Source organism: Elephas maximus, chromosome 1 (assembly GCF_024166365.1).
Source record: "Elephas maximus indicus isolate mEleMax1 chromosome 1, mEleMax1 primary haplotype, whole genome shotgun sequence".
Taxonomy (NCBI): domain Eukaryota; kingdom Metazoa; phylum Chordata; class Mammalia; order Proboscidea; family Elephantidae; genus Elephas; species Elephas maximus.
In genome coordinates, this window is record NC_064819.1 from 198,928,096 (window position 1) to 199,072,274 (window position 144,179).

Below are 144,179 nucleotides of genomic sequence, written 5' to 3' on the forward strand. Positions count from 1 at the left end.
GTGAGTGGAGGAAGTCTGAATAGAACAGGAAGGCATTAGGTATGGAGGCAGAGGCAGAGGGAAGGGGGCCCCACTGAAGGGGTGTTAGAAAAGGAGCCTGGAATAAAAAAGACAAGCTTCAAAAATCACAATTTCTGTTCTTCCATCAAGCAGAGGCCATCCACTGAGATATTTCCTGTCAAGCAGCTGTGTAAACAAGCCCTCAGCTTCTCATGATTGCGAGTGTGTTCCTTGTTCTCAAAGGAGTGATGTGGATAAAACAGGAAGAGCTGGGCTAATCCAGATAGAACTGTATTTGTGTTGGGGAATGAGAATTCCACAGGCTAAGACAAGACTTAGGTAAAATTATGAATGAGGTTGGTCTGGGTGAGGCGAGGATAAGGAGAGTATCCAAATCTCCTGAACCTCTCTCCAATCACAACTTCCCCTAGAAATAGTGGGATTTGGAATGCCTTAGAATCTGGCACATGGCAGGTACTTGGCACATGTTTATTGAGTGAATACAGGAACTGAGTTTCTAAGCTCCTTCTCACAGCAGGGAGATGAGAATTTGTCAGGTGTCTCCAAAGGGTACAAAAGAGGTTGGGCTGCCTGACTTCACATTATAAACTCAGGAAGTGTAAGGATAGAAAGACAGAACAGACTCTCATGACTGGGACTACAAAATCCTCAGTATCTCTCTGAGGCCCAAAGGATCCCTGGTGGTATAGTGGTTAAGTGCTTGGCTGCTAACTGAAAGGTCAGTGGTTCAAACCCACCAGCTACTCTGCTAGAGAAAGGTGTGGCAGTCTGCTTCTGTAAATATTTACAGCCTTGGAAACCCTATGGGGCAGTTCTACTCTGTCCTATGGGGTAGCTGTGAGTTGGAATTGACTTGATGGCAGTGGATTTGTTTTTTGGGGGGCCTGGGTCTCAACATGGGTCCTGAATTGTAGGATATCCATGTAAGGTAGCCCATTAGGGCTATGAGGCTAGAAAGGTAAAATCGTACCTTTCTACCTTTGTTATAACAAGCTGAATATTTTGCACTTTTTTCTTGTTGCAATAGGCAGTCATGGAGTTTTTAAGCAAGAAAATGACTTGATTAAAAACAAATATGGTCTCTTTATGTAAGAAAAGGCGATCAACTGAAATCAAGGTGCTATGCTAATGAATAAGGGTATTAAGGCTTTATGAGTAAAAACCCACTAAAATTATTTCAGCAGTTTTCCTTTTCATATTTTAAAACCACAATGTGACTCACGACTTAGGGGTTTTGGATTGAAAACTCTTCACTTTAATGACTTTTCTTACTATGAATAAAACCTCACCCCTGCTACCTGAACCACAATCAAACTCGCTGTTGTTGAGTTGATTCGGCCTCATCAAATTTCTGATTACAAATGACCTCTAATCAAAGGGACACCAAATACCCATTGTATTGTCAACACCAGTACTGACACAAAGTCAAGGACAGGGCAACTCAGCTTATTCAATTAGAGCAAGGCACCTTGAAGAACATGAAAACTGCTCTTTTCCAGAACTGACCATTCCAGGGTGTCTGGAGTTTTCATGCTCATTGAGTCAGAAATTAAGCACTTTGAAGAATGGGCCTGTGTTTTGAATGGAGTTCACAGTTTCTGTGAGAGGCGAAGAAAGCATATGCTGCTATGGGAAGCTTTACCTGTAACAGACCTGCCTTCGTGCTGAGATTCTCAGAGCTTTTATATTAATGAGCCTCAACCAAAAGGATCATTTATGATATAGTTTTACCTAGTTAATAGTTGTTCAAAAAGCCTAATATTGGAGGAAGCTGGAATTTTATTTTCCATGTCTTCATGTTTCTATGGGTAAATACTTCTTGTTTCTCCGTTGACTTCCTTCGGGTTCTGTGTGCTAAAAGTTCCTCTTATTTAAACTCCTTTACCTTTGTAACGTTGAACACACTATGGGTGAGAAAGGTCAGTGCTCTGCCCTGCTTCCAGCTTTTCCTAATGCTCTAGCTTCACTGACTGAGATAATGTGTAGGTCAGGGGAAGCCTGAGACAAAGAGTCCAGTGAAAAAGAGAAAGGTAGTAGATTTGGGCCATAGTAGCATTTCTGATCCAGCTTTTATCTGATAGCCGTGCATGATGGAAGTTATTTAATGTAATTACATTAAAAAAAAAATACCGTAGCCATTAATAAAGCTGACATTCTGTTCCGTATTTGGCTATCAATTCTTTCTGTATACATGCAATTGGTCAAATCCAGAGTGGAGAAGGGTCTTCTATGACCTAAGTCTCTAACACATATGTTTTTGTTTTATTTAGTTATTAATTTTGGTATTTTTAGAGTCTGAAATGAGTTTCCAGATATAAAATCCCACTCGCTAGCATTGCACTTATTACAGGAAATAAAAGTACAACTTAAAATGATGTAATTTGGAATCATCTTCCAGCAACGAATAAGGATGTCATTTGGGATTTCCAGCCCTCTCTCTGGTCCAGATTTTGTAACCCTCAAGTTTACTATCTAGGAAAAATCAGTTAGCCAAAGGTGGCTTTTGACTACATGAATGTTAGCCATCCTAAATATACAGTTTTAAGGAGTAAAAGGATAAAGGGAAGAGGAGAAGAAGGAAAATGAGGCCAGAAGAAATCAAAATAACTGTCCTGGAGGTACATACAATTACGTAACGCATACATGTCCATAGGCTATAAGCTTTCTCTAAGATATCTGTTCTTCTTCAAAGTACGGTATTCCAGAGCCACAACTTCCTAGTGGATGAAGCTGCTTATTAAACACCCAGAAGTCTACCTTTAAAGACTCTGACTTCCTTAACAATCCATCAGCGGGGTATAGATTTCCCAGACAAACTGCACTTCAGAACTTTGCACCCTGCATGCCATCAGTAGCAGCTCCTGCAGGGGAGAATGCCTCCAAAGGTGATGGTCCCGACATTGGTGTAACCTCGGTTTCTAAACTTGAGTGATGCTCATAACTCTTGCTTATCCCCGCTCTCCTTGTTTGTCCAGGAGGTTTCAAGGACACTGAACAGCTGGGAAAAGACTTAACTTCTTCACTGTAGGAAGCCTGTGGTCATTTGATGCTGTTACTATCAAAGAAGATATCCTTTCATTTTTGAAAAGGAGATTGCTAAACCTGCCAGGCAATAAAAGGAATCTGTGCTTCAGTGGTATGACGGAGGGATCCATCCTTAATGGAACAGATGACACACGGAAAGAGGAGGAGTATGAGCTGGAGGAGCCAGAAGCAAGAGGGGCAGCAGCAGAAATACCATGAGGAGAAGTGGGAGAACTACAGTACCACAGCAGTTAGAAAAATATCTCCCAAAAGGCCAAGAGCAGCATGGTGTAGAGAATATAGGGGGAAACAACAAAGGACTGAGCCAATTAAAATGCTGCAGTGTCTTCTTCATTTTGAGGCACTTTTTCTATCTCTTTCATTTTTTTTTCTTACCACAGGTTTCCAGCGATACAGCCTACTTTCTTTATTAAGCTCCCACCAGTGTTGAAAAATCTTAAATTCTCAGAATTGGGGTATTGCAAATCCACTTGTATAAAACATGAATCATGTCACCCCCCTGTTTTAAACTCTTTACTGACTCCCCACCGTACCTGGAGTCAAAGCTTGAGTCTTTGCTACAAGGCCCTGTATAACCAGGCCCCTGACTACTCCTCCACTCTCACCTTTCACCCTCATCTGCACAGATGCACTGGCCTTCTGGTTGGTCCTCAGACATACCCAACATACTCCACCTCAGAGTCTCTGTACTTACTATTCCCTCAGCCCAGTCTGCCTTTATGACAGATTTGCAAGGTTCCTGCCTTACTCCGTTTAGATATCTGCTCAAATGTCACCTCCTAGAGAGAATTTTCCTGATGACTCTATACAAAATCACACTCCTACCCACCCACCCACTATCACTCTCTAGGCTCTTACTCTGCTCTGTTTTTCTTCAGAGCACATCTCACTTCCTGATGTGATATTATGTATGCATGTATTATCTGTCTGCCCCTCTGGGATCTAAATCATTAAGGGTAGAGACGGTCTGCCCAGAACAGGGCCTGACACATAGCAGGAACTCAAGAAAAATGAGTTGAATAAAGTAATGAATATTTATCACAAGTTTATAGTTTCTGATATTCCTGTGCATGGTATCTGAGGCCTCAACAGCTTCCTTGGTTTTGCTCTTTTTTTCCTAAGGGTGGAGTTCATCAAAATGTCTTCTGCCTTCAATCCTTTGCCTTTCTTTTGCTGGGCAGGAGTCTCTCACCTGTTGGAACTATAGGGAAGAAATAAGAGGACAATCAGATATCCACTGATATGCAGTAATTCATTTTTTTTAATGCTCCTAAACCTGAGTGATATATCTCAGTGTTGCCCAGTTTCCCATTTTGCAAATTATTCACATATACCTTCATTAAAATATCCCTTTCATTGAGGAAAGCGGATTTTATCCTTTATGTCCACTTTCATTAGGTGGAAGTGCAGAATTTCTTTGGAAGTTTGTGCTTTTTAAAAATTCTTGTGATTTTTAAAATTCTGTCTCATAAATCATCTTTTTATTTTAACATACAAAATCTTCCACCAATCATCCAGTGAAATGGCTGATGTCCCCTGTTAATCTCTTAGTTTAGACTTCTGTCAGACCACCTGCATTCTCACTGTAACCGTTTTATCAGTGTTAAACCAAGAGAACATTTTTGCAGAGAAGGGTATTGAACAAGGACAGGAGGCCTATGTCCTTATCCTAGTCCCAGCATTTATTAGGTGGGAGATTCTATGCAAGTTAACCTCTCTGAGCTTCAACATTCTAATTTTTATGTTCTCTCTCAAGGTTAAAAAAATGTTTTCAAATTTCCTGCTGGGTAATTGAGCAATCTGTGAAGAAAAAATCTGCTGGTATACCATATACTTTGTAAAACGCTGTAAAAAAAAAAAAGCATCGTTCACGAGTATGTTTGGGTAAACTTTGTAGAAGCACGATTCTCAATTTTTTTTGTTGGGCATGTCAAAGTTTTATTTAGGCAGTTAAGGAAGAAACTGACAGAAGACAAAAGAGTTGATTCGACAAGCACCCGAGGAGTAGGGATTTATCTAGTCAATAAGGAAAGGAATGCTAAATTAGATAGAAGACTAGTTAGTAGGGTTAACTTTTCTAACAGTAACAATTTATCACTTTCTGTAGATCGATATCTAACTTACAAGGTTGTAAATCATCAACAGCCTAATCCTCAGCTGATCATGGGGATGGGGCAGGACCAGCAGTGTAGTGTTCTGTTGTGTATGGAGTCACCATGAACTGGGGTTGACTCAATGGCGGCTAACAAAAATAGATTGTTAATCAAATATCATGTGGCAAAAAGTTGCATTCTCCCAGAGAGCAGATGAGTATGAACAGATAATGGTCTTGCTAACAATGTATCAAAAAAATCAAGCAGCCACCACCTAACCCTTTTCCAAGTTTTGAGGTAAATTATTCTTCCATGTATCTTAAAGAAGAAAATATAATGAAGCTACACATCGATTACATTTGCCAGAGGATTCCTTAAAACTTTGTTTTAGATACAGTGATAGTTCAGGGTGTATTAAATTTAAATTGCAAATCCAAGTAAGGGTTTCAAAAATTTTGTATTTTAGTTGATGAAGTATAAGATGCAACTCAGTTTTAAAACTTGTGTTATAAGTCAGGTATTGAGAAAAGCTCAGAAAATATGAAGATAAATTTTCAAGATCTGTCATTTATTGGTAAAGCTTATCTCTTTGGTAGGTCCACAACTGATAGCCAGAGAGAAAGGACTTAAAAAAAAATTAATGTTCATTATAAAAGTAATACAATCTCACTGCAAAAAATAAAAAAAGAGAAAAGAACAAAATTGTATAAAATAAAAAATTAGAAGCACCCCCTCTATCTTCAATTTCACTCCCCTTAGGTACACTGGTAGCCTCTGTTAATATTGGTATGTGTTCTTCCATGCCTTACACATACACACATGCAAATGCACACACATGTGTGCACAAACACATACACACACACTTTTCAATCAAGATGGGATCACAGTATACAAGATGTTCTGCAACTTCTTTCACTTAACAGCATCTCGTTAACATCTGCCCATATCGTTGGATACCAGTTTAAGAGCTGCGTGATAGTTCGTTGTGTCAATGTATCATAATTTAATTTGTCCCATTGATGGACATGGAGGTGATTTTTAATTTTTAATGAGAGGCACTCAAGATACTTTATGAAAGTACAGACTCCTGCATCAGACTGCTTGGGTTCATAAGCCCACGTTCATTGCTTACTAACCTAAGTTACTTAACCTTTCATTCCCAGTTATTTTAGGGGTAGAAAAAAAAAAAAGTACTCACTCTATAAGATTGTTGTAAAGAGTTAACAGAATAGTTCCTAACTCATAGTAAGTACTGCAACAATGAGCTCAAGCATAACAACGATTGTAAGGATGGCTCAGGACCGGGCAGTGTTTCGTTCTTTTGTGCGTAGGGTCGCTATGAGACGGAACTGACTCGACGGCACCTAACAACAACAACATAGTAAGTACTGTATGTAGGTTTGATAAAATTTTTTAGTATGGATAATACTGCAATAACTGCTTGCTTATATATCTCAGTTTCAACTCTTGAAAGGGTCAGATGTGTTTGCGGACACAGAACTAGACTGTGGTGAATATGGCCAATGGGTCTTGGTCTTCCTTTCTTACTTAGCAGACGTAGAATGATTAGTTGTTCTGCTCATTTGAACACCAGTGCCAGAAACTATAAATGAAAATACGTATTTTCTAAATTTCTGCTTTTTGGCATGAGCAACAGTATTTTTTCCCACTTTATTCATATTTTAAGGTTTTATTTTCTTAAAAAGCTATGTAAATTCTTTTTGCAAATTAAATATAAAAAGTCTTCAGGGAAATTGTTTTTAAAGCCCCTTCTAGATAAAACAAAATAGCTAATTTGAATGATTTTTGCCCTGCCATTGAATAATTTGAAAATATTGAGCTGACTAAACTTACTCTTTGTTTGAATATCCTGTAGATTAGGTCTAATAATAAAAAAAAACAGTAATAAAAACAAAGTAGACACTTTTTTGGGAAGTGTTCTGATTGGAGAAACTTCTTTTTCTGAATAACCAGCTTCTGTAAAATCACAAAGTATAGTGTGAAAAGGAAGCATAGGGCTATTATTTCTAACTGTACCAATTGGCTTTTCCCATGTATCCATTAGCTACAACAGATAGAACTTGGTGATTTTCATGGATCCTGAAAAGCAATAAAAATCACAAAGTAATGAAAACAAAACAAGAAACAACAAAATAGAGTACTTTTACTTAGTTAAAAAGACAAATTTCTGTGTACTGCTCATCAAATGGAGTAAAAATTTTGGCAACTGTATGGCCTGGATTTTCTGGAATAGTCCACAGGTTCCTATGCCAGACCTTTTTTAACAATTTCTGGCTTGAAGTGTGTGATCACTGCACCTATAACACTAGTGATTTAGGAGTTGATTATCTAGCCTTGGTCAGCTTCTTTTAGAGGGTGGTCCCAGCCCAGAGAAGCATCCCAGATCCCGTATTCACTATAATTCTCCCCATGCTGCCAACACATTCTTTTTTATATAACCCCAACATCTCACATACATGAATTCTCCCCCAAAAGAGAATTCACACAAGGTGAGTCCATGTCTTCAGGAGTAAGCAGGATCCCAGGTGCTACTTTTACGTATTTAGGAAGAAGACACGAGGATTGCCTCCAACAGATTATAATGGAGGAAACAGAAAAATCACAATTGAACACGACAGCAACATATGTACACTAAGAACCAAAAATGGAAAAATCTAAAATTCTTAAGGGACAGAAATGGTAGAGCTTAAAAGGTGGCACACAGTGCTGAAATTGGAATGAGTAGGGAGAAATTGTGTGAAGTTGGAAAGACTTCAGTCTACTCAGTTTTAAACTATAAATTATATTTTTATTTCATGTTCATTCATGATCACTGTAATTCACTCATGGAATTGTTGGAGAAGAAATACCATAATCTGAGTCTATTTGAGCAGAGCTTACGGGGTTTAGCTGGTGACATAAGGAGCAAAAACTCATGTATCTAAACCAGAAACTTGGGCGTCATTTCATATTCTTCCCAAATAAACAAATATTAAATATTTTTCATATGTATCTCTACTCTTCATCCCTACTCTCAATGTCCTGGTTCATAATTGTTCATTTCTCCTTCCCTGGGCTATTGCAAGAATCTTCTAATTTTTTTTTTTTTTTTGCTTGCCTGTTTCTTAGTCCCCCACCCCTTCTATCTAAATTCTACCGCTGAAAACTCCTTAACCTGGAATACAAGGCCCTCCATGAGTTGGTCTCTGCCTATCTCTCCAAACCTCTTTTTTTATAGTTCCCGACTTCCCACACTCCAGCCAAAATGACTTTACTGTAGTTCTTTGAATACACCATACTGTTTTTTTCTCTAGAAATTATACATAGTTCCCTCTGAATTCTCCTCCCCCCGCCCCCACCCTGCCTTACCACCTGTTGAAGTTCTCTTGTCTTTCAAGAGCAAGATTTGGTATGTTCATGTTCATGGGCCTGAAATTTCCTTTGAACTATAGCTACCCAAAGGATTTCTCATAACCCCTATTTTGTACCCCATATTAGGGCACTTTTCATATGCCATTGCAATGATTTGCTTATGAATATGTCAGGCACACCAGATCACAATAAATGTGAGGAAAAGGGCTTTGACTCACTCAGGTTTGTATATTCTCAATCAACTATCATGTTCAATACTTTATGTTAATGTTTTCTAAATTAATGAATGAACAATCTAAAACTGAAGCTCTGCCCATATTTTATGTTAAGGCTGTTTCCTTAGGCTTGGAGATGTAGTAAGCCTGGGGGAAATGCATATGCGCTACAGGGTCGCTATGAGTTGGAATCGACTCGATGGCACTGGGTTTGGTTTTTTTGTTTTTTTGTTTTTTTCCAGGGGAATACTAAAATCTCACGCAGAGTCACCTGGGTGCTTTAAAACAGCCTAACATGAGTCACATTTTATAAGAGTTGAACAAGCACGGAGCTAGGACTGGGGAGGCCTGGGTTCTAGTCATGGCCCCACTATGCTTTGGTTATGCTATCCTGAGTCAGGCATTTAAATGTTTCTGGGTTCATAAATTGAAAAATGAGCGGGAATTAAAAAAATGATATACTGAGATCTCCCACCAGTACTTTAAATGTTTTTCTCCAGTAACTTTAGAAACTGAATGTAGTGCCTCAGAGAAGGTCAGGCCTGCTCACGTTCATTATACCTCACTCCTTTATGGAAACAGGTGCTTTCAGATCACCAGTGACACAGTGACACAATAAGCAATGATCCCAAGTGTCAAAACTCATTAAATGACTATGGTAACAGAATAGATTATTAGGTTTGAAATTTCTTTTGAAAAATGAATGTGTCCACATTTTCTCAGGTTCTAAAATAAATACATTAAAGGGTATTTCTGAGGCTCCTAAGTAGCACAATTTAAACTGCATTCTATTTTACCAACATTGTGACTTAATTAAGGTCTATACAGAAGTATAACTGATTGCTGTTTACAAAGTCAGCTGTGAGTGTGTACAGATTTCTGTGGATTGTAGAATTAAGACATCCAGATATTTACAGACATTTTAGAATTAAAAATGCCAAGCCACCTTCTTCTAAGTCAGTAAAACAGGCTTAACATAATTATTAAGAAAGACCTTCTCTTTCTTTACTCCAGGTCATAATTATGAGCTGAGAAGATTTGAAACGAAAGAAGGTTTGGTGGGCTTTTAGATTTTATTTTACTGACTAATTTAATTTGACTATACTGTCAATTTGATTAAGCAGAAAAAAATGGATGATTAAGTTATTTTACGATGAAGTGTTCAGCATGCCTGAGAGTGTTAGTGCTGAAAGGACATGCTTTTGTCGTAGAGGATGTGGCACTCACATAGTGGTTGAGAGGTTTCTTGAACATCTGCTACGTGCCAGGCTAAGTCCTTTACAGCTACCATTTTATTATCATCAAATCTCTTAGAACAATGCTGCGAGGACATGTTATTAGTCACGCTTTATGGATGAAGACAATGAAGCCCAGAATGGTCATCAGTTAGGTACTTGTTGAGATTTTGACCTAGTTGTTTGAATCAAAGTCTATGATCACTGTGCAACACCATGCTGGCATTACCGGACGTAATGTTACTAAAAGGGCAGTGTTCAGGCTGCACCTCTGGACCAGACTGGAATGAGGGGTGATGTAAGCAGAGCACCAGAGAAGTCACAGGGCAACAAGAGGTGTGTCCTAGTGCAGCACTTCTTGAATTCTCCCATGCAGAAGAATCACTTGAGGATGTTGTTAAATTCTGATTCAGTAGATGTGGGGAGACCATGCTATTCTGACAACTCCAGGGTGGTCATCAGAACACAGTAACCAGGCTCTAACTTGTAGTGACTGATTCAGTACCATGGACAGTGGAACAGGTGTGACACCACTTGCACCTCTTCCGCCATTTTAGAAAAAAAATAATTTTTTTTTCTGTAGCTAGACTTTCGTACCAAAACACACAAGTCAAGACTAAAAAAAAGGAAAAACAGAATTACTTCTTGGGTTAACACCAGCTGTACAGTGATCCTTCCCTTCTTACAGGTATAAATCTGGCAAAAAAAAAAAAAAAAGAACTGAAGAGAAAGGGTGTCCGTTTTTGCATGTTTAAAAAGTATGCTGCCAGTGCCCCTCAGGCAAAAGGAATTTAATCAGGTTTATTATCTAATGAGGGGGCTAATACAGAACTTATAAAATATTTAAGTAGTAGTATCAGCTTCAACATTATAAAACATCTGTTTGCAATGGATAAGCACTCTCACTTGCACATTTGGTGAACAGAAATTAACATCTTTCTGCTATTGAATCCACTGAACTATTAGTTAATTGTACATAAAGATAAATAAAAAAAAATTGAAATCTGACAAAGTGTTATTCAAGATCACAGGGAAAAAAAGTGGCCTGAACATTTGTTTTAAAATGTATTTCAGCTACTTCATTCTTTTTCCTGTATTCCTTCCACCTAGACTCATATTTTAAGGGTAAAACCAGAAAGGCTTTCTTTTTTTTTTTTAATTTACTTTGTCCTTTTTTGCCCCCTACTTTGAAACAGCAGCCATGGCTGCCAGCAGAGATGTCTTGGGGACTTTAAGACTACCAATCTATTTCACAGCTAGAACAAAGTAATTCAGATAAGAGTCCAACATACAATTTCATTTGTTTTCCACTGAAGACATTTTTATTTTTCTGGTTGACAAGCCCTTCTCAAGTCCAGGGATGCTAAGAAACCAAAAAAAAAAAAAAAAAAAAAACCCGCTGCCATTGAGTCAATTCTGACTCATAGCGACCCTATAGGACAGAGTAGAACTGCCCCATATGGTTTCCAAGGAGCGCCTAGTGGGTTCGAACCGCCAGCTTTTTGGTTAGCAGCCATAGCTCTTAACCACTCTGCCACGAGTGTTTCCAGGGATGCTATAGGCTACATTTATACAAAAGAAATGGAATATAACCCCACACAAACTTCCTGTTAGGCTTTCCTTTAGCTATTTTATATGATCTGCTTAAGAATACTCTTTCGTTCCAATGTATGTTTTTAAAATAATTCATTAAAAATCTTCTACTTTTGGGATGAGAGACGGAGGTTCTAAGTCCCTCTGTTAGTAGATGATTGAGTTGAGATCATAGGGAAGAGCTATTCTTTTCCCACTACGGACTCTGAAAGGATGGGCTTGCTCTAGTGGGAATTTACACATTTCAGAAAAACACAGCAAAAAATATCAAGTGTGAAGTGTAGTGCAGTTTGATGGTGAGAGGTAGGACATACTTAATTTCCATCCATTACTTCAAAAACGGATATAGAGCTAAATTCAAAATCCATTACTGGCATAGTGACCTGGCTTTTTACAGTTGGAGAGATTGGCCATTAGCAGAGATTAAATAATTTCCCTGATCTTGCTTTGAGAACTCAGTGCCAGAGACGAATTTATACTAATATCTTGGGAGTTACTTGGGCTACTGAAGTGCAGATAATTCTTTGTTTATGTGACATTTTACCCAGTTTTTTTTCTTGAGATTAATAATAATTTTTTAAAAATAAATATAAAAAATCCTCCTTTGACGGTCTTACCTAGTCCATCTTCTTTTTCTTGGTTGAATCACAGGAATCTAAGTTCAGAAATGAGGAACTTAATCACATAAGGATGTGCTTATTCCTTCTTTCACAGCCCTCATTTGCCCCTCTGTGAGGGAGGCTCGTCACTCAGTGCCTAAAATGGCTAGATGACCATTTTAAAGGTTGTACCACTTGTCTTAGAATGTCGTGTTAGATGATCTCTGTGGACACGGTGAGCCTAAGCAGCTAGTGCTAGTCCAGGAGGCCCACTCTCAGAAGCTGTATAAATGTGACTTCAGGGTATTTCTTTTTAAAATGTAAAGGCATCAACTAGAAGGAAAACTCAGTGGAATCAAGCTACTTTAGCGGAGTGCCTTGACAAATATGTGAGAATGGAGCAGGTGGCTGTGGGCTAAAGAGTACTAGATGCAAAAAAACACCCAAACCCGTTGCTGTCAAGTCCACTCCGACTCGTAGTTGACCCTATAGGACAGAGTAGAACTGTCCCATAGGGTTTCCAAGGACCGCCTGGTGGATTAGAACTTCGACCTTTTGGTTAGCAACAGTAGCTCTTAACCACAACGCTACCAGGGGTGGGTAAAAATAAAACTACAGATGGCTTATAGAGGTGACTCATGTCTCCACCTCCATCATAACTCCTTTAGTTTTTTTTTTTTCTTAACATTTTTATTGTGAAATTTCTACTAAAAGTGCCAATCTCTGAATTCTTCTAGTCAAGACATGAAGATTGCATGACAAGAAATCCACTTCTACAGTCTTTCCTCATTGCCGTAGATGATTTCCAAGATCTTTTTTTATGCAGATATTTTTGCTTGGAATTTTCTTCCTCTCTCTCACACACACAGAAATACATTTTTTTTCACCCCGAGAAACAAACCTTTCTTGAAAAACAGACCGCATATTCAAATACACAAGCGGCTGCGCCAGAATACCATATTTGCCTTCTAGTCCTTCGCCCAAAACATATCCAGGAGGCACGCGGATATGCCCCTCCCCCACCAGCCCAGCGCTCGGGCTGGTGTGCTCTGCAAAGGTTGGTGCCAGGATTGGAATATCCGGTAATCCAGAGCTTTACATGAAACTCTACTTACTGAGTTGGCCTGCATATATACAGTCACCACTTCTGTTCCTGACCAATTGGAGGTAACTATCAAATTCCTTTAGTCGATAAATAGGCTATACTCTCCACTCACTGGGTATATAATGCCAGGATTTAAATATGGAATGTCAGCTCTGCAACTAGCACCCTCTTCCCTCAGTTGTGTTGCTGTTTGGGGGCAAGAAGTAACCTTGGCTTTGGAGTTGAACCTCAGCAGTGCTCTTTCATCAAAGCCCTCGGCAATCTAGCTCGCTCTCGTGACCCTGCCCACGGCCCTCGCCCCCTAAGCCTTTCTCCCACTACAGAAGGTCTTCTGTTTTCAGAAGCCCTTTCCAGGGCAGGCTAATCCGCTGGGGCTCTAGGCGATGTAGACCCAGGCGGAGCGGGTGTTCGCGGCGTCCGCCCGGGGCCGGGTTGGCTCCGCTCGTGCAGCGCCCGCGCAGCCCGCCAGGGGGACCCCAACCAGCCCAAGCGGCGTCTGCTAAGAAAGCGCCCGAGGGGCGTGGAGCAGAGGGTCTTAGGGCTACTGCTCCAGGAAAAGCCCGAGTTGGCCGAGGCTCCCGACTGCTCTGGGGGCTGGTGGGGCCCGGCTTCCCTGCTCCCGGAACCCGGGTCCCCTGCAGCGGGAGGTTAGCCCTGCGGGTGGGTGTGTCCTTTTCCTCTTGCCTGCCTTCCAGCACGGAGGCGAGCTCCTGAAAGCCGGTATCAGGTTCCCGAAAGTGGGTTTTATGTGCAGGAGATCTTGGCTCTAGAAGTGAAACTTGGGGGCGTGGGCACTTGGGACCCTGAAGCGGGAGCAGCGGGTACTGCGCGCGTCCTCTAGGAGGAGGCGGACGGTAGGGGTGGGGGAGGTAGGGCCGGGGAGTCCCCACGGATCGTGGGCTGTGGCAAGATTGGCGCCGATCCTAGTCGCGATCGCGCGGCGACGCTCCTGGAACCCCGCCCGCACCCTGTCCCCAGCCCGGGGCTCAGGGCGTGAGGTTTGAGGTTGAGACCCGCCTGGAGCCTAGCAGAAAACTTTTTCCCTCTTAGCCCCCGGGCCCCTTTTGTCTTTCTCCGACAGACGTGCGCCCCACTATTTGGCGGCAGCGACGCCTGAGCTGCACGGCCTTTGCGCCCGGCCGGGGCGTCGCGCCCCGTCCCCTCCGAGGGCTGGAGCGCGCTGTCTCTGCGCGCCCCATGGCGGCGGCCGGCAGCCCCGCTACCCGCGGAGAGCACAGGCTTTGGCGCGCCCGGGGCTCCCAGGACGCCAGCGCCCCCGCGGCTCGGAGATAGGGGCGCCCCCCGCCCTAGTGCCGCACCCCTTACCGCCCGCCCCCTAGCCTGACTCATCCGCCCGCGGTGGCCGCGCCGCGTCCGCTGCCCGAGCCCCGCGGGGATGGGGAGGGAGACCGCGGCTGGCCGCGGCCGCCGAGATTTCTGCTGACTCCCTTGGCCCTGCCGCCTCCTTCGTTTGTCCCCAGAGGCGTCCGACGTCCCAGCAGCTCCTGGAGTGAGAGCCGGGAAAGGCGACCGGACCCCCGAGGCCGCGCACTCCGGACAGGTGAGAGGGAAGGGAAGGGGTGCGGGCGGTCAACCACTGCTTCCCAAATGGGGCGCTTCTTCACACCCCCACCCGCTTCAGCGTGCGGAGTTTGGGTAAACACTGTCTCCCGAAGTTTGGGAAATAAACCAAGTCCGCCATCAGTTCTGGACTCCCCAGTCCCCGGAGCGCCAGAGAAGCCACGCGGAGCAGCCTCCGAGCCTCCTTGGAGTGCCTGGCTGGGTTTCTCTTAGCTACTACTCCCTTCTTTGTCTTCGTTCCAGGGAGTCAGCATTTTCTGTAAAGATGTCCACAGCGTTAATTTATAGTAGTCACTGGCAAGAGCAAAGTATGGTCACGGTTTCCTAAAGCAATATCTGTATGTGGCAGTATTTACAATTGCAAAATGGGAAAATGAAACGATTATTTTGAAAATTCAGCACTATTCTTCTCCTAATGTTGTCTGTCTTTAAGAGAATGGATTGTGGGCTTGCAAGATTTCCTTTATTAATCATTCTTTCGGGATAATTAATTGTTGAAGCTAATACTTCACATTATGTAGGCACATGCTCTCTGTGCGTGTTTCAATGCCCCTAGATTTAGCTTGTGTGTGTGTGATGTTTGTTTTGTAATAAAAACAATTCATTGTTCAGTACTGGATATTGGTAATGCCAGAGAGAAAGACAGATGCTTCACTTAGACCTAACTGACCAGTTGACTGTAATTGACAGTCAAGCCCTGTGCACCTTCATCTGGTGTACAGTTCTATTTCGGAAGGAAATGTTTTGGACTAAAGTGTCTTTTACCTTATTTTTTCTTCTGAAGACCTTCTGAAGTAGTTGTGGACAACTGCGTAGAAAGCATTTTGAGAATCAACTAATATTCTTATTTTTCAGTAAGAGTTTTGAACTCTTTTATGTTTTGCGGTCAAACAGAGTTCTGACGTACACTTTCTATAGTGCTTTATGCATAAATATTCCTAGCTTCTGTGAAAGCTATTTAATGGTTTGTCATGTCTTGCATTATGGAAATACTATAAAATGACCTTCAGCTTGTTATTTGGCTGCTGATTCTATACCGTATTACCATTTAGTGAAACGTAGGCTAAATTTTGAAACTTTTTAAACCTTTATTTATTTTTTTTTACTACTATTTAGTTATCAAGAAGCATTTGAGGGTACTTTCATACTTTTCAAATAGTGTACATAAAGAATACGAGCCCTTCCAAACAGAAAATACTGCTTCCATTTTTTTATGGTTAGATTCTTTTGCGATTTAATGTTATAAGTTGTTTTTTTTTTTAACTCTTAAAAGTATATCATGAGATGTCAGGCATGATTTTCTCTAACAAAGTCCCATTAGATAGCTCATAGTTATGTGATGATTTAGCAATAATTTGTAACTCTGGTTATAATGAGCTTTGTATTCTAGGCTGGGAAAGCCTTCAGTAAAAGAGAAAGAGTAGTTGCGTGGGACGTTTCGTATGCAATTTCTAAGCAGTTGGCATAGTGAGGCTTCACCTGTTGCTGTTGGGTCGAGTCCAGGTGAATGCATACATCATCCCAGGGGTGCCTGTAATTAGAAGGGATTCTTTAGGAAAAATCCTTGTCGAGAAGGATGACTGCTCTTGTTATTTTAACTTGGAAGAACTTTTAGTGACGTTTTTGAAAGCTCCAATAATTGGATGGCCAGAGTAGGACTTGTGTAGTTACAGAATATTGAAAACAGCTCATTGGTCAGAGAAAAATGGTTAATGACAGATGAGGGGAATGAGTATGAACTGATTGGTTAAATTATCTCATTCCCACGGTGACTCTCAGGATGAAGAAAAAGAAATTCATTTAAGTTTAGGAAAACAGGAACAAAAATAAAAGCAAATGTCACCTTTTTCAATTTCTCAAGCAAAATTAGTAGAAGATAAAAATAAATTCTCATAGCAATGTATTACTTATCTAGCAGAATGAAGAGTTTAAAAGAGAAGGAAGTTTTAAAATAAATTTCATTTAGGGTTATTCTCCCTAAATAGGAGACCACACAGGAAGTCTTTGTCATGCAAAACACATTTGGAAAAAGAAATCTAATGGAGACAGAAAAAAAATTCTGCAGTGAGACAGACTCTTTCATCTTATTGAGGAATATATGATATACAATTTTATCACGTGTATCTTTGGACCTTAAGACGTATTTTATTCATTTGGGTCTGATACATGCCGAAACACTCAGAGAACATTGATGGGTGCTTGTGGTGCCATCCTAGCCATGGGAAGCAGAGTAGCCTATTCTGCAGGAGCTTGCAGGCTAGTGGGGAGGAGCCACAGGTCACCGAGTGCTTGGGGTGGCCAGTGAGAATCAGGAGACTTGCATAACCTGGGGAGCAGCATGGTAGGGTTGCAAAGAGCACTGGATGGAGAGTTTGAAAACCCAAGTTGTCATTCTGATTGAACCACTGATTTTGTGGCCCTGGATAAACTACTTGGCCTTTCATGACCTCAGTGTCCTCAGTTGCAGAACGAGGGGTTTGAACTGATGATCTTTACATTGTATTTTTAAAATACTCATGATGAATGGTGGAGAAATTAAGGAAAAATCAGCATGTATTCAGAGGGCAGTGCAATTAGTAGAGTTTGGGTTGGAGGAAAAGGCTGGAGACCATGCTAGGTGTAGGGAAGGGGCAATAATGATGATAATAGGAGGTAAAAGAGATCTGGCCTGAGACACTTGGTTCTTCCTTGATTATCTGAGCTGGCAATACATAATAAAATAATAAATACTAACTTTCACTTAGTACTTGACGGTTTCCAATGGATTTTCACAAATAATGGCAATTGATTTTTTTATAGCAATCGCTAGAGGTAATTAGAGCAGAAATGTGATGAAACCAAGACCAATATTGCAAAGCTCATTTGTTCCAGTACGCTCCATTGCCTTTCCGCAGGACTGGTAGAGATAGGAGAGGCAGTCTCTGGAAACACTGTATAAACAGGGAGAGAGATAAGGCTGGAGTTGGATTTCAGGGGAGGTTTGAATTTCTAAGAAAAAAATTTAGATTATATTCTGGAAGGCAAGAGGTCTCCAGTTACGAGGTTGAGATTTTCTGAGATGTCTTGAATTTTGGTTGTAGATGTTTTAGTTTGATTAGTCCTGTCCTGAGCTTCCTCCCAACCTGTATTAGTTTTCTAGGACTGCTAACAAATTACCACCAACTTGGTGGCTTAAAGCAACAGAAATGTATTCTCTCACAGCTCTGGAGGGCAGAAGCCCAAAATCAAGATTTTGGCTAGATTGGTTCTCTTTGGAGGCTCTGAGGGAGAATCAGTTCCCTGCTTCTTTCCAAGCTTCTGGCACTTGACAGCAACCCTTGGCATTCCTTGGCTTGGGGCTGCATAACTCCGATCTCTGCTTCTGTTTTCACATGGCATTCTTCTCTGTGTCTCTGTGTGTCTTCTTTTTTTCTCTGTCTTACAAGGATGCTCGTCATTCCTTTTAGGTCCCACCCTAATCCAGGATGATCTCATCTTGGAATCTTTACCTTAATTACATCTGCAAAGACTTTTATTCCAAATAAGTTCATATTCTGAAGTTCAGGGTGAACATATATTTTTGGGGGGCTACTGTTCAATTCACTGCACCGCCATCACCCCCTTTTCCCAGCAGGAACTCTGGGGATTTGACTTTCACAGGGGGTCATTGATAAGACTTTTCAAAGGGCTTTGAGTGCTACTGGAAAAAGAAAATAGCTATTTCTCATACAAACATGAGGATTTTGGGGCCATTGTACTGTTAACTAAGGGGATGTGTTCCAATGCAAGTTATGCTTTGGAAACAGAGAACAGGGAAGTGCAATAATGAACACTCAACTACTGTGTATGCACATTCGTTGGGTTTTTTGCAGGTGGGCAGAGGGGAGGCAGCAGGCACAGATTAGAAACAGGGTGATCGCTTTGGACATGTACTAGTTTGCTGCGGCTGTTGTAACAAAGTCCCGTATGTTGGCTGGCTTTAAAAAACATAAATGTATTGTCTCTGTTCTGGAGGCTGGAAGTCCAAATCAGCATGTTGGCTGGGCCAAAGTCTCTAGTAGAAGATCCTTTCTTATCTCTCCCTTCCAGCTTCTGGTAGCCCGAGGTGTTCCTTGGTTTATAGAAGTGGCTTCACATGACCTTCGTTTCTCTGTCTTTTTTCTCCTCTTTTATAAGGACACCACTCAGATCGGATTAGGATGCATCTGATGTGGTCTCAAAGTAACTCAGAATGTCTTCAAAGACCTTATATCCAAACAAGCTCATGGTCACAGGTAACAGAGATTAAGACTTTCGACAAGTTATTTGGGGGTACACAAAAAGATTCAATCCATACAGGAGGCATGAGGTGATAGGCCCCAAATTAGAGTGTTGAGTGTTGACAGCACACCTGGAAAGGAACTGGGTGTGAGCAAGCTTATGAAAGTCTGGTGAGGTTCTCTGTCAGAATGAGGGAATATCTCTGTTGCCAGAAGCATTTGTGGGATGAAATGGACCATGACAGAGCAGACCAGGAAGATGGGCTGGGCTAGTAAGTGAAATGACTGCATTCTGGGCAAGTTGATAGCAACTGGATTGTATAGAAAGGAAGCCTGTGATCACCACAATTTGTAGGGACAGCACCTTCATGTGCATAGCACTAACATTTACTGAAGGCCTATATAAGCCAGGTTCCATGTTGCATGCTTTAAATTCATTATTATCATTTAAACCTCACAAAAGCCTGCTAAGGTGAGGAAACTGAAAGTTAGGGAGGCAAATGGCTTGCTCAGGGTCACATGGTCATTAAGTGGTTGCGTTAGGATTAAAACCCTGGCAGTCTGACACCAAAGCCGGTGCTGTAACCACTATGCAACACTACTTCTCAAGCTCAAGATCAGAATCCATTGTTTCAAGCCAGACTGAAGGTCAGACTGAAGACTGAGCTTTCTAATAGGCATGCAGAGTGACAGAAGTCCAGGTCACACCGAGGCACAGAATTGAGGCTGTCAGGGTGAAGGAGCTGAACATCCCTGCTTAGGGGCAAGCTGGACAAAAAGATCAAGGTGAGAGCCTAGCAAAGAATATTCCTGTGCATAGATTCTTGGTTTGGGGTTCAGGGTATAGCAAGGAAACAGGATGGGAGTAGGATCAGGAAGTGAAACAGGTGGGCAGATCAATAGAACAACTGGGGTTTGAATGTTGATCTGAGAACAGGAACTCTACCATCTGCCCTGCTTTAAATATCCTCCCTGGTGTAAGTCAATAAGAGTATGGAACAGCCAGCTTCTCAGAGGGAGACAGGATTCTGTTAGTTGTCAGGCACTATTAGGGGAACAAGTGCTAACATTTGTAGAGCGTCTTCCATGTGCCTTAGATACATAAGCTTACTGAATCTTCATTACAGTCCTGGGAAGGCAAATATTATGCCAATTTTTGAGCCAGGAAATGGAGGCTCAGAGAGGGTGAAGTATTTGCCTGAGCCTCTGGAGCCAGACTGGAAGGTGAAGAAGTTGGCATGGAAACCCAGATCTATCTGAATCCAGACCTTGTCCCGGTCCTAGCAGGGCAAGGTCAGTTTTAAGTCTGGGTGATGGAAACCAGGAAATTGGCAGAGGCATTTGGTTGGGAAGGGAGACAATGGATTAACTTTTAGAAATCAGAGTGGGAGATAAGAACCTGCCATCTGAAGAGAGTTGTCCAGCAGGATTATATCCGGCTTTGGCAGGAAACTTAACAATCTAGTAGGTTTTTCCCCACAGTCCAGGATCTCTATCATTATGCAGGATAGTTACGTCAGCAAGTCAGATGTTTGGAAGGCTTAATTTTAGTCACTGATTTCAGTCGAACGGAAGGGACTTCTGCCAGTTGCCATGGCCTGAATTTGCCTTTATATGTGTAGGTACTTTGCCCTGAAATATGACAAATGAGAAATAGATTCATACAGAGAAAGAGAGATAACTGGTGCGTGCTGAATGTCGTAGGTGTGTGCGACATATTCTGTCTTTAAAGGTCTATACTTCAAGGTGTTCTAAGTGAGCTGCTTACTTAGGGAATATGAGTGACGTCATGTCATACCCCAATACGTGCTCGATCAAATTTGTATCTGCCTGCGTTGTATTTATATCTGAATATGACTGATATGACTATATACTGAGGTTGTGTGTGTGCAGTGGGCTGTGTATATATATGATGAGAAGAAGTGGAATAAGAAGGTATATAAAAGTAAGGATACATGTTTGTGAGAACCTCATAGACTAATTTGCAGAGGTAAATATGCACAAAAGTTTAGTTCACAGCAACACAGTAGAATAATATAATTTTAGAATTGTAAGGACCTTTCAGAGAGTAATCAAGTTCACAGTACCAGCTAGTGTTATGATATACAATCTTAATAGTAGCAGCTTAACAGTAATGTTAGGGAGACGAAAAGAAATGGAACCATCTTAAACCTGGAAGGCCAGTCAGTGGAGGGTGCCTGGAGGAGGTGAGTTCTGATAAATACGTATGAACAGAGGGAAGAGAGGAGGGCTTTCCAGGTAGGACTAAGAACTCTGCAGTGTTCAGAAGCACACCTGCAGTTGAACAAGTTGGGTTTGTTACTTGTTGCAGTGAGGGAGAATGTGCACTATAGGGAACCATGGGGTGTCTCAATAAAAAAATGTTAGAAATTAGTTACTTAGAATTTGGGCTTGTGCTAAGTGATTTGGGAGGGAGTTTAAAGAAGTGGGGCTTTGTTCTGCATTGAATACTGCCCTGACCAAACCAAACCCATTGCCGTCGAGTTGATTCCGATTCATAGGTGGTAGTAATTCTATGATTGTTTATCTTAATCTTATCTAAAATGAGGCAGACTAGAGAGGCTAACACAGTGGTTGGTAAAGAAGCAGCAGTTACTTACATTAGACAGGTTAGAGGGATGTTTGGTCATTTTTGTTGCTGGATTCCTGTTTTTGACAGAATTCAGGTATGACAGTAGAGTGGTCTTTTCGTCTTAATCCATCATGGTTAAAGAGTGGCCTTGTCTGATGTTGATATTCTGTGGAATTGTTGTGTTCACAGGGCCTAGCTGAGTGCCAGGCTAGCTCTAGGTGTGAGGAGCTGCTTTGCTGTTTCATGAACTGGAAATTATATTCTAACTTTTGTCTTATTCCATGCACAAATCAAGATTTTTTATTACAATATCGGACCCTATAATTGAATGGTTCTCCTGGGGACTACTGGGGTGATTTTCTTCTTATGTAATAATAACTTACTTAACAACATTTATTAAATGCCCACTGTTTTCCAGGCACTGTGTTTAGATGCTGAGGATGTGAGGATGACTTAAGACTTGATCCCTGTCCTCAAAGATCTCATAATCTAATGGAAGAGCCAGACATAAACAAATGATTGCAATACATGGAAGTAAAGCTGGTAGAAATAGGAACAGAGTGTTAGGAGGCTCATGGAACAAAATCGATGCTGAGGAAGTGCAGCCTGTTTGGCGCGTAGTAAGAGGATCACAGAGGTGCTGATAGGTGGGCAGCTGCTGTATGCAAAAGAAAATATTTTCCTTTTGAGAATCAGCATCTTTGGGTTGGAATGTGGGTGAATGCAAAGAATCTTCAATGCCCTCTCTAAACTGCTTTTGGCATAGGAGAGACAAAAAGCTTGGCTCAGTGAACATGCATGTGCAAATATTTGTAATACAATACAGTTATTTAGCATTTTTGAGGAGATATAAATTCCACTCATAAAAGCAGTACATGCTCCCAGTAAAAGCTTTGGAAAATACATTAAGTATAAAAAATCAGGGAGAAAAATTTGTGTATAATCCTATCATACAAAGGCACCCATAATATTTTGACATTTTTTGGCCATGTTTTTAATGAAAATTTTCATAGTTTAAATCATATTGCAGTCTGCTGTTAGTTTAGCTTTATGTTCAATAGTTTTGAACTTTTTGTTGTTGTTAATTGCTGTCAGATGGGTTCCGACTCATGAACTTTTAGGCAAACTTTATTATGTCTATTAATATTTGATTGTATGGATATATTATAATTTACTTAATTATTACATTAAAATTGGACCTTTAGGTTGTTCCCAAGTATTTGGTATTATAAATGGCATTTTGATGAAATCTTTGTTCAAATTTCAGACTATTTCTTTAGGCAAGATTTGGGAAAGAGTAGTTTCTGGGCTGAAGGGTATGAACATTCTTGAGGCTCTTGATATCTTAATTCCAAACTGATTTCCAGAGAAGGTGAACTTTTGATTGACAGTGCATGGACATGTCCCTTTATCGTAACTGCACCATAATTTGTTTTTTTAAGTAAGAAAAGTTACCATTTCAAATGAATAAGTTTATGCTAACTACTGATTTTGTTTGTTTGTTACCTGAAACTCTCTTCTAGAATATAGACTGATAAAGTATTGTGATGAACCACTAAATTTTAAAAAATTTAATTATGTGTCCCTAAATATTCAGATGGAAACCCTGGTGGTGTAGTGATTAAGAGCTGCAGCTGCTAACCAAAAGTTCAAGAGTTTGAATCCACCAGGCACTCCTTGGAAACTCTATGGGGCAGTTCTGCTCTGTTCTGTAGGGCTCCTATAAGTGGAATTGACTAGAAGGACACAGGCTTGGTTTGGGTTTTTAATATGCAGATGGAGTCCCTAGATAGTGTAAACAGGTAAGGTGCTCATCTGCTAACCAAAAAGTTGGAGGTTTGAGTTCAGCCAGAGATGCCTAAAAATAAAATCCTAGTGATCCACTTCAGAAAAATCAGCCACTGAAAACCCTATGGAGCACAGTTCTACTCTGACACACGTGAGATCACCATGAATCAAAATCAGCTTGATAGCAACTTTTTTTTTTTTTTTAATATAGAGACAGCTGCTCATTACAGAGAGAAAGTTAGCTTGAATGATGTTTGAAAACCAGTAATATGCACATCTTGTAAGAGGACTCTGTAGGCCACAATATTGAATAACCTTCCAGTGACAGTGGTGTGGGATGAGAGCCCTCTTCTTCCTGGAGCTAACCTTCTGACAACCATACTTCTGTATCCTTGATGGTCAGTGTTATAATTGTAGCATGTGTTGTGCTCCAAGTCCTAGACTGTTCTACGGAGCTGTAACCCAACTGAGGGTAGTCCTGTGTCTGTTTTGTTCGTGGCTGTATCCCCAGTAGGTAGCCCAGGACCAAGCTGTTGTTGTGTGCCATCAAATTGATTCTGACTCATAGTGGACCCTATATGACAGAGTAGAACTACCCCATAGCATTTCCTAGGCTGACATCTTGTTGGAAGTGAAGAGGACTTGAAGCACTTACTGACGAAGATCAAAGACTACAGCCTTCAGTATGGATTGTACCTCAACATAGAGAAAACAGAAATTCTCACAGCTGGACCAATGATAAGTGGAGAAAAGATTGAAGTTGTCAAGGATTTCATTTTACTTGGATCCACAGTCAACAGCCATGGAAGCAGCTGTCAAGAAATCAAACAGTGTATTGCATTGGGTAAACCTGCAAAAGACCTCTTTAAGGTAGTCGAAAGCAAAGATGTCACTTTGAGGACTAAGGTGCACCTGACCCAAGCCATGATATTTTCAGCTGCCTTACATGCATGTAAAAGCTGGACAATGAATAAGGAAGACCAAAGAAGAATTGATGCCTTTGAATTGTGGTGTCGCTGAAGAAAATTGAACAGATCATGGACTGCCAGAAGAATGAACAGATTTGTCTTCAAAGAAGTACAACCAGAATGCTTCTTAGAAGCAAGGATGGCAAGACTTCTTCTCATGTACTTTGGACATGTTATCAGGAGGTGCCAGTCCCTGGGGAAGGACATCATGCTTGGTAAAGCAGAAAGTCTGCAAAAAAGAGGAGGACCCTCAATGAGATGGATTAACACAATGGCTGCAACAGTGGGCTCAAACATAGCAAGAATTATGAGTATGGTGCAGGACCACACAGTGTTTCGTTTTGTTGTTCATGAGCTGGAACCGAGTCGGCGGAGCCTAACAACAACATATTAACGACGACATATCTTTACGGGAGCAAATTACTAGGTCTTTTCACCCTCTGAGCAGCTGGTGGGTTCAAACCACCGACCTTTTGGGTGGTAGCCAAAGCACTTAACCGTTGCACCACCAGGGCTCTGCACAGGCAGGTAGGATGCGAAACCCGGTGAAACCCAGTGCCGTCGAAGGATGTGAAAATGCCAGTGATTTTTCTCCTAGAAAACCTCTGTTCTATTAGTCACTGATTCCCCAGAAACAAACTAAACAAAAATTCTAAACTTTGAATATTTTTATTTTATTGTCCCTTCTAGAGAAAAGCCAAGCACATCATAATACCTACTTTTGATATTCTTGAACTTTGACTTATTCCACAAGAAGGAGGAACTTGGATCTTTCTTAAACCTCTGTAGGGTTTCTTGTTGTCCAAAAACACTGCTCAAGAGTACAAGGGAACTCTTAAACTGATGTAGCAGTCAATTTGAGGTGAGTTTTGAGTGCCAGTTTGTTTTTCCACAACGAAAAATAATTCACTGCTAAAATAACGATACTTTTTGTTTTCTTCTAAAAGTTGAAGATGAATATTATTATATCATTATTATTTCATTTTCTTTTATGAATCTCAGTAAATGATTTTGAACAAAATCATTTACTGAGGTTCATAAAAAATTTTTTTTCTTTGTTCAAGGAATAATTATTTAGTGACATTCATTCAGTAGTTGTTAAAATTTTGTCTGTGACTTATTTTGTCAAATGTGAGGCCCATCTCCTTACACAACTATCATGTGGAAGATGGTATTGGAAAGCATGGGCTATCTATTTGTCATTTGCTTACTAAGAAGATATGTAAAAATTCTGATAACATGCATGAAGTAGTAAGCTCCAGCTCTGTACTGTTTCATTCAAGATATTTATTGAATAAATTAATAACTGATTCAATAAATATCTTGTGCTGGTAGCTGGGGGACAGGGTGGAAAACAAAACAAAGGTTGTGGTAGAGTTTACATTCCAGATGGGGAAGACAAACAGTAAACACCTAAGTGAGCAAAGCAATTTCAGAGAGTGGAATTGAAGTGGAAAGTGCTGGGAGGAAAGTCAAGGAAGCTGACGTCCTAGAGAGTGGCTGGGCCTTTCTAGAACAGATGGGCAGGAACGGCCTCTCTGCGTTTGAGGCACTTGAGGTGAGACCTGCAAGACAGTCTGCCAGCCTTGCACATGAGGGATTTGGTGAGGTGGATTTTATTCTAAGTGCACTACAGAGTCTTTGGAAGGTTTTAAGTAGGTGATCGATATGATCTGATTTTTGTTTTGAAAAGATTACTCTGGCATCTAAGTAGAAAATGGATTAAACCAGATAATTCAAGAGTTTTGTTTTTGTCCTGGAGCATAATGGTTGAGGTCATTTATTGAAAATGAGTTGAGGTTAAGAACAAAAAGTAGTAGCTGACTGGGTTGATGATATTGGGATTGGGAGCAAAAACAACATCCATGTTAGAGACCTCCTCTGTGGTTACGCTCAGGATGTGCCGTACATTACTGGGTGGCTAAAGACATTCTGTGTATTGCATATCCACCTTCATAGAGTTTTTAATATAAAAAAAATTAAAAATTAGTACAAATATAACCTTTTCTGTAGAATATACATAGCTTAGTAAGTCCTCTGAAAAGTTGTTTTTGTTATGTGAAGCTTAAATATTTTAAATGTGTTAGCGTAGCGACTTGTGTATTAATGCAGTCAGTAAATGTTTGCAAAATTAATTATATTGATTATATATTGTCAGGAAAAAGATTACCCTAGAATATAAAATCACTTTTAAGACACCAACTTTATGAACTGTGTCTTAAATCTGATTTTATATCCTAGGGTAATTTTTTCCTGACAATACATAATAGTCAATATAATTAGTTCAGCAAACATCACTGACTGTATACGGTAACTTTAGGGAGGAGTCCCTGGGTGGTGCAAACGGTTAACATGCTCAGCTGCTAAGAGACAGGTTGGGAGTTCGAGTCCACCCTGAGGCAGCTCAGGAGAGATGTCTGGTGACCTACTTCTGAAAAATCAGCCCTTGAAAACGCTGTGGGGCACGGTTCTGCTCTGACACATGGGTCACCATTAGTCAGAACCAGCTCCATGGCAACTGGTTTAGTCTTGGTTTTAACCTTATGGAAAAAAAAAAAAATTGTCTGAAAAAACTTCTAGAAAAAATCTTAACCATACTCCAGATATTTACAGTCATTTTAAATTGTGTTCAAAATATTAAAAATAGAAATCTTAAAAATAAAAATATAATAAACAGGTATAATCACCTTCTTCACATGTGTTTTTCCCCCAGTGTAGGTGGAAATCTCTGGAAGTCCACATTTTAGGTAAAAGTTTCGTTAGCATCAGTTGGTCTTGGCACATCTTACTTGATACATGTGGGAATTCTTTATTTTGTGAGTCTCCCAATACTTGAACTAACCTCTATTCAGAACTTTTTGTCAACACCTGCACAGTTGAATATGAGAAAATAATAGCATATAATTAGTGAGATTTGTTAATGAATATTTAGCTCAGTGTCTTCCTGGAAATCTAGTTCAGAATGTACTTATCCAGTCATTAGACTTTTGAGAGCATGCTAAGTGCTGGCCACTGTGGTCAGTGCTGGGAGGATAACAGACTGGTTTCTTCTCTCAAGTTTAGAAGGTCGCCAGGCAAAAGGTAAGTACTTACAGCAAGGGTAAGAGCTTTGAAATAAGATGACGTACGGGACTCCCTGGGTCTCTGTACATTTTGGGAGGTGTAGTGATAGTGAGTGAAATTGTGAATTAATTCACAGATGCCTTAAATTTGGAGTTTGGTTAAGCGTGTTTGAAGGCAGATTATGAAAGAATATAAACAGTAAAAAGGCAGTACATGCCGTCCATCTCCAGGTAACAAGACCACCTGCATCCTGATTCTCATTTCTACAGATGCTACCCTGAGAATTCCCTTTCATCCTGCCTCAACTTGCCAGGGGCTCATCTCCTCATTTGGCAGGAGACCTGGCTCACTGGCAGGCCTCTGGGACTCATCCCTTGCTGCAGCCTCATGAACCCAGCCCTCCCTTCCTCAGCTGCCTGCATGCTGGGCTGTGTCTTGGCTCTCCCAGGTTCCTCCTTCAAGTCCTCATCGGCTCTACTCCTCCCCCACCTTTACCTACTCCTCAGCTTTGGATTGAAAGACTTCTCCATCCTGTTGCCGTCTTGATTTCCAATAGACCATCGTGCATTCATTCCTTTATTCTTTCACTCAGTAAATATTTCCTGAGTAACTATTATATACTATCTCTTAGGCACTTTTTTAGGCACTAGCTATTTAATGATTCATAGCGACCCCGTGTGTTACAGGGTAGAACTGCTTCATAGGGCTTTCTTGACTGTAATCTTTAGAGAAGCAGATCTTTAGGCCTTTCTTCCAAGGTGCTAGGTGAGTTTGAACCACCAACTTTTAAGTTAGCAGTCAAGCGCAAACAGGGGTCACCATGAGTTAGAATCGACTTGATGGCAACTTTTGTTTTTGTTTTGTTTTTTAGCTATTTAATAAAAAACAAAGTTCCTGCCCTGTAACTAGCCCCAGTGGGAGGGGGCAGACAGTAAATACATAATTTGTTGTGACAAGTAATAAGAAGAAACATAAAGCAGGGCCTAGGGACAGAGAGCAGTTGGGATGGCGGAAGTGGTATAGCATAGTCAGGGAAGGCCCTCTAATAAGGTCTGACATTTGAGCAGAGACCTGAAGGGAGCAAGGGAAGGAATCATTAAAATGTCTGGAGGAGAAGTGTGCCAGGCAGGGGGAATAGGAAGTACAAAGGTCCTGAAGAAGCGTTGTGTGGGTTAGGAGTTGGCTTGGAATGTTTTAGTAGCATGGAGGCCATTGTGACCAGAACAGAGCAGGACGCTTACGAGGGCCATACAGCCATGAGGGAACTCTGGACTTTACTTAGAATGACATGGGCAGCTTAACTGAACCTGCAGTGGGAGCTTTGCCAGGCCAGGCCAGGCCCTGGGAGGATTGGCTTTCTTGCTGTGGTTCTTGCAGTCATTACTCGTCTTAGGAGGAAGGAAGTCTTGAATAAGGGGAGGCCCAAGTGTATGCATCCATCAGGGATAGGCCCTGCCTTGGGGTCTGAACCCTAATTCAAGATTCTGGGAAATATGTGATCAAATGAAAATGACATTGATAAAGACCTTGAAACAAGAATACTCTGGAGAAACCTAAGACCAAATGGGAGATGCTTTACTTTGGGCGTGAACAAAACTTTTTTGTTGGTTGAAATTTGTGTGAATTCACAGAATCAGAGTATTAGGGCAATGAGGAGAATTTTCAGTATAACAATGAGGAATCTGAGGTCTGGAGAAGCAGTTGACCTTTCTAAAGTTCACTTACTAATTTACGTACAGATACAGGAGAGCGTAGTCGTTAAGTGCTACAGCTGCTAACCAAGAGGTCGGCAGTTCGGATCCACCAGGTGCTCCTTGGAAACTCTATGGAGCAGTTCTACTCTCTCCTGTAGGGTCACTATGAGTTGTAATTGGGTTTACAGGACTAAAATCCAAGCTTTTCTCCTTCCAAATCATGACCCTTGAGTAGTATGGGTGACGTACATGTATTAAGGCAAAGAAAAGCTGTGAATTATGGGCTAAAATTAGCCTGTTAGAACCAGGGCTGTTAGCATCAAAGACTTGGAGCATGGCCAGAAAACCTCCTTGCAGTCAGCATTCATTTGGTCAACATGGAGCGCCTACTGTGTTTCAGGCACTGACTGCATATGATGCTGGGGAAAAGCTATGAACAAGGTGGACATGGACCTATAATCTGATGGCGGGGACAGAATAAATTACACTGTAAATAATTATGTATATGATTTTAAGGGTGATAAGTGCCATGAAGGTAAGGTCTCTAAGAGAAAGGGTGGTAAGTCAGAGGGTTAAAGAAGGCTTTGCTAGGAAATGTCTTCTCAGCTGGGACCAGGGCATGTAAAGGAGCTTGTCTGCAGAAGATGCATGCCAGGCAGAGAGAAATACCTGTGCATGAAGGGTGAAGAAGGAAGGAGTGCGGTGTTTTGAGGAACAGAAAAAAGCCTTGTGACTGGATCATAATGAACAGGGAGAGAGGGTGAAAGGAGAGGTTATAGGCTGAGCAGGGGCCTGTCATGCAGTACCATGAGGGCAATGGTAAGGGTTTGATTCTTGATCCGAAAAGCAGCATAAGGGTTTTTGGCCAGAAAAGTGACATGGACAGATTTACTTTTAGGTGAATGGGTTGGGAGAGGCCAGGGTGCTTGAGGGAAGAGATACTGAGGCCTTAGACTGGGTGGTGCAGCAGAGATAGTGGAGAGAAAGGATGGAGTAAAGATAGATTTTGGAGGCAGCATATTGGTAACTGATAGCTCACGGGAATTGTGGTCCAGGATACTCCAAAATTTTGGCACGAGTAGGTGAATGGATATTGGTAGCATTTGCTAGACGAAGAAGACTTAGGAGGTTCAGTTCACGAGTTCAGTTTTGGGCACATTGCATTGGAGATGCCCATGCGACATCCCAGGAGAAAGAACAAGCAGACATTTGGATAGATGGGTCGAGCTCAGATGAGAGCTTTGGAATGGAGATATAAATTTGAGAGTTGCTGTCCATTTGTTTCTGACTCATTGCAACCCCATGTGCTTCAGAGTAGAACTGCACTCCACAGGGTTTATTTGGCTGTAATCTTACAGAAGCAGATCACCAGCCTTTCTTCTGTGGCACCGCTGGGTGGATTCGGACTGCCCTCTTTTCAGTTAGTAGCCAAGAGCAAACTGTACCACCTGAGCATCTCATTGGAAGCCCTGGTGGCACAGAGGTTAAGAGGTCGGCTGCTAACAAAAAGGTCCTCAGTTCCAATCCACCAGTTGCCACTTGCAAACCCTATGGAGCAGTTCTACTCTGTCCTACAGGGTCGCTATGAGTTGGAATCAACCTGATGGCAATAGTTTTTTTTTTTTTCTTTTTTTTCAGCCTGTCATTATGTAGCTGGTAATAAAGCCAAGGAGAGAATATAGACTGAACAAAGAAGGTGGCTTAATAGCATGCTTTGGGTATTTCTACATTTAAGGGTAAGAAGTAGTAACCCTAGAGGTAAGAGAAAAGCTGGGGGAGTGTGATGTCATTGATGAGAGGTGTATGATACTAGCAATAAAGCTTTGTTTGCACATGCCCTCTGCTGAGACTTTTCTGAAGATTTCGGTTGAATTTAACAGTGCAGCACTGATGTGCTATAGTTTTTAATCTTTTGAGTGAAATGAGATTAGAAATTACTGAAAATCTTTTTTTGAGTTTCATATCAGTTTTTGATCCTGAATTAGATCATAATAGACACATAAGTCATACCTTCACAATAAAGTAATGACAGAATAACACATTTAAAAGTCAGTGTCATTTTCATGCTGATTATTAATCTATTCCTACTCTCAGTTCTTCTGCTACCTTCTATTTTAGTAGGCCTTTTTACTTTTTAAAGCATTTTCCCATTTACTACGAGGTCATGTATTATCTTTGTAATAGATGATTTTAAAACCACAAATAGAGATTTTAGCTTTTCTGAGTACAGCTGACCCTCCACATCCTGGGATTCAACCAACGACGAATTGAAAAAAAAAATGCCAAAAGCTGAGAACTACGCAGAATCCACGTGAATGAAGTGTTATGTAGACATACCCCTGTAACCTTCTGCCATTTCACGGATCCTTAGTCTCTCTCCAGCATTTGTTGTTTGAGCATTGATCACTTCGAGTCTTGTGCTGTATAACAACTATTTACATAGTATTCGTGTTGTATTAGGTATTACAGGTAATCTAGAGATGATTTATGGGATGATGGGTATAGATTATATGCAAATACTATGCCATTTTATATAAGGGACTTCAGCATCTGTGGATTTTGGTATCTTCGGGGAGTCCCAGAACCAATCTCCCCATGGATACCGAGAGATGACTTATTTATTTTTCAGGACACTATAAGGGATAGGGTTGCTATGAGTCGGAATCGACTCAATGGCAATGGGTTTGGTTTTGGTTTTTTAATAAGGAATATAGGATCCCTGGTGGCACAGTGGTTAAGTCCTCGACTTTTAACCAGAAGGTTGGCAGTTCGAAACCACCAGCCGCTCTGCAGGAGAAAGATGTGGTAGCCCGCTTCTGTAAAGATTTACAGCCTTGGGAACCCTATGGGGCAGTTCTACTCTTTCCTCCTAGGGTCACTTTGAGTTGGAATTGATTTGATAGCAATGGGTGTTTTTTTTTTTTTTTAAATAAAGAAAGTATATAACTTAAAAGAGAAGTGCTTGAACAGCTAGCAAAAGACTATGAGGATTACCCTGCCTCTTATTACAAATGCATTTTAGCTCGTTAAAATTGAAGAGAAGAGAAATCTGTTATTAAAGGTTGCCTTTAGCCTCTTCTGTTGGAAGCTTGGTTCAGCCCACTCTGTAAATGATGGTCGAGCCTGGCACAACATCATATCCTCGTTCTTATTTTCCTACGGGGAAAGACGCAGTGGAGAGTTACCTGTAATACTGTACGTGAAACTACCGTGCAAAAATTGAACGTCATCCTTATGTGAGCTTTTAAATTGTCAAATTAGAGGTGATTAATTACATTTACTTTACTTTTTTCTCTAATCTTCTAAAACAGTCTTTTCATTTTCTATATTTTTTCTTAATAGTCAAAGATTATTTAAGATTTAGAAGTCACCTAATTTAAAAAATGAAGTCATCAAAGCACTTACTAATACTTACTGTGTACATAGCACCCTTTTAAGTTATGATTAAAAGGTATAATATGAAAACTCTCCTGGACTTTGAGTCCTTTGGGAATTAGCACAGTGAAGCTCATTTGCCTGCAGCCAGGCTTCTCAAGGTGTCTGCTCTGGCCCCTAATAGCTCTAGAACCAAAAAAACGAAAAACCAAACCCATTGCCGTCGAGTTGATTCCGACTCATAGCGACCCTATAGGACAGAGTAGAACTGCTCTGTAGGGTTTCCAAGGAGCGGCTGGTGGATTTGAACCACTGACCTTTTGGTTAGCAGCTGAGCTCTTAATCACTGTAGCACCAGGGCTTCAAAGCTGAAAGCAGAGCATCTCACTTGATAAATTATGTGAGTTCCTTGAGGCCAAGTGTGGTGTAGTGTTTATAACTCCTCTCTTAAGCCTGGCCCCCATGTATTTATTCAGTGGTTATTGAATTTGTCAAATTAAATTGAATCAAGCCTGGTTCCTCAAAAAGTTAAACAGAACTGCCATATGAACCAGCAATCCCAGTCCTAGGTATATACCAAAATAATTGAAAGCAGGAACACAAATAGATAACTGTATACTTATGTTCACTGAAGCACTAATCACAGTAGCCAAAAGTGGAAACAACTGAAATGTCCATCAACAGATGAATGAATACACAAAACGTCGTATATACTTACAATGGAGTATTACTCAGCCATAAAGAGAAATGAAGTCCTGATACATGTTAAAACATGGCTGAATCTTGGAAACATTCTGCTGAGTGAAATAAGTTAGTCCCAAAGGATAAATATGTGTGATCCCTCTTATATAGAAATAAGCAAAGGTGTAGAGACCAAAGTTTGTTAGTGGTTACCTGGGATGGCAGGGAGGGAGAAAAGGGGAGTCACTGCTTGGGGGCACCGAGTTTTTCCAAATAGTGGTAGAATAATTTGGAAAATGACAGTGGTGATGGTTGCACAACATGATGAATGTAATCAATGTCAGTTAATTATACATGAAAAAATTGTTGAATTGGCAAATATTTTGTTACATATATTTTTACCACAATTTAAAAAACGAATTAGGCCTGCAATTCTGAGGGGTTCATTAGGTGCCTGCAATCTCAGGTGGGACAGTGTTGCCTTAACTGAGAGCTAAGTCATATCCAGCCAAGGGCATTCACTAGGTAGAGGAAGGACCACCCTAGACTTAGGTGTTTTCTTCTTACTGATTGAGCAGTGCCATCAGGAAAAGAATAGCAGTGTGAGGCAGCGGGCCTGGGCGTGCGGGAATTCTAAAGCATTGCCAGATTGGGAGAACGAAATGACAATAGATAACCCAGTCCTTTTCTTGGACTTATTCATTATGATGTTTGAAACATCCATGAAACCATCGTCATAAAACTGAAGGCTGGACACTTGAATGCCCGGCAGTGGCAAATAATCTAGTTCTCATAGCCATTGCAACTCAGCCGCACATCCAGATACTGGTTTCTCAGTGTCTCTGAAAATACTGATCAATAAATTATGAGCTGTCATTCTCAAGACCCAATAGATGTCTTCAGGCTTTTAAAATTTTTAGTGTTTTTGTAAATCATATTTGGTTGGCATAGAAATAAAAATGACTATCAAGAAGTGGTTCATGCTGTCTTCATTATGACTATAAAGGATTTTTTTTTCCTTTCTGAATAATTCTGACAAGTATTAAAACTCTGAGAGTCAAAGGACCCAAACGTGTATAAAAATAGTTTATTCAAATAGTAGAAGAAAAGAACCCACTTTTAAAGTACTTTCTTAACATTTTAAATTATTTTATCAGCATTTTATTCAAAATTAATTTTCACTGTTAAAAATGAAATACTTTTAATGGAAAAGATTAGACTACTTTTTTCTTTTTTAAACATGCTGCAGGCTTTTAAAATCTTTTTATTGTAAAAAATAATATGTGCTAATTAAGTAAAATTTGCATAAATTTATCGTTCATAATGTATTTTTTAATTAGGTTTATTATAACATTTCTGAAGTTTTTATAAGCAAGTCTTTCTAAAGACTGCATGATATTGAGTTATCTATACTTTAAAAGGAGTCCTTGGGTAGAGCAAATGGTTACACATTTGACTACTAACCTAAAAGTTGGCGATTTTGCACCCAGAACCCTGTTGGCATAGTGGTTAAGTGCTACAGCTGCTAACCAAAAGGTTGACAGTTCGAACCTGCCAGGCACCCCTTGGAAACACTACAGGGATTTTCTACACTGTCCTATAGGGTTACTGTGAGTTGGAGTCGACTCGATGGCAGTGGGTTAGAGGCACGTGGGAAAAAGAACCTGGCAATCGGCTTCCAAAAGGTCACAGCCTTGAAAACTGTATGGAGAGCAGTTCTCTACACCACATGGGGTTGCCATGAGTCAGAATCGAAGCTGGACTTGTTTGTTTGTTTGTTTATGCTTAAAAATTCTAGTTTTTAATTAAAAGAAGAAATCTTAATTTTTGTGACATTTAGGACATTGCTTGCTTCAGGAAGGAAAAACATATTTACCCAGATGTGTCATTAGATATTTTGGTATTTCCTATAAAGCTTAACATTTGAAGTAATGATCAAATCACACTGCAGTTAACTTTTGAAGGAGCAGATAACTCTCCCAGAATTTTTTCTGATGTTTTTTTCTTAGAAGCATGAGCATGTCAGACAGTTTGGAATTATTTCTGCTTTTCTGCTAATATTATGGAAGTGTATACTTGGAGTACATTAGTTCTTATCTTTTTGCAAAAGGATTTATCTCTATCACATAATCCCATCCAGTGTTAGTAATAATGAAGCCCGTTAAGTCAATTGTAATAAAAATTTTTTGGGTGTAAATATGGAAGAAAGTTGTCAGAAAAAAGTCTTTATCTACACAGGGAGTTTGCTTTGTTAGTATTATGCTCCATGTACATGCATTTGGGGGCATTATCAGTTTTAGATATCCCATAATAAAAATGTTTAATTTCTCTGCCCATGGAGGCACTGCAAAAAGGCCAAGGGGAGCCAGGGTTCCCTAGAAGGACGTCTTGCCCTGGAGGTGAGTAGTGACTGGTGGCAGGGTATGACATCAGGGCCCTGAGAGACTGATTGGCATGTAGAAAGTGGCTTTTTATGATCATTTTATAATCTGCTTATCCTTCCAGTGATCTAAGAGATTGTTTACATTCTAAACAGAGTTTATTGTGGGGAATTTGTCAGGCCATTTCTTTGGTTAACCCTATTAAATAAAGCAGATGTCTTATTTTGCCAAATCACAGTCCTTCCAATAAATACTTTTAATGCATGATAAAGACAGTTCACCTTCCTTGGTAAAACGTTCACTGTAAAAGGAAGTTTATAGATCATTTTATATAAAAAAAAAAAAAATAGAGGAGCCTATTTTAGCAGGATTGCTCCCCATTTGTCCAGGTCTTTCAAACTTGTACAGTTCACCCAAATCCCCTAAAGAAAGTGCCCTTAATTAGGAGCTCATTTTGTCTAAATAAAAAATTAATTTTCTTTCTTCTTCTGTAATTTTAAAATGACATTATGTTCTCCTTAGAATAAAAGGAAGTTCGTTACCTTGTAAACAGTGACCTTTTGTGCCAATTTCCTTTTTGAAAACAGTTTCTAAAGTTTGAACATCAACCTACTGATAATGGCATGTAATCTCATATTATTATAAACAAACTGCAAGAAGAATTTTCAGATGAGTTTTTGGAAGCTACCTTTTGCCTTTTGACCATGCCTTAAAATGCAAAGTGGATAGTTGGTAAAATTATTTTTCAGATGAGGAGGAAACTTCCTTTTTTATGAAATCATATTAATATTCTAGGAAAAAAATTATATTTATGTGTGTGGAGGGGGGCATTCTTGAACTTGAGTTATCTAGAATATTCCTCTCTTCGATTTCATTTGTGTGTATGTATTTGGGTGTGAATCTGGATTTATAAAACAATAGATAACCAGTTGTTAGGAAAAAATCTGAAGTATGGAAAGAACTTTTTGATTTTCATTCTCCAAGATAATCCTAGCCTCATTCCTGAAGGGTAAATGGTCTCCAACAAAGTAAAGCCAGGAGCTCAAACTGGAATGGATATTGTTCACTGAGGCTCAGAAGAAGGGTAAGGGAGACATGGGAGTAATTTCCATGTGGTAGCACTTAAAGTGTTTTATAGCTGTCGCTTCTGAAAGGGGCAATGTATGAGTTTGCCTGGGGCAGGGCTGAAAGCTGCTTTTAGCTGAGATGCCGCCTGTCAGAGCTAGCGATGAATGTCCTAATAGTGCACGTTTTACAGCTAAAACCGTGGTGGCATAGGGGTTAAGTGCTACATGTGCTAACCAAAAGGTCAGCAGTTTGAATCCACCAGGAGCCCCCTGGAAACTCTATGGGGCAGTTCTATTCTGTCCTGTAGGGTCACTATGAGTTGGAGTGTACTAGATGGCAGTGGTTTTTTTTTTTTTTAGAGTTACTTCTCCAGGATCTAAACAACTGAGATGAAATAAACAAAATTGTATGATTTATCATCATGTCTATCAGGTCTATGATTTTGTAAATCAAAGAAATACTATAGTCAAAATCAGTTTGGGAGCTTTTGGGCATTTCATGTCTTACACGTTTTTGAAAATTGGTAAAGCATTTAGAGTAATTCTCAGTTAACTAGAACATACAAGAAGCCAAAATACTTATTTCTGGCCATTCTTGAGAAGTGTTTAATGTACATTTAAAGAGAATAGCATTTATTGTTGGTGGTGTTTTTAGGTGCCTTTGAGTCGGTTCCAACTCACAGCGACTCTCTACAACAGAACAGAACACTGCCTGGTCCTGCGCCCTCCTCAGCCCATTGTTGCAGCCACTGTGTCAATCCATCTTGGTAAGGGTTTTCTCGTTTCACTGACCCTCTACCAAACATGATGTCTTTCCCCAGGGACTGGTCTCTCCTGATAATGTGTCCAAAATACAGGAGATGAAGATTTGCCATCTTTGCTTCTGAGGAGCATGCTTCTTGTTCATTCTTCTAGCAGTTCATGGTGTATTCAATATTCTTTGCCAGCACCATAATTCAAAGGCCTCGATTCTTCTTTGGTCTTCCTTATTCATTGTCCAGACAGCTCTACTCTATCCTGTAAGGTTGCCATGAGTCACAATTGACTCAATGGCAATGGATTTTGTTTTTATATTTGGAAGGAGCCCTGGTGGTACAGTGGTTAAAGTGCTGAACTGGTAACAAAAGGTTAGCAGTTCGAATTCATCAGCTGCTCTGTGGGAGAAAGATGTGGCAGTCTGCTTCTGTAAAGGTTTACGGCCTTGGAAACCCTATGGGGCAGCTCCACTCTGTCTTATAGGGTGGCTATGAGTCAGAATTGACTTGACAGCAGGAAGTTTGGTTTTAGAGTTACTAAAGGAAACTGTGTCATTGGCACTCATAAAAGATGACACAACGGAATCAATTATCTTTTCAGACCAGTAGAGAGAATCTCGGGACATGATTAAGAAAGCTTTCTAATCTCTTCTTTTTCTATGTCAGTTCCCCCACCCACCCACAGATAGAAAATTGCCCCAATCCCTACCCCTACTAAGTGTCAACCCTCTAATGCAGAAAGGAAACCATGGGTCTTTAAAAATTATCAAGGTGATTAGTACTGCAATATATATATATGTTTCTCACGCACAAAAGAAGCTAGTAAAAATTTAATCTCAACAGATATGAACTTGGAACCTTTTTTTTTTTAAATAATTTTTATTGAGCTTTAAGTGAACGTTTACAAATCAAGTCAGTCTGTCACATATAAGCTTATATACAACTTACTCCATACTCGCACTTACTCTCCCCCTAATGAGTCAGCCCTTCCAGTCTCTCCTTTCGTGTCAATTTTGCCAGTTTCTAACCCTCTCTACCCTCCCATCTCCCCTCCAGACAGGAGATGCCAACACAGTCTCAAGTGTCCACCTGATACATGTAGCTCACTCTTCATCAGCATCTCTCTCCTACCCATTGTCTAGTCCCTTCCATGGCTGATGAGTTGTCTTCGGGAATGGCTCCTGTCCTGTGCCAACAGAAGGTTTGGGGACCATGACCGCCGGGATTCCTCTAGTCTCAGTCAGGCCATTAAGTCTGGTCTTTTTATGAGAATTTGGGATCTGCATCCCACTGATCTCCTGCTCCCTCAGGGGTGGAACCTTTTCTAATAAAACAAATTTGCCTTGCATTAGAATACTGGTATTTTAAAACTGTGCTCAAAAGGCAGTGTTCCTTTTTTTTCACTGTCAGCATTTGAAAGCTAGGTCCTTTTAGAGATTACCCTACAGTACTCTTAGGCACTCCTTCATGGAGAACTTATTTCTAAATCTGAAACCATTCAGTTGTGGGGGAGGCAGTCAGCTCATTCATCAATAATCTTTTAATGCTATTGAAGTGAGTGGGTAGAAGAGGTCCCTTTCTTTAACAATTCTAGGAGGACTTGACCTCTGATATCCTTTCCACTTCTATCATTTTGTGACATTATGTCTTTCTTATACTAAGGTGATGGTGTGAACTACTTATAAAGAATGAGGGGTTACCTGTCCATAACCGTTCCCCAGCCCTCTTGTGCTTATAATAATAATCTTCCTGTTGCCGTCGAGTCAATTCCAACTCATAGTGACTCTGTAGGACAGAGCAGAACTGCTCCATAAGGTTTTCAAGGCTGTAACTCTTTATGGAAGCAGACTGCCAAATCTTTCCCCCGGAGCGGCTGGTGGATTCAAATTTCTGACCTCTTGGTTAGCAACCAGTGCTTAGCCACTGTACCCTAGGGCTCCTGATGATAATAACAACAGTACACTAAAGGCCTTCAAAAAAAAAACTCATAATTCCTTTGTAGCAGATCAGATGTTGTTGTTTGAGTACAGTCATGTGGACTCAACCACATGGCATCTCAAGTTTGTTTGTAATTGAGTTGATCCAGTTAGACTCAGATCTTTAGGAGGAATTTTGGACATAGATGTTTTTCCATACCCTTAAGTGTATTTCCTTGTAACAGTCAAACATGAAACTCATTGGCAATTGGATTTAAATATTTAGGTTTAAACTTTCTGACTAGAGTGGTTTAGAGCCCGCGTCCAATTTCTGAAAGTTTTTCTCCTTGGAAGTGTTTGTAAGGACTTTTGTGAGGATTTTTGTTTTCTTTATGTTGAGGTGTAATCCATACTTAAGGCTGTGGTCTTTGATCTTCATCAGTAAGTGCTTCAAGACCTGTTCACTTTTGGCAAGCAAGGTTGTGTCATCTGCATAATGCAGGTTGTTAATGAGTCTTCCTCCAATCCTGATGCTCTGTTCTTCTTCATATAGTCCAGTTTTTCAAATTATTTGTTTGGCATACAGATCAAATAAATATGGTGCACACCTTTCCTAACTTTAAACCATGAACAGTAGAAAACAAAAATTCTCAAAACCACCAATAAGCAACATCATGATAAATGGAGAAAATAATGAAGTTGTCAAGAGTTTCGTTTTACTTGCATCCACAATCAACACCTATGGAAGCAGCAGTCAAGAAATAAAGTGATTTATTGCATTAGGCAAATCTGCTGCAAAAGACTCTATAAAGTGTTCAAAAGCAAAGATGTCACCTTGAGGAGTAAGGTGGATCTGACTCAAGCCATGGTGTTTTCAATCACCTCATATACATTTGAAAGCTGGATGATGAATAAGGTGGACTGAAGAAGAATTGATGCCTTTGAATGATGGTGTTGAAGAAGAATATTGAATATCAAATGGAATCAAATTGACTACATCTGTGGGAAGAGACGATAGAAAAACAGTATCATCAGTCAGAACAAGGCCAGGGGCCGACTGTGAACCAGACCATCAATTGGTCGTATGCAAGTTCAAGATGAAACTGAGGAAAATTAGAACAAGTTGACAAGAGCCAAAGTACGACCGTGAGTATATCTCACCTGAATTTAGAGACCATCTGAAGAATAGATTTGATGCGTTAAACACTAATGACCAAAGACCAGACGAGTTGTGGAATGACATCAAGGACATCATACATGCAGAAAGCAAGAGGTCATTAGAAAGACAGGAAAGAAAGAAAAGACCAAATGGATGTAAGAAGAAACTCTGAAACTTGCTCTTGAATGTTGAGTAGCTAAAGTGAAAGGAAGAAATGTTGAAGTAAAATAGTTGAACAGAAGATATCAAAAAGTGGCTCAAGAACACAAAATAAAATATTATAAAGACATGTGCAAAGACCTGGAGACAGAAAACCAAAAGGAAAGAACACACTTGGCATTTTCCAAGCTCAAAGAACTGAAGAAAAAAATTAAGCCTTGAGTTGCAATATTGAAGGATTCTACAGGGAAAATACTAAATGACTCAGGAAACATCAAAAGAAGGTGGAAGAAATACACAGAGTCTCTATACCAAAAAGAATTGGTCGACATTCAACCATTTCAGGAGGTAACATATGAGCAGGAACCAATGGTACTGAAGGAAGAAGTCCAAGCTGCACTGATGGCATTGGCGAAAAACAAGGCTCCAGGAATTGGTGGAATACCAATTGAGATGTTTCAACAAACGGATACAGCTCTGGAAGTACTCATTCATCGATGCCAAGAAATTTGGAAGACAGCTACCTGGCCAGCCCACTGGAAGAGATCTGTGTTTTTTGTCTATTCTCAAGAAAGGTGTTTGAACCAAATGTGGAAAATATTGAACAATATCAATATCACATGCAAGTAAAATTTTGCTGAAAATTGTTCAAAAGCGGCTGTGGCAATATATCGACAGGGAACTGCCAGAAATTTAATCTGGATTCAGAGGAGAACATAGAGCCAGGGATATCATTGCTGCTGTCAGATGGATCCTGGCGGAAAGCAAAGAATATTAGAAAGATGTTTACCTGTGTTTTGTTGATTATGCAAAGGCATTTGACTGTGTGGATCATAACAGATTATGGATAACATTGTGAAGAATGGGAATTCCAAACGCTAAATTGTGCTTATGAGGAATGTGTACATAGATCGAGAGACAGTCATTGGAACGGAACAAGGGGATAGTGGTTGGTTTAAAGTCAGGAAAGGTGTGCATCAGGGTTGTATCCTTTCATCATACCTATTCAATCCGTATGCTGAGCAACTAATCCAATAAACTGGACTATATGAAGAAGAACTGGGCATCAGGATTGGAGGAAGACTCATTAATAACCTGCATCATGCAGATAACACAACCTTGCTTGCTGAAAGTGAAAAGGACTTGAAGCGCTTACTGATGAAGATCAAAGACTACAGTATTCAGTATGGATTACACCTCAACATAAAGACAACAAAAATCCTCACAACTGGACCAATAAGCAACATCATGATAAATGGGGAAAAGATTGAAGTTGTCAAGGATTCCGTTTTACTTGGATCCATAAACAACATGCATGGAAGTGTCAGTCAAGAAATCAAGAGACACATTGCATTGGGCAAATCTCCTGCAAAAGACCTCTTTCAAGTATTGAAAAGCAAAGCTGTCACCTTGAAGACTAAGGTGCGCCTGACCCAAGCCATGGTGTTTTCAATTGCCTCCTATGCTTATGAAAGCTGGACAGTGAGTAAAGAAGACCACAGAAGAAATGATACCTTTGAATTGTGGTGTTAGAGAAGAATATTGAATATACAATGGACTGCCAAAAGAACAAACAAATCTGTCTTGGAAGAAGCACAACCAGAATGCTCCTTAGAAGCAATGATGGCAAAACTTCCTCTCATATACTTTGAGCATGTTGTCAGGAGGCATCAGTCCCTGGAGAACAACATCATGCTTGGTAAAGTAGAGGGTCAGTGAAAAAGAGGAAGACCCTCAACAAGATGGATTGACACAGTGGCTGCTGCAACGATGGGCTGAAGCTTAATAAGGCTTGTAAGGATGGTGCAGGACAGGACAGTATTTTGTTCTGTTGTACTTGGGGTTACTTTGAGTTGGAACTGACTGGACAGCACCTAACAACAACAATAAATGTTATTCTGTTTATAGGTACCTTAAACATTTCTGAAGAATGGCCAGAAATAAGTATTTTGGTTTCTTGGATGTTCTAGTTGACTGAGAATTACTCTAAATGCTTTACCAATTTTGAAAAAAGTATAAGACATGAATGCCCAACATCCCTGAAACTAATTTTGACTGTAATTTAATATTTTTTGATTTACATAATCATAGGACCTGATAGACATAATGATAAGTCATACAGTTTTGTTTATTTCACCTCAGTTGTTTGGATCTTAGAGAATTTATTATTACCTCTGAGTCACCTAGTTTTAACCAAGAAGCATTCTTAAGTTCTTAACTGTAACTATGGAGCAAATTTGAACGTGTTGCATTTTGTTAAAATCATCACTGCCTTTTACCATAAGTGGGAGTGTGACACACGTTATATAGGTGCTATAATGCAGAAAGAAGAGGTCCTGGGTAGTACAAATGGTTAGTGCTCAACTACTAGCCCAAAGGCTGGCAGTTAGAATCCACCCGGAGGCATCTCAGAAGACAGGCCTGCCAAACTGCTTTTGAAAACCCTTGGAGCCATGAAAACCCTTGCAGCGTTTTTCTCTGCACACGTGGAGCCGCCATGTTTTGATGGCAGCTAACAACAACAACAATGCAGACAGCAATAGTATGAGAATGACATGTAGCCAGAGCAACTCTACCACTTACTATGTGGTCTGAAGATGCCGTTTAGTCTCAGTGAGCCCACTTCTGAATTTACAGAGTGAGACGAGTACTACTGCCTTCATGGAATCCTATGAATCCTATTAAGCTCCAAGGCTTAAATAATGAAGTGTGTGAAAAAGTTTTATATACTTAAGGGTAAGAAATCTGGCCTTTTCATGAATATTTTCTTTCCATAGAGTAGAGGAGAATGCATTGCATAGAAATTAAAAAAAACAAAAAAGCATTGCCATCCAGTCGATTCCAACTCATAGTGACCCTATAGAACAGAGTAGCACTGCCCAGCAGGGAGTCCAAGGCTGTAATCTTTATGGAAGCAGACTGCCACATCTTTTTCCTGCAGAGTGGCTGGTTTGAACCACCGACCTTTTGCTTAGCAGCTGAGAGCTTAACCATTGTACCACCAGGGCTCCGTTCATTGCGTATGTTATTGTTAGGTGTCATTGAGTCAGTTCTAACTCATAGCGGCCCTATGTACAACTGAAAAAACACTGTCCAGTCCTGTGCCATCCTCATAATTGTTATGCTTAAGCCCATTGTTGCAGCCACTGTGTCAGTCCATCTTGTTGAGGGTCTTCCCCTTTTTCACTGACCGTCTGCTTTACCAAGCATGATGTCCTTCTCCAGGAACTGATCATTTCCAATAGTGTGTCCAAGTATGTGAGATGAAGTCTCACCATCCTTGCTTCCAAGGAGCATTCCAGCTGTGTTCTTCCAAGACAGATTTGTTCGTTCCTTTGGCAGTCCATGGTGTATTCAATATTCTTTGCTAAAACCGTAATTCAAAAGCGTCAGTTCTTCTTTGGTCTTCCTTATTCATTGTCCAGCTTTCACATGCTTGTGAGGCCATTGAAAATACCATAGCTTGAGTCAGGTGCACTTTCGTCCTCAAAGTGGTATCTTTGCTTTTTAACACTTCAAAGAGGTCTTTTGCAGCACATTTGCCCAGTGCACTATGTCGTTTGATTTCTTGACTGCTGCTTTCATGGGTATTGATTGTGACTCCAAGTAAAATGAAAACCTTGACAACTTCAATATTTTCTCCACTTATTATGATGTTGCTTATTGGTCCAGTTGTGAGGATTTTTGTTTTCTTTATGTTGAGGTGCAGTCCTTACTAAAGGCTGTAGTCTTTGATCTTCATCAGTAAATGCTTCAAGTCCTCTTCACTTTCAGCAAGTAAGGTTGTGTCATCTGCGTATCGTAGGTTGTTAATGAGTCTTTCTTCAATCTTGATGCTGCATTCTTCTTCATACCGTCCAGCTTCTCAGATTGTTTGTTCATCATACAGATTGAATAAGTATGGGAAAGGATGCAACTCTGACACACACCTTTCCTGACTTTAAACCACCCAGTAGCCCCTTGTTCTGTTTGAATGACTGTCTCTTGATCTGTGTACAGGTTCCTCATGAGCACAATTAAGTGTTCTGGAATTCCCATTCTTCACAATGTTATTCATAATTTGTTATGATCCACACAGTTGAATACCTTTGCATAGTCAATAAAACACAGGTAAACATCTTTCTGGTATTCTCTGCTTTCAGCTACGATCTATCTGATGTCAGCAAAAATATATCCCTTGTTCCATGTGCTCTTCTGAATCTGGCTTGAGTTTCTGGCAGTCCCTATGGATATAGTGCCAGAACCCATTTTGAAGGATCTTCAGCAAAATTCTACTTGATTGTGATGTTAATGATATTGTTAGATATATTTCTGCATTCTGTTGGATCACTTTTCTTTGGAATGGGCACAGATATGGATCTCTTCCAGTCGGTTGGCCAGACAGCTGTCCTTCAGTTTTCTTGGCATGGAGGAGTGAGCACCTCCAGCACTGCATCCATTCTTTGAAACATCTCAATTGGTATTCCATCATTTCCTGGAGCCTTGTTTTTTGCCAATGCTTTCAGTACAGCTTGGGCGTCTTCCTTCAGTACCATCAATTCTTTATCATATTCTATCTCTTGAAATGATTGAACATTGACCGATTCTTTGTGGTATAGTGACTCTGTGTATTCCTTCCATCTTCTTTTGATGCTGCTTGTGTCATTCGGCGTTTTCACTGTAGAATCCTTCAAAATCGCAACTTGAGGCTTGAATTTTTTTCTTTAGTTCTTTCAGCTTGAGAAACGCGAACGTGTTCTACCCTTTTGGTTTTCTAACTCCAATTCTTTGAACGTATTGTTATAATACTTTACTTTGCCTTCTCTAGCTGCCCTTTAAAATCTGCTCAGCTCTTTTTCTTCATCATTTCTTCTTTTGCTTTAGGTACTCTACATTGAAGAGCAAGTTTCAAAGTCTCTTCCGGCATCCATTTTGGTCTTTTCTTTCTTTCCCGCCTTTTTAATGATCTCTTGCATTCTTCATGTCATTCCACAACTTTTCTGGTCTTTGGTCATTAGTGTTCAACACATCAAATCTATTCTTGAGGTGGTCTCTAAACTCAGGTGGGATATACTTAAGGTCATGCTCTGGCCTTCGTGGACTTGTTCCAATTTTCTTCAGTTTCAATTTGAACTTGCATATGAGTAATTGATAATCTGATCTGCAGCCTGCCCCTGACCTTGTTCCGACTGATGATATTGTGCTTCTCCATTGTCTCTTTCCTGAGATGTAGTCGATTTAATTCCTGTTTATTCCATTTGGTTAGGTCCATGTGTATAGTCGCCTTTTAGGTTATTGGAAAAAAGTATTTGCAATAATAAAGTTGTTGGTCTTGGAAAATTCTGTCATGTGATCTCTGGTGTCATTTCTATCACCAAGGCTGTATTTTCCAATTACTGATCCTTCTTCTTTGTTTCCAACTTTCACATTCTAATTACCAGTAATTATTAATGTATCTTGATTGCATGTTTGATTGCATTCCACACCACAGAAATTGGTAAAAATCTTCAGTTTCTTCATCTTTGGCCTTAGTATTTGGTGGGTAAATTTGAAGAATAGTTGTATTAACTGGTCTTCCTTGTAGTTGTATGGATATTATCCTATCACTGACAGCATTGTACTTCAGGACAGATCTTGAAATGTTCTTTTTGGCCATGAATGTGATGCTATTCCTCTTAAATTTGTCATTCCCTGTATAGTAGACCATCGAAACCCTGGTGGCATAGTGGGTAAGTGCTACGGCTGCTAAACAAAAGGTCGGCAGTTCGAATCCACCAGGCGCTCCTTGGAAACTCTATGGGGCAGTTCGACTCTGTCCTATAGGGTTGCTATGAGTTGGAATCGACGCAACAGCGGTGGGTTTGGTTTGGGTATAGTAGACCATATGATTTTCTGATTCAAAATGGCTAATACAAGTCCATTTTAGCTCACTAGTGCCTAGGATATTGATGTTTATTCATTCCATTTCATTCTGATGACTTCCAGTTTTTCAGATTCATACTTTCTGCATTCCATGTTCTGATCATTAATGGATGTTTTCAGCTGTTTCTTCTCATTTTGAGTCGTGCACATCAGCAAATGAAGGTCTCGAAAATTTAACTTTGTCCATGTCATTAAGGTCAACTCTACTTTGAGTAGGCCGCTGTTCCCCAGTTGTATTTTGAGTGCCTTCCAACCTTAGGGGCTCATCTTCCAGCACCGTATCAGACAGTGTTCTGCTGCAGTTCATAAGGTTTTCACTGGCCAGTTTTTTCAGAAGTAAACTGCCAGGTCCTCCTTCCTAGTCTGTCTTAGTCTCGAAGCTCTCCTGAATCCTGCCTACCAAGGGTGACCCTGCTGTATTTGAAATACTAGTGGCTAAGCTTCCAGCATCACAGCAACATGCAAGGTACCACAGTATGACAAACTGAGAGGTGCATGGTGGTTATAAATAGTAGATTCTTAATAAATATTGATAATGGCTTGAGCCTTTGAAAAAATAGCACCCATCCAGGAGCAGATGTCTACTAAGATCAGATACCAACTCATTGAACTGGCAAATTTCTTCTTCTTGAGTCAGCTCAAATGTTTCCAAAGTCTTTTCTGATCCTGTAAGGCAGCTTTGAGTGTTGTATCTTTCTGTGCTCTGGTCTTTGTCGGCTCACCTTCAGGATAGCAGTGTTTCTTAACCTCCATACATACATTGGACATTTTGGGCCGGATAGGAAAATTCTTTCTTGTGGGCTGTCCTGTGCATTGTTGGATGTTTAGCTCTGTCTGCAGCCTCTATCTACTAGATACCAATAGCACCCCACCCCCCGATATAACAATAAAAAATGTCTCCATACATTGCCTGCTGTCCCCTGGTTGGAGGTGAGGGGGTTGCCCCTAGTTGAAAACTACTGCATTATGGTAATCACTTGTTTGTACTTTGTAATATAATTATTGGTTTCAAAGTGCCTTCGTGGTAGTCATTCGAACAGGGAAGGGAATACTGCATGGTTTACAATTGTTAAAGATGTGTGGGAGGGTTGTCTTCTTTCACCTTACTTGTTCAGTTTGTATGCTAAGCAAATAATCTGAGAAGCTGGACTATGTGAAGAAGAATGTGGCATCAGGATTGGTGGGAGACTCATTAACAACCTGAGATGTGCAGATGAGATACAACCTTGCTTACTGAAAGTGAAGATGACTTGAAGCACCTACTGATTAAGGTAAAAGACTTCAGCCTTCCATATGGATTATAGCCGAATTTAAAGAAAACAAATATCCTTACAACTGGAACAGTAAACAACATTATGATAAATGGTGAAGAAATGGAAGCTGTCATGGATTTCATTCTCCTTGGATTAACGATCAGTGTCCACGGAAGCAGCACTAAAGAAATCATATGACATATTGCACTGGACAAATCTGCTGCAAAAGATCTCTTTAAAATATTAAAGGACAAAAAAAAAATATTAAAGGACAAAGATGCCGCTTCGATGATTAAGGCGCACCATGAATCAGAATCGACTCGACGGCATTGGGTTTGGTTTTTGGTTTGACCTAAGCCATGGTATTTTCAGTCGTCTCATATGCATGTGAAAGCCAGATAATGAAAAAGGAAGACTGAAGAAAAATTGATGCATTTGAATTGTGGTGTTGGTGAGGAATATTGAATATACATTGGACTGCCAGGAGACCAAACAAATCTGTCTTGGACAAAATACACCCAGAAATGATCCTTAGAAGCAAGGATGGCAAGTCTTTGTCTCACTTACTTTGGAGATATTATCAGGCGAGACCAATCACTAAAGAAAGACATCATGCTTGGTAGAGGGTCAACAAAAAAGAGGGAGACCCTCAGTGAGATGCACTAAACACAGTGGCTGCGAAAGTGGCCTCAAACATGCCTACTATTGTGAGGATGAAGCAGAACTGGGTAACGTTTCATTGTCACACATAAGGTCACTAAGACTCAGAGCCAACTAGATGGCACCTAACAACAACATGTGCCTCCATAGTGCAAATGCTCAGCACACTACTACTAACCTAAGGGTTGGCTGTTCAAATACCACCCAGCTGCGCTGTGGAAGAAAGGCTTAACGCTCTACTTCAGTAAAGAATACAGGCAAGAAAACCCTATGGAGTAGTTCTACTCTGTAACACATGAGGTCGCCATGAGTCAGAATTGACTGGATGGTGATGGGTTTGGCTTGTTTGACTTCATTTCCACCAGACTGCCAGCCCCTAGAGGGCAGCGCTGTGTTGTTCTCTGAGTTAACAGCCACAGCTCCAGCACATGGCAGATAGTGCAATAAATATGGAAAGACAAAAAGAAAAAAATACGTAAAGAAATAATTATAGTAATTGTTTTGGTCCATTATATGCAGTGGATTTTTACTTTCTTCTGGACCAAAAGGGAAAGGACTCATCATAACCTCTCTTTCTGGAAACTCGTAATGCTGCCACCTTCTCAGATCCTTCTCTCCCCATGCCACGATCATTGATAGAATTATGGAGTGTGTTCACTCAAAGTAGAAGGTAATCTGGCATTGAATACCTTTGAAGACTTTAGGCTTCCAGGCCCAGACAGATTAAAGGCACCTCTCACTCTCTCCTTTTAAATTCTGTAACATCTACACCCAGGCCCCAACAACTACCTACATCCTGAAGAGGCCAAATATGTATATCTAGTTTGTTGTTTTTAGGCGCCAGCAAGTCGATTCTGCTTCATAGCAAACCCATGTGACAGAGTAGAACTCTCCCATAGGGTTTTCCATGTAATCTTTACAGGAGCAGATTGTCAGGTCTTCCTCCTGTGGAGCAGCTGGTGTGGGTTCAAACCACTGACCTTTCTGTTAGGAGCTGAGTGCTTAACTGTTGCACCACCAGGGCTCCTTAAATCTAGATTAGAACCTTCTTGTTTATTCCAGAATCATATTTCCTAGCCCTACTAGAGATCTCCTCCTATGTATTTCACAGGCTCCCAAAACACAACCCAGTGTGTATAAAACTAAATGTATTATCTTACTTTTTTGCCCTTCTTAAACTTCCTTCAGGAATCTTTGTCTCAGGGAATGGTGCAGGGGCTTTGGAGTCAGAATCTTGTTTTGCCCTTTGCTGAGTGACCTTGTGCAAGTTATTTATCCTCTCTGGCTTATTTTCCTCATCTGTAAAATGGGTATTGATCCCCCAGGATCCTGAGGACTAATTAAACGACACGTGTAAGTTACCTAAATGAGATAATGCATGTAAATCACTTGGGAAAAAATGTCTGCCTTGCTTAATAAATGTTTTTTGTTATTAGGTGCTGTGGAGTCAATTTTGACTCATAGTGACCCCATGTGACAGAGTAACTGTCCAATAGAATTTTCTAGGCTGTAGTCTTTATGAGGGGCCCCTGGTGGTGCAGTGATTAAGTGCTCACTGCTAACAAAAGATCAGCAGTTTGAACCCACCAGCCGCTCCGCGGGAGACAGATGCAGCAGTCAGCTTCCGTACATATTACAGCCTTGGATCCTCATGAGGCAGTTGTACTTTGTCCTCTAGGGGTGCTATGAGTTGGAATCAACTTGGTGGCAATGGATGAATCTTTACAGGAGCAGATTGCCAGGTCTTTCTCCCTTGGAACCAAACAGCTTTTGGTTAGCAGCTTAACTGTTGTGCCACCAAGGCTCCTCTTAATAAATGGTAGATACTGTTATTTTCTACAAACATGGTTTGATCAGATACTTTAGAATTATCACTTACCCATCTCCCTGTTCACATTCACTAAGTTTCTGTTGTTGTTATTATTGTTGTATGCCGTCAAGTTGATCCTGACTCATAGCGACCCTATAGGACAGAGTAGAACAGCCCTGTAGAGTTTTGTAGGCTGATGTCTTTACAGGAGCCACTGGTGGAGTCACACCGCTGATCTTTCAATTAGCAGCCTAGACCGTTGCTCCATCATGGCTCCTTCAGTAAGTCCTTACCTTTGGTAAATTCCACCTCCCATCCACCATTCATCTGTCAGTTTGTCATACTATGATGGCTTCCTGTGATGCTGGAAGCTATACCACTGGCATTTCAAATACTAACAGGGTCATCCGTGGTAGACAGGTTTCAGAAAGCTTCCAGACTAAGACAGAGTAGGAAGACAGACTTGGCAACTGTGTGGACCATAACAAATTATGGATAACATTGCAAAGAATGGGAATTCCAGAACACTTAATTGTGCTCATGTGTAACCTGTACATAGATGAAGAGGCAGTTGTTCACACAGAACAAAGGGATACTGCGTGGTTTAAAATCAGGAAAGGTGTGCGTCATGGTAGTTTCACCTTCAGCCTATCTGCCCATTGTCTTGCTGCCGGGGCAGAGATATTTTTTAGTGTCCCCTGTTGCTTTTAGAACAAAGGTCAGTCTCTTGAGATGGTGCTTTGCAACCTGCCTCCTACTTATCTTTCACTCTCATTTTCGATACCATACTAATGTGCTTTAGCAACTCAAATCCCAACATGCCAGGCCTCCTCATGCTCCCATGCCTTCGTACAGGCTGCTCCCTCTTCCTTGTTTTTCTTCTCCCTTCTTTGTCAGGCTAACATTTACTCGTCTTTAAGACAAAGCTCAAGCACCTCTTCATCTTAGAAGCATTATCTGACCACTCATCACTGAAATCATTGCTCCCTGTGTGCCTGTTCTCTTATGAGGCTAAGACTTTATGCAAATGTATTTTCTAGCACTTACCGCACTTAACTTATGTTTCTTCATTGTGTCCTCCACTAAATTTTGAGTTTTTTCATCAGTGGCCATGTCTCGCTCATTTTAGTTCCTAGAGTGAGGAACACATTTCTTGACACATGTTGTTAACTGCTGTTGAGTCAGCCCCTGACTCATGGTGATCCCATGCACAGTGGACAAACACAAAGTCCTGGGCCATCCACATGATTGGTTGCAGATTGGACCATTATGATCCATAGGGTTTTCTTTGGCTGATTTTCAGAAGTAGATCTCCAGGCCTCTCTTCCTAGTTTGTCCTAGTCTGGAAGCACAGCTCAAACTGTAGTGTGTGTTTAATAACTATTCATAGTTGAATAAATCCAGGAGTCAGGCAATATAGTCAGGCAATGTAGATTTATAAAATCACTAGAAGAAAATTGAATCAGAATAACTTTGCAAAGTTGGCAAAATTAGAAATGAAGAACATCGGACGTCTCTGTTGAATAAAACCAGGAACTCAAATGGAAGCTAAAAGCTGGGATCAAGTTAGAGATCCAAGGTGAGTAAGACTATCTGCAAATGGGTAGTGGAGGGAGGAAGACGAAGGGGTCTGGGTGGTAAAGCATGCTGCTTCCTTATTGTCCCTGACTTCAAGCAGAGGGAAGTGATCTAGTGAGGGAGAAACACCTGAAAAAATCAGTTCTAAAAAAGAGAGTGCTATTTGAAAAGGTATGTTCCGAGTGTTATGGCAATAAAGATGAAGTAATTTTTCAACAGATGGAGTCATGTCATTGCCTGGGGCTGGAAATGACCAGCTCCGACTTCAGAGGTGGGTGTGTGGTGGGCAGATGTTTTACATCAGTTCCAAGGCCTCCAGTGTCAATAACAGCTTCAGGTAAGGAGCCTGATCAAAGATCACATTGAGTGGGCCATACTGCCTTAGGGATCACATTGCCTCAGCTGTAAAAAGTGTTTTGTCATTTTCTACATCTGCAGTTTGAGACTAGTTGAGTCCTTTTTCAGGAGGTGATTTTTCAGGCCTGCCTTGTGAAGCAGAGAAACATGGTGGCATAGAGTTTTCACAGCAGTAAGGATATAACTAAAACATCATCTAGTGACATCACTAACCATTATAAACCACGATTTCTCCAAAGGATCCATGTTGTTCTCATCATCCTAAAAAAAAAAAAAAAAAAAACTAGGGAGCATATTTTTACATTGCCCCAAAATGTGCTTTTTTTAACTGAACTTTTGAAAGATCTTTAACCATATTTTACCTGTTGTAATCTCATCCACGCTCTGAGGAAGTCCTTTTCTCCCTTCATTGATCTTATGAATTGAGTATTGAATATTGTTCTTCGAATAGAAAAAAGGAACGAGTTTCCATTCCCACTGTTTGTACACTGTTTCGTTGTTGCGGTGGTATAGCAATGAATCATGTCCCTGGTTGTATTTAGTGGTTCAGTAAACTTCCCTTGTGAGTCACTTGTCAGAGTTGTAGTCAATATTCATTTCTCCAAAACCTTAAACCAGCCCCAGAAAATGTGGTTCTTGACTGCTCTATAGAGAAGGAGCCCACACCCTCACCCTAAAACCAGCCAAGTCTGTAAGCCTGAGACTGCTTAAAGGGAAATGCTGAACTGATATGCAAGGAACAACCTTGGCTGAAGCTTGATATGATTTTCCTGTTTCACCACTGTCATACTGAAATTCCCTTCCGCTTTTACAGCAGGGAATACTTCTGCCAGCAGGTTCCTGCCTGGAGCTGGAATGAATCCCTGTAAATACACAGCGTAGCAGGGGTGGAAGAACTTTCGTCTTTCCCCACGCGGCTTCTGCTTCTGGCAGAGGTTTGGGTATTGGCAGGGGCGTCCCGCCTCTGCACAGTCTGCTCTGGGAGGAGAGGGGTTCCTCTTACTTCCAATTACCAGTTTCTTTATCTGTGGGAGGATATTTTTTGGCACAGATTATCTTCTTCATGTTTGGCCGATAGCACCCTTGCTAATTTATTTTTTTGGCATCCGTTATGCGTTTGTTAAGATGTCAAAGGTACATACAGAGCATTGAAGGTTGACTTTACATTCTGAGGCTCCCAGTGGGAAGGAGATATTAGAAGTTATCTCTTTGAAATAAAGGTGAAGGTACAAGGTCAATAAAGGATACTAAGCACTGGATTACTAGCCAGAAGGTTGGCAGTTCCAGCTCACCCAGAGGTCACAGCCTTAAAAAACCCTATGGAGCAGTTTTACTCTCTACATCCGGAGTCGCCTTCAGTCAGAATCAGCTCGACGGCAACAGGTTTGATTTTTTGGTTTTTAGGCATAATTTACTTGCCTCCTTGTACAAGTCTCAAGGCCCTTTAGTGAACAGTGAATCACAGAATCCTAAAGTGGTAAGCAGGTAAGGATTTGAAAGCTCATGTGATGTATTTACTTCATTTTTCATCTAAGGAATTTGAAGCCAGGAACAGTTAAGTGACTTTCCCAAGGCCATCAGCTGGCAGGTGTTAGAACCTAAGCCAGAATTCTGGTCTCTCTTCATCCTATATCACAATGTTTTGAAGTAGTAGGCACTCAGGAAATATTTGGTTTTCATCTGTCTTCATAGTTCCTTTTTGCATATAGAATGGGAAAGATACTCCTCCTCCCCCAAATGCTGACTAGCTACATAGCAGTCCTGGAAGGATTGGCTATAATTCTTGTAGCTGAGTTGAGTTGCTTGGAAAAAGGGTCATTTTGGTAGTTTTTTCCTTTCCCAGTGGTTAGAACCCTTAGTTCAAATGCCAACTAGCTGAAATGTGTCAAAATCAATCTGTAATTTTGGAGGCTGTGGAAAAGCAGCTCCAGTTGCCTGTCCCGGACAGTGTGTTCTGTTCTACTATCTGGGACATTACTAGCAGATCTGTAAAGGCATACGCAGGAAGAACGGGTCTCACAGATTGCTCCTTCAGAGGAATTGATTCTATAAGCAACTAATTTGAGTGAAAGTAGCTCTGAAAATATTTCACATTTTGGTTGAACATCTTAAATGCTCAAGTAATTTTTTAAAAAGCTCTCTTTAAACCTGATACTGTGAAAATGATTTTTTTTAAAGAAAATTAATGAGCCAATTTGTTTATAACAACTGCTTTCACAGGTCAAATGGAGAAGATTTTTCCAATAATGATGCTAGAATGTGCTTACCATCCACTCTCTGAGTAGACAGTGATTTGCAACCAAGAAAGTAACTCAAGCTGGATCAAAGTTCTGTCGAATCAAAGTTGAACTGAATTTAAAACAAACACTACACTTAATGGTCATTTAAATTATTGAGACAGAAGAACTGTGTCCTTTAAGACTAGTAATCATTTTGTATGGGAGTTCTAAAAAGGGCCTGGAGATCAAGCTTGTGATGGTGCCCTTAGGGGCTAAAACTTAACACTTCAGTATCTCCAGCTTCCTCCCTAGAGTAAGTATGAGAATAGTGAAAAGAGACTTTTGGTGTCAAAATCATTTTCAAAGAAAAGAAAGTATCAGATATTCTTTAGTTATGAATTTGTATGTAAAATCAGTGTTTTACTTTTCTTTTGTATAAAAATATCAACTAACACTTTTTTTTTTAATCCTCTACTCTCAGACTTTTGATTTATTACTCTCAGACTTTCGATTTACTAAATTAGTCTTTCCAACATTTATGATATGGGACCAGCAGATTTTTGCACGTAATAGGTGCTCTGCAAATATTAGAAGGTGATGATATAGGAGTTACAAAGATTGAAAAAAAATATTTGCACTGGTGTTTTTTTATTTATAAATTTCTGTTTGCTTGTATTTTTATTGGAATTTTGAAAGATTCTGACCAGGTTTTTTTTTTTTTCAAATTAAGAATGTTCCAAATTAGTGTGACTAAGGTTGTAAAGAATAAAAAGTTTTAAAAGTAGGGATTTTGAGTTTTTTTTTTTCTATTGTTGGTTTTATGAAAATAATTTTTTTTAAAGAACAAGTCAGCTAATTTCGAGAAGTATAAAGAAGATATTAACTATTTATATTTTGGGGATATCTTTTCTGATTAAAAAATTCAAAAGTATATATACATGTTATATGTACACAGTGCACATGTATGTATTTAGTGCATTAAACAAAAATGGAATCACCATATTCCTACTTTTTAATCTGCTAATGTTTTGTGTTTACTAGTGAAATACTTCAAATAAACAAAAAATACACCAAGGAGGCACTCATCACCCAGACTTAATTTATTTTAACATTTTGCCCTAAAAAAAAATGCTTTTTAAAAAATACATTTTTAAGAAATAAAATACTTCAAGTGCTACTGGAGACTCCCCCACATTTTATTCCCCAGTTACCTTCCAGAGGTAACTGGTAGCCTGTGCAGCCTTCACATCTGTGGTTTTATACTTTTACTATGAATGTTTGTATCTGTGATTATTGAGAGCATTATCTTGTGAATTTTAAAATTTAAATAAATACATTCCTATTCCACATGCTCTTTGGACATTTTTTTCATTAAATATTATGTTTTTGAATTTGACCAAATTGATCCCTGTAACTCTATTTGATTTATTTAAAATTTCAGATTGCATAATTATACCCTATTGATGGACAATTAATTTGCTTCCAGATTTTTTATATTATAGACAATATAGCAGTGAACATCACATCTCCTTGTACACATATGTAAGATTTCTCTAGGATTTATACTTACTAGTAGAATCATAGATTAAGTCAACATCAAGTCTACAAATAACTGCAAATTTAGAATCTAAAGTGATTGTAGCAGTTGATACTCCCACTCTTCTAAAACCAAAAACGTTTCTGTCAAGTCGATTGTGGCTCATAGCGACCCTATAGGACAGAGTAGAACTGCCCCATAGAGTTTCCAAGGAGTGCCTGGTAGATTGGAACTGCTGACCTTTTGGTTAGCAGCCGTAGCTCTTAAGCACTACACCACCAGGGTTTCCAACTGCCACTTTTAGCTGGGATCAATTTCTTGTAATTCATTTATTTTGAGCCCATGTTGTTAGATAACGCAGATTTTATATTCTTATAGTTAATGGTAAACGGTTCCTTTTATCATTGTGAAAATAATGACCTTCATCCTTAATAATGCCCTCTTTTCTATTTTTTATGATGTTAACCTTGCTATACCAGTTTTCTGTTGGATAGTATTTTTCTTATTTCAACCTTTTACTCTCTGTCTCATTTATATTTTAAGTTTGTATATGTGTGTGTGTATAATGTGAGTGCATTTAATATTCAATCTGAAGTTCTCTGTCTCTTAACTAGTAAATTTAATCTTTTTGATTTTATTATGATTACTGATGTATTTGGATTTATTCCTACCACTCAATTTTGTGTTTTTTTACCAGGCTTTTTATATGTATGTTTTACCCCCTTCCCGCTTTCTTATTGCATCAGTTGCCTTTTCATATTTTACTTTTTCATCCTGCTGCTGCTTTGGAAATTATATATTTTCTTTATAAAAGTAAAAATACAGGTATTATATTTTTATTATTTTAGTGGTTATCTTTACATTTTAACATGCATTCTTGACTAAATAAAACCTAAAATCCTTGGTAGCACTGCATTCCTTCTGAATAATAATTTTATAACAGTTTAATTCTGATTATCCCCTTTCATCTTTATGACTTTTGTTGTATAGTATTTTAGCTCCCTTTTGTTTTGAATTCCCCCATTAAGTCATCATCATAATCATATTATTATATTTCATGTAGTCAATTCTTATTGTAATTTAGCATTTGTGTACAATTTTCTTATTTCCCCATTGCCTCTTGCATATTTGCTTTCATGGTTCAGTTTCCTTCAAATTGAAGTATATCCTTTGGCAGTTGTTTCAATGAGAATCCTTGACTGTAAATGCCTTTAATTGTAGTTTGCCTGAAAGTGTCTTTATTTGGGCTTCACCTTTTATAGTTTAGCTGAGTATGCAATTGTTGGTTAAGGGTTATTTTCCCTCAGTGTTTTGAAGATCTTACTCCCTTTAACTTCTGGCTTTGTAATTTCTTTTTTTTTAACAATAAAATTTTATTAAATGAAAATACATCTTAGGTGCTGTAGCCAAATCAATATTTAAGTATATCTTGCCACTAGAGAATGAAAATTAAGAACATTTTGATGTTAAGGCATAGCTGTGTTGAAAACAGTGTCTTCCAGCCTTTTAATTGTAACTAGGTTATAAAATAATTAGCCTGAAATGTATGATTTTTTAATTTATTGCCATCGTCTTAATCTGAGACAGCTAACATTTTAGTAAATCACTGCCATTTGGTTTGAATGAATGGTTCTGTGAACATATTTGTTAACTTATACCATATTAGCTGTTATAATATACTTTATATTGATTAATTGAGATTTAAAAATAAGTATGTTCTTTGTGGGAAGCCCTGGTGGCATAGTGGTTTAGTGCTATGGCTGCTAACCAAGAGGTGGGCAGTTCAAATCTGCCAGGTGCTCCTTGGAAACTCTCTGGTGCAGTTCTACTCTGTCCTATAGGGTCGCTATGAGTTGGAATCGACTCGACGGCAGTGGGTTTGGTTTTGGTGGATGTTCTTTGTGAACAGCCTTTTGGAAAAAGTGCACTGAATAAAGTTTCTAGTCATATTTTGCTTCACTAACTTGTCACTTATTAAAAAACCTCAGAGTTAAATAGTACTTGAACGAAAAGTCCAGTGAATTTGACTATTCCTTTCCCCTATTTTTGTTTGCATGTCTACTTAAAACCATCATTTCTCTGCAAATTTTTCACTTAGTCTGTCAAGAACCAGTGCTATGGAAGTCCTCTAAAAGCCTCAGCTGTTTTTGGAGTCTCTGAATGGTTATAGCATGCTGTAAATCTGCTTCTTCCAGAGTGAGTGTTTCATCTAGCAATCTGAGGAAAGGAACAGCTGTTGCTAGAGAAAAGGGAGGACTTCTTTGAGAGCCTCCGTATTTTTTGATGAAGTCTTTGATGTGGCTTGCCCTATGAGAAACGTTATATTTTCCCATTGGCTAACCAAAGCTGTATGTTGGTGATGGTTCCAGGTTGTTTAATGGGACAGATTGTTTTTGTTTTAGAAACAATTTTTGATGTGGCACTTCCCAAGCTGTGACCCTGTCCTGTGAAGGGTTGGAATACAGGCTTCATTGACATACATGCTTCATTTTTCTTCAACTGGAGTCTTTGGTTTATGTGGCCCTTTCGGTCTCTTGGGCTCATGTTTACCATATGTCTTTGGTGTTCTTCATTCTCCTTTGCTCTGGGTAATTTGAGACCAATTGATGCATCTTAGATGGCTGTTTTGTTGATTATCACTAACAGGCGGATTGTCAGATCCTGTTTCACAAACCCATTCTTTTATACTGTCAAGATTATATACTTCTTTCATTCTCTTTTGCCTTATGTGAATTCAAATTGACTTGTACTGGAATCTTGACTACATTGCTTTTGAGCTGGGTGACTCCTGCATGTTATTTAACTTCTCTGAGTTCTAGTGGCCTAATCTGAGAACCCAGCATTTATTTACCTCTGTTACTTCTTCAGCTTCTGGTTGAATCCATAAAGAGATTTCTCTGCATTCTGACAATGTCGAACCTTACCTTGAGCCCAGTGATCCTGGAAAGCAATGTTTAAAGAAATCCCCTCACCACTTTGTGTTCCAGAAATGGTTTACTGCAAGGAACCATCCTTCCCTATATGGTTTAGTTAAGACTTACGGATCCCCGCCTTGTTTAAGTATGATAAGGTCAGACATAGGCCCACCAAATTCCCATTCTTTTCCTTATAAATGGATTAGCTGAACTGTTTGTGCCAACTGACCAATTTGGACACAATACTGGCTACCTTAACTTAACCAAACTATAGCTAAGCTCTCTCTCCCCTGGGTCCCCTTACTCTGACTCACTCTCAGCCTAAACCAGCATACAACCTGCTCCCCAATTTAGGCTGACCCTGTTGTTTGTTGCTAGTCCGTTCTGACTTATGGTAACCCCATAGAGTTGCCACAAAGCTTGACATTGGGGTAAAATATTCTCTATCCTGGCTCTGTCAGTTCTTATTGGAAGCCTGTTCTCAGTCTCATTGGTCCTTTATGTTTAATCTTTTGTTTTTTCCTGGTTGTTATGAAGGTTTTCTCTTTTTCTTTGTGTTCTACTATTTCATAGTATTGTATGTAAGTGTGGATTTATATTTATATTTATTTTATTTTTGCTCAGGATTTAGTGTACTTCTTCTTCAACCTGATAATTTATGTTTTTCATCAGTGTGGAAGTTTTCAACCTCTGTCTCTTTGAGTATTGCCTCTTTCCCGTTCTGTCTATTCTTTCCTCCCAGAACGCTTAATAGACCAATCTGAACCTTTTAATTCTAGCTGTTATATCTCCTTCCTACTGTCCAATTCTATATTCCTGTGCTTCATTCTGATATTTTCCTCAGATGCATTTTTTAGTGTGCCACTTCCATCTTTAACAGTGACTATTCTGCAGCTTAATCCAGCCACCGAGCTTTTAATTTAGTGTTATCTTTCAGTATTATCTTTTTCATTCTGTAAGTTCTATTTAAATACATTAGTTTTTTTTTTTTCAAAGTGTCTTATTTTTTTAAATTCTTTTATTTTTGTACTAATTTTAAACTCTTTTTTAGTCACCTTCATATTGCTCTCTTATCTCCGGTACTTGGGGCTGTGAACCCTAGTGTTTGGGGAATCTTCCGATTCTTTGTCATAGCGACAGTTTAGTGCCTATGGTTTTTTAATTATTATTATTTTTTAATTGTGAGCTCATCTTTAGCCATGACTGTTTTCTTATATGAGCCCTAACTTATGGATGTTTTGACAGAGTTACTTTGTGTATACGGCTTCTGGGTTTATAGGGGTTTCATCAGTTTTTTATAATAATTTCATTACTTAAGGTTTTTATGGATAGTTTAATTCGGCCTCTGTACGTATAAACAGCCACAGACTTGGAGCCCAGGGCAAAGCTGAGCTTCCTTGTCATTTCTCTGGGCCAGTGCCTAAAGTTTTCTAGTCACCTTCCAACATGGCCGACCTTCCGGTTCCCAGAATCAATGAAAAGGTTTCCAGGCCAGCCCTCTGCCACATGTGGCCTTCTTGTCACATCACTGTCTCCATATGGATGTTATAGAAGCAAACTAACAAGCAATCAAACAAAACCCAGCCATTAATTTATAGGATCTGTATCTAGGTCTGAAATTCCCCTGTGATGCCTTGAAGCTAAATTTTTTCTCTCTGGTGTTGAGTGCCTCTTCATTTCTGGAAATAATTGGGTAGCGGTATACATCTCTTTCATTCATTAGGCCTCAGCTGTGTATTAACCTTTTTTGTTATTATGGCTTATTCACCATTTCTATGGTATCCAGAATTATTTTTTAATGTTGAGGAATTTTTTCCTGCTAATTTATGTTGGTGATCATTTATAGTCAGAGTGTTACTGGAAGAAGCAGATTACATGTTTAAAATTACAGAATCTGAAATGAAAAATCTACAATTGATAACATTATTATTATTACCATAGAAAGCATGAGTTATTCTATAGTGTTTTTTTAATAAATCCTTATTTCAAAAACTTGAAGAATTGCTCTTCTCACTTAAATCCAGCCACTACAGTACCTTTTTTTGATCTCTTCTTACAGTTCTCCTTCCAATGGTTGACTTTGTGCCTTGGCAGGAGAGTCTTTCATTTTAACTGAGAGTGAGAAATTCCATGTGTTAGTATCTATGCAGATGCTCACCTACTGTTGACATAATTTGCTTAGTGCTGCTGGAGAAAATCACACAGTTTGTAGACTGGTACCATTACACATTCATAGTTTCCATTCCCAGATGTGTTTTCAGTGCTGCTCAGCAGTCTACTCACGTGGCCTTGAAGAGTTGCCCTCGATGGCTATGCTGACTTTCACCACCCTCCCCAAGTCTCCTACTCCACTGCTGACTCTGGTAGATAGCCTGTTGGTGGACATTACGGTTGTTTTCCACAGTTAGCTGTTGTGAAAAGTGCTGCAATGAACATTGGTGTATCACATTAAAAAAAATATATATATATGTATATATAAATGTAATCATAATGTAAGTTCTTTTCTGAGACTAGCTTTTTCACTCACCATTATGTTTCTGAGATGAATCTGTGTTAACGTGTGTTGTAGCTGTTTCCATTCCTCTGGTCCCCATTTTCCAGGATGTTGTAGACTCTACTCCTGATATGTAGTGTCTTGAATTCCAAACAAAATAATTGTACTTCTCAGGTTTTATTCCCAGAAAATAGTTTATTTTGTTTCACTTTACCAGCCTTGTTGCCAGAAACAAAGCTGTTCTCTCTGAAAACAAACAGGAAACCATCACCTTTCCTTAATTGTGTATCCAGCTCTAACTAAGGCTCTACCATTCTCCTTCCCATCATGACTAAAATTTTAGAGACAGTAGTTTATACTGCCTCTCTCCTTGTCTCTGCCTCCATCTGGTCCTTATTTGGTCTCTTGACTGTTGACCTCTTTGTTTTTTTTTTAAACTTTCGCCTTTGGTTTCTCCGCCAAACCTTGTGACAGGCTCTTTTCGCTCTGCTAGATGTTAAATGTGAACCGCAAAGAGTTTGTAATCTGGTTTTCTTGGTTTTGTACCTGATGCTAATGTGGTATTTCATTTATTTTCCTGTGGGTAGAGTGAAACCTCCATTATACAATGTAAAATGCTTCTAGAATTATAATTGTGCTCTGGAAGTCTTGTGATGCTGGATTAAGTTGTGTGGATGAGGTGGTGGGGAAAAGTGGAGAAACCTCACCTTGTATCTGAAAAACACCTCCTGAATAACAATGATAAAAGCAAAATTTATTGGAAGAAAAATCTAACCTGATGTTTTCTTTTTTCTGGGATTTCGATTTACTTTGGAATGTGGTTCAGGCACCAAGATTGCAAAATATCATACTTGCTTGACAGCAGGATAAATAGTTTAGAATTAATTCTCATTTGGGCAAGGATCCCGCTATAGTAGAATTGTTGACGTTCAGGAGATACATTTTTGTCTGCTTTTTCAAAGCATAGAAAAGAGAATTAAAATGATATAGACATTAAAACCAATATCTTTGCTGGAACTATGTATCTCTAGTCAGAATAATTATTGCAATATTTGAACATCGGTTTCCCATGTCCCGTCACACCTTTGTACTTGATTCGGTCAATATTATACACGCCTATGTATTTACAACAGTGATCAGTGATGCAAGAAATTCAGAGATGAATAGGAGGTATAATGCTCAAGTTGCCTCCAATCTAACAGGAGAAAATACAGATAAATTTATATTGCAAAGCAGACTATACATGACATTTAAGAAGAAGGGGTTTATAAAGGCTCACGTGAAGGGGGCTTGCCTCCCGCAAACCTTGAAATGTATTCCCTCCTCAAGGAGAGTTTCAGTACATTAAGAGAATACACCCCCACACATCTGTCAGTTTGTCTTACTGTGGGGGCTTGTGTGTTGCTGTGATGGTGGAAGCTACGCCACTGGTATTCAAATCCTAGCAGGGTCACTCATGGCAGACAGGTTTCATGATAAACGGAGAAAACAGTGAAGTTGTCAAGAATTTCATTTTACTTGGATTCACAATCAACACCCATGGAAGCAGCAGTCAAGAAATCAAAAGATGCATTGCGTTGGGCAAATTGGCTGCCAAATAGCTCTTTAAAGTGTTGAAAAGCAAAGGTGTCACCTTGAGGACTAAGGTGCACCTGACCCAAGCCATGGTGTTTTCAGTCACCTCATGTGCATGCGAAAGTTGGACAATGAATAAGGAAGACCAAAGAAGAATTGATGCCTTTGAATGTGGTGTTGGCAAAGAATATTGAATATACTACGGACTGCCGAAAGCACAAACAAATCTGTTTTGGAAAGGGTACAACTAGAATGCTCCTTGGAAGCAAGGGTAGTGAGAGTGTGTCTCACATACTTTGGACATGTTATCGGGAGGGATCAGTCCCTGGAGAAGGACATCATGCTTGGTGAAATAGAGCGTCAGCAAAAAAGAGGAAGACCCTCAATGAGATGGGTTGACACGATGGCTGCTACAACCGGCTCAAGCATAGCCACAATTATAGGGATGGCACAGGACTGGGCAGTGTTTCATTCTGTTGTGCATAGGGTCACTGTGAGTCAGAACCGACTGGATGGCACCTAACAACATCAACAACAAGAGAATACATCTCAGACTTGAGTTCTGACTCTTTTTTTTTTTAATACAGCAACTGTATTGAGATATAATTTACATTCCATCTATATTCTACATTTGCGTTAAATGCAGTTCATTCATCAAGCCTGTGTCGAGTACTTACTGTGCTGTACTACAAAGTGTGGGACATAGATTTGGTAAGATATGGCCAAGGAGTTCAGAGCAGCAGGAAGGCTGATATGTATGTAAATGATATTCCCAGTACAGTATACTAAGTGTCTGATGCTACTCAGTAGTGTAGTGGCCCAAAGCAGGGAGGGCTTGATTGGGCAGAGCAGATTACACAGATTCCAGGACCCAGTGGTAGTTTCGAAGGATGACTAGGAATTTGCCAGGTGGAACCAAGAGGAGAACATCCTAGGTTTTTTGCCCCAGCTAGGGTGCCTTTCAGTGGCTTTTTCTTCAGCCACATCCAGAGCCAGAGAATGTCTATGAAAACCCTCTTCCCAGACCCTATGATCGACTCAGGCATTGTTCTTGTCTTCACCCTCCATCCTCTGATTGAAACCTTCTATTTCTTATCTGCTTTCCATGATCTTTGTCTCTGGGCTCTATACTGCCCCAGAGCCAGGAATGGATTTGCCAGGTGTCGCCTCACCTGGGTTCAGGCATCCAGCACAGGCAAAGAAAGAAGCATGTGAAAAGTCATGGAAGCAAAAAAGGCATGAAGCATTTGAGAAACATGAATCAATATATGTGGCTTGAGCATAGGTAGGGTGCTTATCAAGTCACCTCTGACTCACAGCAACCCCATAGGTGTCAGGGTAGAATTGCTTCCTTCTTCAGACTCCAGCAGAGCTCTACTTGTGTGACAGCACTAACCGTGTTATATCTAGGGGCACAGTTGTGCACAGGATTTTCCAATGACTGAAGTTTGGGAAGTAGATCTCCATGTATTTCTTCTGAGCTGCCTCTGGGTGAACTTGACCTCACACCATTTGGTTAGTAGCGGAGTATGTTGATCATTTGTCCCAAAGGATAGGAAATGGAGTTGATCAGAAAAGTCGGGTCCAGATCGTGAAAGACTGTGTGTGCTTTGCTGAGGGGTTTGGATGTTATTCTTTAGGTAACGGGGAAGCTTTAAAGTCTTTTGAGTATTGGAATTATACGAAAAGACTTGTGTAGTACACTTATACTGTTCAGCTAGTTTTATTGTTTCTGTGTTGAAGCCATTGAGGTGTGCCAATTAGATCTGCCTTTCGGAGAGAACCAGTGGGAAGTACTTAACCTGCTGTGAGGAGAAGTTCACCAGCTGTGAGGAGCACTTTATGCCTTCTGATCCATCAGCATTCACACAGGGCCACACTCTCCCCAGGCTGCTCCCAGCCAATGACTGAACATGGTAGGGAGCTAGAGCCAGGCCGGTTCTGGAAAATGTAGACTCCTCTAATGGGCATTCTTTGCGTGGGGACTCCCCATTGCACTGACTGAAACTTTCTCAGAGCTGCATGCATGTAAGGCTCCTCCTCCTCTCTTCTTCTTCCTTCCCTCTTTCCTTTCACTGGTGTCAATCCTGCATGCCTACTCCTGTGCTCTCTCCTTTGATCCGTCACAGATGCTTCCCCCAATAATCTTTTATATTTCTAATCCTGTCTTGACATCTGTTTCCCATAGGACTTGAATTGACACCTGATGCCTCAAAGTCTATTTTTATATTTTAGTATTTATCTCTAAGTGGTTATTTATACAGTTTACCTTCTGAACTTGCACACCTTCCTTCATATGAACTACATTTTTTTTTTATGAACTCAGATAATCTTAAATAAGGGATCTCAGGAAAGATTGGACCCCTGGGCCATGCCAAGCTTCTCAGCACAGGTTTATCATTACAACTACCTGGGATCCAGCAGGCTTGTGGGGGACCAGTGCCTAGTTGCCGGACTTTATTAGTTTTACTCAGTAATAGGTTTCCCACATCTCACCCATGGCAGAATTGGCTCAGGTTCAAAGAGTTGATGGACAGGAAATACTTCAAATAGGATTTTTTTCTTAACTGTCATTTTCACAATACATAGTATTCTGACATCTCATGACTAGCATGTGGTTAAATAAAAGAAGAGGATAATCTAGCATCTTAAATGCCTGTGACATGGCCGTTTGGGAGGCCATGATTAATTCTAGCAAAGAATCATGTGATTTTTGAAGCAGTTTCTCCCTGGAATATTGTGCTTATATATGAAAGGCATGTTCTCTTTCTTAATAACAGTTCACTGTTTAAACAAAAACAGTGAATCATGTTCCTGAAATAGGGTGTAATCTTTAAACATCAGAAAAATATGAAAATAAGTTTTTAGAAGGTCTGTTGTATTTACCAGTTTTTGTAATATGACCACAACAGCAAAATTATATGTTACATTTATCTAAAATCAAATGTGGGGTTGAATATCACATTTTGAATTAAGTTGTGGAATTAAGCCTTGAGCCTTATCTTATCTCTTGGGCTGACTTGTGGGTGTCCCTGACTCATAGTGACCCCATGTACAATGAAACAAAGCACCACCCGGTCCTGCGCCATCCCCATAATGGGTTGTAGATCAGATGGTTGTGATCCATAGTATTTTCACTATCTGATTTTCCCAAACGTAGATCACCAGGCCTTTCTTCTTAGTGCTTCTTAGACTACAAGGTCCACTAAAATCTGTTCAGCATCATTGTCGTTGTTGTGAGGTGCCATCCGGTTAGTTCTGACTCATAGTGACCCTATGTACAACAGAACAAAACACTGCCTGATCCTGTACCATTCTCACAATCGTTGGCTATGTGTGAGTCCGTTGTTGCAGCCACTGTGTCAGTCCATCTTTTTGAGGGTCTTCCTCTTTTTTCCTGACCCTGTGCTGTACCAAGCATGATGTCCTTTTCCAGGGACTGGTCACTTGTGATAACATTTCCAAAGTATGTGAGATGAGGTCTCGCCACCCTTGCTTCTAAGGAGTATTCCGGCTGTACTTCTTCCGAGACAGATTTGTTTTTTTCTTTTGGCAGTCCATGGTGTGTTCAGTATTCTTCACAAACTCCGTAGTTCAAAGGCATCAGTTCTCCTTTGATCTTTCTTATTCATTGTCCAGCTTTTGCATGTATATGAGGTGATTGAAAGTACCATGGCTTGGGTCAGTTGCACCTTAGTCTTCAAAGTGACATTTTGCTTTTTAACACTTGAAAGAGGTCTTTTGCAGCAAATTCGCCCAATGTAATATGTTGTTTGATTTCTGGACTGCTGCTCCCATGGGTGTTGATTGCAGATCCAAGTAAAATGAAATCCTTGACAACTTTAATATTTTCCCCATTTATCATGATGTTGCTTTTTGGTCAGATGTGAGGATTTTTGTTTTCTTTATGTTGAAGTGTAATCCACACTGAAGGCTGTGGTTTTTGATCTTCATCGGTAAGTGCTTCAAGTCCTCTTTGTTTCACGTTCTGCATCATAGCAACAGACAATCCACTACTGACAGGCGGGTGATGACTGTTCATGGGCCGGGAATTACAGCTGGGTCTCCCGAAGGGAAGTCAGAACTCTACTACTGAAATACCAACCTTTCCCGTTCAAAAAAAGAAATGTGTACTTTTTAATTTCAAATTATCTAATTGTAGTTTGGACATTTTCTGGCAAGTTTTCATTTAAAGATAATAGACAGTAGTTAACTTGAATATGAAAAGAACCATGTAAAGAAAACCTCATATTTCTATGAAATTGTCTACTAGCACTACAAAATCACTTGGTTAAATCATATGATATCATAATTTGGCAATATTTAAAGCGCATGCACAGATGGGCCGTTGCTCCTGTTCAGTGCTGCAGATACCTTGTTTAAACAAAGCTAAGTGATAACCAGCAAACGTGACAAGGGTGATTGCTTCAAAAGCCCAAGTGAAATGTTAATGAACTTAGGTCTTCATTCTGTTAAGACTGAATTTGGGGGACATGACCTTTTTATTTAATTAAGAATAAGTTATTAGCATTGTTGCTCTAAGGAAAGCACCGTGGATTGTAGGGTTTGGCTAATATAGGTCAGCTGCCTGTGTCAAGTGAAAGTTTCAGAAGATCAATGTGATGTGTGATCCACGTTGACACGTGAGATTTGTTTCAAACCAGCAATTGGCTGTGTTGGGGTAAGAGGGATGGGGCACTAAGGTAAATCAACGCCGTTATAAAAAAGTGTTTATTTTTATAAAAACTCATGCTTACAGAAATTTTGCAAGTATAGTACAAAGAGCTTTCTTCCATTCTAAACCACTTGAAAGTAACTGGCTAGCACAAAGCTTCACCTCCAAATACTTCAAGATGCACTTCTTACAAAGGCATTCTCTGCATAACTATAATATAGCCGTCAAATTAAAGAAACATGAACATCGATTGATGTGTTACTGCCATCTAACCCTCATATCCTGTTCAAGTTTTGTCTCTTGTTCCTATACTGTCTTTTATAGCAAAAGGGTCCATTTCAGAATCATGCCTTGGATTTAGTGGTCATGCCTCTTTAGTCTCCTTCAATCTGGGATGTTTCCTCAATTTTTTCTTGAATTTCGTGACCTTGAAAATTTTGATGATTACAAGCCAATTATTTTGAGGACTCCATCAAGGTGGGTTTGATGTTTCCTCATCATTAGATTCAGGTTTGGCAGGAGTATCACAGAAGTGATGCTGTATTCTCATAGTGCCAGGTAGGGCATGATTTCAGTTTGTCACGATACAGTGATGTTCACTTTGATCACTTGATGAAGGGATGTCTGTTGCTCTAAAGTTTCACAGACTTTTTCCTTTTAAATTATAAAGTATTTTGTGAGGAAGGGTACTTCGAATTTTTATAAATACCTCGTTCGTTCTTAAACTCTCAATTTATACATTCGTTAATTTATATCATTATGGTCTCATGGTTTAATGGGCTGTAGTGTGTCATTGTCATTATTTATTTTGATGCTCTGTTGTTTAATATCTGGCCAGTAGGAACTTATTCAAGCTAGCTTCTATGTCCTTTTGACATGTTTCCCCGTCATTCTTTGAACACATCCTTGCTTTTTTTTTTTTTTTTTTTGGCACAGCAAGATGTTCTGGGCTCATTTTATACTTCGTATGCTGTAGCTCTGAAATCACCCATTTTTCCCAGAAACTCCGGTTCCTTTTAGTGGAGAATGGTATTTAGAAGCCAAGATTTGGATGATAGATGTCCTCATTGCTATCAGGGTGTTGCTGCAGCTCACAGGTCCTTTCATTGCTGCTGCCCCCACCCCACCCCACCCCATGGGTACTCTCATCTCACTTCTAGTGGTCTAACTCCCTGTGCTGGGCTGATGCCCAGCAGTACTCCTTCCTCGTGCTGCTCACATCCCAACATCCCCTGTAGGCTGCTTTGCCCCCTTGCCTTGAGAGTACACATTCTCCTCATGATGGTCAAGTTTCAGCATTCTGTTCTGGGCCCCCTGGACTCTCCCACTTTGCTGTAGATGCTGTGTTATTTTCCTAGAGCTGCTGTAACAAATTACCATAAACTGGATTGCTTGAAACAACTGAAATTTATTCTTGCACTGTTTCGGAGGTTAGAAGTCCAAAATCAAGGTTTGGACAGGGCCATGTTTCCTCTGAAAACTCTAGGGAACAATGACTCCTTGCCTCTTCCAGCTTCTGGTGGTTGGTGGCAATCCGTAGAGTTCTTCCATCATCACATGGCATTCTTCCTGTGTCCAGTTTCCCTTTTCTTGTAAGGATATATGTCATTGGATTAGAGCCCACTCATTGTGTAGGGCCCAGATTAGGAACTCATCTTAATTTGATCACATCTGCAAGATTCTATTTCCAAATAAAGTCAGAGTCACAGGTTCTGAGTAGACATGAATTTTGGGGGGACACTATTCAATCCAGTATACATGCCCACCTTCTCAACCCCACCTAATTGCTTTAGGAATGAATTGTTCATGAAGGGGAATAAGACTCAATGCCATTTTTTTTATGTTGATTTAGAAGTTATCCAATAATTTGCCAAACTCAGAAGATCTATGGTCATATTTTTAACCAAGACCTTGGAAGACATAATTGAACGGAAATGATTTCTGAAGTTTCTTCATACCAATTTATTTTTTTAATATATTTTTTTTAATGTGACAGCATATATCTTAATAAGGTGGAACTTTTGTGTTTAATTTGCTCTGTATTCAGTGAGAAATGAAAACGTATTTATAGCACATCTTCTCCAAAATTTACATCTACAGAAATTACTTAGGAGTAAGTTGTCTTCAGAGGGTTTCGTTACCAAAGTGTAATACATGATGGAAAGTTGAGATTCAAGTGCAGGTAATTCCTCATTTGAATTCTATTGGATGTGTGGTCTTTTAAATTAGAGCAAAGGTCTACAGTATTTACCATCCCACATTGTATATATACTGACACCGATGACCTCTAATTTATATTTACAGCCTAGATCTTGGCCCTGGAATTGCCCTCAAACCCTCTACTTTGGACTTCCCTTCTGTCTTAATAGTAATTAATCTCTGTCATTGAAATGCCTGTTAGACATGAAAATACATATGTCAAGTAGGCAGCTCCTGGGCTTCATGCTCCTACAGCCAATGTCTACGTGACGTGTCCGTTTTTATGTCCCACAGACACTTCAAACTCAGCATGCCTGCACTTGAACCCTTAATTCCCAACCACCACTTCCAGCAAAAATCTTCCTCCTTCCAATCTTCCTTAGTCCTGTAAATGGCACAACCATCCTCCCAGCCAGGGATCTGGAAATGTCATTGATTCTTTGCCTTTATCCCTTATGTAGATAAGACCAGTGCATTCCGTGGTTCTGTCTGTTCTTCTCAGGACCTTCTGTCATAACCCTAATCCAAGCAACCATCATTTCTCACCTGATCTACTCATTGCTTCTGCTTTTGCTACCTTGCAGTCCATTATTCTCCCAGCCTCCAAAGTGATATCTGTATATCGGATCATGCCATTAACTTGTTCAGACACACTCAAAAAATCCCATAGTTCATATGTAGGATGGTGTGACCAGCCCCTTGTCCATGTCTCCCATCTCAGTTTGTGCCATTAACCTCCTCAATCTCTATGCACTAGCCACTTTGGCCTCCTTTCTGTTTCTGCAGCACTTTTAGGGCTTTTGAATATCATCTGCCTAGAATGTTGAATATACCATGGACTGCCAAAAGATTGAACAAATCTGTATTGGAGGAAGTACAGCCAGAATGCTCTCCTTAGAAGCGAGTATGGCAAGACTTCATCTCACGTACTTTGAACATGTTATCAGGAGGGATCGGTCCCTGGAGAAGGACATAATGCTTGGTAAAATAGAAGGTCAGCCAAAAAGAGGAAGACCCTCAATGAGATGGATTGACAGCTGCTGCAACAATGAGTTCAAGCATAACAACAACTGTGAGCATGGCACAGGACCGGGCAGTGTTTTGTTCTGTTGTACATAGGGTTGCTATGAGTCAGAATCGACTTCGTGGCACCTAACAAAAACAATATCATTAGCCGTCTCTTCCACATAGAACCTTCAAATCTTCACACAAATGTCAAATGCTAACTGATGTGTGCCATTTGAGACTAATTTCTGTTTTCTTATAGTATTATTTTATAACTTAAAGGAGAATCTCAGCAATTAGTATGGAATAATTGCAAAACTTAATTTACTATTAAGAAAACAACAAAAGCCTGCTTCCAACTGCTTTCCAAATAAAAATCTTAATAAAAATCAATGCAATTATGACATTTAAATCGTGAAGGAAAAAGCAAAAAAGCCAGTGTCTATAAAATATTCAGTATATGAAATACTTTGAAACCCTGGAATAAAAGGAATTCAAAGTATTGTTATTACCAAATTATTACTAGTTTAATTTTCAAGTGACCCATTTCAGTAAAGATGATGCCTTTTCATTAACTGTGCTTGTAAGTACTATAATACTTCCTTACATACACATAACACTGTAACTCCTTTATACATCCAATCATAATTTTTCTTTTAGATATGGGCACAACTTATATGTATGGGAATGTAAAATCTAGAACAGATTTTTTTTTCTTGTATTCATGTTACAATATATCTGAACACCTCTTCAACCGTTTAAAGGCAGACCCAACACAATTTAACTACACACTGAAAATTTGCAGAATTATTAAGAACGCAGAAAAACCAGGAAATTGGCAAAAAAAATTTAAAAAGTCAGACTACAAGTCAAGTAAATGTCACAAAACCCAAAGTTTACTGTATTTTTCTCAAGTAACGTTCCCACGTAAATAACATGTGCACACATACAGCACACATAGGAGGATAATACACAAGGTGTTACATGATTGGCAAAAAAAAAAAAAATACCACCTGCATTATTTGCATAAAAATATAGTATGTGTACCCAGAGGCTTCATCAACCACCTGTCCATCAATTTGTCTACTGTGATGGCTTGTGTGTTGCCATAATGCCGGAACCTATGCCACCAGCGTTTCAGATACCCAGCAGGGTCATCCATGGTGGACAGGTTTCAGCAGAGTTTCCATACTAACATAGACTAGGATGAAAAGCCTGTAAATCTTTTTCTGAAAATTAGCTGTTGAAAACCCTGTGGATCACAATAGAATATTGTCCAATATAGTCCTGGAAGATAAGCCCTCTAGCTTGGAAGAACTCAAAATACACAGTGGCAGCGACAGTGGACTTGAGCTTACCAGTGATCATGAAGATAGTGCAGGACCAGGCAGTGTTTCATTCTGTTATAAATGGGGCCACCATGAGTCGGAGCCAGCCCAAAGGCAGTTAACACCAACAGTGTTCACACAGCCCTTGCCTGCTCTTAACTTGCACATAGTTTCAATAGACCTGTTTACTGGGGAATGGAGGGCAGCTATAAGTAAAGGAGCACACTGGACCCAACGGTGGTGTCAGCCAACAGAAAAGGGTCATCTTATCCTCCTTCAGACTCCCGTACAACGTTAGTTGTGCAACAGCAGTAACCATGTTATAATTGGTGGCATGATTATGCTTTTAAAAAGTTATTTTCCATTCTCATAAGCTTCTTAAGGGAAAACCTCAATTTTCCATGAGGCTTTGAGAGTGTTGCACACTACCACGCCGTAACTGATACTCATAATCAAAACAAATAAAAAGAACTCTGAGTCATCGAGAGAAAATTAAATTATGTTCAACATTGTTTGAGAAAACTGGAATGAAGTATTATCTTTTAGAAATATTCCCATCCCAAATAATGAAAATAAAAAAGTTTTCTTCTTAAGAAGGTAAATAAAAAGTTATTGTTTCTGTTTTCTAGAGCCACTCATAAGCTAGGAAGTGTCCCAGATCTGAAATTTTACTATTTAGAAGTTCTAATTCTGTTGATGCATGGTTTGCAAACCTTTAAACTCAGCCTTGGTCTTAGTGGACTGTGGGGAAAGTAGGGTAAGTATTCCCACTTTACAAATAAGAAACTGAAATAACTGAAATTATTATCTCAAGGTTACAGCTAGTAGGGGTAGGGTTGGGACCAAAACTTTTAGTCTATCTCAGGGTACATTTCGCTATAAAAACAACGTAGCATTATTATAAAACTGTAAGCTTTAGAGACAGAAAGATGTGACTCTTTGGTCACATACCAGGTAGGTCACAGTGGGGGAATGTGCTTAATCTCTTTAGATGAGGGCAATCTGTGATCAGTTATTAGTCATGTGACATGATCACTGACTAGTTTTGTGGAATCAACTATTGATTTTGGTTTCTGACTGTCTAGAGAATCAGGCATTAAAACAAACAAACAAAAATGCATTTACCTAGTGATACTCTCTGTATTTTAGTAAGTTATTTTTAACCTCTCTCTCAATTTCTTCATCATATGGCATTGAAATAATACCAGTACTTACCTGTATCAGTCAAGATAGGTCATGTGCAGCAATAAGCAGCCCCCAAGTCTCTGTGATTTTAAAACAACGAAAACCTTTCTCACTCACATGAGAAGTTGGAGAGTAGCTCTTCCACACCATCCCTACACAAGCACCTGGGATGATTGACTGTTTACCACCTGGAATGTTGTTACTCATCACGGTAAGGAGAACTGATCATGGAAAATCACACGCTGGCCCTTTTTCCAGAAAAGGATTCATGTCTCTTTCTCACATTTCACTGACCAAAGCAAGTCATATGCCCATGCCTGACTTCATGGGGCTAGGAAAGTGCCTGGAAAGAGAATTGGAGTGTAAGTGAACAGCCCTAATGACCACCACCTGGATCTATTAGGCTTGTCCGACAGATTAAGTCAGTGAATGTAAAACACTAAGTGTGATGCCTGGTACCTTTGTTGTTGTTGTTAGGTGCCATCAAGTCAATTCCAACTCATAGCAACCCTGTGTACCACAGAACGAGACACTGCCTGGTCCTACGCCATGCTCACAATCATTGTTATGCTTGAGCCCATTGTTGCAGCCACTGTGTCAATCCATCTCATTGAGGGTCTTCTACTTTTCCACTGATCCTGTACTTTACCAAGCATGATGTCCTTATCCAGAGACTGATCCCTCCTGACAACATGTCCAAAGTATGTAAGAGGCAGTCTCTACATCCTTGCTTCTAAGGAGCACTCTGGTTGTATTTCTTCAAAGACAGATTTGTTTGTTCTTTTGGCAGTCCATGATATAGTCAGTATTCCTTGCCAGCACCACAATTCAAAGGCGTCAATTCTTCTTCTGTCTTCCTTATTCATTGTCCAGCTTCTGCATGCATATGATGCAATTGAAAATACCATGGCTTAGGTCAGGTGCACCTTAATTTTCAAGGTGACATCTTTGCTTTTCAACACTTTAAAGAAGTCCTTTGCAGCAGATTTGCCCAATGCAATGAGTCTTTTGATTTCTTGACTGCTTCTTGCATGGGTGTTGATTATGGATCCCAGTAAAATGAAATCCTTGGCAACTTCAATCTTTTCTCCATTTGTCATGATGTTGCTCATTGGTCCAGTTGTGAGGATTTTTGTTTTCTTTATGTTGAGGTGTAATCCATACTGAAGGCTGTGGTCTTTAATCTTCATCAGTAAGTGCCTCAAGTCCTCTTCACCTTCAGCAAGGTTGTGTCATCTGCAGGTTGTGAATGAGTCTTCCTCCAATCCTGATGCCCTATTCTTCTTCAAATAGTGCAGGTTCTCAGATTATTAGCTCATCATACAGATTAACTAGGTATGGTGAAAAGATACAACCCTGATGTATACCTTTCCTGACTTTAAACCACGAAGTGTCCCCTTGTTCTGTCCGAACAACTGCCTCTTGATCTACGTACAGGCTCCTAATGAGCACAATTAAGTGTTCTGGAATCCCCGTGTACCTTATAAGAACTAAATACATGTTAGGAATTGTTAGGACTTGCATTGCTTACAAATTTTATTAATAATTAACTTGGAACACATTTCAGCTTGTTGCATCTAATGGTACTTCAGAAAATAAACTTCTGAAATAAAACCTGGGTCTAGGAAAAAAGAAAACAAAAAGACTGCATAACTTCGTAACCTTGCATAATGAAAATGCCTCAAGATATCGAAATGAAACTGTTGGGGGACTCAGTGACTTTGTTGAATTGTGATTGGTTTTTACTTTCTATCCTGATGCAAAATTTATGATTTGTAAACTCAAAAACAAAGAGGGCTGGACTTAACACATCTCATTTTATGGAGCCAAGTTCATTATCTGTGAGTGTCTGACCCTGTTTCTACACATCCTTTGCACCACGTTAAGCTGCGGAACACAGGGCTGTCTAAGCACCTGAGATGCTCTGCTATGGCTCACGGATTCTGTGGTTTCTTCTAGGTTGATAGCAAGTAGGGCAGATTGTAGGTAAAATGGGCTCAGGCTAAAATAGGCCCTCTTGGTCTTAAGCATCCCATGCCTTGTTTCTTCATTCTCTTTTCCCTTCTAGATAGGAATCAATCAATTACTGTGCTTGATGGTGGATTGATTTCATTTTACCACAAAGGCTTTGAGTCTATTACCTCAATCTGTACTTTCATCTTAAATGTGTTATTCTAGCCTCGAGCTCCTCTGGGGCAGAGATCCTCTCATCCTTTAGCCTTGGGTCCCCAGTGTCCAGCAGGGTCTAGAATTTCCTTGGTCTTCAATAACTGTGAATAAAGAACTGAATGAATGTGCAGCCAAAGACATTGTGCCTATTTAAAGGAATTTCAAGCTTTGGGAGAGCACATGGGGACATTTTCTCAATGCGGGGGCCCCAGAAATCCTATGCTTATTGTTTTTTCCTTCCTAATACTTTCTTCTACCATCCCTCATGAGGAGTATCCTGATCCCAGACACTGCTGGACACTGTTGCCTCGAGCCATGGTTTCTCTAATAATAGTGTGCCCTTCCCCAAGCATCTCCCCTCAAAAAATCCCTTCCTATAGTAGAAGAAATACACAATCAGCAGCCTCCTTCCCCATCTGTTTCATCTGAGTAAAGACTGGGTCTCCGTCTGAAATTTCTGCATCTTGGTAGTTCTCAAATTTCAGCCTGACATCAGACTTACCTGGAAGGCTTGTTAAAATAGACTGCTGAATTAACCACCCTCCCACCCCTGCCTACCCTCCCACTCCTGTCTACCCTCCCACCCCTGCCTACCCTCCCACCCCCCTATCCCAGGTTTCTGGTTCTGTAGGTGGAAGTGGGCCCGTGAATTTATATTTCTAGCAAGTTCATAGGTTGCTGGCCTGAGGACCACACTTTGAATTACCAGTACTGTGCTTCATAGGGTTTTCAGGGGGTGGTTTTCAGAAGTAGATCACCAGGTCTTTCTTCTGAGGGCCTCTGGGTGGACTGAAACCTCCAATCTTTTGGTTCACAGCTCAATGTGTTAACCATCTGCACCACCCACAAACTCTACAGTTTGAATAGCACCACTCTCTGTGAGGGAAACCCTGGTGGTGTAGTGGTTAAGAGCTACGGCTGCCAACCAAAAGGTCGGCAGTTCGAATCCACCAGGCACTCCTTGGAAACCCTATGGGGAAGTTCTACTCTGTCTTATAGGGTCACTATGAGTTGGACTCAACAGCAACAGGATTGGGTTTTTTTTAACTGGTTACTCTCTGTGAGCACTTCCTGTCCTTCTTCTTCCTATGCACCAATACTTCCTGGTGTGAATTTTCTTTACAAGGCACTCAGTACTGGATTTGCCTAGCTTTTAAACTCTTGGAATGCTTCTAATTATTTCTTCTTCTCTTATCATAATATTCTTTTATGATTCTCCTTTATTTGTCTGCCTGAATGTTGTTTTGATCGTAAATGATTATGAATTCCTGAAAATGGGCTTCTATCACCCCAGAAGATCTTATAGAGAAAGCAGAGGGGGTTACCTACCCAGAATTTATGAAGGCTCTATTTGTTCAGAGGGGAGGGTTTTCTTTGTAGCAAAGACAATTGGACCCTTTCAATCAACTATTTAAGAAATTTATATGAGTGTGAGTGTTTTTATTATGCTCTCAGTGCCCCGCTAGCTAGCTGGTGGGCCTTTTTGAAATCATTAAAAATAACTATATTGGTAGGAGATAAAATTAATGTGTCTGCAGTTTTACACAAGGAGTTTTATTGTTTAGTTGACTGATTCAGGCTATAAAGTCATAGCTGTAGCTCTTAAATTGATCTTGATACAACAACAAAAGCCTCTGACTTTTGAGAATAAAGGTATACAAGACCCTGAAGAAATAAAAGGCTGGATTTTAAGTGATCTTCTGTTTGGGGGATTTATTAATAAATGAACAGACTTAAAAATTATATTGAATTAGACCATAGAGTGAGTTCCTTTCCAAAGGGCTTATCTGGGTATTTACTCTATGTATATCTTTTTTGAGTGTCCCTTTAGTTACAATGGGGACATTTGTGTAGCTGAATCAGCGGTGGAATGTAGACAGCCTGGTACGTTTCGATGTCTGTTCTCCAGGTGTGTGTGTGTGATGTATTTCAAGTAAATGAGATCCTTTACATTCCTTTTAAAAATAATCTTCTTCAGTTAACATATTTATTGAACATTTCTTCATACCATTAAATGATTTTCTATCCTTTTTAAATGATTGCATAGTATTCCTTTATTTGAATGTACCATTAAGTAGTCAGTCAAATCATTGTGTTAAAATAATTGCAAAAAAGTAAAATTTGTACATGTTGCCAAATTATCTTCTAGAAAGAGGGAAAAAGGGCTTTTAAACAAACATTGCTAAGAACAACAAAAACTCTTTTGCTGATATTTCCTTAGGTTATAATCTCTATATGGTACTTAAGGAGAAAAAACAAAAATATTTAAACTAATTGTTTTAAAATGTCATCAGTTTGGGATGAGAAGAATCATTTTTTAAAATACTCTCAGTTTTGGAGACAGATGGTCAAATCTTTAGCAATAAAGAATAAAATACCAAAAATTATGCCTCAAAGTAGTACGATATGTAAGAGACTAAATAGAGTATGAGTTGCCATAATTACTTGTCTTTGTTTTATCTATGCATTGAGCCTTTTTTTTTTTTTTTTGAGGAACCTGATTGTTTCTTAGAAGCAGTTTTGATAATTTCCGTAGAAATGGGTTACTATAAAGGTTAGAAGCTAAACTCAGTTTTGTCATCACCAACAATCTCAAGTTATTGAGGGCACGGCACTGTGTTATGCAATTTAGAGATGTGACATATACATGATTTTTTTCTTTAAATAATATATTTTTCCTCAATGCAGCCTATATTTACAGTCCTTCCCCATTCCTATTTCTGTTGATATGTGGCATGATAAAGAAGAAATTACATAATCTTTAAGCTAAACAGATCTAGGTTTGAAATCTTGCTATTCTACTTCCTAGCTGTGTGACCTTGAGCAAACTACTTGCCGTCCCTGAACCTCCTTGAAATGGTACAACTCTCTGCCCTCAGAGGATTGTTCAGAAGACTAAATACAACAATATATACTAAGTTTCTGAAAAATAATAAGAGCTCAATAAATGTTAGTTCCCTTTTCGTTTCTCAGTTTTTATTCTTCTCAATTTTCGTACTCTTCCCTACAGTCCCCAGATAAATAATTTGAACTTCTTGTCAGTTCTCTTGGAGAAACATTCAAGACAAAACTTTTTTTTTTCCTTTCTTGAATTCATTATTTTAAAAAAAACCACCATTTAACTAATACAGTTAGTGCCTGACTTACGATGGGGTTCTCTTCTCTTCCGATGAGTCCATCATAAATTGGACAAAAATGTCTGCTTTCTAATAAAAGTGAAGTAGAAAACAGAATGAATTCTTAGAATTGTTCTGGAAGAATTAGGCATTTTGTTTGATTTGCTTAATTACGTGATTTCATTATCTTATGCAGATTTAGGGAGAAAGAAGAGCCCTTTTCATCATTCAAAGAAGTTAATCCAGACACCCTATAAGTACACAGTTTAAAGCAAAGTCTACTGAGGCCTGAATATGCTGAAAATTATTTCAGTTTTCTACATCATTTTCATGTTGAAGATATATCCAGCTTGGAAGTAATGTAGCAGCTACAGAATTGTATAATCGGAACTGGAGTTGGAAGACCTGCTAAAACAGTTACATACAAATTACATATTCTTTTTGACTCTTAGCTCATCTGTGTAAGGGGGCTGATAAAATCTACGTTTCAGGGTTGTTGTGAGGATTCAAGGAGTGCTGGTAGTACAGTGGTTAAAGCAATCAACTGCTAACTGGAAGGTGGGTGGTTCAAAACTACCAGTGGCATGTTGGGAGAAAGATGTGGCAGTCAGCTTCTGTAGAGATTTACAGCCTTGGAAACCCTGTAAAAAATAGATATAAGTTGGAACTGACTTGATGGCAGTAGGTTGGTGAGGTTTTACTGAGCCAATATATGTGTTAAGCCAACAAATGGTTAATCTCCAAAAGCCTACAAATAAAATTTGTGGTTTAGCATGTAGCTATAGCAGATCTGAAGTGTTATAGTAAATTGTTTTTCTATGGTCTGCTTTAAACAAATGCTGAGTATTTGTTTAAGAAGCACACACCTAGCCAAGACTTATCTTTATAACTCTATTGGCATTAGCTTATGATGAAACAGTCAAGATTGCTCGCATTAGGGGGAAAAAAAATCAGGTGAAGTGACTTGAATTTGTAGGATTGCTCTCTCTGGCATAAACTCATCTTAAATAAGCCTCAGGGATTTTAATGCCTTGAAGAAAAGTCAAATGTAAATATCTTCTTTAGGTTCAGATTAAGCATGGAAAAAGCCAAAGGGGGTCACCCAGCCTATCCCACCGTAAGGCCTTACCCTAAGACAACCCTCACCCACTGGAACTCTCCACTTGCCAACTTATCTACCATCCTTGTAGAAACAGGCCTGTGTTGCAAACAAAGGATGAAACAGTAAATTGAAAGGGTAGAAGGGAGATTTCATTTCAGGGCACCAAAATTAAACACAGTTCAGTCTTGCACCATTACCTTTATGAGAAGGTGAATATAAATCAAGTTAACTGGAAGAAAGAACCCTTTCCAGAGCTCCAATTAAATCGCTCTGTCATCATGAAGCTGAGCATCTTTGTCCAAACCTCTATGGCTGCATGCTTTCGGAGAATAATCATTTTGATGTTGCAAGATAGTCTCAAAAAGAAGCCCATTTCCATAAATGAAGTTGTAAATTTAGAGCAACTGAAGATCATTGATGGATTGGTGGGAAGGTAGAAGTAACCACAGTGGTGACTAAGGTTTGGGGAAAGAAAGCCAAGCACCCTTTGATTGCCAAGATAGAGCTGTGTGACTAAGTCAGGTGGACCCAGGCAAGGATGAATTGAGTCAATCCTGGTAAAGATTTAGTTACTTCTCATTTGCGTTATAATGCACAGCAATATCTTTAAGCATACTCTAGATTATTAGCTTCTTAAGGGGAAGTACCAATTCTTAATCCATCCTTTACGTTACCTTGGGATCCTGGTGGCTCAGTGGTTAAGAACTCGACTACTAACCAAAAGGTCGGCAGTTTGAATCCACTAGCCAATTCTGGAAAACCCTGTGGGGCAGTTCTACTTGGTCCTTTAGGGCCGCTATGAGTTGGAATCAACTCGACGGCAACAGGTTTGATTTGGTTTGGGTTTATGTTACCTTGCTGCCGGTAAAAGATGGTTGACCTGGTGTCAAGAACAGGTATTGTTCATGTGGGTATGATTGTTTCCTATGCTTCCAAATTGTAATGTATCATAAGTGAATCTTTCTTTTCCTGAATTTCTGATTTAGCCTTGTTAGTGGTTTTAGCCATTTTCTATTATTTCTAGTTCTGCATTTTTGCCTCACAGGCTACATTACACCTGTTTTTAAATAAGTAAGCCCACCTAATTACCCAAATGTGTATCAGGTTGGTTTGTCTTTTACTCTTATTTTTCAGGATTCAACATTGAATTAGTCTCAGTTTTAGTTATAATTCCAAAGTGGAAATGACAGAGAAGTAGTACATGTTCCTTGGAAAAAGGTCAATCAGATGGTTGTATATGAAATGACCATTCTGTTATATATCACCTCCAATCCCACTCTAAGCATAAGCTTAAGCAGTTTTTGATGCATACCTTCCAGATTACTTCAGTGCATACATAAATAGATATTTTGTATGCTCAACATAAATAAGATCTTTCTGTTCTAAAATCCCAAAAGTATCTTGAGAAAATTTATCTTTGTTGGTATATAACCCATTGCTGTCAATTCTGACTCATGGTGACCCTATAGGATAAAGTAGAACTGCCCCATAGAGTTTCCAAGGAGCGCCTGGAGGATTCGAACTGCTGACCTTTTGGTTAGCAGCCGTAGCTCTTAACCACTACACCACCAGGGTCTCCTGTTGGTGTATAGTAATCCTTTTTAAATATCTGTATAATAACCCATTATATAGATGCAGCATGATTGATTTAACCAATCTGTTGATGGGCACTCACATTTTTTCCAAGTAGTTGCCATTACTGTAGTACTGCTGTGAACACCCTTAGACATACTTTATGCACACTTGTGCAACTCTTTCTACAGGATACATTCATAGAAGTAAAATTGGGTCAGGGAGTAAATGGATATTTTATTTTTTGAGAGTCATTCCCAAATCAGTAAACCTCAAAAAAAGGTACCAATTTATCCTCTCATTGATAGCTTATTAGAGCTTATTTCCCTACACCTCACCTATAATGGGCATAATCGCTTCTTCATTTTTGTCATTTTTATGTCTGTCAATTGGTAAGTAAAGTGTAATTACTTTTGAGATTAGCATGCGTTTGTAAATCATTATCGAGTTGACTTTTGTTTCATTTGTTAATTGGACATTTATATTTCTTCTATGAATTGAGTATCAATGTTTTTGTCCATTTTTTCCTTAGATTGCTCTCTCTCTCTCACAGGAAATTACCAATGAGACAAACCGTTATAAAGTATAATAAATGTTTGAAGCTTGAAATATGTCATGCATGATCCAAAAATACCCTTGTAGAAAGTGGTAATATATACGTAGGGTGTTTTTAGAAACATGGGTTATCCTCTGTTGTTGTTATGTTAAGCCTCCCTTGAAATCATTTTTACTGCTAAGCATTCATTCCGATCTTTCATATATTCCTGACATCTTCTGCAATTTACCACTCTTTTCATCCCTCCACCCTACCCTTTCTGTTGTATTTAGAATTAGGATTCAGTAGACAATTCAATAATCCCAGCAATCCCAGGAGGAGAAGTCCTCTCCTCAGAGAAATATTTTTTTAAAGAAAGAGATGGAAAGAAGTAAGGACATTTAAGACAATACATAACCAAAACAACCCAGTGCCTTGGAGTCGATTCCGACTCATAGCGACCCTATAGGACAGAGTAGACAGGAGTTGTGATTCTTGGTTTCCGATATTCAACATTTGCGTTAATCACCATTTCTCCACCAAACAATTGTTTCATTGTTTTCTTCCTCCACTTCAATCTCCGTCTTTTCCTCTTCCTGCTTCTCTTCCTTTTGCCCTTCTCCTTTCTTTCATGTTCTCTGTCTTCCTTTTCAGGTGGGAGCAGCAGCAGCAGCACTGAATCAATTAATTTCGTCCTCTGGAATTCTAGCTAAAAACCCCAAAGAGGTGTTGATTGATATTTCTTTGTGGTAAAACAATAGGCACTCCCATTAAATCTGGAAACAAGGCAAGGATGTCCAGTGTCTTCCCTTTGCTCTAGAAGTTCAATTTGGAGGCAGTGGCATTAGTAGATAGCAATTATAGATTTAACATTGGAATATCATTGTATCTGGATGATATAATTGTATTTCTTGAATGTTTATGAAAATGAACTGAAAACTTTTTTTTTTTTTAAAAAGGCTAGTCAGTGGAGTAGCTTAGTGCAAAATAAACAAAAACCAGTAGCCTTCCTTGATATAAAGGTAATATTCCCCAATGGAAATGATGTAATTTGAACTATTTCCTGGTATTTTTTCTAGGGTTTTGCAAATGCTGTACTATTAACTGAGCTACCATCCATTTGAAAACTTTATAAGAAATATGATGCACAGTATGTTACTGTGGGTTAAAAGATGACAGACAACTCTTTGATAGTTTAGATTATGGCTTTGCTCTGGCGAGAGCTGGTTCCTTATTTGCAGTAGAGAACAATGTAAGACCTTTAGTAGCCTTGGCAGTTTTGATACAGCTGTATTACTTGCAAGACTGGTAATACAAGATATTTGATAGAAAGTATAGCCACTAGACTTAATTTACCACTGCCCTTCACCTTTTCCCTTTGCCCTGTAGGAATATCAACAATGTGTTCTGGATTTTCAAGGCATTTAAAATCTCTGGAAAGGATATTAATACCAATCTTTTCCAATCTTGTCTCCAGTAACATGCTCACCATTCCTGTAAGTGAAGTTACCATATATATTCTCCTGCAGAGAAGGAGGGATCTGTCCAATTTGTGATTTTAAATGGTTCAGCTCTTGATCCAGAAACATCTCGGCTAATTTCCTGCACTTTAGTAAATTTGTGAGTTCTTTTTTAGTGATAGCTTCTTTACACCAGTTTCAAGTCACCTTCTTGTCAGGAAATCCAGTAGACAGGAACATGACAGTCATTGTAAGAGCTTGTCCAGATTTGAAGAATTGCGGTATGGGGTAGGAAGCATATTTCTACTTCAGGGAAAGTAGGCTTCTAATTTCTTCTTTTCTTGTGGAAAATGTCTCCCACTGGGCCTCGGCAGGATTTTTTCTAACCGCTCATTATAGATCTGTTATTTGGCTTCCTGGAGACTTGCTTTCTGTGGGCTTCATGGCTTTTTGTCCTTGGAGAACAGTTAGTTGTTCCATGTCATCGTTAGACAGCTCGTAACTGGTTTGGGTCCATATTTTACAATTTGTCGGGCTGGCAGGTTTTGAAAGCATCACTAACAAAGAACATATATAGATTTTCAAGTGTAATCTCTATTGCTAGCATGTTCTGCATGGTCAGGATGTACTTGAACATAAAGTGACACTTTATATTTAATGACTTGCATTTCATTCTGCTAATTATAAAAATAAATCTGTCTTGGAAGAAGAACAGACGGGATGCTCCTTAGAAGCGATAGTGGTGAGACTTCATCTTGCGTATTGTGAGGATGGTGCAGGACCAGGCAATGTTTGTTCTTTTGTACATAGCGACACTATGAGTTGGAACTGACTCGGCGGCACCTAGCAACAGCAATTATAAAAAAATTCTGGATTTTCTTTTGGTTTCAACCTTCGTATGAATCCAGAACTAAACTGAATGTTAATGAACCATTCTGTCCAAGGCAGGCCAGCAAAGCTTTAGAACATACAAAATATCATAGCTAAAAATTTTTGCTACCGAATCAACATTTTGCAGATTTTTCACTTTATATGACCGTATTGTGTTTTCTCTAGTCCCCATATCCCCAGTCTCCATATTTCCCTTTATTTTCTGTTTGTTTTATGCCCAAGTGTCCCAATGGAAACAGAACAATGCTTGCAGAATTTTTCACATTACTCATGTATTTGATCCAATAGCATTGTTAAGATAACTAAATTCATCAAATAGACCTGGTTTTTCTTATTTTTATTGTTATTGTTTTTGTCATGAGAAGAGTCTCCAAATCTAGAGAAATAAAGTAAAATTTGTGTTTTATTCTTTCTATAATGTAGCTCCCAACTTTCTTATATAAATGCAGCTCTTCTGTGCAACTACCAAATGATTAGTGCTTCTCCCATTAAAATGTACAGATTCCATTCAGATAGTTTTTGACTCTAATTCCCAGAACAAATATGCAGTCATAATTGCCTCTCCATATGCAGTGAGCCATCATTATTTATTAATTTAATATGTTAAAATATATTTTTGATTTGTTTAGCTATATGCTGAGCAGTGGAGCCTTGGTGGTGCAGTGGTTAAGAGCTTGGCTGCTAACCAAAGGATTGGCAGTTCCTGCCACTCCTTAGAAACCCTATGGGGCAGTTTTACTCTGTCTTATAGGGTTGCTATGAGTCGGAATCGACTCAACGGCAAGTTTTTTTTTTTAATGCTGAGCAATGAACAGTTAATAATAAAAAAAAAAACCAAACCCAGTGCCGTCGAGTCAATTTCGACTCATAGCGACCCTATAGGACAGAGTAGAACTGCCCCATAGAGTTTCTGAGGAGACCTGGCGGATTCGAACTGCCGACCCTTTGGTTAGCAGCTGTAGCACTTAACCACTACACCATCAGGGTTTCCGTTAATAATAATAATAAAAAAAAAAAACTCAGTGCCATCGTATTGTTTATTGGAAATGTATTATAGCCAACACTATAGTAAACTTTTAATATTGTTAAATAAAAGACAAATCCAGACTTAGTAAAAAGAGACTTTATTTGAAAGGGTTATTGCAAGTGGCAGGGGTGGGGGGGTTGGGGGGGAAGGTAGAAGGCCACTGCAATAGGAGGAGTACTCTGACCATAAGATTTGCAAGGGTTCAAAGGTTAGGCAAAGGGTTTTTCTTTTATAAAAATAGGGAGGAGTAAATGAATCTAGAAAGAACCTGCAATGGGGAAATGGGATGAAAGGGTAACTTAATCAGGTAGTAGATCAGAGCATGGTTTACCCTGAGGTCAAGCCTACACTCAGGAGGAATTGTGTGCTGGCTCAGGCTGAGGGTGATTCAAAGTTCAGGGGGCTGAGGGAAGGAGAGAAACAACCCAAGTTTGATTAACAGGCATTTTGTTCTGATTTATTAATGGACACAAGCAGTTCACTTAATCATTCACGAGGCAAAGATTGGAAATTTGGAGAGTCTATGTCTGGCTGTGTCATAGGTAAACATGAAGGGCGCCTATAAGCCTTATCTAAGTCATAATGGGAGGGGGGTTCTTTGCAGTAAGCAGTTTCCTGGAACACAGAAGGCAAGGGATTTCTTTTCTTTTTAGTTTATTTTATTTTGTTGTTGAAAATATACACAGCAAAACATACACCAATTCAACAGTTTCTACAGGTACAATTTAGTGACATTGATTACGTTCTTCAAGTTGTGCAACCATTCTCACTTTTCTAAGTTGTTTCTCCCTTAGTAACATAAACCCACTGCCCCCAAGCTTCCTGTCTAATCTTCCGAGTTGCCGTTGTCAATTCGATCCTATATAGATAGTTCTTAAAAGAGCATAACGCTCAAGGCTGACCTCTAGTTAAGCTAAATTTTTGTTTGTTTCTTCTTATTATTGTACTTTAGATGAAGGTTTACAGAACAAACTACTTTCTCATTAAACGGTTAGTACACATATTGTTTTATGGCATTGGTTAACAACCCCATGACATGTCAACAGTCCCCCTTCTCAACCTTGAGTTCCCTATTACCAGCTTTCCTGTCCCCTCCCACCTTCTAGTCCTTGCACCTGGGCTGGTGTGCCCCTTTAGTCGCATTTTGTTTTATGGGTCTGTCCAATCTTTGGCTGAAAAGTGAACCTCAGGAGCAACTTTATTACTGAGCAGAAAGGATGTCCAGGGGCCATACTCTCAGGGTTTCTGCAGTCTCTGTCAGGCCAGCAAGTCTAGTCTTTCTTTTTGAGTTAGAATTTTGTTCTAACAGCTCTGTCCTGGACCCTCTGTTGTGATCCCTGTCAGAGCAGTCAGTGGTGCTAGCCAAGCACTATCTTGTGTACTGGACTCAGTCTGGTGGAGGCTGTGGTAGATGTGGTCCATTAGTCCTTTGGACTAATCTTTCCCTTGTATCTGTAGTTTTCTTCATTTTTCCTTGCTCCCTAAGGGGTGAGACCAGTGGAGTATACTAGATGGCCGCTCACAGGCTTTTAAGACCCTAGACACTACTTGCCAAAGTAGAATGTAGAACATTTATAAATTATACCAGTTAAGCTAGATGGTTCCTGAGACCATGGTCCCCACAGCCCTCAGCCCAGCAGTTTGGTCCCTCAGGGAGTTTGAATATTTCTATGGCGTTTCCATGACCTTGCCTTGCACAGGTTGTGCTGGCTTCCCCAGTATTGTGTACTGTCTTACCCTTCACCAAAGTTACCACTTATCTATTGTCTATTCAGAGTTCTTCCATCGGGTGAGGGATTTCTTACCCTTTGCTGTTTTCCAGGATCACAGAGCTCCAGTAAATCTCAACATTATCAATATATGATAATTATGAGACACTGAGCTGGTGCTTTAAGATTACCTCACGACAACCCTACAGGTACTCTTACTATACCCATTTTACAGAAAACATTCACTGAGAGATTGAGTCACTTGTTAAAGGGTTGCTATCAGGTGGTGTATAGTGATTCAAGACCCCAGGTCTTCAACCTCCAGTGCATTGTGCATTATATATTAAAGAAAGCTTTTTGCCATTTTACAGATAGATAAACTGACACTTGCAAACAATTTCTCCAAGGTTACATTGGCTATCAATAATGAAGCAAGAATATGAACGCCTATCACACAGATTTCAGTGTCCATGTGCAAACCCATTATGCTACACATTAAAAATGTTTCCAATTTCATTCTCATAGTTTAAGCTTTAATATGATTAAACTATTAGTCACCAATAATTATATTCTCTTTCAATTTTAGTAAAGATATAGATGAAAAATTCTATTCTAAATATTTAAAATGTCTTTATTGGGAAGAAAGTTCTCAAACTGTTCTAGCTTGAAGAGAAAATATTTCCATCTGTCATATTTGTGGCTACCACGTGGGACTTTTATATAACATTTTTATTTGGTCCTGAAGGCATAGAGTAATTTTCACGTTCTTTTGGCAGATAGTCTTGTATTCTGGTGAATTTTTAAACCTAGGAATAAGAATAGAAATTAAAACATATGAGTAAGACAGTATCAAATATATTTCACATAATAGGGCAGTTTAACTGAGAAGATGAAGAAAAATCATAGGGCAAGGCCCTTGAGAAATAATCAGGAACAAGGATGAATTAGAGTCTAAACTCCTACTGATGCTTCAAGCCTCCATTAACTGCTGCCGCTTCTTGGAAGCCTCCCCAGGTTCTTCCAAATGATGGGGAAGGTCTTCCTCCTGTCCCCATAACTCCATCACAGCACTTAGTTCATTTCATCTGAACTGCTTACTTTGAGTCCTTTCCTACAGAACTTCATATTCCTTGAGACCAGGGACCGGGTTTTACTAATTTTGTGTTCCCAATGCCTAGCAAATTTCAATCATATTAAAGCATTCATCAAATCAGTTCAGAGTCAACAGATACTTACTCGCATTTATTACCTGCCAGGCACTGGGATAGCATGAAAAACAATGGAAAGAGGAGCTTATAACCAAGAATAACATTGGCCTGGGAGTCTGGAGACTTGAATTTTCTATTTTGTTTAATGCTAGACAACATCCCTGGTCTTTATTAGGCTAAAAGGAATGATTGGATTCAAAGACATAAAGTCAACTCTGCAAGTCTATTATTATTACCTTAGAAGTAAATTAAAAAAAAAAAAAAATTTTTTTTTTGTTTAGAAGTAAGTGTGTGAATGCACATAGAGCCATGTCTAATGTGTGGTAGACTCTCAAAGTATTCAGAACAGCAGGCCAGTGTGGTCAGAAGACAACCTAAGAGTATAGGAATTCGCTTTTATAAGTTGTTGTTATTGTTTTTAGTTGCTGTTGAGTAGATTCTGACTCCTGGCAACCCCATGTGTGCAGAGTAGAACTGCTCCGTAAAGTTTCCAAGGCTATGACCTTTCAGAAGCGGATCACCAGGCCTGTCTTCTAAGGCATCTCTGGGTGGGTTTGAACGGCCAGTGTTTTGGCTGGTAGTCCAGCACTTAACCGTTTGTGCCACCCAGGAACTCTGCGAGTTAATGAATACTAAAGACTGGCATGGATTAGCATCATATAAATAAATTCCAGAAGGTGCTTAAGCATGAGGAAAGGGTAAAGGACAACAACAGTAACAAACTTTTAAATTTATCCTCAGAGCAGGACTAGGAGAGGATAAGCCTGAATATTAGAACGGATTGTGTAGTGTTAAGCTACAAAGCAGAAAGCTTCTCAGTTAAGAAGAAAGATCCTTTATTTGGAAGGGGTAGAATAAACACGATTCAGAGGAAAGGTGAACCCAAACTAGTCAAGTAGACAGTAGCAGAGTGCTTGAAATGAGTGCAAGACTCTACACCTCTCTAATGTGAAAGATGGCTGATGCGATTGAGTTCTTACTGATGATTTCTGAGGTCTGTGATGAATGGGTGAGGTGGCAAAGGCCTACTGGGCCCAACAGTATCCTGGTTTTCACAGTGGGGAAGAAGGTGTGTTTTGTGGCTTTAAGCTGATAGTCTTCATACCTGTTGCTAATGAAATTGTGGTTGGTTATGAACACTAAGAAGAGGGGAAAAAAAATGATCAACATGTAGCCAAAAGGTACCCCAGGCCTAATTTATTTATTTATTTAGGGTTGTCAAGAGAGGAATATGTCTTTTAGTTTGGTTTTTGACAAAATCATGATATCTTTTTGGAGAATACAGAACCATTGAGTGTGGTTGAGCCTCTAGTCAAATTTGTTTATAACTAGCTGAACGACCTCAGCAAAATGGTAGTTCCTTATCATCATATTCTCCAGACCAGGAAATGTATTTTGAGCCCTGTACCTACTGCAATGCTAGGTAATCAGTGTTTATTGGTTAAGTGAATAAATATCTAAGCAAATTAGCAATGGCCACCTCAAAGAGGCCTTTAGTACAGTAAGTACCACAGGGTTTTGCTCAGTGCTGTCTTCAGTTGTTTTCTAGTAATTGGGTGAAGCTTTGGAAGTCAGGGTTACAATATTTGCAGATAACCACAAACTGGGAGGAACAACACAGTTTATCGAAAGAGATCATTCTTGATAAACTAATACTATAATGGGGTTGGTTGGTTTTGGTTGGATATGCCCAAGTCGATAAGATGTTAATACTGTAGTAAAATTCCTTTCTTGGATCTATGAGCAGCTAAGTCCTGGCCCTGCCCTGCCAGGGATGGTAGAGGGCAAAAAGAGTGAATGTGGAGGTGGGGGGCGGTCGGTACTGAGTCTGTATCTTCACATGCTGAAGGGGATCAAGACAGGTGTGAGAGGCCCTCTGCTCACCTGGGGACAGCTTTTCAACCTTTCATACCCACTGTGGCTTTTTCCAAAGGACCCCTGGTTGTACAGTGGTAAGTGCTGGGCTGCTAACCGAGAGTTCGGCAGTTCGAACCCACCAGGCGCTCCACAGGAGAAAGATGAGGCAGTCTGCTTCTTAAAGATTTACAGCCTTGGAAACCCTATGGATCAGTTCTACCCTGTCCTATATTGTTGCTGTGAGTTGGAACCGACTTGGTGGCCGTGGGTTTTAAATGAGTATGGCTTTTTCCATGTAGTCAGTGTGATTTGGGAAATGGAAGTTGGCGAGTCACATTTTAAAGGCAGAACAGCATTCTTTAGTGTCCATGATGGAAACAGAAATCAAAATAAGAAAATCTTGCAGGGAAAGAAAATCTCAGTCAGAAGCAGATTTGGAGGCCTGTCTCCATCTCAAGATTCTATAACAGCACAGGCTCTGGAGCCTCAGAGCCTGGATTCAGCTCCTAGCTCATCCCCATTGCTGTGTGGCCTTAGGCAACTTACCTAAACTCTCTGAGCCTCTGTTTTATCATCTATAAAATAGAGATCATATTTATAATACCCACCTCCAGGATTGCAGTGAGAAAATTATGATTTTATATGTGAAACACTTAGAACAGTGCCTGACCATAAGCAATATGTGTTAGCTTTTATTACTGATATTGTTATTATTAAAACTTGGAAGAATATTAGGAGGGTGTAGTTAACAGAGTGTCTACATTCTCATCTCCCCTCCAAAAAAAAAGTGATAAAAGCTTAGGATAGGGGAGATATAATTTAGCAGCATAAATAACAAGGCTGATTTGGGCCGTTTTGAATATACTGAAAACTTTGCATCAAATTGACGGTGCAGTTTGAAGCTGCAGAAATGTGTGACTTCACTCGCTCTAGTTTTTACTGTTTTACTAGGCTTTTTGAAGAGAAACTGTCCTCATTGTCCTCATGCTGTTTCCCAATATCAATTCCTCAGACTGCTTTCGTCTACTAATTGAGATTAATTTTCCTAACATAACAACAATATTTGTGCTCCACTGCTTATGAAAGTGAAATTCAAGCATATGGGGTGACATTTGCCACCTTCCAAGACCTGGCCCTCCCCTTTCCCTTTTCCTTCCCCAATTTGCTTCCCTCAGCTTTGATCTGTGTGCTAAAGTCAGGCCTGAGTCCTGTTCTCCAGCTGACTTTCTTTCTTTTTGTCTTTACCTGAAACACTGTCTACTTGATTTTTGACTGTGGTAAGTGTTAATATGCTATCTTCCTGTATGAAGCCTGTGGTCCTTGCTAATGGAAACTTTCATTCCAGGAGTTACTCTTTTTATACAGATATATCATTAGCTCCTTTACTAGGTTTCAAGCTCTTTGAAGCAGCGACTGAGTTTGCTCACCTTTGCCTTCCTCTCAAGATCTAGCGTGGATCCCTGAGTCACAATCGGGGCTCACTTTGTGTTGAGTTGGAACTCCGTGGGTTGTGCAAATGGTTAATACGCTTGGTTGCTAACCAAAAGGTTGGAGATTCATGTCTACCAGAGGCATCTTGAAAAAAAAGTCCTGGCGATCTACTTCCAAAAAATCAGCCATTGAAAACCCTGTTGGAGCACAGTTCTACTCTGATACACATGGGGTCGCCATGAGTCTCAGTCATCTCAACAGCAGCTGGTTGGTTGTGTTGAGTTGCCTCAAAACCAATTAAAGGAGGGCATTGGCACCCAGCTGGAGCTTGCTAATGTACCCCTGTCCCGGCCAGCCAGGGTAGACCAGCTGAAGAAACTGGGTGATCCTTCTTATTTATTTATTGCTCCCTTCTAGTCTTATTTCTGAACTACTCTAGAAGTCTTTTTTCTCCTTTCATTTTCTGTACATTTTCATACTTTTAAACCACCCTTGCTTTTTCTTCCTGTCCTGTCTAACCTGCCTTGCTTGTGTACATAGGAGTACAGCCAGTCATTTCTCTTTTCCGCCTTCCTGTCTTCATATATCTTTCTTAAAATATTTTTCTCGTCCAGGCCCCTTTCCTGTATCAGCCTCAGGAATAGAAAATGGCAATGCTAGTAGACAATGTTTTAACAAGTGGAAAGGACTAGGAATCTGTCCGAAGTGGTAATTCACTATGGTTGCTTTTAAACCAAATCAAAGGCATTTGCTCAGTTTCCATCTTCTTCAGAGAGATTTCAAACTAATTCCTTTTCCTGCCATATGGAAATAACTGGGTTAGATGGCTGCTATCTAATTTAAGCATTTTATTCTAACATTTGAAACTGTTTTAGTTTCAAGAAAACATAGGTTAACACAAAGCTTTGTTTTCTCTAGGGTTTGGGAAAGGTTCTAAGCGATAGTATGTATACTTTGATAAATTTCGTAGACCAGAAGTGTGGGTTACAATTTAGTTTGTTCTTCCAACATTAAACTATTTTAATCCTAGTTACAATTCCACTGAAGGCTGGATTTACTCACCAGCTTGTTCAGCTAGCTAAAACTTTAGATATTATTCACACAGTCCTGTTATTCAGACACAATTCAGAAATCATAAATAGAATTTAAAAGGAGAGCTCAGTTTTGCAGGATGAGATTTGATGCCTCGAAGAAACCTCAGCAATTTGCCAAAGACCTTGTGGGTTTTAAAATATTCTGTTTCTCTACCAGCCAGATTTCGCAGCTTGAGAACTATTTCATTACAAATAAAGACAAATATTTTACCAAGTCACAAAATACTGATTTTTGTTTTGATGTTAATTTTGTTTGCTCATATTTTTAGCTAGGAAAGTTAGTTACAGTAATATGATAGTCATCCAGCAAGTATCAGGAAAGGAATTACTCCCTGATTCAGCAATTTAGCTAATATTTCTTGAATACTGGTTATGTGCAAGGTACTATATTGAATGTTTCTCGTAATAAAAACATGAATTAGACTTGATGGCTGCCCACAAGAAGTGAGAGAACCAAGACATTATATTATAAAATGGCAGATGCCATAGAAGTTTTGCTAAAATGATCTGGGGATTGAAAACTCACATGGGGTTCAGTGAGTCAGTCAGAGAAGACTTTATAAAGGAAGTGGGACATGAGCTTCACCCATTAGCTGGATGTCAATATGTGTATATAGGGACGGGCGGTGGGGGGACCTAGATGGCAGAAACATCATTAGCAAGGTCTCAGAAACAGTACAGTATGGTGTATAAATGGAAAACAAGGACTATTGGTTGGGTTTGAGTTCTCAGCAAATAAAAGGGAACAGTTACAGAGAAGGCTAAATTCAATGGGTTAAATTCCAGATTAAGTTTTGGTAGGTTGTGGGGAATATTTTATCCATTATCCACTCTTTAAACAACTTTAGATTTGTGCCTTAGGATAATTTATCTGACCCCGGTATGTAAACTTGATTGTTGAAGAAGCAGAATTAATTGGCGTTTGGAAAACCAGTTAGGAAGTTATTCTTACGGTCTAGTAGGAGTTGGAAACCCTGGTGCCATAGTGGTTAAGACCTATGGCTGCTAACCAAAAGGTTGGCAGTTAGAATCCCCCAGGGGCTCATTGGAAACCCTATGGGACAGTTCTACTCAGTCCTGTAGGGATGCTATGAGTCAGAATCGACTCGATGGCAGTGAGTTTGGTTTTTGGTTGAGTAGGAGTTAATAAGAGCTGTACTAGGCTAGGAAGAGTAGAAATGGAAAGGAGGGGTGGAATGAGAGACATTGTGCAGTGAAAATTGTGAAGATTTAGAACCTGATTGGAAAATGAGAGGAAGAAAAAAGGGAGAAGTTAAAGATGACTGAAGAGTCAAGCCTGAATACTGATAACATTAAAAAAAAAAAACTCAGACAACTCAAACAGTACAGCCTGTGTATGGCAGAAGATGGTTTCAGCTTTGCAAGCAAAGTATGAATATATATGCTTCCCATTCCTCCAATGGTCAGGTGGGGGAATGTGAAATTGAAACTCAGGATATGACTTGAAATGTAGACTTGGGACTCATTAAGGAAATGGAAGAAGGTGTAGGAGTGGTTATGAATGCCAAGGGAGAGTATAGGAGAGAAGATGACCAAGGACAGGACTCTTGAGAAGGTGGTCTACTTTGAAGTGAGGGAAGAAGAAAGCCAAAATTGAAATAGTTGATGAGGTCAGGGAAGAGCCAGGAGGACTTAGTGTCATGACAGGCTGGAGAAGAAAGCATTTCAAGCAACGAGGAGTTAGTAATGTCCATGGAAACGGAGAAGGAAGATGAGAATTAAGAAGGGGGAATTAAATTTGATAATTAAGAGTTCATTGATGACTGTCACGAGAATTTTTTAGAACTGTGAGTTGCTGGAATGCATTCTTATACATGTCTGGGGTTTGTTTGGTTTTGGCCTATTAAGTGTTCTGGATTTTTTCATTTCTTAAAAATAACACACACAACGAAGGATGGTGCATGTGCATGTGTGTGTAAGAGAGAAAGAGACTGCACATGTCTTGTGTCCTGGTAATTTTTATATAATCAGTGGTAAAGTTATTTAAGTAAAATACTGAATACCTCGAGTTCATATTTTACAAATAACAGAAAAACTTATTCAGACAAAAAAGGAAATCTCCAGAATTTTATTTTAATCAATAAACAAAAATTTCTATCAAAACTATGTTAATTAATTCCTCTTCCCCCTTTCATCATATAAAACAGCAACAACAAATGTGTGTGTTTGTGTGTGTGATAAGGACCATAAGCCTTTTTCAGAAGAAAAAATTCATAGGGAATAAACTAAAAGATTTTTATACTCACAATTATATTTTTGAAAGCCTCTTTATTTTGGCCCTTTGCGACAGAGAGCAAGCGCGTGTATCCATATGCATGCTCAGTTTCGTGAGATTATGTACCAGTATGTTCCATTACATGTTACAATAGTAAGACCTTAGTTCACTCAGCAAGTGTTTAGAGAGTACATGCTTGGTGCCTGGCAATGTGTTGGGTTCCAGGGGTATAAAGATGAGTGAAACATGACCTTGCTCTCAAAAACTTTACAGTTCAGTAGGGGGTGAGGGGTGTGCTGAAGAAAAAAAAAGGATGGAAAATGCTATAGAATAGATGTAAATAATGAGGCACGCAAAGACCTGCCTAAGGATTGGGGTGTCAGGAAAGGCCTCACCCAGGAGATCACCCAGGAGTCTAAGATAGTCAAAAGCTTTGAGTATGAGTCAGGCAGTTGAAGGACTTGAGGAAGGTCATTCCAGGAAGAGAGTCATGGGGCCACAAATGGGCTTGGCATGTATCCCAGAACAGTAGAAAGTTCAAGATGGAAGGAACATAAGGCTTGTGGATGGCAGATATGGAAAATATAACTGGCAAGGCAGGTTGGAACTACCTGGACCACGTGATTACTATAGATAGTGTGGATCTATGCTGACCAATATGGTGGCCATAATCTACATGTGGCTATTGAGCATTTGAATGTGGCTACTCTGAATTGAGATATGAGATATGCTGTAAAGAGCTAGATAATTTAGATTTTTACACAAAATATGGGCACATTTTATATTAGTAAAAGGGGAAAGTTCTCCATGACTGAGGTGTCCATATAATATTTCTTCTAAACTTGGATACTTTTAAGTGTGAAAAGGAAGGCTAACAGGACATATGGTCACTCACTCCATGACTGTGAGAGAAAAGCCCACTATATCCATATAATACTGGAAATGTTATCACTTCTTTATGTTTAAGACTTTGTCAGACTAGACATTGCATTTTTGGAAATCCAAAGAGGGAGTCCCTTTGCTCTGTAAGAACTGGGGCAGTCACTTTGCATCTAGAAATAATCTTGTTAACAAGTAGGTATATTTTTTACAGGCTTTGGTGCCTGATTGAAGAGGAGAGACAAAACTTCATCTGATAAATGGTTGTCAGTTAGAAGTAGTGAAAAATGCCCCTCAAATTGAAGTCCTGTTTAAAAACCAATTTTTTTAGGAACTTTGCAAATATAAAACACTTGACCCTGATTTTAAGTTCCCATTAAAATTACTAAATTAGGTAGCTTGATTTTTATTTAGCTAGGTATTTTTATTTCTTTTTTTCAGTTTAGAAACATTTGGAGTTACAGGCTTAACTCAAGGCTACCTTCATGGAGAAAATGTTAACTATTTGGCTTTTGGTATCATGTTTATTTTTGTAAGAAGTCATCATCTGATTGATTGAGCTAGAGTGTAAACTGCTTGAGGAAGCAGATTTTGGTATTTTCTGATGTTTCCATGGCATCTAGAACAGGGCCCAGTACATAGCAGTGACCTGATAAACAGTTGTTGAATTAAATTGATGAGCAAACCCATGAACATATTTGGTTCATCATCTTTTTTCCTTCTTTCAGAATAAAAGACCAAGCTATGATAGCAACAGGTGGAGTGATAACAGGCCTGGCTGCCTTGAAAAGGCAAGACTCTGCCAGATCACAGCATCATGTCAACCTCAGTCCCTCACCTGCTGCCCAGGAGAAGAAACCAGTTCGACGTCGGCCTCGAGCTGATGTAGTGGTGGTTCGTGGCAAGATCCGGCTTTATTCCCCGTCTGGTTTCTTCCTCATTTTAGGAGTCGTTATTTCAATTATAGGCATTGCAATGGCAGTCCTTGGATATTGGCCCCAAAAAGAACATTTTATAGATGCTGAAACAACATTGTCAACAAACGAAACTCAAGTCATTCGAAACCAAGGTGGTGTGGTGGTTCGCTTCTTTGAGCAGCATTTACATTCTGACAAAATGAAAATGCTTGGCCCTTTCACAATGGGGATTGGGATTTTCATTTTCATTTGTGCAAATGCTATTCTTCATGAAAACCGTGACAAAGAAACCAAAATCATACACATGAGGGATATCTATTCCACAGTCATAGACATCCACACCCTAAGAATCAAGGAGCAAAAGCATATGAATGGCATGTACACTGGTCTGATGGGAGAAACAGAAGTAAAACAAAATGGGAGCTCCTGTGCCTCGAGACTGGCAGCAAATACGATTGCCTCTTTCTCGGGTTTCAGGGGAAGTTTTCGCATGGACAGCTCTGTCGAGGAGGATGAACTCACTGTAAATGAAAGTAAGAGTTTTGGGCATCTCATGCCCCCATTGCTCTCTGACAGCTCTGTCTCTGTCTTCGGCCTCTATCCACCTCCTTCTAAAGCAACTGAAGATAAGACCAGTGGCCCTAAGAAATGTGAAACCAAGTCAATTGTGTCATCGTCCATCAGTGCTTTTACGTTGCCTGTCATCAAACTTAATAACTGTGTTATTGATGAGCCCAGTATAGATAACATCACTGAGGATGCTGATAACCGCAAAAGTAGGTCGAGGAACATGTCAATGGATTCCCTGGTAGTCCCTTTACCCAACACCAGTGAATCCTTCCAGCCAGTCAGCATGGTGCTCCCAAGGAATAATTCTGTTGGGGAGTCTCTTTCGAGTCAGTACAAGTCCTCTGTGGCCCTTGGACCTGGGGCCGGGCAGCTCTTGTCTCCTGGGGCTGCTAGAAGACAGTTTGGGTCTAACACATCCTTGCATTTGCTCTCCTCACACTCAAAATCCTTGGACTTAGACCGGCGTCCCTCCACCCTCACTGTTCAGGCAGAGCAACGGAAACATCCAAGTTGGCCTCGGTTGGATAGAAGCAACAGCAAAGGGTATATGAAACTAGAGAACAAAGAAGACCCGATGGATAGGTTGCATGTGCCCCAAGCTGCCATTAAAAAAGACTTTACCAATAAGGAAAAGCTTCTTATGATTTCAAGATCTCACAATAATTTGAGTTTTGAACATGATGAATTTTTGAGTAACAACTTAAAACGGGGAACTTCTGAAACAAGGTTTTAATGTTAAAAAAATATCATTTTACAAGGCTATATATTTTAAAACTATTTTCACAGGTGTTACTTTGTTATAGCATTGGTTGTAAGCCTTTTTAATCAAATGGTTTGTAGTGTACTAGGACTGGCTGCTTAATTCTACATTGAAGATGGTTGTATGTTTGGGTTACTTATAACTACAGTACTCCATGTTATCACATATGCTTTTATTTTTCCATTGCTTTGAAAGCACAGTCTCTTTTATTAATGAGTGCAAAATACTTGCATCCAGGTTAAAACTCCTTTTTTCTTCACTTATAAGTTCTTTCATTGATTATCATATTCATAAAATGAAGCATCCAGTATGGAAAAGGTAAGGTACCAAAGAATGGGCTAGAAGTACCAAATTCAAATTCAGGCCCAAAACTTAATACATATTTGTGAGTGTGAGTGCAACTCCTAGGATGTGACTTTCTGAAAAACTGCTTTTATGTAGAATTGGTTAACACATTTAAAAGAGAAAAATCTAGACTCTGTGTGAGCTAAATAACATGAATTGGTTAAATTGGCTTAGTTCTGTGTGAGCTAAAAATATGAATCGGTTATGTTGGTTGTGACTTCTACCCAGAGCTCTAGGTAGTATTTTTTCAACGTCAGCTATGTTTTAACCCTTTGCTGTTGAGTCAATTCTGACTCCTAGCCACCCTCTACGACCAAGTAGAAGAGCACTATAGGGTTTCGAAGGCTGTAAACCTTTACAGAAGCAGACTGCCACATCTTTCTCCCCTGGAGCCGCTGGTGGGTTCAAACCACTGACCTTTCAGTTAGCAGCCAGGAACTTAACCACTGAGCCATCAGAGCTCTCCCAGGTTTCCAGTTATGTTTTAGTAATGTTTCATTATGAAACCATGTATTCAAGAGCCATGGATGAGAATGTCAGATATTCTTAGGGGTAAATATCGAAATGATATTAGCTGTAACTTTAGATATTCAGAATCAAAATTTCTTTGAAAACTGACTTGTAAAATGAATGAACCAATATAGTTTTTAGAAATGCTATCGTGAAATAAATAATTATATACGTGAAGAAAATCTTTAATATCTAATTAATGGAAATACTTTATATGCTAGTTAATGCCAACTAGTCTCAGTACTTTTTTCTAACCATCTCTATTATTCAATACCCATTCATTCCCATATCGATATTTTTCTCTGATTTTTTTTAGTACCTGTTAGTGGGAAAATAATCAGCTAAAGTTGACATTTCTTTTTACCTTGGCATATCATTTTTTTTTATCACTAGCTTGGTGGTTCAAGAACATTTAATCCTTGATAAATTGCCTTGAAATTTACCTTGTGCTGTAAAGCCTTATGATATCCCCAAAGACTTTCTTATGGTATAATAACTTTTTAAGATTGTGGTTACCAGTTATTGAAAATGATAAATATTAAAACAGATGTTTCCATCAGAAAATCGTCATGTTTTCCATTACAGTAACATGTAACTTTAAGAATTGTTTAATAGAATACTCAGGAAATTTTACAAGTTTTTCCCCAATGCCTAAGCATTTCTGGACGTGAGTATTGCAGTTATGTAAGAGAGGAATGAAGATATATTTGTAGCTTCTCCCCATTCCACCTTGTATTTGCATCATGAGTTTTCCTGAATTAGGCACCTGTTAGAACATCAAGCCTGTGTATGGTAATAGAATGGACTCAATATTTTACTGTAAGGCATTTAATAAACTTCTGTTCTTAATAGTTTGTGTTCTTCATACATTTATTTATTTATTTTTAAAGTGAAATGGTTATCTCTGCTTGTTCTGTGTTTTCTAAACTTTCAGATACATTCTACTGAAGCACTTTATTCCTTAGCATACATGCTGGGTATTTTGGTTTTTTTCTTTTGCTTCTTTTAGTTTAACAAATCAGGTTCACCTACCTATAGAAATAGGCTGTTTTCATTTTCTCTCACCTTGGGATCATTTTCACTCAACATTTCATTGACTCCCAGGAAAATAACCAGCATCCAGGAAATGTCAGTGACACTTCCAGATTTGAAAACAATGGCTCTCAACACCCCTGAGGGAACAAATAACTAAAGCCATATAATTGTCTCAGTTTACCCCTGAAAGAGCCCTAGCAGTTTGGAGAGGACCAGGCAGCATGGGATTTGGAGGCTCCAAATAAAGGAATTGGGGACTCAAAGCAGTGGCTCCTGCTCAACCTTCTCTCTATTAAAACACTTGAGTTTTTTAATCTACCAAACAAATCAACTTTATTAAATGAGAAATAATTTTATTTTAAATTCATCAAAGATTTATGTTGGTAATTAAAGCTTCAAATAATTGTGATATATTTCCACCCAAAAGGAACAAAACCTGGACTTTTAATTTTATTTTATTTTGTATATTTTCTAAGGCTTTTTACAGATATTAAAATTTGTTTACAAACTCCATTTCTTCTAGGAAACTCCAGGAGTCTGGACCATGGGCTGGCTGCCTGTAGCCCAAAAAGCTCCTAGGCCTCTGGCCTATCTCAGGTGTGCCCTTGAGAAGTGGGAGGGAGGGAGGAGGGTTCTGAGTTCACTGAGAACAGTATGCCTCTGGTGGCTTTGCCACTCCAGCTGTGTAGCCTTAAGTGAATCAATTTCTCAGTTCAATTAATTTCTTAATTTCAAGGCCTTGGATTCCTCAGCCGTGAAGAGAAATGAGTCAGAGCTTAAAATATAAAATCCTTTCCAGCTCTAAATTTCCAGGGCCCCTGGTACCCTCAGATGAAGATACACTGCTTGTCACTCTTTCTTTACAGCTGTTTGTGTCTCAAATGATGAGGGAAAGGAACTGTGATAGAACAGAGTAGGTAGACTCAAGGATATTGGGTCCAGAGTAAAAAACACATTGACGTAGAGTTGATTCCAACTCAGCAACCCCACAGAACAAAGTAGAACTGCCCTGTAAGGATTCCAAGGAGCGGCTGGTGGATTCAAACTGCCGACCTTTTGATTAGCAGCTGAGCTTTTGAGTACCCGGATATAAATCTGGGCTCTGTCACCTTCCAGGTGAGTGGTCCTGGGCATGGGCACGGACCCATCTGAGATGCTGAGAACTCCTGATGCCAACCAACCAAGTGCTAGCCCTGTTGTCAGGCTGCTGTGGATTAAATGGGTTGATGCTTCTAAAGGGCCCAGGATGGTTCTTGGGTTGGCATGGAGTGAGCATTCAAAGTATATGTGCTTGTTACTGCCTGTAAGTGTCACCTAAGAGATTTTCCAATGTTCCCCTTGTCCCCACCTCACCCCCAAGCATATTCCCCGTGGTAGATTGAATAATGGCCACCTAAAAGATATCTATGTCTTAATCTCCAGAACCTGTGAATGTTACCTTATGTGGCAAAATGGACTTGCAGGTGCAGCTAAGCTAAGGATCTTGAGATGGGGAGCGAACCCTGGGTTATTCTGATGGGTCCAATGTAATCACAAGAGGGAGGCAGAGAGAAATTTGACTACAGAGAAGGTGATGTGACTAAAGCAGAGGGAGATTCGAAGATGGAGGGAGGGATCATGAGCTGAGGATTGCAGCTCCAGAAGATGGAAAAAGCAAGATTCTTCCCTCCGGGTCTCCATAGAACCAGCCCTGCTGAAACGTGTCTTTAGTCCAGTGAAATGGTTTTTCAACTTCTGGCCTCCAGAACCATAAGAAAATAACTTTGGGTTGCTTGGAGCCACTAGGTTTGTGGTGATTTGTTACAACATCCCTAGGAAACTAATCCATCCTCCCAAACTAGAGCTTCTTCAGAACAGTGAGCCAGTAGTTAGGAGATTTATGAGTCGGGCGAAAGGCATTCACACCAGGTTATGGTGGGTGGTCAGAAGCAGAATATATGATCAACTTTAAGTTTACGTTAGCACTGATAATCTTACTGTAAAGATAATTTATGCCAAAAAGGTAAAGCTCCCTTGAAGTAAGAAATACTGCTCTTTGATAGATAGTAAAAACATATAAAACCCCATAGTTGATGGAAGAGCAGTCATCAATTTAAAAAACTTTCAGGCTTAAATTAGTGTTTCCATTTATATGATTTGTTGTTGTTGTATGCCAACGAGTTGATTCCAACTCATAGCCACCCTATGTGACAGAGTTTGCTTGGTTGTAATCTTTACAGTAGCAGATAACCAGTTCTTCCTCCTGCGGAACCCTCAGGTAGATTTGAACCACCAGCCTTTCAATTAACAGCCAGGCACTTAACTTCGTGCTACCAATGCTTCTTTATATAATTTTAAAGGAAACAATAGTAATATAAGTAAAACAACACAAAATATTTTTTTCTTTTTAAATAATTTTTATTGTGCTTTAAGTGAAAGTTTACAAATCAAGTCAGTCAGTCACATGTAAGCTTATATATACCTTACTGCATACTCCCATTTACTCTCCCCCTAATGAGTCCACTCCCTCCTTCCAGTCTCTCCTTTCATGACCATTTTGCCAGTTTCTAACCCTCTCTACCCTCCTATCTCCCCTCCAGACAGGAGATGCCAGTACAGTCTCAAGTGTCCACCTGATACAAGTAGCTCACTCTTCATCAGCATCTCTCTCCAACCCATTGTCCAGTCCCTTCCACGTCTGATGAGTTGTCTTCGAGAATGGATCCTGTCCTGGGCCAACAGGAGGTTTGGGGACCATGACCGCCGGGATTCTTCCAGCCTCAGTCAGACCATTAAGTCTGCTGTTTTTATGAGAATTTGGGGTCTGCAACCCACTGTTCTCCTGCTCCCTCAGGGGTTCTCTGTTGTGCTCCCTGTCAGGGCAGTCATCGGTTGTGGCCGGGTACCATCTAGTTCTTCTGGTCTCAGGATGATGTAAGTCTCTAGTTCATGTGGCCCTTTCTGTCTTGGACTCATAGTTATCATGTGACCTAAAACAAAATATTTTTAATACAAGCTTATACCCAAATGGGTATTGTACTGGCAGTTAATGATTTACTAGCTAAAAATAAATTCTGAGTTACTTTTCTTAGCAGTTGAAATTTAGCTTTTTAATCCACCACAGAACTATATCCTGAATGATTTTTTTTTTTAAGTACCAAAAAAGTCCATCAGTTTACCAAAAACTTTACCTATAGCACTTTAAATACTAGAGTTTTGGCCTTCCCAATGATATATATCTACCTGCTGTGATATTAAGGGAAACCCTGGTGGCATAGTGTTTAAGGGTTTGGCTGCTAACCAAAAGGATGGCAGTTCAAATCCACCAGGCACTCCTGAGAAACCCTGTGGGGCATTTCTACTCTATCCTATACGGTCACTATGAGTTAGAATTGACTGACGGCAACAGGTTTGGTTTCCCGTTTTTTGTTTGTTTATGGTATTAAGACTGTTCAAAAACATCTTGATCACTTATTCTCTAACTAGGAACTGAAGGGGTAGCCATACCTGGATTATCTTGCCTCTTTCTTTCAGTGTACTTCCATTCCACCCTTTTTCCACCCAATATGTAATTCCTATTTTAGACTTTATATCAATAATTGAGTATATAACCTTGATATTGGATCAGACCTTCGTTTGAGGATTAAAGTCCTTTAGGATCTGAATTGAAACTGAAGTAATTCAGTTGGTTTTTCTCTCTATGCTGTTTCTTCTGAAATTGTGGAATAAAAGAATAAAGGCCCACTTCATTGAAGTCCCTTTTACTCAATGGTCGATGTTGCCTTAAGATAGTAATTTAAAAATTAACACTGCCCAAGAACAGCGCTTATTAAAATGACAGAAATAGGTCACTCAACATTTATACTTCAGCAGGTCAATCCTTCCTGAAACATTCTCGGTAAACTTATTTACATTTATATATCCTCTTTTACCAGCAGTGTATGAAAAGAGGAAATAAGTTATAAAGAGGATACAGGAAACCTTTACACAGAGAATTTTATTATTCTCACATCAGTGTGGTTTTCAGTAAACTAGACAGAATGTACAATCTTCAACTTGATGCATTCTCTTCTTCTTACTTCCCTTTACTACTGGTTGGTTCGTATGGTTGATTGTTTTATTAACAGAAATGATTAAGAATAATTTTATTTTTGTAGTCTTTCTTATTGATTCACTATTTAATACGTAGAGGTTTCTAATAATTTTCTAGTTCTTTCTCACCACCAAATCAGAGGTATCATGTACAAGGAGCGTGTGTATTCTACAAATTAAATTGAGATTTTATTTCCAGTATAAATGTTTATAGTCTAGATAATACCACAACAGTTGTGGTACAAAATATAGAATGACTTGCTAATAGAAACGTAAAAATCTGGAATTTAGAAGCAGTAAGGATGTTAGAGGGGTCAGTGGTGGTCGTGTGGTAGATTTCTCCCTTTCCATGTGGGAGACCTGGGTTCCATTCCCAGCTACTGCACTTCATATGCAGCCACTATCCGTTTGTCAGTGGACACTTATGTGTTACTATGATGCTGAACAGGTTTCAGGGGTGCTTCCAGACTAAAACGGACTAGGAAGAAAGGCCTAGCAACCTACTTCCAAAAGTAAGTCAATGAAAACCCTATGGGTCAACGGTCATATCTGATCATGAGGATGGCACGGGACCAGGAAACATTTAGCTCAATTGTGCATGGGGTCACCACGAGTCAGGGGCTGACTCTTAAGGAAGCTCAAAACAACAAGAACAACAAAGGATGTTAGAACTGGCTCTCAAAGGAGCTCAAGTTAGTGTCAGAATCAGTACTCAAATCCAGGTCCATTGATTGCCAGTATTCCCATCAATTAGAATCAAATCAAGTTTATAATAACGGATTTCTAAACCTATGTTCAAAATCTGGTGATTAGATTTTTCCTTTTTAGGACCGGTGAAAAGAGTCGTATCTATATTTTCAGGCAGAAATTTTAGTGTTGAAATTTTCAGCACGTCTTACAAACGTGGTGATGGTGAAGCGTTATGCCAGGGATGAACATTGGAGAAGACACTGAGTTTGGAATGGAAATCTTCATATATGTACTTTATCCATTGATTTCCTGTGTTTTGATATATTAACTATCTAATATTATGCCCTCCTAAGCATTTATAATATCTTTTTAACAACATTTTCTGAACTACAGTAAGACATTTGCATCCATATTCAATAAACCATACACAGTAGAAGGAAGGCAGGAAGACGGGGTGGCAGGGGGAAGGAAGGAAGGCGGCATATGGGGCTTGAGGGGTACAGAGAGGAGGAGAGAATGCCATGTTTTTCCTGCTTATTGAAAATTCATGCACAACAAAAGGCATTCCATTTACAATTTATTTTGGAATAAAACCAAGCTCATAATTTGTAATCCACTGAAGCAGTGAGAAAAATATTCTCAGTTGATTTTAAAATACATTTTAATAGATATTAATGATGTTTATTATCCAACTCATTTGACTCACTCACTCTAAGGGCTATTGAATTAATCACTATTTGAAGTTGTCAATGAGTCACCAATAGCTCAAAGTGGTTCAGAGATTATTTTAAAAAATGAAATCACTGTTTTTTTTTTTTTTTTGGTACTCAGATATTTCCTGTGTTCATTAGGTATCTATTTTTCCCCAAAGCATTTCCAAATTCCAAATGTGTTACCTCGTGTTATCATTTACAATGTTAATAACTTGAGAAGTTAGATTAAATTTCCAGCCAGTTAGTTGAAGAGCTAAGGAAATATCTTTCAAAGATGTTTGTGTTTTATTAGCTTGTTATTATAGTCTATTACTGTTTTAAAGCCTTAAGAGGGTCAAATAAAATATATATGAGCAAAATATATGAAGGACATTTAGAAACTGGATCATATTCAATATCTGATATAATTAAATATCCCTTATCATATAATGGAGTTCTGCTGGTGTAGTGGTTAAAAGCTCAGCTGCTAACCAAAAGATCAGCAGTTCGAATCCACCAGTCAGTTCTTGGAAACTCCTTGGGGCAATTCTACTCTGTCCTACAGGGTCACTATGGGCTGGAATTGACGGCAACTGGTTTTGTTGTTGTTGTTGTTTTTGGTTTGTTTGGGGAAGATTGTCATGTGACATACTCATTATCATTTAACAAACAGGAAAAAGTTTTGAAATAATCTTAAGTTAAATGCATTACCCTTGGTACATGAACACTTCATTGTATTTTATACTGTCTAGAAAGATGTTTGGCAAATTATAAAGTAAACTTAATATAGGCTATCCTTATTCTAGAATTCTTCTGGCAATGATATACACTAAGAAATGCTGATACAAAATTACTGTGTGTTTATAAAATTACACTGAAATGGTTTAGTTCTAAAAGTTAGTCTGCCTTCAAATAAACAAATATTTAGTACTTAATCTGTGAGTCATTTGTGTGGCCTTTTCCTTCAACTCCTTTTCTTTATAGATATGTAGTTGTTCTATGTTGTTCAGTTGATTCTGATTTACATCGACCCTGTATAACAGGGTAGGCATGCCCCCACAGAACTGCTGATGGGATCCAACAGCCAACGTGTTGACTAGCAACTGAGTGCTTAACCATTGCACCACCAAGGATTCTCATATGTACATACACACAGATATGTATATATGCATATCTGTGTGTGTGCATCAAAGCTTGATAGTACTTAACGACAACTATATATATGTGTATGTATATACACACTTTTTTTTTTTTTATGTATATACATATATATATCATTGTTAGGTACATCTATGTGTATGTCTGTGCATCTATGTGTGTGTATATACATACACATACATATGTTTGTATATATGTGTGTACTGTGTGTGTGTGTATATATATGTTTTGTTTTGTTAGGTGCCATCAAGTTGGTTCCAACTCATAGTGACTGTATGTACAACAGAACGAAACACCGCTGAGTCCTGCTTCGTCTTAACAATTGTTTCTATGTTTGAGCTCATTGTAGCAGTCACTGTGTTGGTCCATCTCATTGAGGGTCTTCCTCTTTTTCACGGACGCTCTACTTTGTCACACATGGTGTCCTTCTCCAGGGACTAGTCCCACCTGATAGCATGTCCAAAGTATGTGAGACAAAGTCTCACTATCCTTACTTCTGAGGATCATTCTGGCTGTACTTCTTCCACCTGTTGCTGTTGAGTTGATTACAGCTCATGGTGACCCTATAGGACAGAGTAGAACTGCCCCATGGGATTTCCAGGGAGCTACTGGTAGAATATAGGGTCGCTATGAGTCAGAATCGACTCATAGGCATTGGGTTTTTGGGACTGGTAGACTCGAACTGCTGACATTTTTGTTAGCAGCCAAACTCTTAACCACTGTGCCACCAAAGCTCCTGTACTTCCAAGACAGATTTGTTTGTTCTTCTGGCAGTCCATGATTTATTCAGTATTCTTCACCAACACCATACTTCAAAGGCATAAATTCTTCTTTAGTCTTCCTTATTCATTGTCCAGCTTTTGCATGCATTTGAGGTGATTGGAAATACCGTGACTTGAGTCAGGTGCACCTTAGTCCTCAATGTGACATCTTTGCTCTTTAACACTTTCAAGAGGTCTTTTGCACCAGATTTGCCCAATGCAAATCAAGAAAGTTGTTTGATTTCTTGACTGCTGCTTCCATGGGCATTGATTGTGGATTCAAATAAAATGAAATCCTTGACAACTTCAATCTTTTCTCCGTTTATCATGATGTTGCTTACTGGTCCAGTTGTGAGGATTTTGTTTTCTTAGTGTTGAGGTGTAATTCATATTAAAGACTGTAGTATTTGATCATCATCAGTGTTTCAAGTCCTCTTCACTTTCAGCAGTAAGGTTGTGCCATCTGCATGTCACAAGTTGTTAATAAGTCCTTCCTCCAAACTCAATGCCGTGTTTATCTTCATATGGTCCTGCTTCTCAGATTATTTGCTTAGCATACAGATTGAATAAGTATGGTAAAAGAATACAACTGTGATGCACACCTTTCCTGATTTTAAACCATGCAGTATCCCCTAGTTTTTTTTTGAACAACTGCCTCTTGGTCTGTGTACAGGTTCCTCATAAGCACAATTAAGTGTTCTAAAATCCCTATTCTTCACAATGTTATCCATAGCTTGCTATGATCCACAGAGCTGAATGCCTTTGCACAGTCAATAAAACACAGATAAACATCTTTCTGGTATCCTCTGCTTTCAGCCAAGATCCATCTGTCATCAGCAATGATATCCCACATTCCACATCTTCATCTGAATACAACTTTGAATTTCTGGCAGTTCCCTGTCAACTTACTGCTGCAATTATTTTTGGAGAATTATCTTCAGCAAAATTATACGTGTGTGTGATAGTAATGATATTGTTTAATAATTTCCACATTCCATGGGATCACATTTCCTTGGAATGGACACCAATATTCATATTTTCTCAACAACAACAACAAGAACAGCAATCGAGATATGAAGCACAAGATATTTCTTGATTTACTGGTTGTGGGAGCCAGGGCTGATTCCAAATTCCCCAACCTGGATGACTGTGTGGGTAAGGATATGGACCAAAATAGGAACTCATATGAATATAGTTTTTGTGACCAAGGAACACTAAAGTAAATAAGAGGCCTTGCAGAAATTTGGTAATTACATACTATAAAGATATACCAATTCCTGATAAAAATTCTCAGTAAGATAGGAATAGAAGGGAAATTCCTCAGTATAATAAAGGACATCTATACAAAACCAACAACCAACATCATTCTCAGTGGAGAGAGGCTGAAAACATTTCCCCTTGAGAACCAGAACAAGACAACCCCATGCCGTCGAGTCGATTCCGACTCACCCTTTAACACCACTCCTATCTAACATTATACTGGAAGCCCTGGATAGAGCAATAAGGCAAGAAAATCAAATAAGGGCATTCAAATTGATAAGGAAGAAGTAAAACTACCCCTATTTGTGGATGATATACATACAGAACCCAAAAGACTCCACAAGAAAACTACTGGAACTAATAGAAATATACAACAGAGGAGCAGGATACAAGATAAACATACAAAAAATCAGTTGGATTCCTATACACCAATAAAGATTAGCAATGAAAAGGAAACCAGGTAAGCAATACTATTTGTGATAGCCCCTAAAGAAATAAAATACTTAGGAATAAATCTAACCAGAGATTCGAAAAACCTATACAAAGAAAACTACAAAACACTAATGCAAGAAACTGAAAGAGATGTAGTACATAAATGAAAAATATACCATGCTCGTGCATAGGTAGACTTAACATTATGAAAATGTCAACTCTACGTAAAGCGATCTACAAATACAATGCAATCCCAATACTAATAGCAACAGCATTCTTCAATGAGGTGGAAAAAACTAATCATTAACTTTATATGGAAAGGAAAGAGACCCGAGATAAGTAAAGCATTGTTGAAGACAAGAAACAAAGTAGGAGGCTCACACTACCTGACTTCAGAACCTACTATACAGCTACGGTAGTCAAAAGAGCATGGTACTGGTACAACAACAGACACATTGACCAATGGAACAGAACCTAGAACCCGGATGTAAATTCATCTTCCTACAGCCACCTGATTTTTGACAAAGGCCCAAAGCATATTAAATTGGGAAAAGACAGCCTTTTTAACAAATGGTGCTGGAAAAACTGGTTGTCTATCTGCAAAAAAAATGAAACAAGACACATACCTCACACCATACACAAAAACTAATATAAAATGTATCAAAGACCTAAATATAAAACCCAAAACTATAAAGATCATGAAAGAAAAAATAGGGTCAACACTAAAACTCACCAAAAACCCATGGGTCAATGCTAGGGGCCCTAATATATGGCATAAACAGCATACAAACTGTAATTAACAATATACAAACACCAGAAGACAAACTAGATAAATGGGATCTCCAAATAATTAAACACTTACTCATCAAAAGACTTCATCGAAAGAGTAAAAAGAGAATTTACAGACTGGGAAAATATTTTTGGCCATGGCATATCCACCAAAGTTCTGATCTTTAAAATCTATAGGAAAATCCAACACCTCTACAATAAAAAGACAAAAAGATCTGGTTAAAAAATGGGCAAAGGATATGATCAGGTACTTCGCCAAAGAAGACTTTCAGACCTGTGAGGACATGCTTGGATCACTAGCCATAGACGTGCAAATCAAAACTAGAGTGAGATACCGTTTTACCCTGACATTAATGGCATGAATCAAAAAAGCAGAAAATAACAAGTGTTGGAGAGACTGCAGGGAGGTTGGAACTCTTATGCACTGCTGGTGGGAATGTAAAATGGTACAACCATTTTGGAAAACAATACGGGACTGCCTTAAAAAGCTAGAAATAGAAATAGCACATGATCCAGCAATCCCACCCTTAGGAATATATCCTGGAGAAATAAGAGCCATCACACAAATAGACACATGCACACCCAAGTTCATTGCAGCATTATTCACAATAGCAAATAGATGGAAACAACCTATCCATTCATCAACAGATGAATGGATAAACAAACTGTGGTACATACACACAATGGAATATTATGCAATGATTAAGAACAATGATGAATCTGCAAAACATCTCACAACATGAATAAATCTTGCAGGCATTATGTTGAGTGAAATAAACACAAAAGGACAAATACTGTATGAGACCATTATTATAAAAACACATGAAAATGTTTCCACATAGAAAGAAACAATCTTTGATAGTTTTTAGGGAGGGCAGGAGTAAAATCCATAAAACCCATTGCTGTCGTGTCGATTCTGTCTCATAGCGACCCTATAGGACAGAATAGAACTGCCCATAGGGCTTCCAAGGAGCAGTTGGTGGATTCAAACTGCCCACCTTTCAGTTAGCAGCCGAGCTCTTAACTACTACGTCACCAGGACTCCAGGGAGGGGAGAAATGGGGAAGGTAAAACACTAATGAGATAGTAGATAAGTGATAGCTTTGGTGAAGGTTAAGACAGTAAATGATACTGGGGAGGTCAGCACAATTTGACCAGGGCAAAGTTATAGGAGCTTCACAGACACATCCAAATGCCTGAGAGACTGAGCTACTTGGCTGAGGACTAGGGACCATGGTCTCGGAGGACATCTAGCTCAACAGTCATAACATAGTCTATAAAGAAAATATTCTACATCCAACTGTGATGAGTAGCGACTGGAATCTTTAAAGCCTGCAGTGGCCATTTAAGATACATCTGGTCCCATCCCGGCTGGAGCAAAGGAGAATGAAGAAGACACAAGACACAAGGAAAAGATTAGTCCAGAGGACTAATGGAATACAACTACCACAACCTCTACCAGGTTGAGCCCAGAAAAACTAGATGGTGCCTGATTACCACCACTGACTGCTCTGGCAGGAATCACCATAGAAGGTCCCAGAAAAAGTGGAAGAAGAATGTAGAACAAAATTCAAATGCACACAAATTGCATAGTCAAAAAAAGACCAGCCTTTCTGGTCTGACAGAGACTGGAGAAACTCTAAGAGTACCCCCCCAACAATATCCTTTTAACTCAATATGGAAGTCACTACAGAGGTTCGCCCTTCAGCCAAAGATTAGACAAGTCTGTAGGGCCAACAATAACACATGTGAGGTTCTGCTTCATAGTTCAATCATATATGTGAAACTAATGGGTACACTTGCACAAAAACAAAGAGGAGGCAGGAAGGAACAGGAAAACTGGATGAGTAGAAACAGGGACACCTGAGTGGAGAAGGGGAGACAGTGAACACATCATGGGGGTGGCAAACAATGTCACAAAACAGTTTGTATATTAACTGTTTAATGAGAAACTAATTTGCTCTGTAAACTTTCAAATAAACCACAATAAAAAAAAAAGATATAAACCAATTTGTAGGAAATTTTTTTCATGGACTTTAGATCAATTCGATAATTTATCACACTCTAACTTTATGAACTTGTGGCAACATTTATATCTGTGAGCCTCTGATTTCTTATCTGTAAAATAAAGATATCAATACTTATTTTACAAGCTGTGGAGAGAATAAAATAAGCATATACAATATTTATTAAATTGTAATTGACATGTGAATATTAATTGATTATTAAAATTAACATAGCATTGTCCTAAATTTAAACATTTTATGATTATGTGATATTGCATTGAAGTAGACCTATCTATAATTAGTAAAATGAAGGTAGAAAAGTTTCAGGTATTTTAGGCAAAGTTCTAAACAATCTGAAAGTACTCTCAACCAATAACATGGGCCATCAGAGCTTTCCCTCAATAGCTGCAACTTCTGTGGTCTACAAAAAAATTAATTCTGCTTTATGTGCATATACACCTCACTTATCAACTGTCTCGTGTTTCAACATTTCACATTTATACAATAGTAAAAAATCTGTTATCCAACTATCTTGCACATTAATGGTGTACATCTGGCAGTAAGGTATATGAAGTTATGCAGTAAGAGTAATGCTGGCTGTGAGGGTTAAAATCGTGTGTCAGCTTGGCTGGGCCATGATTCTTAGTGGTTTGGTAGTTATGCAATGATATAATTTGGCACTAGTGTAATGATGTAGTCATCTTCTATTTTGTTATCTGTTATCCTCCATTTTCCTATAACACCAATTTTCACATAACAATCTGGTCTTTGTATATTTGTATATATGATTAAACAGAGTATATACTGTATGTGTATATATATATACACACACACATACACAAGACACATACACACAGTATATACAAGAAAAAAAGTTACTGTCGAGTTGATTCCAACTTGTAACAACCCCATGTGTGCAGAGTATAACTGCACTCCATAGGGTTTTCAATGGCTGTGAACTTTCAGAAACAGGTCACAAAGTCTTTCTACTGAGGATCTTCTGGGTGGGTTTGAACCATCAAACTCTGGGTTAGCAGTTGAGCAGTTAGCCATTTGTACCACCCAGGGTCACACAGTATATACATGTATGTGGGTATATGTGTATAAACCAATAATAGAAACAATATTCTTTTTCTTGTAAATATATTAGTACATACCCAAAAACTCTGAATAAGGTAGGTGTCTATAAAATGAACTTTAACTTCAACCTTGAGGACCCACTTGAACAAATATCTGGTCAAGTATTCTCCCTAGTGGAAAGAATACTGCATTACCAAGACAAGTGGACATTTTCGAAAATGATGAAAAGAGAATGAGGTTCAGTACTACAGATCGGCTGAGGTTCAAATCATACGGGTAGTTTTTCAGGGACAAGGCAATAATACTAATTAGAAAGGGAAGAAATATATTTGTCCCCTGCTGAATGATCAAGTGAGACTAAGAGAGTCTTTTGATTCATGAGGCAGAGAGAGGCAAAAAGAGAACTTATGACTGGCTAGTGCCAACTGGGTTCTGCCTGTAAGACTTATCTCCTTACAACCAGCAAAAGTGAGCATGTATTTGCTTTAGTTCAAAAGTCAAATCACTAGATGGAAATTACATTAAAAAAATAAGAAGTTTATGGACTAACTATGATTTCAGGGTTGAACACTGGTCTTAAAACTGTAATCCAGATACTAATTTACACCATTATGGCTTTCTATCAACATTAAACCAAGATACTCAGAGCTTGTTAAAAATTAAGAATATCTTTATATTTTCTTACATACTGAGAAAGCAAAACCCACTCAAAATCGTTGTTGTTGTTAGCTACTATTCAGTCAGCTCCAACTCATGGTGACTTTATGTACAACAGAATGAAACATTGCCCAGTCCTGTATCATCCTCACAATTGGCAGCATGTTTGAGTCCATCATTGCAGCTATCGTGGCAATCTATCTCACCGACGGTCTCCCCCGTACTTACTGGCCCTCTACTTCACCCAACATAATGGCCTCTTCTAGTGATTGATCCCTCCTAATGACATGTCCAAAACAAGCCAGTTGGACAATGTCCTGTTGTGATCCATGAAGTTTTCATTGGCTAATTTTCATATCCCCAGGCCTTTCTTCCTAGTCTGTCTTAGTCTGAGAGCTCCACTAAAACTATAGTGACCCTGCTGGTATTTGAAATACCAGTGCCATAGTTTCCAGCATCACAGCAATATACAAGCCACCACAGCACCACAAACTGACAGATGGGTGATGGTCAAGGAGCTTACAAGACTCAATCAAATCTCCCTTTATTACATTATCATAATCATCGTGCAATGACCTTTAGCTCACACCCCACTCTGGACATTTATCATTCAGTCTGGCCTGTGTCCTCTCACTCCCTCTGTGGCCTGCTTGTTCCTGTAGAAGCACAGAAGCCGCTGTGCACGATGGATGAGGTATTGGGAAATAACGGATTCAGGGTGAAAAGCCTGGCTGAGACCAGGAAGACCAAAGGCTAATAGTTTCAGAAAGACTATTTCTAAAATGATCCAGCAACTCAAAAATTATTAAGTCATGTCACCTGTAATTGAGTCGATTTGAGTATATTCTCATTTTTTGCCTTCTCAGCGACAGATCTCTGAGAACTAAAATCTTATTTAAAAAAAAGCCCCTTAAGCTAAAAAAAAAAAAAAAAAACTTCTCAAAACTTGAGAAGCAGAGTAGCATATGTATACATTCATTTGAGAAAAAACTCTAGGGCAAGGAGATGTACTTGAACTAGCCCAGAGGAGGCCCACGGGAAAAGTTCAAACATGTCTGTTTGCTCTGCAGCTTTTACTCTCTTCTTCCTATCTCTATCCAGGGTTCTTTCCAAGGAACTTTCTCCATCCCTTTAGATTCCCAAGAGGAAACGATCGAAAATGATCAGTCACACTTACTAATCAATTAACTGATGACACTTTGGTTTTAAGCCTTTTATGTCTAATTGTAGAACTTGTTCTTCAGTAAATGATCCCAGGTTTTGCTGTGGGAAAAAGAATTATATCTCTACAGGCTCTACTCCACTTCTCCAAAACCCTTTCTCAAGAAGGGACAACCAGGGCTGGCCTAAATAGCTACAAGGATCAAAACGGACTCAACAACAACTGGTTTATATCACTTTGTCCAGAAGGAAGCACTACTAGAAAGTAAGTTACAGACATCAAAACAATCAATTAGGACATTATGCAACTTTTTAATAATATTTTCATAATGTAACCCTCTAAAAAGCATAACAGTTTCTATTATCATTTCTTTTTCTGATAAAATTTCTGAGAGAAGTGCACAATTGGAATGATCTCTTTGTTGAGAACAATCTTACTGTTTCATAAATAGGACAGCCTAATCTCCAACCAAGCATGCCCGGTAACAAAGTTTTTTAAAAATTTTCTCCAGATTTCATTAAGAACTTTTTTATTTAAAACAATAACATCTTGCTGTTCAACAACAGACTTTCTTGATGACATATGTATTTGATGGTTTTGCAAAGCTCTATTTAAGCCGGAAATCACTGTAAAAGCCACAGATATTTAAGACCCCAAAGATTATAGTAATCTAGGACCACCAGATTTGCAAACTACGAGAACTCTTAACAAAAGAAAAAAGTGATAGGAAAGGAAAGGAAAACAAACGAACAAAAAAATGCTTGTAGATTTTCCTTTACGAAGTGGACTTCATCGTCAAACCTTCCCTTCTGCATTCTGAGTCATTCAACACCCCCTACAACTGATCTAATAAGTTGTTCAGTAAATGAAAAGGTAACTGCTTAGCAGACTTCCTTACTCACAGAGAACAAAACCTGCTCATGATTCTTATATGATCTGGACAAGAGGAGTTTGACTCTTACGCCTTTATAAAAGCATTTGGGGCTTATCGTTTGATCATGATTAACTAGGCCAGGAAAGCTGTGATTGCAGCCTCCACTGTTGGTTCTACTGATATTAATCATCTCCAAGGTGATCCCCGTTTCCGTGGCAACTGTAATATTTATTTTTGCACTCCAGCACTGGCTGGTCCCTGAAGGTTGGGATGGCAATGTACTCCTGAAATGTTAAGTCTCAGTCATAAATTTTTCATCGTGGATGTTTGAACCATTTCACCATCTTCAAGTCTTTATTATCAATCTGTGTTCAGACAGATGAATCCAAAGATGTTCTGAGCCAACCCTGTCCTTTGATTCCAGGTTACCAGATTTTAAGGTCCAAAGAGCTTTTCCTGACTAAAGAAGTAATGGTATTTGCATCCAAATTTCATAATGAAATCAGAAAAAAAAAATTTTTTTTTCTTTTAAATATGTAATGTATCACCATCATATTTATACGGAAATAGACTTCCAAGGCCTAGGTATAACTCCCTCAAGGAAAAACGAGGTAAAGATTAAGCACAACTTTACATATTCTTCACATCAGACAGATCAATCAAGCCCAACTGACATTAAATTAAAGTTGCTGAATTTCATTAAAATTAATTAAATTCAATATCGAATTGTTAATAAGGAAAAATCTCCTATCTTTCCTGTCTTCATTAGAAGTAATAAATATTGTAACAAATAACAAGATTTTCCTAGAAAGCCTCCAGAACAATTGAACAGAGCTAGCTGTTTTATACCTTGCTGCTAAAAAAAAAAAAAAATTAGGTGTTAAAAAAAAAAAAAGTTACATACTCAAAAATGACTTCATGTGACAGAGTAGAAATGCCCCATAGGATTTCCTAGGCTGTAATTTTTATGCAAGCAGATCACTAGGCCTTTCTCCTACTTTGCCGCTGGGTGATTTTGAACCATTAACCTCTTGGTTAGCAGCTGAGCTCTTAAATATTCTACTACCAGGGTTCCTTCATTTTACACCTAACTGGACACAAAGGTGGGGGTATTTTCTGAAAGATGACCTGGGGCGAAAATCAAGGTTCTTGGCCCCTTGAATTAACACTGATTCTATTGCTGTCTTGTTTCTTTTATTCTTTTCATCCTTCTTTTGAAATATCTGATAAACCTATTAGACTGAAGAACTTCAAAATGCTACCTCTTCTAGGCTTTCTGAAAACTCCCCGCGATGTAGGCATCTTCCATTCTGCCTGTGCACAAAATTCTCCCATCGTTTTCCCTTGCCAAGGGGCAGAATGGTGCCACAGAATGGTGCCTTGCTCTTTTAGAAGCCTGTCTTTGTAAACCCAGGGCAGGAGGCAGGGAGAAGTGGGAGCAGGGACAGAGAGGAAGACGTGTAAGAACGGAGGGTCAAGTCACCAGGCCCGACTGGCCACTTCATAGGGTCATGCTGCTGTGGGCACTGGGACCTCTACTCTGATACTCTAATGAGAGTTGTCCTAATTAAGATCAGATATGTTCTCACCTGGAGCATGTGGTGTTTCGGAGGAGACCAGGTTTGGGAAGCCGAGCATCCAGAAGGAGACCTTCATCCACACTGTGCTCAGAGGATACGCCGCAAGAGATGGAAGCAAAAACTCAGTGAAGTGTTACCTTATTATCAGATGGAGGCCAGAATTTAAAACAAAGAACAATCTCTTAGGTGAGGCGTAGTCAAACTTTTGAACTTTTTCCACTCCATTCCTTAATTCAGAGACAGTACAATTGTTAAAGCGCTCAGCAGCTAACTAAAAAGTCAGTGATTCAAACACCCCAATACTTCTGTGGGAGGAAGATGGGGCAGTCTGCTTCCGTAAAGATTATAGCCTTGGAAACCTTATGGGGCAGTTCTACCCTGTCCTATAGAGCCACTATGAGTAGGAATTGACAGCAGTGGGTTTAGGTCTCGTCAAAGGAGCACTGGTGGTGCAATGATTAAGCTCTCGGCTGCTAACCAAAAGGCCTGCGTTTCAAAGCCAGCAGCTGCTCAGTGGACAAAAGACCTAGTGATCTGCTCCTGGAAAGATCATAGCCTAGGAAACCCTATGGGGCAGTTGAACTCTGTCACATAGGGTCACTATGAGTCACAATCGACCCAATGGCACACAACGACAACAAAGTCTCTCCAAATGTGAAAACATGAACATAGAGAATAAATCCTATCCCGAGTCTTTGTTATTGTTGTTGGTTGCCATCGAGTCAGTCCAACTCACGGTGTCTCCATGCAAAACAGAACAAAACACTGCCCAGTCCTGTGCTATCCTCATGAATCGTTGCAGATCAGACTTCTGTAATCCACATGATTTTCACTGGCTGATTTTCAGAAGTAGATCTCCAGGCCTTTCTTCCTAATCCATTTTAGCCTGGAAGTTCCATTGAAACCTGCTCAGCATCACAGTGATCTGCAAGACTCCACTGACAGATATACGGTAGCTTGAGGGGCATTGGCTGGGAATTGAACCCAGGCCTCTTCATGGAAGGCAAAAATTTTGCCACTGAGTCCCTGCTACTTCCAAAATTTGAAGACTAAGTTGTTCTATTTCTTTCTTTCAATGGTTTCAATATAAACGAGGTGAGGGGAGACGAAAAACTCTCCCAGTATTTAGACACCATAATTAAGTCTGTTTCTCTGTCAAGTTTTTATGCTTGTATCTAGGAAATCCCCATAGGATCCCAGGCTGATTTCAAAGTCCACTGTCACTGAGATAAAATGAATGACTTGAATAATGACATGAATGTAATTAGCTCCTTTCTTTTAAAGGGAGCACTTTATCTTTGATGTTGCTATTCAGAGAGTGGACACTCCCATGGGCAAGTCTTCAAAATGGACAAGATTGATGTGATTCTTTAAAATCAAATCATTTTATGAAAACAAGCCACAGAGCCTGGGCTCCTGGTGGCATCTGCTATCTGCGGGCGAATGGAAATTTTGGCTCCTGATAACACATTTTAATGTTTTTTTTTTAGAAAACAAGTCCTTTGGGAGAAAATAAAGGACTATTCTGTTTCTTTTATTTCCCATCAACTTTGAATGATTACTTTTCTCTTGCAAATATAACAGCTGTTTGAGTGGAATGCTGACCAACTATGTCTGTCTCATTTGAACTCAACAATTCAACAAACAGCTCTGTGCCAGGTAAAGCGTAAGGTGCCAAGAAGGATTCAAAGTTGGACGGGACAGTTCTTTCCTCAAGGAGCCAAGCTCGGCAACTTCCATCTACCTCTTCTCTGCTGCATGTGTACTTCGTCCTAAAATGTCCTCCTGATTACTTACTTCTATTTATTGGCTGTTTAGGGCCCTTTTGGGCTAAAAGGACCCAAAGAGACCAATCTGGAAGTTCCGGAAAAGGCAATAGGGCAATATCCCTTTTGGAGCATAGTTCTGCTGATTCATCATGTACAAAATAAAAACCTTCAATGGGGCTGTTAAATACTGAATTTCTATATGCAAGACCTATCTCAGTTAATGCCTCTAGTTTGCAAAAAGTGCCCATTCATAGATGAGGTTATTCTGCTAGGTTAGGTGTTATAACCACAGGACTCAGGTCAGCCTGGAAAAAAAAAGACACTGAGGTGTAACATAGCAGAGTTGGAGCAAGAATAATAGCCATATCAGCCCACTCTGCAGACCTTATCAATGTGTCCTGGGTGGCCTCTGGGTTATGGTTCGAGTATACAGAAACTCTTTGAGGAACCCAAGAAACCTTTCTTAAACTCATGAAAATTTACTTCGAGAAGCCCGTCTACTCTCCTTTCACCCAAACCATATACTCTCTTCTGCATCCTTTTAAAGGCAACCTCGCATTCCTGGGCCTTAAATTCAGGATCTAGATGGCCTTCCTAGGCAAGTAGGGGAAGGTGGTCTGAGAGGGGGCACCCAGGGAGCTTCAGGAGGGTAAGGCTCTTTTTCATAAGATGGGTGGGAATATATGGGTATTTGATGTATTATAATGCATTAGAGTCTTTGGGTGGAACAAATATTTAACATGCTTGGCTGTTAACCAAAAGGTTGGAGGTTCCAGTCTACCCAGAGGGGCCTAGGAAGAAAGACCTGGTGATTTACCTCCAAAAACCACCCACCGAAAACCCTATGGAGTGCAATTCTACTCCGACACACATGAGATCCTCGTAAGTCGAAAACTACAGCAACTGTTGTTTTTGTTTTTAACAACGCATTAGTCTGTAATTATATGTCACATATATTCCTTGGGACACATACAATATTTCATTGTAATAAAATGCAAAAATAAGTTCTCAAGGTAATTCTCATGATCTGACATTCAGTATCACTTCTCCGACTCTCATTGTTCCTCCTTCCTTCTTCCACACCCCTATTCCTCTATTACTTCCTACTCCCCTCTCCCAAACTTCTTTCTTTCTTTTCCTCTCCAACCTGTATCTCCACCTGCCACTTCCTCCCACTGCCTCCCATTCCCTTCTGGTTCAGTGCTGCATTTCTGCAAAGTCTGCTATTTCCCCCTCCCATAACCTGGGAGGGCATCTGTGAGGAGGGAGTGACTGGGGTGGGCAGGCGGTCAGGTTAATTCTAGGCCAAGCTTCACTTTAAGATTGTCCACTTGGTTACTAAACCATCAGATATTTTTATAACCATCCTGCTTTAAATGTGTTCATTACCTAACTTACTGAACCAAGGATTCAAGACTGTTTACAAAGGTACATGGGGCATAGAAAGTGTTATGGATTGAATCGTATTCCCCCAAACTATTTGTTGAATTCCTGGCCCGGTACCCAGGGACTTGATTCTGTTTGGAAATAGAGTTTTTCCTTTTTACATTAATAACACCAGCGCAGAAGGAATTCTAAACTTAATCATTTCTGCATTATAAAATGACCGGAAACACACACGGGGGGGAAGATAGGAGCCATGTGAGGATCACCTACAAGCCAAGGAACGCCTGGAACTACCTACAGAAAGGACTGGGACATGGATGAGACTATGATTTGGACTTCCGGCCTTCAGAACAACAAGAAAGTAAATTTCTGTTCTTTAAAGCCATCCATTTGTGGTATTGGTATTATAGCAGAATCAGAAAACTAAGAAGGATGAAATAAAATTTGAGGGAATCAGGAAAAAGATACCATCACTTTGTTGGTTATGTGTTTGCACTAAATTATTCTTTTATCAACTCAATTAAGCTGAAAATATATTTCCTAAAATCCCTGCCCTTTAGTTTTCCTGGGTTAGAGTTGGCCAAAAGAGATATGAAGCATTGTTCTCCGAAGGTTGTGTGGTCGGTTGTTAGTGCATTCCAGTTTCAACTTACTCTTCTCCACATCTCTTCCAGCAATTCCTCCTGAAACTTCTGGCTCTGTTGACCAACAGCAGCCTCAAGCCTAGCCCCAGACACTTGCTGTAGACCCACAGACTTCACCTGCAGGCTTCTCCGCCAGCTCTCTCTTTGCAACCCGCTTCTGGAGCTTGATGGACTTGGGTTCTCAAATCAACAGGTCAAGAACTCCTTTGATTCTCCAACTCCATTTTCAGATCATCAATTCCCCAGCACCTTCCTCTTCCCACAATTGTGAAAGGTCTATTTCCTATAATAAATACCTTATCTTATAATTCTTAGTGGTTCTGCTTCCTGGATTGTTACCATAATGCAGTGTTCAGGGCCAAAAAGACAATGCAAATCAGACATTCTCTTTGAATCATTGACTGTGAGCAGTTGAAGACATCATAGAGATCATCTATTCCACCAATTTCATACAGATGAAGAACTGTGGCCCAGAGATGTTGAGTCAAGGTCACCATCAAAGTCACACAGCTACTCACTGGCAGACGTGAAAGTAGAATGTGGCTTACTGACTTGTACAGTTTCAATTTTTTTTTCAATTTAACGATTACTGTAGCCGTATTTTAAGTTACCGACTTCTGAGTCAACTTACTTAAAGAAATAAAGATGTGTCAAAGCAATAATTAGAGCTTTGACACTGTTTGGAGCATTGTTTTAGAAAATAGGGAACTGGTGTGATTATTTTGTTTAATAACTGGCAGAAAGCTAGATGGTATATCAGACAGGTTCTGAGTTTTCACTTTCCTTTTAAAAAATCAATAAAAATGTTCTCAGAATGAAAAAACTGTGAGCATATTAGAACCTCAAAGTCGATCTTGGATCTAGTTTCTATGGCAACATAACTTACCAAACTTGTATATATTCGTTTTGTGGTTCACTGAAGAGATTAGCATCTTCAGTATTTAAAAATAAACATTCATCTGAAAATGTTCCTGTTTATATTTTTAACAAGTAGATATGTAGACTCTGGAGTCTATTTTAGCTGTCATTAAGACAGACACACAAACACTGGAATTTCCTCACTTCCAGCTTAGAAAGTTTCCTCCTTAATATCAAATTTGCATTTATAAAACTATAAATAGAATATGTGTTGATTGAAAGAGCAGTAGTTGCAATAAATGATTTTTCTGGGTGTGAAAGAAAAGAAAGGCTGAGATTGTGCAAATTACTGCTTATGTAGATCCCTGGCCAGGGCCCCTGGGTAAGATATGGAGCCTGCAGCCCTACATTCTGGTCTATGGGGCTGATCATCAGGCAGTCATGGTAGAAGAAAGTGCTCTGGATACCAATCCCACTGTGTCACTCATTCTGTCTATAACTCTGAGCAAATCATGCCACCTCTCTGGTTTGTTTCCTCATCTATAAGAGAGTAAATCTGGGTAATATCTGAGAAATCTTTCTGTTCTGAAATTCCATTTTTAAAAAACAGGATCAAGATAATATAAGGGTATATATGAAATTTTATTAGGGATATTCTAGTCGTTTAGATATACTCTACTTTTCCCTAATTTCTAGGATAGTAATTCTGGTAAATTTCCAGATAGTATGGTAGTCATTATCGAAAATTAACTTTGGAGGGGGGCACCTATGATACAGGCATCATTCACCATCAAGGCAATCTTTAGTATAAGACTTAGCACCATCTCAACTAATGAAGTTGGTTTTATTTTTCTATTTTAGCTCAAGTACGCAAAATTTACTCTAAAACACTTCTGGATCATAGTGATGCAGAGACTATGACTTGGCACCCATGGCTGTTAGCAATCTCTTTTCCCTTGCCTTCTCCTTCTGTAAGAATCTGAAAAGCTAAAATACTCACTTCCCCAGACTTTCCTGTATCTGGGTGACAACTTGACCCAGTATGGCCAATGAAATTCAGGCAAATGACACTGAGAAGGGCTTCAGGAACATGTTACAAAAGAGACAGGTGCCTCTGGTCACCTTCCTCCAATCTAAGACACGAACTCAAAGCTAAGAGGTACAGTAGCAGTCTTGCCAGCATGAGGCCAAAGCCATACACTAAGGAAGGTGGAACAGTGGCTAATAGGAGTCTGGGCCTCAATGGCGTCACTCAGTTGTTGTCCAGCTTAACATTCTACAAACTTTTTGTTGGGGAGGCCAAATTCCTGATTGTTTAAGCTTTGGGTCTTCTATTGCTTGTAACCAAACAGAAGTTTAACTAGTACACGTGAACTCTGGAAAGTACTAGAATAGGTCTGTAAATTGCTTGGCTTTAAAATGGGAAAAGGAGACAAATCAGTTTAGACTAAACCAAAACCCAAACCCATTGTTGTCAAGCCAATTCCAACTCACCACTATGCTTCAATGTCATTATTCAAAAACTCTGATTTTATATCTATCATCTGTCTACCTACTAATCTATCTACCTATCTACCTGCCTACCTGCCTACCTATCTAGCTATCTAACTAGCTATCTATGTCTATCTACCTACCTACTTCTCCCTCTCCCTCTCTGCTTGCCTACCTCTCTATCATCTATCTACCTGCCTATCTACCTACTTACCTACCTACTTAACCACCTGTCTCCATTATCTGTCTGTCAGTTTGTCAAACTGTTGTGACTTACATGTTGCTATGATGCTGAAAGTTATGCCACCAGTATTCTAAATACCAGCAGGCTCACCCATAGTGGGCAGGTTTCAGTGAAGCTCCCAGACTAAGACAGAGTAGGAAGAAAGTCCTGATAATCTACTTACAAAAATTAGCCAATGAAAACCCTGTGGACTAAAACAATATTGTCCAACACAGAGCTGGAAGGTGTGCCCCTTCACTGGAACGTCCTCAGACTACGTGGTAGCCACAGCAATGGACTTGAACATACCAACGATTGTGCAGGTGGCACAGGATCAGACAGCGTTTTGTCCTGTTGTTCTTCGGATTGCCATGAGTTGGAATCAACTCTATTGCAACTAACTAACTGATAACAACAACAACGACATCTACCTACCCACCTACCTATCTACCTATAATGAGAGTAAGAACAATTACAAACAGAAAGAAGGATGCTGTTTTGCAAACAGGGCAGAGAGCAAAGTCACAAAACCATGGAGGCATGTAAGTTGAAGCAGTGGCGAGGACCCTCCTGAGAGAGGTGGGAAAGAAAATCCCTTCTCTTCCTTCCCACTCAGACCAACCAAAACCAAACCCACTGCTGTTGAGTCGATTCGGACCTATAGTGACCCTACAGGATAGAGTAGAACTGTCCCATAGGGTTTCCACGGCTGTAAATCTTTGTGGAAACAGACTGCCACATCTTTCTCCCATGGAGTGGCTGGTGGGTTCAAACTGCTGAGCTTTTTGGTTAGCAGCTGAGAGCTTTAACCACTCTGCCACCAGGACTGCTTCCTTCCCTCCCATACCCCTAAAATCAGCAGAGCAATTGGAGAAACATGTACTTTTAAAATCGTTGGTTAAAATAAATACATGTTTTTAAGACTTTGATCATAATAATTCCTCCCTCTCCATCACTACTCATCACTGGTGTGGGGCAATTCTCATTTTCCCACATTCTCAACATCGTGGAGGGTTTCCATTCTTTGTGATTATTGCCAATCAGACAGCAGATTGGGTTTATAGCACTTGAGATTTTGTACTGGCTGTGGTAGGCCAAATAATGCCCCTCTACCCCAGAATCTGTGAATATGTTATCCTACATGTTAAAAGGGATATTGTGGTTGCTGTTGAGGGTGTTTAGATGGAGAGATTATTCTGGAATATCTGGGTGGGCTCAATGTAATCACAACAGTCCTTATAAGAGGGAGGCAGGATGGTCAGAGTCAGAAGAAGGTGATATGATGACAGAAGCAGAGAAGGATTGAAAGATACTATGCTGTGAGATTTAAGATGGAGGATGGGGCCATAAGGAATGCAGGTGGCCTCTAGAAGTTTCTAGAAAAGGCAAGGAAACAGATTCTTCCTTAGCGCTTCCCGAAGGAGCACAGCCTTGCTAACTCCTTAGTTTAGAATTTCTGACCTCTAGAACTTGAAGATAATAAATCTGTGTTCTTTTTAAGTCACGAAGTTTGTGCTAATTTGTTATAGCAGCAGTCGGAAACTAATACACTGACATTTTTCCCCTCAGAAGAATCCACCTGGACCATGCCAAGCTGGCAATATAAAGCTATGCCCAGGTCCAACACCAGCCAATTTTGAAGAAGCAGGTGAGTTAGTTTCAAAGGACTTCCTTTACCTTTACCCGGCCCCCACTCTTCACAGATGCTCCAGACCTCTCTGCCATGTCTCTCTCACTGTCCCTCATCTAATTCTCTAATTCTCCTGTTCTTGACACATATTCTCTGTCCTATTGCCTCCAGAAAATAGGATGTTTCTGTAAACACTACTTCATAAATGACCTCACCAGAATAAAGTAATATTTAGGACTACGAGCCTCGGGGTTGGGCTGCCAAGATTGCATCCTGGCTGTTATTTGTTATCCCAATCTAGCCACAGTAATAAATTCCCTTGTTTGCAAAACAGGGAGAACAGCAATACCTTACAGGGATAGCACTGAGATATAAAGAGCTGAGCATGGGCCTTGACACATAGTAAGTGCTCAATAAACATTAATCAATGCCGATGACTTGGATTTATTTCATTCAAGTAATTCAAAGTTTAAAGTTTAAGAAGGATTTCTCAAAATACTACCTTAATACAAAGTGCCTCATCTCTTATGGCAGTGTTTCACTCATACAACAAAATAGTTTGGGTGAAATTGGGGCCCAAGGAGCTTTTTCCTGGCCTATCATATTAATTGTTCAACCAATAATTATGTATTTGGCATTTTCCATGTGCTCAGTGATGTAGCAAGCCCTGGAGTAGGGTGTGTGTGTGTGTGTGTGTTTGGTGGGTATAGATGAATAAGCAGTGGTTTCTTGCCTCTAGGAGTTCACTGTGTTATGGGCCATATGGGCTTCTCCCTCCAGGCTCAGCCTACCCCGACAGACCATCTAATGCCCTGGGTGAGTTTCAGTCTATGCAAGAGTGGCGGGGGAAGGGCTGCTGAGTGGCTTGTGGCGCTGCTGTGAGGCTGTTGGAGAATGCAACCTGCTGCATTTGGCGATTAGATAGCAAGAATAAAGCTGACATTCTTTGTGGAAAAAAAAAAACAAAAATCAAACCCATCCTCATCAAGTCAATTCCAACTCACTGTGGCCCTATAGGACAGAGTAGAACTGCCCCATAGAGTTTCCAAGGAGCACGTGGTGGAGTCTAACTGTTGACCTTTTGGTTAGCAGCTGTAGCTCTTAACCACTACACTACCAGGGTTTTTGGTTTGCTTTGTGAAAGTCAACTTTATTGTCTGCCTACTGTGGGACCACAAAAGCACATCTCAGATGCTCTTAAGCAGTTACATTCCACAAGGAGAGATGGTTTTCTGAAGTCCATAGCATAATTACCTGTGATCTTAGCCTTTGGTGATATCTTTCCTCTATTAAAGTGATTTTCCAACACCAAATGTCCTAGGTTTTAGTCAACCAATTTAACTGGCCATAGGCGGCAGGTTGGGGGTGGAACTAGAGATTATGAATCAAAAGTTGGACTATTTCCACTGACATCAAACAGGAGTGGTAAACAGGTAATTAAAGCTAGCATGTTTCTAATTAAAACTCCAATTGCGTCAAGCTTCTCTAACCCAAATAGCAAACCACAATTCCTACTGCTTAATGAGAGCAAAATTATTCCCATTCCATGCCCTAGTCTAATGCTCATTCATTTATACAAAGGTCAATTGCCACATAATATCCACTACTGACTGCCACCCACGGGAAAAGTGGTGGGAGGAAAAAAATTCATGTTGCGTTAGTTACTCTTGCCTAGTTTTCCAGCTTTCAATACCTGCTTCTTTGTGAGGACTACCCCAAGGGGCCTTGATTGCAAGCCTGTTTTTAAGCAGTGGGTTAGAAAAGACTGTGCTTTTTAACTGTTGTAATTTTTTTTTTTTTTTTTAATGTAGTATTGGCTTGTACCTACAGGACAGCAAGTCCTTTTGTTTGTTATCGTTATCACAGTTAGTCATACACAGAGAAGATGTTCGGAAGCACATCCAGCTCAATTTCTTGAATGCCCCCATTGCTCAATGGAGAGACATTGTCAGACACATTCATGCTCCTGTCAAACACTCAGTCCCATTTTCAAATAGTTTAGTAGCAAGATTACAGGCCATAACCCAATCTGAAAAAACTTAGATCCTCAAGGAGGCAGCAGTCCAGTCATGACGCAGAAGGGCTCATCTCCACGTGCTTACCATATTTTCATGCTAGAAATTTTACCTCCTCTGCTAATTACTGCCTGTGAACAGAAAAACCCAACAGAGGATAGGAAAATCATACGGAACATAACGTAAGGGGAGAAAATAATTTTTTTAATCAGAGGTGGGGAAAAAAAGTTTTTGGTATGTCAAATTTAATAAGATGGCAAACTCCTGTCTTCGAGACAAATTCCAAACATCAGAAGAAAACTTATTTGAAAGTGCTTTTCTGAAGAGCAGAAGAGAAGCCACGCAAGTAAGTAAGCTTGTATGAGATAATATTCTAGGATGGCATGGATAATTCAAAGACTTCTCTAAGAAAAGGTCAGATTGTGGGGTACACCATCCTGGGGATATGAGCAGCATGAACGTTACACTTTTCCCCTGGTTCTTTTCTGTCTCTGGTTTCCTTTCTTTTCTGGAGTCCATGGTCTGGACTAACCGGCTCTTACTTCATACCTGCTCCGTCTCTTCCCATCTTTTGCCTTTTCAAGGTTTCACAATATGGAACGCCTTAGACCTTGGAATTTTTTCACCCAAAACTTACCTCTTCTGTTTTGTTTATCTCAAGAAATGCTCTTATTCTGCTAACCTCAACAAACCCATTTGGCCTGAAGTGTTAATGATACCTAAATGCTTTATGGAAACCCAGGTGGCGTAGTGTTTAAGAGCTATGGCTGCTATTCAAAAGGTCGGCGGTTCAAACCCACCAGGCACTCCTTGGAAACTCTATGGGGCAGCTCTGCCCTGTCCTATAGGGTTGCTATGAGTCAGAATCCACCGCAATGGGTTTGGTTTGGTTTTAATGGCTTTACAAGGTTGCTATGAGTCGCAATCTACTGCAATAGTTGAGGAGCCCTGGTGTTACAGTGGCTGACCAAAAGGTTAGCAGTTTGAATCCACCAGCTGCTCCTTGGAAGCCCTGTGGGGCAGTTCTACTCTGCCCTATAGGGTCGCTATGAGTTGGAATCGACTGATGGCAATGGGTTTGTTTGCTTGTTTTTTTAATTGCTTTATGGTGTTGTTATACAGCCCCCTACCCCCACTACCCCAGCTAATCCATTTGCAGTTTAAAGAGAGCTTTCTCAAAATAACATGTTAATGTTACCATGTCTTAAAATAGAGCCTGCGGTATAAATTGGTGAGTGAGCCACGCACCAGTCGTGGGGCAGCTGCAATGAATTGACGCGGCGGCACCTAACAATAACAACAACAGAGCGTTTTCATTGGCTAGTTTTTCTGTCTTAGTCCAGAAGCGACACTGAAACCTAAACCTCCAGAGCCATGCACCAGTCTTGGGGCAGCTGCAATGATTGCAAACATCCCAGGGCGCCCTCTCCACAGTGGAGGGGGGAGGATTTTGAGCCTGGATGGTCGCCATTAATCACTGTTAATGTCTTTTAGCAGCAGGTGGATCGAGGTTGGGGAGCATGGAAGAGAGAAGTACTAATAGCTGTGGTGCAGTGCTTAAGAGGTCGGCTGCCCACCAAAAGACTGGTAGTCTAAACCCACCAACCGCTCGTTGGAAACCCTGTGGGGAAGTTCTCTACGCTATAGGGTAGCAATGAGTCAGAATCTACTCCACTGCAACGTTTTTCTTTTTTTTTAAATACCTGTGGAGGAGCCCTGATGGCATGGTGGTTGGTGGTTAAGAGCTCAGCTGCTAACCTAAAGACTGGCTGTTTGAATCCACCACCTGCTCCTAGGAAACCCTATGGGGCAGTTCTACTCTGTCCTATAGGATCGCTGTGAGTTGGAGTTGACTTGATAGCAATGGATTTGGTTTTGGCTTAATAACTGTGGAGGAGCCCTGAATGCGAAGTGGTTAAAGGCTTCGGCTGCTAACCAAAAGTTCAGTGATTCAAACCCACTTAGCGTAAGGTCAGCAGTTCGAACCTACCGGCCTCTCCTGGCAAGAAAGATGTGGCAGTCTGCTTCCATAAAGATTTACAGACTTGGGAACCCTATGGGGCAGTTGTACTCTGTTCTATATAGGGTTGCTATGACTAAGAATCCACTGGAAGGCAGTGGGTTTGGTTTAAATCGGTGTAGGCTGACAGGATTTCAGATCCTTGCTCTTGATTAGGAGACTCTGTGGCCTCATGTTGTGCAGACTGGCATATGTATAAATAAGCTCATTTTTCTTTCATGCCCCCTTAGATACAGTATTCTTAAAATGTTATTGCTGCTCTTTGTTAAAGGCTGGAGTAATCTTTTAAAAAATGCAAATCTGATCATGTCACTTGTATTATTTAAAATTCATCAATGCCTTTCCATTCTTCTTTAACAAAGACCAAAATCTTTAATGTGGCCTAGGAGCATAATCAAAGGGCCACACTGGTGGCTCACTGGTAGAATTCCTACCTCCTATGTGGAAAAAAAAAAAAATTTTTTTTTCTTTTTTTTTTGTGTGGAAGACTCAGAAACCCTGGTGGCATAGTGGTTAGGGTCGGCAGTTCGAATCTGCCAAGCGCTCCTTGGAAACTCTATGGGGCAGTCCTACTCTGTCCTATAGGGTCGCTATGAGTCGGACTCGACTCGACGGCAGTGGGTTTGGTTTGGATTTTTTGATGTGGAAGACTTAGCTTTGATTCCAGGCCAATGAATCCAGCCAATGTACTTCATGTACAGCCACCACCCATCTGTCAGCGGAGGGTTGTGTTTTGCTGTAATGCTTTATAGGTTTCAGTGTTGCTTCTGGACTAAGACAGAAAAACTAGCCAATGAAAACGTTCTCTTGTTGTTATTGTTAGGTGCCGTCACGTCAATTCTGACTCATAGCGACCCCATGTACAACAGAATGAAACACTGCCAGGGCCTGTGCCATCCTCACAATCATTGTTATGCTTAAGCCCATTGTTGCAGCCACTGTGTAATGCATCTTGTTGAGGGTCTTCCTCTTTTTCGCTGACCCTGTACTTCACCAAGCACAATGTCCTTTTCTAGAGACTGATCCCTCCTGATAACATGTCCAAAGTATGTGAGACAATGTCTCGCTATCCTTGCTTCCTAAGGAGCATTCTGGTCATACGTCTTCCGAGACAGATTTATTTGTTCTTTTGGGAGTCCATGGTATATTCAGTATTCTTTGCCAACACCACAATTCAAAGGTGTCGATTCTTCTTCGGTCTTCCTTATTCAACATCCAGCTTTCACATGTATATAAGGTGATGGGAAACATCATGGCTTGGGTCAGGCACACCTTAATCTTCAAGGTGACATCTTTGCTTTTCAACAGTTTAAAGAGGTTATTTTTTTTTTGTGGTAGATTTGCCCAACCCAAAGCATCTTTTGATTTCTTGACTCCTTTTCTGTGGGTGTTGATTATGGATCTAAGTAAAATGAAATCTTTGACAACTTCAATCTTTTCTCCATTTGTCATGATGTTGCTTATTGGTTCAGCTGCGAGAATTTTTGTTTTCTTTATGCTGAGGTATAATCTGTACTGAAAGTGTGGTCTTTGACCTTCATCAGTAAGTGCTTCAAGTCATTTTCACTTTCAGCAAGCAAGGCTGTAACATCTGCATATTGCAGGTTGTTAGTGAGTCTTCTTCTAATCCTCATGCCCCATTCTTCTACATGTAGTCCAGCTTCTTGAATTATTTGCTCCAATCAGCATGTGCATTAAATAGGTATTGTGAAAGGATATAACCTTGATACACACTTTCCTGACATGAAAACTCTGTGGAACACAGGAATTCGAGCTGCAGTGGGTCATGGGAATGGTGCAGAAACAGGCAGCATTTCATTCCATTGTACATGGACTCCCCTTGAGTTAGGGGCTGACTCTATGGCAGTTAAGAGCAACAACAACAGATGCACGATCTGGTGAGATCTGCCTCCCCCCACATCTGCTCTCCACTCATACCCCCTGGCTCTCCATTCCCCAGCCCCCTGGTTAGCCTCATTTCATATCCTTCTGATGCCAGTTCTCTTTCCTGCTTCAGAAACTAGACACAGGAACTGGGCACTTTTCACTGCCTCCTGCCCCCAGTGCCTACTCATCACTTAGATCTCAGATCATGTGTTCACTCCCTTGGAAGCCTTTCTTGAACCCATAGGCCTTAGTTCAGGACTTCCTAACTAAAGACCATCCAGAGATACTCAGAGTCTCCTCTATTAGCTTAGCATGGAGGCCCTTTATTATAAACTCAGCCTGGCCCCCACAGTACGGCAAACTGACAGACACGTGGGGGCCAGGCATAGTAGACCATATGATTTCCTGATTCAGAATGACCAGTGCCAGTCCATTTCAGCTCACTAGCACCAAGGATATCTATTTTTAAGTGTTCCATTTCATTTTTGACTTCTAATTTTCCTAGGTTCATATTTTGGACATTTTATATTCTGATAATTAATGGAAGTTTGCAGCTGTTTATTCTCATTTTGAGTCATGCCACCTCAGCAAATGAAGGTCCCAGAAGTTGTACTCCATCCATGTCATTAAGGTCTACTTTACTTTGAGGAAGCAGCTCTTCTCCATTCGTCTGAGTCCCTTTCAACCTGAGTGGCTCATCTTCCAGCACTGTAACAGACAATTTTTTTTTTTTATTCTTAAGGTTTTCACTGGGCAGTGTTTTCAGAAGTAGACCATCAGGTCCATTTTCCTTGTCTGCCTCAGTCTGAAAGCTCTGCTGAAACCTGTCCACCATAGATGACTCTGCTGGTATTTGAAATACCGGTGGCATGGCTTCCAGCATCACAGCAACATGCAAGACGCTATCGCACAACAAACTGACAGATGCTTTGGGAACTGGAAGACAAATATAAAATGATGTTGAGGACTAAATTTCTCGATAAGATTCATAAGCAAGTTAATATGTTGCTTTGAACTCATAAATCTTTATCAAGCTCTGTAAGATGCCAGTATCTGCCTTGTTTTATCTATAACACACACACAAAAAAATGAATAATAAAATTAACTTTCAGGGAAAATGTTATATTTTTTGGAATGTTTGGTAGTATTTTCACCAGCGTTTAATGATATACTCTGGTAGAGCATTCATTTTCTGGATTACAGTCTTGCATTGCTTAATGTCCACGATATGTTCTGTGAAATAGGATGTTTTCTGATTTGGACGTTATGCAAACATGCCCAAATTGTGAGCAATATTTTTTACCACTTCATGTTGCTTAATAACCCTTTGCTTCATTTCCAAATCAGTGCATCTCCTTTGCCTCTTCCTGCTGCTGTTACTAGAACTGGTTTTGCTGTGTTTGGCAGCCATGTTGCACTTCAAAATTTTCAAAAGAAAATTAAACAGATACATAATGCTACAACACTGAAGAGACACGTGATACCTGAGATGGGATGCTGCTGCTTCCGAGTTGATGGTAAATTTTTTTTATTTGTAAGTAGGGGAAGTTCACCTTAAAATAAATGATAGAGCAGTATAGTACATATACAAGTCACTAACATAGGTATTCATTATGACTATAAAGACATGTATTTTGGGTTTTTTTATTTTGTTTTATTATAGGTTATATATATACTGTACCATTATAGGCCTGGCAGTGCAATTGCTTTGTATACAAGGACATGAGATACACATGTTTTGTGTGCAGGAAGCTGTTGGCGTTTGCTATGTCCAGTTATATCCGCTATGTCCCATTCTCTCATCAGGATTTCTGAACCTTATTATAACCTTACTGGACCACAGATGTATATACAGTCAGATGTTGCCCAAATGGATGTTATGTGGCGCATGACTATATATCCTTCCAAACCATCTGAAAATGCTCATAGCTTTTTAAAAACAGAAGTAGTACCAGTTAGCCTCCAACTTAATCTTCTGATGTTAGCTTAATCCTTAGCCTTCTTTCCTAGTACTTGTAACTCTGAAAACTTCATAAAAGCCCTGTTTTGAGTCACTCCAGGCTCATAGCTATTTTACCACAGATGTTCTGTACATAGATGTTCCATATTATAGATAAAATGTTTTTTTTTTTAATCACTAATTTGTCCTTTTGTTGCATAATTTCCATTTAAGACTACTGATTGGAAAACTGTTGGCAGCAATATTTTCTCTGGTGTTAGTTTCTAGTAGATAGATCAAACAGGTTATTTGAAGCATATGACATGATACTTTCTATACAAGCCCTGAGATGACACATTGGTGTTTATGGTCAAACAAACAATTTAAAGTCCTGAAATGGCTATTTGCCTGACTTGCTGAATTATCAATCAAAGCATCTTATCTAAAATGAAAACAATACAATTCTGAACCCACTGTGATGTTTAAAGTTTACTTGCCAAAACTTTGCCACCCGTACACCATTAACTTTCATTGTTCTTTTTCCACCACTGGTTCATTTATTCTTCAAGTCCATAAACCCATCGCCATCAAGTTGATCCTGACTCACAGCAACCCTATAGGACACAGTAGAACGGCCCATGGGGTTTCCAAGGCACTAATCTTTACAGAAGCAGATTGCTGCATCTTATCTCCGACGGAGGAGCTGGTGGGTTCAAACTGACGACCTTTCACTTAGCAGCTAAGCTCTTAACTGTTGTACCACCAGGGTTCCTTCTTCAAGTCCATAGCTATGTCGTTTAAAAAAAAAAAAGTAGAGTGCATTGTTATTATTGATTATCATTATCGAGAAGACATGGTCTTAAATTCGCTTTGTAGCAAAAATGAAGCAATAAATGAACCATCCAGTTGTAAATATTGCAACCAACAGTTGATAGCCCTGAACAGCCAATGTAAGGGAGGAGGGTAGTGGTAGAATTGTCACCTTCCAAGCAGAAGACCTAGATTTTATTCCTGGACGATGCACCTCATACGCAGTTACTACTTACCTATCATTGGAGGCTTGTGTGTTGCTATGATGCTGAACGTGTTTCAACCAAGCCTCCAGACTAAGAAGGATTAAGAAGAAAGGTCTGGTGATCTGCTTCTGAAAACCAGCCAGTGAAAATCCTATGGATAAGTAACACAGCTTGTACGTAATAAATGTGCATAGTCAAGTATCATGTATGTATACATATATGTACATAAAAGAAAGGTAAACATAAAGGAGAGTGAAGGAGGGTTCTGGAAGGGTAAAGTTGGACGGTGCTGTGAAGGCCCTCTACAGCAGTAGGCTGAGGAACTTGGGCTTAATTTGATAGGCAGTGGGGGTACATTAAAGCTTCTGAGCAGAGATGAGACGTGATCAGCACAGTACTTTAGGAATCTTGCAGGGGTCTTTCGAAGCTAGAGGTTCAGGAGGAGGCTGATTTTGAGAAAACCAGTTAGAAGGCTATTACGATGGTCCAGGTGAGAGATAATGAGGGCCCGAGCTAGGGTGGCAGTGGTAATGAGAAGTCGGGACTGAATAAGCCTAGCATATGGCTGAGGACCTTGATCTCTGCATATCATCAGCCCTTCAATTAATGGGCAAACGCCATGGAATGTTCTTATAAGCTGTGAAAACACCTCTTGATTTCATGTTTATTTCAGCGGATCATATCTCATTTTCAGTCCTGGGTAAAACCCTTGCTGCTTGCTTTAATGGAAGTCACTGAAATTTTTCCAAGAGCAATAAAAAAAATAGGAATTCAGATTTTAAGTATACAAGAATTAAGAGAATAGGTCAAGCGTGTGAAGTCCAAGGTTAAGTGGATGGTGTTGGCACAAAAACCTTTTATATGATGCTTTTCTGCATATATAAGAGAGAATTGCACTGTATTTGACTTTCTGAAAAAATATATAACTAAGAGGAGACAACTCTTATAAGACTGCCCTTTGTTGAAATATCATAATTGATTTTGAGTCATCAAACTGCACAAAGCAAGAAAATTGAAGTTTCTGGCCATTCCTATAGCAGCAGGAGAGTCCAGTGCCTGGGGCATGATTAATTCAAAATGCAATTATGTTTTTAATTAAGTTACATTCGCTTTCTATTCTAATACCTAAAAATGTATTAAACACTTTATGCTTTAGAGACTCAATTATCAACGTTGGTAGCCTTCTAGTTTGGAAAAGGCTGAATTTGACCATCGTCATTAATTCTTTACTTCAGTGGAAACCTCTGGTGGGTAATGTCAGCAGAATGTTACAACTTTTTAATTTTCTAATTCTCCTACCAGTGACTCATACTGTGTAGCTTGTCTCTAAATCTTGTTGCCCAGTTTCTGTTTTTCTTTATATGTATCATCCTTGATGCCAGAAATGAAAAAAAAAAAAATGAGGGTCCTGAAGCTGGAGTGGATTTGTGGGTATAGGGGGGAAATGTCCCCCTTTATTTATTTACTAAGTAAAGTCTTTTCTTTTTCTCTCATTTGACTATATCCTTAAGTTGTGTGTAGGGTAACAATCTCCATGACCATCAGAAGGCTGAACATACCTGAAGAAAGTTTAATATTATCATCAGATGAAATTGACATCAAAAAAATCTCTGAAACAAATACTAAGCACGATCAGTCCCAGTGTCAGCCAGTAATCTAATTTTAGGGAGTGTTATTTTTTGCTTGTTTGTTTCCCCATAGCTATAGTTTTTAAGGAGTGCCTGGATGGTGCAAATGGTTAACATGTTTGGCTGCTAATGGAAAGGTTGGCAGTTGGAGTCCACCCAGAGAAAGGCCTGGCAATTTACTTCTGAAAGATCAGCCATGAAAACTTTATGGAGCACAGTTCTGTTCAGACACAGAGGAGTTCACCATGAGTTGGAATCAACTCAACAGCAACTTTTTTTTTTTTTAATAGTTTTTAAGTGGTACAATGAATCTGATCCCGTGCTACTTCCAAATTATTGCTCCACCCTCACCTTAAAAACACACACAGACACTGACTTGTATTTCTCCCAGAAATCTCAAATATGGTAGGCTCTTTGTCCAAAACGGAAGTTCTCATTCTCTGCCAACCCCCTCCAAGATCTGCTTTCTTCCCTGTATTCTGAGGCTCAGTACTACCTTCATTCCCTCAGCCACCTCCTTCCAGTCAGAAACTTAGGTACTATCCTAGACCATTCTCCTTTTTCTTGCTTACCCTCAGCATCCACATCCTAGCATTTTTACTTTCTAAATACTTATGGGAAACCCTGGTTGCTAAACAAAAGATAGGCAGTTTGAATCCACCAGGCACTCCTTGGAAACTCTATGGGGCAGTTCTGTGAGTCGGAATCGACTCGACAGCTGTGGTTTGCTTTTGTTTTTTTTAAATACTTCCAGAATTTATACACTTCTGCTTATTTCTACCATCGCTTTCATATTTCAGTCTTGTTTTATCCTTGACTTAACTGTGACAATAGTCTCCAGCTTTTTTTTTTTTTTAAGCCAGAAAAGTAACTAAAATACAAACCTAAACTCCCTACTAAAAATCTTTCAATAATTTACTTGCAAAATAAAGGCTCTGCTCCATGGCCTGCATAAGAGTCTGTCAGTGACTGACCTTGGACTCTCTCCCTCATCTCCATCTTACATTTTCAGCTCTAGGATTAGAACCAAGGCCTGGCAGAAGAAAGATTTTGAAAACCCTACGGAGCACAGTTCTACTCTGACACACATGTGGTCGCTATGAATCAGAATCTGCTCAATGGCAAATGGTAAAACAAGAGAAAAAGCTTTGACTCAGCCTACTTTTAGGAACATTTTCTAGGAAAAATTTTAGTACTATATAATTGTTAAGTCAAAGTACATGTCTATTTTAAAACTGAATGGATATTACAGATTGCTCTCTAAACAATTCTAAATCTGTTTTCCAAAAGAAATAATAATGCTTTGATGATATAGATATATTAGGGAGAAACTGTCATCTTCATTTGATATTACAAGTTTAGAATAATCTAATTAGCATAAAACAAAATGGTACCTTGGTTTAGTTTCTATGTCTTTGATTGCCAGCCAGGTTGTATATCTTTCAAAATAGTTTTCTTTTTCTTTCTTTTTATTGTACTTTAGAAGAAGGTTTACAGAACAAACTAGTTTCTCATTAAACAGTCTTCCCCAGTATTGTGTACTGTCCTACCCTTCACCAAAGTTTCCACTTATCTATTGTCTATTTAGTGTTTTCCCATTCCCACCCCTCCCCACCCTCTTCACCATCAAAGATTGTTTCTTTTTGAGTGAAACCTTTATGTGAATTTTACAGTAGTGATGTCATACAATATTTGTGCTTTTGTGATTGACTTATTTCACTTAGCCTAATGCCTTCCAGATTCATTCATGTTATGAGATGCTTCACAGATTTATCGTTGTTATTTATTGTTGCATGATACTCCATTGTGTGTACATACCACAGTTTGTTTATCCAGTCATCTGTTGATGGACACCTAGGATGTTCCCATCTTTTTGCTATTGTGAACAATGCTGTAGTGAAAGTGGGTATGCATATGTCTATTCGTGTGATGACTCTTATTTCTCTAGGATATATTCCTAGGAGTGGGATTGCTGGGTCATATGGTATTTTTATTTATAGCTTTCTAAGGAAGCACCATATTGTTTTCCAAAGTGGTTGAATCATTTTGCATTCCCACCAACAGTGCATAAGAGTTCCAATCTCCCCGTAGCCTCTCCAACATTTGTTATTTCCTGTTTTTTTGATTCATGCCAGTAATACAACGGTGAGATGGTATTTCATTGTGGTTTTGATTTGCATTTCTCTAATGGCTAATGATAGTGAGTATGTCCTCATGTGTCTATTGGCCACTTGAATGTCTTCTTTGGTGAAGTGTCTGTTCATTTCCTTTGCCCATTTTTTAATTGTATTATTTGTCTTTTTGTTGTAGAGGTGTTGGATTTTCTTGTAGATTTTAGAGATTAGATCCTTGTCTGATTTGTAATAGCCAAAATTTTTTTCCCAGTCTGTAGGTTCTCTTTTTTACTCTTTTGGTGAAGTCTTTTGATGAGCATTAAGTGTTTAATTTTTAGAAGATCCCAGTTATCTAGCTTATCTTCTGGAGTTTGTGTGTTGTTCGTTGTGGTTTACACGCTGTTAATGCCGTGTGTTAGGGCCTCTAGCACTGATTCTGTTTTTTCTTCTATGAACTTCATAGTTTTTGGCTTTCTATTTAGGTCTCTGATCCATTTTGAGTTAGTTTTTGTATGTGGTGTGAGGTATGGGTCGTGTTTCATTTTTTTGCAGTTGGACATCCAGTTTTGCCAGCACCATTTGTTAAAAAGACTGCCTTTTCCCACGTGATGGACTTTGAGCCCTTTCGAAGATCAGGTGACCATAGATGAATGCATTTACATCTGGGTTCTCAATTCTGTTCCATTGGTCAATATATCTGTTGTACCAGTACCAGGCTGTTTTGACTACCGCAGCTATACAGTAGATTTTGAGGTCAGGCAGTGCGAGTCCTCCTAGTTTATTCTTCTTCAGTAGCGCTTTACTTATCAGGTGATTCTTCCCTTTCCATATAAAGTTAATGATAAGTTTTTCCATATCTTTAAAGAACATTGTTGGTATTTGGATTGGGATTACGTTGTATTTATAAATTGCTTTGGGTACAGTTGTCATTTTCACAAATGTTGAATCTACCTATCCATAAGCATAGTATATATTTCCATTTATGTAGATCTCTTTTGGTTTCTTGCACTAGCATTTTGTAGTTTTCTTCATGTAGGTCTTTTACATCCCTGGTCCCTGGTTAGAATTAGTCCCAAGTATTTTATTTTTTTAGGGGATCTGGATTATGCAGATGATACAACCTTGGTTGCTGAAAGTGAAGAGGACTTGAAGCACTTACTAATGAAGATCAGAGACCACAGCCTTCAGTATGGATTGCACCTCAACATAAAGAAAACAAAAATCCTCACAACTGGACCAATGAGCAACATCATGATAAACAGAGAAAAGATTGAAGTTGTCAAGGATTTCATTTTACTTGGATCCACAATCAACACCCACGGAAGCCGCAGTCAAGAAATCAAAAGACACATTGCATTGGGTCAATCTGCTGCAAAGGACCTCTTCAAAGTGTTGAAAAGCAAAGATGTCACGTTGAAGACTAAGGTGCACCTGACCCAAGCCATGGTATTTTCAATCACATCATATGCATGTGAAAGCTGGACAATGAATAAGGAAGACCAAAGAAGAATTGACACCTTTGAATTGTGGTGTTGGTGAAGAATATTGAATATACCATGGACTGCCAAAAGAATGAACAAATCTGTCTTAGAAGAAGTGCAACCAGAATGCTCCTTAGAAGCAAGGTTGGTGAGACTGCGTCTTACATACTTTGGACATGTTGTCAGGAGGGATCAGACCCTGGAGAAGGACATCATGCTTGGCAGAGTATAGGGTCAGCGGAAAAGAGGAAGACCCTCAGTGAGGTGATTGACACAGTGGCTGCGACAATGAGCTCAAGCATAACAACAATTGTAAGGATGGCTCAGGACCAGGCAGTGTTTCGTTCTGTTGAGCATAGTGTTGCTATGAGTTAGAACCAACTCGACGGAACCTAACAACAACGACATTATAAATGGTATTGTTTTCCTGATTTCCTTTTCATTGTTCTCTCTATTGGTGTATAGGAATCCAACTGATTTTTGTATGTTTATCTTGTGTCTGGCTACTCTGCTGAATCTTTCTATTAATTCCAATAGTTTTCTTGTGGAGTCTTTTGGTTTTCTATGTATAGTATCATATCCACAAATAGGGACAGTTTAACTTCTTAATTACCAATTTGGATGCCTTTTATTTCTTTTTCTTGCCTTATTGCTCTAGCTAGGACTTCCAGCACAATGTAAAATAGGAGTGGTGATAAAGGGCATGGTCTTGTTCCTGTCCTCAAGAGGAATGTTTTCAGCCTCTCTCCATTAAGAATGATATTGGCTGTTCCCAAGGTCACACGATAACTATGAGCCCAAGTGACAGAAAGGGCCACAGGAACCAGAGACTTACATCATCCTGAGACCAGAAGAACTAGATGGTGCCCGGCCACAACCCATGACTGCCCTGACAGGGAGCACAACAGAGAACCCCTGAGGGAGCAGGAGATCAGTGGGATGCAGACCCCAAATTCTCATAAAAAGACCAGACTTAATGGTCTGACTGAGACTAGAGGAATCCCGGCGGTCACAGTCCCCAAACCTTCAGTTGGCCCAGGACAGGAACCATTCCCGAAGACAACTCTTCAGACATGGAAGGGACTGGACAATGGGTAGGAGAGAGATGCTGATGAAGAGTGAGCTACTTGTATCAGGTGGACACTTAAGACTGTGTTGGCATCTCCTGTCTGGAGGGGAGATGGAAGGGTAGAGAGAGTTAGAAACTGGCAAAATTGTCACAAAAGGAGTGACTGGAAGGGCTGACTCATTAGGGGGAGAGTAAGTGGGAGTATGGAGTAAGGTGTATATAAGCTTATATGTGACAGACTGACTTGATTTGTAAACATTCACTTAAAGCTCAATAAAAATTATTAAAAAAAAAAAAAAGAATGATATTGGCTGTTGGTTTTGCGTAGAGGCCCTTCACTATGTTGAGAAATTTCCTTTCCATACCTATTTTACTGAGAGTTTTTATCAGGAATGGGTGTTGGGCTTTGTCAAATGCCTTTTCTGTGTCGATTGAGATGATCATGTGATTCTTTCCTTTTATTTTTGTGGTGGATAACATTGATTGATTTTCTAATGCTGAACCATCCTTGCATACCTGGTATGAATCCTATTTGGTTGTGGTGTATTATTTTTTTGATATGATGCTGAATTCTATTGACTAGAACGTTGGTGAGAATTTTTGCATCTATATTCATGAAAGGTATTGGTTTGTAATTTTCTTTTTTTTGTGGTGTCTTTGCCTGATTTTGGTATCAGGGTTATGCTGGCTTTGTAGAATGAATTCAGAAGTATTGCTTCGTTTTCTATGTTCTGAAACAGTTTGAATAATATTGGCATAAAATCTTCTCTGAATATTTGGTAGAATTCTCCAGTGAAGGCAACTGGACCAGGGCTTTTTTTTTTATTGGGAGTTTTTTAAATTACCTTTTCAATCTCTTCTCTTGTTATGGGTCTGTTCAGATTTTCAACATCATTTTGTATTAGTTTGGGTAGGTAGTGTGTTGCTAGAAATTTGTCCATTTCCTCTAGGTTTTCAAATTTGTTGGTGTATAGTTTTTCATAATACTCTGTTATGATCCTTTTTATTTCAGCTGGGTCTATTGTAATATCCCCCATTTCATTTCTTATTTGGGTTATTTGCATCCTCTCTTGTTTTCTTTTCGTCAATTTGACCAGTGATTTGTCGATTTTGTTGATCTTTTCAAAGAACCAACTTTTGGTTTTGTTGATTCTCTCTATTGTTTTTCTATTCTCTGTTTCATTTATTTCTGCACTGATTATTATTTCCTTTCTTCTGGTGGCTGTGGGCTTCTTTTGCTGTTCTCTTTCTATTTGTTCAAGTCGTGTAGCTAACATTTTGATTTTATCCCTTTCTTCTTTTTTGATGTGTGCTTCTGTTGCTATATATTGACCTTTTAGCACTGCCTTTGCTGTGTCCCAAAGATTTTGGTATGATGTGTTTTCATTCTCAATTGATTCTAGGAATTTTTTTTTATTCCATCTCTGATTTCTTCTATTATCCAATGGTTTTTAAGCAGGGTATTATTCAGTTTCCATGTAATTGATTTTCTTTCATTGCTCTTCCTTTGTTATTTCTACTTTGATGGTCTTGTGGTCAGGGAAGATATATCGTATTATTTCATCGTTTTGGATTTTGTTGAGGGTCGCTCTGTGGCCTAAGATGTGGCCTATTCTGGGGAATGTTCCGGGTGAGACAGAAAAGAATGTGTGCTTTGCAGCTGTTGGATGGAGTGTTCTATATATCTTTGAGGTCAAGTTGGCTGATTGTGCCCCTTAGCTCTTCTGTATCTTTGTTGTTTGTTTCTAGATGTTTTGTCCTTTACTGAGAGTGGTGTGTTGAAGTCTCCTACTATTAATGTGGCACTGTCAATTTCTCTTTTCAGTGCTGTTACAGTTTTTTTTTAAATGTATTTTGGAGTCCCGTCATTGGGTGCATAGATGGTTATTATGGTTAAGTCTTCATGATGGAGCATGCCTTTAATCATTATATAGTGCCCTTCTTTGTCTTTTATGGTGGACTTCGTTTTAAAGTCTCTTTTATCTGAGATTAGTATTGCCACTCCTGCTCTTTTTTTATAGTTATTTGCTTGATATATTTTTTTCCATCGTTTGATTTTTAATGAATTTACATCTTTGTTTCTAAGGTGTGTCTCTTGTAGACAGCATATTGATGGACCCTGTTTTTTAATCCGCTCTGTCACTCTCTGTCTCTTTATGGGTGCATTTAGGCCATTTACATTCAGTATAATTATTGATAGGTGTGAGTTTATTGTTGTCATTTTGTACTGTTTTTTTTTTGTGTGTGTGTGTGGTGCTGATGTTTTCTTTGTTCCTGTTACTCTCCTGTGCTGAATTCCCTCTGTGTGTGGATTTCTTTTGTTTTTGTACGTTCTGTTTTTTATTGAGACTTAATGTTTTTCTTCTTTATTTTGATGAGTAGGTTTGTTAACTTTCTTTGGGGTTACCTTGAAATTTACCCTTATCTTCCTGGGTTTGAACCAGTCTATTATTACTTGGTATCACCTTGCCTTCTTCTCTATTAGAAAGGTCTATATCTACACCATTTATTCCCTCTTTTATTGCTCTGACTTTGTTGTCATTAGAGATTAACCTCTCTCATTCCCTGTTGTATTTATTTTGGTTTTGGGTAGTCCTTGAGAGTTAATTTCCTAGGTAGGTATCTGGCTGGTACAATTTTGCATCCTAGATTCAGGCTGTGGTCTGATGTTGTTTGCCTCACTCTCTGTCTCTGTAGGTTTCTTATTCCATTTGGTTCTTGGCTTAGTTTTTTATCTCTTCATTTGTCACTTCAGGTTCCAGGAGTGACATATGCCTCTGTCTTACTCAGTTTTTCAGGTCCTTTCGGTAGAGGGACAGTGTGGTGCTTCTGTCTATGGTGCCATGCTTCCCAGAAGTCTCCTAAAACAGCTTTATTTCTTAATTTGTGTATTTCCTTTTTCTGTCCTCTGCCTACTTGTCTTTCTTATAAAACCCCAGAGGTAATAATAATAGTAACCCTTCATGTTTTCACTATGATTATTCCCTCTATTACTAATCTCATGTTTACATGTTTCTATACCTCTAAAAAAAGTTGTCAACACCACTTCCACATGCAGTGATAACTATTTATCCTTACTAACAGGCCTGACTCTTTAGAAAGTCTTGCAAAATTATCTTGCCATATTTGTGATATGAACACTATCAAAGAGGTCCATATTCCTATGGATTTATATTTAACTCTTGGTGCTAGTATTTCTAGTTTACTTTGTTGTCCACACACAGTTGGTGCTTATAGACTATGCTTATAGATTCATTCTATGCACTTCAGAAATTCTTCAAAGCACTGAGTCAAGAGCTGCAAAGCCAACTTAATGATACTGATATGCAAGTTATATTAAATTGATTCACGTAAAAGAATTTTTAAGAAGAAGCCTAAAAAATAGGCACATGAGAACAGCATTCTGATTCATGTGAAAGCCATTGCAAGCAACCTGCTTTTAGAAGCTAAAGAAAACCATTGCGTGATTGAATTATTCATTTCAGATCTAAAATGCTCATATAGAGATTGCTTTGTAAAGAATTAACATAGATTTCTATATATGAAACCCCTGTGCACTGATTTACTAGCATCAAGTAAATCATATTGATTTATATGCATCAAGAGTCTCTTCAAATATAAATGTCTTAAGTAAACTGGTCACAGAAATCATATTGCTTATTTCCAATACAGTATCAAAGAGGTTCTAGTCATTAATGACATTTAGGTGCCAATGTCAACTTAGTTTTTGGCTTTCCACAAATATGTTTAAAGCCTGAGGAGCATAGATTTTTATATCTTTTTTGAGTGTTGAAAATTTTCCTCCCAATCTCTCGCAAATGGTAGCTCTCATGTGGATGTCTGAGGGTGGTTGGAGGTGGGGTGAGAAAACACAACAGTTGATTAATATCTCAGATTATTAACTCATAACATTCATTATCATTGTATCGAATTAAAAAAAAAGTAGTTGTATAGGGGTTTGATCTGCATAGACAAAATTTAAAGTCA

At 39.4% G+C, this 144,179-nt stretch overlaps 1 protein-coding gene across 3 annotated transcripts; it reads left to right on the forward strand.

Moving 5' to 3' along the window:
* The first annotated feature begins 13,975 nt into the window (after positions 1-13,975).
* Positions 13,976-98,046, forward strand: TMEM200A (transmembrane protein 200A). 3 transcript variants are annotated; one of them, XM_049875583.1, is made up of 3 exons: positions 13,976-14,015; positions 14,760-14,839; positions 96,402-98,046. In XM_049875583.1, the coding sequence occupies exon 3, from the start codon at positions 96,418-96,420 to the stop codon at positions 97,891-97,893; it is 1,476 nt and encodes a 491-aa protein (XP_049731540.1). In that variant the 5' UTR covers positions 13,976-14,015; positions 14,760-14,839; positions 96,402-96,417; the 3' UTR covers positions 97,894-98,046. The 3 variants fall into 3 exon arrangements, with proteins under 3 accessions (XP_049731540.1, XP_049731550.1, XP_049731559.1); XM_049875593.1 differs by lacking the exons at positions 13,976-14,015; positions 14,760-14,839 and adding an exon at positions 37,410-37,474; XM_049875602.1 differs by lacking the exons at positions 13,976-14,015; positions 14,760-14,839 and adding an exon at positions 53,615-53,638.
* The last annotated feature ends 46,133 nt before the right edge of the window (positions 98,047-144,179 follow it).

Bases quoted from the DNA above. Each gene is read 5' to 3' on its own strand.
- TMEM200A (XM_049875583.1), top strand. From the start codon at position 96,418: ATGATAGCAACAGGTGGAGTGATAACAGGCCTGGCTGCCTTGAAAAGG.